Below are 144,179 nucleotides of genomic sequence, written 5' to 3'. Positions count from 1 at the left end.
GTCATTTACTGATCCAGGGTCAGTGATCCGTAGATGTTATATTTCTGATTTGAGCTTGAGTTTCAGAATGCTTTCTCTGGATAATGTAACGTTAGCTTTTGTTGACGCTACCGCACTACTTGATCAAAAAAAGAGCTTAACTACTGAAAAGCTATTTGATTCAGAAAGCAGTGACGCTACCGACACGCTACTGAGAAATGTAGTTAAACTAGTAGCGTCACTACTTGCAGCGACGCTACTGCCCATCACTGGTTGAGTGTATCTACTAATTCATGCTTCAGTTAAAACGTGAAGTCCTGGTACATCCAATAACTATTTTACCAGTCATTAAGACATTTCATTGTGTAACTCATTTTTAATTTGTGACGTTTCAAAAGGGATAAATATCTGTTCAATTCTATGCTATTTGCTTTTTTAGTACAAAGTTAGGATTAGCTGGGTAACTAACTTTTTTTCATCTTGAAAGTGTGACCTGTCTGCCATATTGCATTTTCAATAGCTGTTTGATACAAAATTAGTGTGAATTGTTGGTAGAAGTCACATAAATTTTAAAACATTGCACTTACAATAATAAAATTAAATTATGTAGGTTTTATGCAACTCAGTAACGTTAGTGATTCACTCGACTGCCAAGCTATTAACTAATTAGCACGTGTTTGTTCGATGAAAATGCTGTAACTTTTTTTTAAAAGTTTTTGTTTTATGTTAATATCACTTGTAAGGATGCATGTAGTCATATTAGTAGTTTAGTTGTTCATTACAAAGTGCATTGGACATTGCTGTGCACATGCTTTACTGCTGTGTATGTAACGGTATTGGCAATTTATTTATATGATTGCAGTTGAACATGTTTATCTGTCAATTCTGTAATAATGAGAGCAGCACAATCCTACATTTTGTGCAGCATGTGAAATTACATAGAAATGTGCCTAATTTACAATTTTGATGTGGTGTGCCTGACTGCCCACATGTTTTCACAAAGTTTTCTTCATTGAAGTCCCACATATACAGACATCACAAAGAACATCGCACGTCTGCTAAAGAGTTTCAGGCACAGATGTGTGATAAAACATTTAAATGCCATATAGACTTTTGTGAAGTTCAATGTGGGACCCTAACACAGTTTTTGTCTCATTTGAAGAGCCACATTCAGTCAGGTCTGGAGATACGGTGCCCATTTGGTTGCAACAGGACATTTAAGGTGAGATCTACATTCGCATCACATGTATCACGGACTCATAAAATGTGCTCTGTAAACCAATCAATAGAGCCTGCTATGGCCTATCCCAAAGAGGGAACAGAATACCTTCTAATTGAAGCTGATGTCAGTAATATCATTTTGATTTTTAATGCCTTAAAAGTTTAACTGGTAATGCAAAATATTTTAATTTATTTTTTAGGTAGCAGCAACTGCAGCTGACATGGAAAGAGATGGATTACCGGATTCACCCGCACTGATCATCCAAGGTAACGTGCCTTACTTTCTGTCTCTATTATACACACTGTTCTTTGCTTTCTATTTCTATTTTTGCCACATCTGTTCCTGTATTCTATTTCACAGTTCTATTCTCACTCTTATATTCCTTCCATTTGTTATTGTCTCTGAACCACTCTCTCTCTCTCTCCTTATTGGTAACCATAGTCTTTATTATCTTTTAGTTTATAGTATTATAGTATCAGTGTCTTTATTAGTTAACATGAACTACCCATGAACCATGTTTTTACAACACTAATTAATCTATGTCCTTCCGTATTTCTTTTACAGGTGAATCCATGACCCCAAGCAAGTGGATGTTGTCAGTCGAAAGGGAAGTTGTCCTTGGCCCATGTTCGGAGGCATTTGTTGAAGGCCTGGCAGCATTGTTTGCGACCTATTACAACTTAAAGCTTGCTTATCAGGATGAAGCTGCATGTACCCTCGAATTTATTCAGAGGTATGTCAGAGCTTAAACTCCTACTGAATATTTATTGTAGAAATTCAAATTTCCTTTACTTTTTTAGGTTTACAGGTTTGGATAGCTTATCAGGATTAGATGTTTTTTTTTTTTTGGAAAAGTTTTCAAACAAAAAAATTGCTAACTGCACACTGAATTGAGTACATACAACCAAAGTCCAGCAAAAATACTTTATTTAAAAAATCTATTACAAAATATGCAAACAAATTTAAAACTACAAACAATGCAGAACCATATATATATATATATATATATATATATATACACACATACAGGTCATATAATTAGAATATCATCAAAAAGTTGATTTATTTCACCAATTCCATTTAAAAAGTGAAACTTGTATATTATATTCATTCATTACACACAGACTGATATATTTCAAATGTTTATTTCTTTTGATTTTGATGATTATAACTGACAACTAAGGAAAATCCCAAATTCAGTATCTCAGAAAATTAGAATATTACTTAAGACCAATACAAAGAAAGGATTTTTAGAAATCTTGGCCAACTGAAAAGTATGAACATGAAAAGTATGAGCATGTACAGCACTCAATACGTAGTTGGGGCTCCTTTTGCCTGAATTACTGCAGCAATGCGGCGTGGCATGGAGTCGATCAGTCTGTGGCACTGCTCAGGTGTTATGAGAGCCCAGGTTGCTCTGATAGTGGCCTTCAGCTCTTCTGCACTGTTGGGTCTGGCATATCGCATCTTCCTCTTCACAATACCCCATAGATTTTCAATTAAGAACAGGGATACCATGGTCCTTAAACCAGATACTGGTTGCTTTGGCACTGTGTTGCACGTGCCAAGTCCTGTCGGAAAATGAAATCTGCATCTCCATAAAGTTGGTCAGCAGCAGGAAGCATGAAGTGCTCTAAAACTTCCTGGTATACGACTGCGTTGACCTTGGACCTCAGAAAACAAAGTGGACCAACATCAGCAGATGACATGGCACCCCAAACCATCACTGACTGTGGAAACTTTACACTGGACCTCAAGCAACGTGGACTGTGTGCCTCTCCTCTCTTCCTCCAGACTCTGGGACCCTGATTTCCAAAGGAAATGCAACATTTACTTTCATCAGAGAACATAACTGTGGACCACTCAGCAGCAGTCCAGTCCTTTTTGTCTTTAGCCCAGGCGAGACGCTTCTGACGCTGTCTGTTGTTCAAGAGTGGCTTGACACAAGGAACGCGACAGCTGAAACCCATGTCTTGCATACGTCTGTGCGTAGTGGTTCTTGAAGCACTGACTCCAGCTGCAGTCCACTCTTTGTGAATCTCCCCCACATTTTTGAATGGGTTTTGTTTCACAATCCTCTCCAGGGTGCGGTTATCCCTATTCCTTGTACACTTTTTTTTCTACCACATCTTTTCCTTCCCTTCGCCTCTCTATTAATGTGCTTGGACACAGAGCTCTGTGAACAGCCAGCCTCTTTTGCAATGACCTTTTGTGTCTTGCCCTCCTTGTGCAACGTGTCAGTGGTCGTCTTTTGGACAACTGTCAAGTCAGCAGTCTTTCCCATGATTGTGTAGCCTACAGAACTAGACTGAGAGACCATTTAAAGGCCTTTGCAGGTGTTTTGAGTTAATTATCTGATTAGAGTGTGGCACCAGGTGTCATCAATATTGAACCTTTTCACAATATTCTAATTTTCTGAGATACTGATTTTGGGATTTTCTTTAGTTGTCAGTTATAATCATCAAAATTAAAAGAAATAAACATTTGAAATATATCAGTCTGTGTGTAATGAATGAATATAATATACAAGTTTCACTTTTTGAATGGAATTAGTGAAATAAATCAACTTTTTGATGATATTCTAATTATATGACCAGCACCTGTATTTACGAGTGGTGTGAAAAAGTGTTTGCCCCCTTCCTGATTTTTTTATTTTTTTGCATGTTTGTCACACTTTAATGTTTCAGATCATCAAACAAATTTAAATAGTAATCAAAGATAGCACAAGTAAACAACATTCAGTTTTTAAATTAAGTTTTTTATAATGAAGGGAAAACAAAATCCAAACCCACATGGCCCTGTGTGGGACTCCAGCAAAAAATCAGGAAGGGGGAAAACACTTTTTCACACCACTGTGATATATATATATATATATATATATATATATGTGTGTGTGTGTGTGTGTGTGTGTGTGTGTGTGTATGTGTGTGTGTGTGTAATTATTAGAAAAAAATTATGAAAATAACAGGAAAAAAGGGCATATATAACAGAAATAAAAAGTAAATATAATGTAAATAAAAGAAATAATAATTATAATTTTATTAAAAAATATATTTCTCACCTTTGTGGAGCATGTTGCAGCCATCAAAATCAAAATTTATTTTCAAAATACAATTAACTTGGTCAGTAAAACCATTGGAAATATTTTCTTTGGCCCGAACTCTTCAATAAATTAAATGTTAAGGAAAATGTGATTTTCAAAATAACACTATTCTTTGAGTATATGCCGTTTTAAAAAAATAAAATAAAATTGATGTGTGTTGTGTTTTTTTTTATTTATTTTTTTCCCCACAGAGGAATTGTGGGCATTAACCCGGAAACTGGATCAAAAGTTGCTGGAAAGAGAGACAAGAAAATGAAAGGAATGAACCCACATATATGCACACTGCTACGGAAGTTAATGGACTTTGAATGGCTTGCCATTTAAAAAAAAAAAAAAAAAGTGTTCCAATGAAATTGAAGTGAGAGACTCTGAACTGATTGTCAAGTGCATCGTTGATGTTCAAGTTAATGTACACAATGTTAATGTGTCTTGCCCCTTCATGGATTTGGCAATTTAAAGGTAGGCACAGTTCAGACCCTTTCTTTTGTATTTACACTGTAGAAATGGGTTTTTTTTTGGTTTGGTTTTTTTTCCCCAAGGCTTAAGCCTTTGGTCTAATGTGCAATCTCCATTTTTGTTTCTCCAAATATGTTTTGGAAAATGGTGCATATGTTAAATGAACATTATTGTACAATAAATTGTTACATTTATGAAAACCTGTTATTTTGAAAGGTTTATTCTTCACATTACACATTAAATTGACAGACTACTGAAAATTACAGGGAAAAGTAGGTTTACATTATCACAGCAGTGAAAAATCTCAACTATTAATTTAGTGAACTAAATTTCACAACAAATGCATGTATAGCAGTACAAGTTAACAGTTGCTCTAGTAATTTCAGTCACATTCGTAAACATTGCTACTGCAATTTTACAGGAATTGCTGTAAAAAAACAACATAAATTTACAGCACATATACAGCAGTGCTGTACTTTTTACTGTATTTTGTAATTATAGATTTACAGTACTCTTGTAAATTTTACAGTCTTACTGGCAACCAAAATTGCCAGTAAGTTACTGTAAATTTTACAGTAATTTTTTTACAGTGTATATATTTAATGCTTGAAAGTTTAAGTTTTGATGATAAATCAGACCAATGCATTATCCATATAAACCACTGGTCCAATTTATCAAACAGGATTTGTTGTTTCCTGGGATTATGTATTGGATCATTTTAGATGAATCAATAAAACATTTTAGAAGCAACTTAATGAATATGCCTACAATATTTAGGTGTGACAATAACTAAAGACCTAACTCAATTGTATGAGGATAATTATGATGACATTAACCAGAACATGAAGACAGACTTTGAGAAGTAATTTATATTGTCTTCAGATAGTAAAAGGAGGGGAGATGAACCTTACTGTCTGTTGTATTTGATTTAATCCCTTTAAGTGTATATGCTTCAAGAGCAATTTCTTAAAATAAATTAATATGTCATTCCAAAAATAATCAAATTAATGATGTCATTATGTGCATTTTAAAAACAATGACTTACCACGAACAACAACGGAGTATCCTCCACCGGCACGTTTTTTTCTGGAGATCCATACATCATAAAGTCCAGAGTCTGTGGTTCTGGTGTTCATGATGGTCAGAGATCCAGTCTGATTGTCCAGCTTCAGTCTGTCTCTGAATCTCTTATTACGATTATCACACGGAACATCTGTACAGATCTTACTGGGATCTCCAGTGATTTCAGCGATGAGAATGTTATTAAAATTCCACACAATGTCTTCTTGTTGGTTTATTTCCATAAGATATTTTAAAGTGACTGAATCTCCCTCCATCACAGACACTGTCCCATCAACACCGGACACACCTCAAGAAGAAGAAACAGTTCATCACGAGCCAAAACAACAACACACAAAACACGTTAATGTTCATTGTTCGTTTTTATCGTACCAGAAAAGAAACTGTAAAATAATAAATGTCTTACAATGGTAAAGTAAAATCCAGATATTAAATAAATGTGTCGAATATAAACTAAACTGTCACGTTCGTATTTATATCGTTGACCTGAAGAAAGATTAACATCAAAATGTCTTACCATACGCGAGTAAATACATGAACAATGAGAGCAACTTCGAGACATTCTTCATTTTGTTTTGAAATGACTACAGCTTCAGTGAAGTTTAAGTGCTCGGTCATCCCTGTTTCACCAGTTAAAGCCTTCCTGGGCTGAAGCGTGACGTTTCGCTCTTTCATGCATACGAAACACATATTTTTCTGTATCTGTTTGTAGTGATAGACGAACCGAATCGTAGTGATTCAAATCACAGTTTCGATTTTTTTTTTCCTTCTTATAAATAATGCCCTGCATCAAATGTGTTTCCACCCAATGCTGTATCTTTAAACATAACATCCCCGCATCAAATGTGTTTCCACCAAATGCTGTATCTTTAAACATAAAATCCCCGCATTTCTCGAGATTGCATTTCTCAGCCAGTCAGCAATTTTATAGCTTAGATTTAATTGCCTTTGCTTTTAACTTCTGCATGTGCTAGAACTCAAATCAAGCGGATGACAGCGCACCCAAAAATGAAACCAATACAGCATCTGACCACTAGAGGGATCAATGCAGAAAAATGTGTGCTGTGTGCTGTTTGCTTAGTCATCGATAGATAGTACTGCTTATATTTGGGTTATAATGTTCACCACTTGTAGGCCTACCACTTGAAGGAAACAAAGAAAGAAATAATAATAATCACTATTATTCCTACTTAAAAATCACAATTTAATATCTTCAAAGAATGTAAGAAAAATAAATAGTCACTTCTTTTTTTAGACAGCAGTCTGATATCACATTATCACTTATTTCATAATACAAGTAGAATTATAATAGTATTAGTAATCTTGTGTCCAAACTAGGAATTCACCATTTCAAGAATCCAGCTTTTTCATCTGCGAATATTTTTAATGGCATTCATCAAATAAACATACAAGGAGCATTTGATTTATTCTTTATTATTATTACTATTATTATGTTGTTGTTGTTTCAGAAAGACAACAGCGTTTATACAGGCTCAACTTTAAAGCACTTTTTTACATTTGCTGACACAAATTTAAGAAAAGACATGATATTTCCCTTTTTTTCCCCAAAATAAAAGCTCTTTATGTACACAGATCATAAACATTTTAACAGCTTATAGTAAAATGAAACATTTGTGTTGGTGAAAGCAATGGCAAGATTTAAGCAATGGTAACACCCATATTACAGGCTAAGCCCCCCAAGTGCACGCAAATCTTCATCAAACAGTGATAATATAAGGCACAGTAGACAATTAGATGGTATAAAATCACAATAAACATGCTTCATGAACAGGATGTTCATCTTTTATGCCTTACAGTAGGGCTGCATGATATATTGCATGCGATTGTAACGCGCATCTAGTCAAACTCTCAAACTGTGGATTGTTCTGTTTTAAGTTAAAGCACAACACAAAGGTACGTGCATTATTATTAACATTGCTAGGAACTAACATTCCTAAACCCCAGGTTAGTGTTCTTATTTGCATATTTGAAGAGTTCAGATGCAAAAGCCTCTAAGTACGTCTGACGTTTTTCTTTCTGGCTACTACACTGTAAAAAGTGAAAGTTGACAACTTAAAAAAATTGAGGAAACCCGTTGCCTTATGTCACGTTGCTGTTGTCGTTGACGCCAGGGACACGCAGAGACGTAAGAGCTTCGGAGCAAAGGACTTTATTTACAATAACCAAACACATTCTCAATGACAACGTAGGACAATAGACATACACAAACGTATGACTGAGGCGAGGGAACACAGGACTTAAGAACACTGGGGAAAACGAGATAATTAATAACACAGGGCTGGGGACGAATTAACTAATGATGACAAACTAGGACACGGACAGGAACTCCAAATAAGGTCACAAGAGGAGGGGAAACACAAGACGCAGAGACACAGTCTAACACCTTAACCCCTTAACTGTCACCCACAGTTTTGAACAGAGACATTATAGTGCACTATCCAAACTTAATTTTTTATAATTCATGAATGAAAATATTTTGTAACATGATTTTAATGTACCATTTACATGGTAATGCAATATCTGATTTTAAAATGGGTTTTAAAGGATGAATTTTGAAATTTTAAGTTTTCTACTGATAAATAATTTCTTATGATTTCTAATTCGTGATAGAGAAAAAGGCAACTAAGAAGACTTTCTGTGACAAAGGTCAGAATTCATGTCATGATGTAGATTTTTTTCAGGTGCACTCTTGTCATAAACAGAGGTGTCAAATCCAGGGTCAGAAAGTAAAGTCCTGCCATGTGTTTATTCCACCCATGAACTCAGCAGCTGATTTCACCAGAGGAGGAACCAACTCATTCCTTTCAAGTCACAAGCAAGTTTCGAGTCAAATCCCAAGACCTCAACGAGTTGAGGTAATTAAGAGATAATTGAGAGACTAATTAAATGATGATTGTGCATTAGTGATGAACACCTGCTGTTACTGAGAATCACAGAGGATCAGATGTTGATGTTTTATTGGTTAAAATGATACCACCATCATGTAGATCAGTGTTTGCTTTAGTTGGGCTCTTGACCCCTGTGTTAGATCTCTCTGTAGCAATGCATGTGCTGTTGTAAAGCGGAGAGATCAGTGCTGTGCAGTGAGCAACTGTTAGTTGTTTTCATATGATGAGATAATTATCAGGTGCTTACCTGTTTGCATCCAATATACTGTGTACATATATGTATACACATACAACATTTTTCATTTTTTTAATTTATGTTCTGCTTTTGAATAAACAACTCTGTGAAACCACAGTACGCAATGAGTTTACTGCTGTAGTAGTTATAGAAAAAGAATTTTAAATCTAATGCGTTTAAACTCCAGTCCTACTCAGACACACACACAGACATCAAGAACCAGCGTATGAATCTCAACAATGGTGACAATCAACAAAATGCTTCATGCTGCAATGCATGCTGGGTAACACCACAGTATGAATAATTATTGTCACCACTGTTGAGGATCGTATGATAAGTGTTCATGTCTAAAAGCCTGGGCAATATAATTCTTTCCAATATTTAATATTACGATGGCATTTGTTTAATAGTAAATTCCTGCAGTTCTGTAACAGCTGAACATCAGTAAATAAACCAAAGAGAGACACCTTCACGATGTTCATTCAAGTGACATAAAAGCCAAAAGTGTAAGCTCATCTGCTTCCTCAAGCTTTTAATTCAGCAATGTGCAAATGTTTGTTGTGACGCAATATTGCAATTGCTTAAAAGCAATCCATTCTCAGTTACTAAAAGGGTCAAGAGCCCAACTAAAGCAAACACTGATCTCCATGATGGTGGCATCATTTTAACCAATAAAACATCAACATCTGATCCTCTGAGATTCTCAGTAACAGCAGGTGTTCATCACTAATGCACAATCAACATTTAATTAGTCTCTCAATTATCTCTTAATTACCTCAACTCGTTGAGGTCTTGGGATTGACTCGAAACTTGCTTGTGACTTGAAAGGAATGACTTGGTTCCTCCTCTGGTGAAATCAGCTGCTGAGTTCATGGGTGGAATAAACACAGGGCAGGACTTTTACTTTCTGACCCTGGATTTGACACCTCTGGTCATAAATTAATCTATTACTTTTCCTACATAATTTTTTAACAGAAAAAGTGGTAAAATACCTATTTAGGAGTCTTAGACCTTTCCAACGATATATAGTTTGTCATGATTAGATTAGGATTTAATTGTAAAATAGTGAAGTAAAGGTAGGCGTCCCACAGGGTGGACGGTGACAGTTAAGAGGTTAAAATTATTAAGTACATAATTTTTTTTTTTTTAAAGTTAAGTGAACTTGACAATTCACTTAACTTATTTTTTTTTTTTAATTATCATTTACTTAAAAATTTTAAGGTGACGGGTTTCCTTAATTTTTTTAAGTTAAGTCAACTTATCACTTTTTACAGTGTATGTACAGGTTTCTATGCAAGTACTGGTTCTTCTGAATGGGTTAAGGCTGGTATTTAGTGCATTTGAAGTGAAAGTACTTGATGAGCATATGCTATCTTTGGAGAGCATTCACTCTCATTTTTGACCAAGTTGGCTTTTAGAGGCTTTTGCACTGGAACTCTTCATTTGCGGAGTCAGTGTCGTTGATTGGAAAAATGCACCATGAGACCCGTTTACATAACGGATCCAACGTTGCACATCATCATATAGACATTGTGTTACTGTGCTATACTACAAAGTTTTTCCTGAGTGCATTTTTAATATTTCTTCAATTCCCTCAAATGCTGAAATGTCTGTTTATACAGCACACTGTGATTCCATGAATATCCAAAGCATGAGAATATGAGGTACACAGTTGCTAAGCAACTAACTGTAACATTCTAAAACCACATTGTTTCACATTACTCAAGTTAACATAATACTTAGTAATAGCGAGATGTCAATAGCAAAATAACATAACCAGTAATGTCAACTATAGTATGTGAAGTGCACTTGTGTCTTGCAGTAGGAGGCCTTGTGCGATTGTATGTGTGTGCAGTCAAATACATTTCCTTGTCATAATGGCCATCTTGGCGAGGTATTCATGTAAACAGTCAGTAAAAGAGGATGAAAACAGATGGGAATTGTCTCTGGTGTTACTGTCACTGGTGTCACCTTCCTTACGGGTAACACCAGTGAAGATCAGTAACACCAGCGACTCCCATTTATAGATAAACTTAATTCAAATCTATTCATTTAGTTCTTTTGCATAAAATAATTGTTGTGATTCTAACAAAATCTTTATCATTGTTAATCCTCCTTTGGTCAGGTATGGCTAAATTGTGCAGCTGAGAAGAAGATACCTTACAGACAGCGTCTTTGTTGTACATTTTAGTTGTTTTAGTTCAAATGTTTTTAAAATGTTGTTTATGTTCTTTTACTAACTGTTTTCACTTATTGTCAAATGTAACAATTTAGTCTGATCTACTTAATTATAGCTGAAGAATAAGGATATTTGGTCTTATGTATGTCACTGATGATTCATTGTGTCACTGGCCTCACTGCGGGGTTTTTTTTTTTTTTTCTGTTACATTAAATAAAATGTGTCACATGTAGCATGATATTCATTTTACATCCACTGAATTATGCTACACTCAAGAGATAAGATTTAAAGGATTGCATCATTACTTGTTTATAACTGTTTTTCAAATATTTTCATTGTTATGGCAAATACATGGTTGCGCAGATGAACTAACTTCATTCAATCACACTTTTAACAAATAAATAAAACATTATCTCCTTATTTGTTGCATTAACATTATTTTCCTGTAACTCTGACTACATGTGGTGAAAAAAATAAATAGAGAAATAATATTCCATAAAAAATATTTCCAAAGTAGTAAGGTAACACCACACTGTAAAAAATTGTGCCGTTAAATAACAGTAATGTACTGGCAGCAGAGTTGCCAGTAATGTACTGTTATTTTACAGCCCTCTACCATTAATTTACAGCTTTTCATTTTTACAGCCTGTTACTGTTATACTACCATGGAAATAAACTCTGCTCCAATTGGTTCAAACAGTTTGAGTTTAAAATATTGGTATTCATATGGCATTAGTAATGTGAACTTATATCATTTGAGTCCACTGAGAAAATATATGTCTTACTATAAAACTGCAAACACTTTAAATAACTAAAAACATGTCTTTAACTCAAATAGTTTCAGTTCATCATCAGCTACAGCACATGCGCTGGAGCACTTAACAAAAAGATCATCGCTGCTTAAGCAACTGTACAGTTAAAAAATAAAAATAAAAAAGCAGCAAAACATCAGGGTTTGTGTCTCATCATTGACTGAAGCACAGGCTCTACTCTCCAGCACAACGGTGACCCACAAAACTATATTAACCTCTTAACTGTCACCGTCCACCCTGTGGGACGCCTACCTTTACTTCACTATTTTACAATTAAATCCTAATCTAATCATGACAAACTATATATCGTTGGAAAGGTCTAAGGCTCCTAAATAGGTATTTTACCACTTTTTCTGTTAAAAAATTATGTAGGAAAAGTAATAGATAAATTTATGACCAGAGGTGTCAAATCCAGGGTCAGAAAGTAAAAGTCCTGCCATGTGTTTATTCCACCCATGAACTCAGCAGCTGATTTCACCAGAGGAGGAACCAACTCATTCCTTTCAAGTCACAAGCAAGTTTCGAGTCAGATCCCAAGACCTCAACGAGTTGAGGTAATTAAGATAATTGAGAGACTAATTAAATGTTGATTGTGCATTAGTGATGAACACCTGCTGTTACTGAGAATCACAGAGGATCAGATGTTGATGTTTTATTGGTTAAAATGATGCCACCATCATGGAGATCAGTGTTTGCTTTAGTTGGGCTCTTGACCCTTTTAGTAACTGAGAATGGATTGCTTTTAAGCAATTGCAATATTGCTTCACAACAAACATTTGCACATTGCTGAATTAAAAGCTTGAGGAAGCAGATGAGCTTACACTTTTGGCTTTTATGTCACTTGAATGAACATCATGAAGGTGTCTCTCTTTGGTTTATTTACTGATGTTCAGCTGTTACAGAACTGCAGGAATTTACTATTAAACAAATGCCATCGTAATATTAAATATTGGAAAAAATTAAGAATTATGTTGCTCAGGCTTTTAGACATGAACACTTATCATACGATCCTCAACAGTGGTGACAATAATTATTCATACTGTGGTGTTACCCAGCATGCATTGCAGCATGAAGCATTTTGTTGATTGTCACCATTGTTGAGATTCATACGCTGGTTCTTGATGTCTGTGTGTGTCTGAGTAGGACTGGAGTTTAAATACATTAGATTTAAAATTCTTTCTCTATAACTACTACAGCAGTAAACTCATTGCGTACTGTGGTTTCACAGAGTTGTTTATTCAAAAGCAGAACATAAATTAAAAAAACGAAAAATGTTATATGTGTATATATATACACACACAGTATATTGGATGCAAACAGGTAAGCACCTGATGATTACCTCATCATATGAAAACAACTAACAGTTGCTCACTGCACAGCACTGATCTCTCCGCTTTACAACAGCACATGCATTGCTACAGAGAGATCTAACACAGGGGTCAAGAGCCCAACTAAAGCAAACACTGATCTACATGATGGTGGTATCATTTTAACCAATAAAACATCAACATCTGATCCTCTGTGATTCACAGTAACAGCAGGTGTTCATCACTAATGCACAATCATCATTTAATTAGTCTCTCAATTATCTCTTAATTACCTCAACTCGTTGAGGTCTTGGGATTTGACTCGAAACTTGCTTGTGACTTGAAAGGAATGAGTTGGTTCCTCCTCTGGTGAAATCAGCTGCTGAGTTCATGGGTGGAATAAACACATGGCAGGACTTTTACTTTCTGACCCTGGATTTGACACCTCTGTTTATGACAAGAGTGCACCTGAAAAAAATCTACATCATGACATGAATTCTGACCTTTGTCACAGAAAGTCTTCTTAGTTGCCTTTTTCTCTATCACGAATTAGAAATCATAAGAAATTATTTATCAGTAGAAAACTTAAAATTTCAAAATTCATCCTTTAAAACCCATTTTAAAATCAGATATTGCATTACCATGTAAATGGTACATTAAAATCATGTTACAAAATATTTTCATTCATGAATTATAAAAAATTAAGTTTGGATAGTGCACTATAATGTCTCTGTTCAAAACTGTGGGTGACAGTTAAGGGGTTAAACTAACAGATCTCTCTTGTACAAAAACACATTAATACAGTTCAGATTAATATTTACTCTCCTGATCAGTTCATGACTTTGCATTACTGTTTTCTGTGGACCTTCACTAATATTTCAGTAAAAATAACTTTTTTAATTTGGTTAATCTGACTGTTACGTTTTACAGTAAATTGCTGTTTTTCTTTGAATTAACGGTAATCTACTGGCAGCACGGTTGCCAGTAAGTTACTGTTTTTCTACAGTTTGTTGCCGTAAATTAATTACAGTTTATTGCTGTTAAATTACATTTCATGCTGTTTTTTTCTCTACTTACATCTTTAACCCTTTAAAGTCCACGACAAAATCCTCAGTTTTAAATGAACACTTGTAATGTGTGCACACTACAGAGTGTTAGAGTAACACTGAATCAGTGCTGAAGTTAATGAGATAATTCTGTGATTACTTAAGTGATGATTGTGCATTAGTGATGAACAGCTGCTGTTAACAAGCAGAATCACTGAAGAAAGAGAAACACAAGAACTACAACTGACTTCAGTCACAGCTTAGATGAAATCAACTTAAATAAAGAAGACATTAAATCTCTCAATATCTGATTAAACAACTCCTAAAACAGCATTACTTCACACATTACTAACCAGACCGATGCTATTTCTGTCAGAAGTTCACAGAATCTCCAGCGTCTCTTCTGTTACCAAAGTGATGATGTAATAACAGTCTGCTCATTCTTTTGTTCTAGTTTATGTAAGATTGTTAAAAACATTACTGACAATTTAAAAAAAAAAAAAAAAAAGGCCTTAAAGTGCTATGTAACACACACCTCAAGAATCAGTGTATGAATCTCAACAGTGGTGATTAGCAACCAAAATAAATAAACAGATCGACTCTGAACATCACAAAACATGCTACTAAAACTCAAGCAATAACAAAAGCAATAATAAAAGCAAATAGAAAGAATTAGAGAAAATAAGAGGACAATTCAGTGGCATAATTTATTAATGTCGCAATGCATGCTGGGAGTCATGGGTGAGTTTTGTACTGTGCTGGTACCCAGCATGCATTGCAGCATGAAGATTTTGACTCACCACTGTTGAGATTCATATGCTGATTCTTGATGTCTGTATGTGTCTTAATTATTAGTGGTGGGCAAAGCAAGGCTTCGTGAAACACTGAAGCAGTCGAAGCAAATGTGTCGAGGCTTCGAAACATTTCGACACCTGTCTCTACGGTGACACCTAGTGGTCATTTTCAAGTATTGCTCTGAAACAGCGTCGACAAAGAAACAGTTATGCGAATTGACGAGTTATAACCAAGCGGCAACCTCCCGCTCCCTCTAGTGAAACCAACACGGAAGTGACTAAAACTGCAATTCATCAACTGGCCGCTGGAGGCTGGCTCCAAAAGGGAGTCAGTCACATTGACTCCCCATGTTAAAATGCTCAACTTTACAGCAGAAAAAAACATGTTTACAGCCTGGTACAAAAAATTATTTTGGTCTATATAGCTAATTTTGCCCTTCGTGACAACTGTGAGGGGGGTTAATTTTTTTATAACTCATCCGTTTAAATTATATTAAGCCTTAAAGTTCTGCATAATTAAGGGCGTGGTCACTTGAGTGACAGGTGGACTGCCGCGAGCTCTGCTCCAGAGTGTGAAACTCTCTAGTGCGAAACTTAGAAAACTGGCTTTAATGATTTGTATTTGTACAGAAAAAAATAATTATAGGTAGGACACTGGGAATCTGGCAATTAGATGTTTTAATCGTTATTGCTTACAGTGCTTTGTTATATGGAGCAGTTTGTTAGATCGCGATCTCTCTCATTTGTTTGTCTAATGAAGTGCCAACAGATATAGAAGTACACAATAAACGCGGTAGACTTTAATGGACAGTAAAACAAAGGCAGAATACCGTGTAACTCCAGGCTGGCACAGTATTGACAAACGAATGCAAACATATGCAGAGCACTGTAACTTATCTGAGCTTTCCAAAACAAAGTCAAAGCGCGGTAACTGATGTTATACTGTGTTCTGCCTTGGTTTCTCCGGGGCTTTTCTCCATGATACTTAAACACATGATAAAGGAGGTCATCAATGTCCCAAAATGATCAATAACTCATTTTCGACCAAAAACGAAGTTATGGTGTTCTGTCTTTGCACGGCAGCACTGCTGTCACTATAGAGGGCGTGGTTTCAGCTCAGCTTCACCCACGTCCGCCTTTTGCCCATTTTCGATTATCCGGGAGTGACGCGGTGACGCGCTTCAAGATGGCGGCGGTCGGCTCCGCCCACTTTAGGCTTCAAAAACGCTTTACAGAAACCTACGGGTGACGTCACGGACACTACGTCCATTTTTTTTTACAGTCTATGGTTATAACCTATGTTGTGTCAGTCAATCCACTAAGTGATTTGGGGGAGTGGTTAGTGTGCTCGGCTGGAAAGCCGTCACCTTGGGTTCGAATCCTGGGTGACGTGGTCATCTTGACACAATTATAAAAAACATTTAAAATGTGTGTTTTTATTGTTCTGTTCTTGTAATGTGTTGAAACATCAGTCTGACGTCTGAATGAACTCTTTGTGAATAAGTAAGTGTTATTTTGGTAATGAAAAATATACAATAAAGTACATCAAGCCAGTTTTTTTACATATAAAGATTTTTTTTTAATTGTTCTGCTGTTGATGGACTTAGCCTACTTCTTTTTTTACATAAATTTCTCCAACCCAAGAAGTGAAGATGCGTTAACTCCACTTTTCTACTTTGTGGGAGTTAGGTTGAGACAGATGTGCGATTGTGTGATTTGTTACCGACCCTGTCAATCAAACGCAGATTCGACAGGTATGCCACGTCTCGAAACACTTGTGACACGCCCTGATGCTTCGATCGCCTTAGTCACGTGACATGGGTGTTTCGAATCATGCTTTGGAGCAGTGTTTCGAAACATCTGCGCTTCGGGATCTCGACACCGTGTCGAAACGTAAGTTTCGCGGCAGCCATCCCTATTAATTATGCCGTAGTACTGAAGGTTTTGTGCATAAGATGTTTTACAATTTTTCATAATAGATTGCTTTGTAGTATCATAGCATATATCAAAACATGAAACTAATTAAAAAAAAAGCCACACCACTTCATTAAAGACAGAATAAAGTCAGAGAAGCAGGCCGCGTCATGATGAGTACAATCCAAAAACATTCACTTACAATTTTTTTGTGGTTTTTGTTGTTATAACATATGCTTTTCACAAACACAGTTATAACAACCAATAAAAAATCTAACTTCAAGAAGTCAAGGGTCAAGAGCCCAACTAAAGCAAACGCTGATCGCCATAATGGTGAGGTCACACACAACATTTTAAATAAAGCATCTAAATGTCTATTAATTCTCAAGTAATTTTGTAGATACATGGCAGAAATAAAGTCAGACTGTGATGTGTGAAGCTGGTGATGCTGTTTGTGGAGTTGTTTAATCATCATCTGCTGTTTTATTTCAGTTGATTTCATCTAAGGCTGTGTCTGAAGTCAGTTGTAGTTTAATTTTTCTCTTTTATCCAGTGATTCTGCTTGTTCACAGCAGCTGTTCATCATTGTCTGAATTCACTCATTAGTGTTCATTCTCTCTGTCAGGTGGACTATATTAGTAAACTCATGTAGGGAATAGTGAATGAGGGTGTAGGGTGTGATTTGAAACACAGCCTCTGAGTGTCGACTCTGGGGCTGTTACTTCACAGGACTGCAGAAGGATACTTTCTCGAAAACAAGAAATATTACCCAGAATTCATTACTTTTTTACGGAATTTTACTGTTGTAATGAAAAAAACAGGATGTTACTGTCAGAATATGGCCGTTTTTTACAGCAATTTTTTACAGTGCAGTGACAAAAAATAAATAAATAAAAAAATAAAAATAAAAAGGTACATGTGGTCTTTAAATAAATGAATAAAAGAAAAATCATGAAGCTTTCATTTATGTGTATTCATAAAGTCAAAAGGTAATCTAATAATGTGGTCGAAGTTTAACCTCTTAACTGTCACCGTCCACCCTGTGGGACGCCTACCTTTACTTCACTATTTTACAATTAACCCCTTAACTGTCACCCACAGTTTTGAACAGAGACATTATAGTGCACTATCCAAACTTAATTTTTATAATTCATGAATGAAAATATTTTGTAACATGATTTTAATGTACCATTTACATGGTAATGCAATGTCTGATTTTAAAATGGGTTTCAAAGGATGAATTTTGAAATTTTAAGTTTTCTACTGATAAATAATTTCTTATGATTTCTAATTCGTGATAGAAAAAGGCAACTAAGAAGACTTTCTGTGACAAAGGTCAGAATTCATGTCATGATGTAGATTTTTTTCAGGTGCACTCTTGTCATAAACAGAGGTGTCAAATCCAGGGTCAGAAAGTAAAAGTCCTGCCATGTGTTTATTCCACCCATGAACTCAGCAGCTGATTTCACCAGAGGAGGAACCAACTCATTCCTTTCAAGTCACAAGCAAGTTTCGAGTCAAATCCCAAGACCTCAACGAGTTGAGGTAATTAAGAGATAATTGAGAGACTAATTAAATGATGATTGTGCATTAGTGATGAACACCTGCTGTTACTGTGAATCACAGAGGATCAGATGTTGATGTTTTATTGGTTAAAATGATACCACCATCATGTAGATCAGTGTTTGCTTTAGTTGGGCTCTTGACCCTTGACTCCTGTGTTAGATCTCTCTGTAGCAATGCATGTGCTGTTGTAAAGCGGAGAGATCAGTGCTGTGCAGTGAGCAACTGTTAGTTGTTTTCATATGATGAGGTAATCATCAGGTGCTTACCTGTTTGCATCCAATATACTGTGTGTGTGTATATATATCAACAATATAATGTTCTGCTTTTGAATAAACAACTCTGTGAAACCACAGTACGCAATGAGTTTACTGCTGTAGTAGTTATAGAGAAATAATTTTAAATCTAATGCATTTAAATATTTAAACTCCAGTCCTACTCAGACACACACAGACATCAAGAACCAGCGTATGAATCTCAACAATGGTGACAATCAACAAAATGCTTCATGCTGCAATGCATGCTGGGTAACACCACAGTATGAATAATTATTGTCACCACTCTTGAGGATCGTATGATAAGTGTTCATGTCTAAAAGCCTGAGCAACATAATTCTTAATTTTTCCAATATTTAGATGGCATTTGTTTAATAGTAAATTCCTGCAGTTCTGTAACAGCTGAACGTCAGTAAATAAACCAAAGAGAGACACCTTCATGATGTTCATTCAAGTAACATAAAAGCCAAAAGTGTAAGCTCATCTGCTTCCTCAAGCTTTTAATTCAGCAATGTGCAAATGTTTGTTGTGAAACAATACTGCAATTGCTTAAAAGCAATCCATTCTCAGTTACTAAAAGGGTCAAGAGCCCAACTAAAGCAAACACTGATCTCCATGATGGTGGCATCATTTTAACCAATAAAACATCAACATCTGATCCTCTGTAATTCTCAATAACAGCAGGTGTTCATCACTAATGCACAATCAACATTTAATTAGTCTCTCAATTATCTCTTAATTACCTCAACTCGTTGAGGTCTTGGGATTTGACTCGAAACTTGCTTGTGACTTGAAAGGAATGAGTTGGTTCCTCCTCTGGTGAAATCAGCTGCTGAGTTCATGGGTGGAATAAACACAGGGCAGGACTTTTACTTTCTGACCCTGGATTTGACACCTCTGGTCATAAATTTATCTATTACTTTTCCTAAGTCAAGTTTCGACTCTGGATTGCTTTTAAGCAATTGCAATATTGCGTCACAACAAACATTTGCACATTGCTGAATTAAAAGCTTGAGGAAGCAGATGAGCTTACACTTTTGGCTTTTATGTCACTTGAATGAACATCATGAAGGTGTCTCTCTTTGGTTTATTTACTGATGTTCAGCTGTTACAGAACTGCAGGAATTTACTATTAAACAAATGCCATCGTAATATTAAATATTGGAAAAAATTAAGAATTATATTGCCCAGGCTTTTAGACATGAACACTTATCATACGATCCTCAACAGTGGTGACAATAATTATTCATACTGTGGTGTTACCCAGCATGCATTGCAGCATGAAGCATTTTGTTGATTGTCACCATTGTTGAGATTCATACGCTGGTTCTTGATGTCTGTGTGTGTCTGAGTAGGACTGGAGTTTAAATGCATTAGATTTAAAATTATTTCTCTATAACTACTACAGCAGTAAACTCATTGCGTACTGTGGTTTCACAGAGTTGTTTATTCAAAAGCAGAACATAAATTAAAAAAATGAAAAATGTTGTATGTGTATAGATATATATACACAGTATATTGGATGCAAACAGGTAAGCACCTGATGATTACCTCATCATATGAAAACAACTAACAGTTGTTCACTGCACAGCACTGATCTCTCCGCTTTACAACAGCACATGCATTGCTACAGAGAGATCTAACACAGGAGTCAAGGGTCAAGAGCCCAACTAAAGCAAACACTGATCTACATGATGGTGGTATCATTTTAACCAATAAAACATCAACATCTGATCCTCTGTGATTCACAGTAACAGCAGGTGTTCATCACTAATGCACAATCATCATTTAATTAGTCTCTCAATTATCTCTTAATTACCTCAACTCGTTGAGGTCTTGGGATTTGACTCGAAACTTGCTTGTGACTTGAAAGGAATGAGTTGGTTCCTCCTCTGGTGAAATCAGCTGCTGAGTTCATGGGTGGAATAAACACATGGCAGGACTTTTACTTTCTGACCCTGGATTTGACACCTCTGGTCATAAATTTATCTATTACTTTTCCTAAGTCAAGTTTCGACTCTGGATTGCTTTTAAGCAATTGCAATATTACCACAACAAACATTTGCACATTGCTGAATTAAAAGCTTGAGGAAGCAGATGAGCTTACACTTTTGGCTTTTATGTCACTTGAATGAACATCATGACATGAATTCTGACCTTTGTCACAGAAAGTCTTCTTAGTTGCCTTTTTCTCTATCACGAATTAGAAATCATAAGAAATTATTTATCAGTAGAAAACTTAAAATTTCAAAATTCATCCTTTGAAACCCATTTTAAAATCAGACATTGCATTACCATGTAAATGGTACATTAAAATCATGTTACAAAATATTTTCATTCATGAATTATAAAAATTAAGTTTGGATAGTGCACTATAATGTCTCTGTTCAAAACTGTGGGTGACAGTTAAGGGGTTAAATGTTAGAAAAATAAATAAATGAAGACATCTTGCCATACTAAAAGTGGACATTTCTGTAGAATGACCCTGTCTTCAAATTTACAGTTTGTTTGTCCAAGTATTGTATATACTTATAGCTGTTGAAGGGGATCAACTGTCAGGTTCATTAAAGCAGGAAGAAGCCCTTCACCTACAAACTAAACACACATGCACTAAAAGCCCATGCATAAGATGTTTGTCCACCCAACAGATCAAACCTTGTTTCTAAGGAAATCAGACCGCAGAAGGTTTCCGTTCGATGCAAAATATGAGCTGTTATTGTCTCACCTCGACTGGCAATGCACGATGAAAGATGGTTTTAACCGTTTTACAGTTCACAACAACTGAAGGATTATAAACTATTTTCAAATCCACAATCTTTATTTTACCACTAAATTTAGGAAGATTTATAGAATATTACACTCTTTTTTTTTTGGCTATTAAATCATTTAATGTCTTAATAAGAGCCAGAAGTATTTTTAGATGTAACTATATAACATGCGGATCATGTGCGTTTGCATTAGGAGAGTCAAACTCGTGGGAGGATTCACACCAGCTTGAGTGTTTTCAGCAGATAGCCTTATTAGATCAGACAGAGAACTGGGAAAGAAAATGTTTTGCATGCTTCTTTTGTTCTGTTTGTGCTGGAAGCATCTGATTGGTAAGTTATAAAAGCATTTTATGCCATTTTATTTGTTTTTGTTTCAGAAAATCAGCTACTACTGCTGTTCAAACTGGGGATTTGCATTTGCTTTTCTTCTCAGATCAATTGAATCAAACGGATTGTGAGATTTTCTTTATATTCAGGCTTCTTTTCTGCATTTCTGCTGTTGCTCTTCAGTTCAAATAAGAACCTTAATCAAAACCTTTGCATTTTCTCCAGGTGGGTTTGGTTCACAGACAAATGTAAGACTGTCTGTGACTGAGGGAGATTCTGTTACTTTACAAACTAATGCTACTGAAATACATGAAGATGAAGACATACTGTGGTATTTTGGAGGCGAAAAATCTATCGTAGCTAAAATCAACAGAGACTAAAACCTTCTTCACATATGATGATGGTCCTGATGGGAGATTCAGAGACATATTGAAGCTGGACAATCAAACTGGATCTCTGACCATCACAAACACCAGAACTGAACATGCTGGACTCTATCAACTAGAGTTAAGTGGAGCAAAACTGATACCAAAAACATTCAGTGTTTCCATCTATGGTGAGTAGAGATCATTTGCCCTGTCATTCACATATTCTTGTTTTATTTTACTGCAACCACTTACATGATTAAATGATTTCAGTGTCAGAGATGACAAACACACTCACTAACTTAGATTTATCCGTATTTGTGTATTCTCTCATGTTTTCAGCTCGTCTGCCTGTTCCTGTCATCAGCAGTAACTCTTCACAATGTCCTTCATCATCATCATCTTCATCACAGCAGAATTGTTCATTGTTGTGTTCAGTGGTGAATGTGAGTCATGTGACTCTCTCCTGGTACAAAGGAAACAGTTTATTGTCCAGCATCAGTGTGTCTGATCTCAGCATCAGTCTCTCTCTACCTCTGGAGGTGGAATATCAGGATAAAAACACCTACAGCTGTGTGCTCAACAATCCTATCAGCAACCAGACCACACATCTGGACATCAGTCAACTCTGTCACACATGTGCAGGTACAGCAGCGCTGATATGTGTGTGTTTTTACTGACCTGGTCTCTGTATTTTTTAGTAGATCAGACTGATGCATTCGCTTCTTTATGATTACAGCACTGGATGAAAAGTCTACTTCACATCACATGTTGATTTCTGCTGCTTCTGCTGGATCTCTGATGATTGTAGCTGCATTCGGGATCTGCTGCATCTACAGGAAACACAGAAAAACTGAAGGCAAGTGTATCAGAAAGCAGTATTGGGTTTCACAATTCCATTGAATTACACTTATATTGCAATAAGTATAAATGGTGCTACATACACACACCACTTAAACTTAGACAGTGTTGTTAATATTAGGCCTGTACATTATATAAAAGGTGAAGGTGTAGTTAAATTGCAGCTTTGTTTATAATACATTGTTTTGTTTATATTATATTATAGGTGCTGTTGATGCTAATGTAACGGTTCAAACTCCCAAAGAAGAGATCACGTACACTGATCCTACATTCTGCAAACGAATTACACCAAAACTAGTAAGCTAATTTTTATTTCTGAGTTGTGTGCATGAGTTGTATGTGCTTCTGTGCTGATCTGACACATATTTACAAATTTTAGACCTCTGCTCTGAGGAGATCAGCGGTTCTCAATTGGTGTTTTTACAGACAACCACAGAGGACACTCACGTGGAGTATGCACCTGTCTGCATGAGATGAATCTTCAGTCTTTTCTGTCCCTTTCACTGATGAGCACCCCTGAGCTTTTTGGTTTTGGTTTGTGATCTCTTACGTTTACAAGTTGTGTAACATTTTGGGATTGTTGAGAATCCACACAGCCATGTATGTATAACTCAGCACAAATTCTGGAAAAGTACACAATTTTACATACATGATATTGAAATACATGAAGATGAAGACATACTGTGGTATTTTGGAGGCGAAAAATCTATCGTAGCTAAAATCAACAGAGAGACTAAAACCTTCTTCACATATGATGATGGTCCTGATGGGAGATTCAGAGACATATTGAAGCTGGACAATCAAACTGGATCTCTGACCATCACAAACACCAGAACTGAACATGCTGGACTCTATCAACTAGAGTTAAGTGGAGCAAAACTGATACCAAAAACATTCAGTGTTTCTGTCTATGGTGAGTAGAGATCATTTGCCCTGTCATTCACATATTCTTGTTTTATTTTACTGCAACCACTTACATGATTAAATGATTTCAGTGTCAGAGATGACAAACACACTCACTAACTTAGATTTATCCGTATTTGTGTATTCTCTCATGTTTTCAGCTCGTCTGCCTGTTCCTGTCATCAGCAGTAACTCTTCACAATGTCCTTCATCATCATCATCTTCATCACAGCAGAATTGTTCATTGTTGTGTTCAGTGGTGAATGTGAGTCATGTGACTCTCTCCTGGTACAAAGGAAACAGTTTATTGTCCAGCATCAGTGTGTCTGATCTCAGCATCAGTCTCTCTCTACCTCTGGAGGTGGAATATCAGGATAACAACACCTACAGCTGTGTGCTCAACAATCCCATCAGCAACCAGACCACACATCTGGACATCAGTCAACTCTGTCACACATGTGCAGGTACAGCAGCGCTGATATGTGTGTGTTTTTACTGACCTGGTCTCTGTATTTTTTAGTAGATCAGACTGATGCATTCGCTTCTTTATGATTACAGCACTGGATGAAAAGTCTACTTCACATCACATGTTGATTTCTGTTGCTTCTGCTGGATCTCTGATGATTGTAGCTGCATTCGGGATCTGCTGCATCTACAGGAAACACAGAAAAACTGAAGGCAAGTGTATCAGAAAGCAGTATTGGGTTTCACAATTCCATTGAATTACACTTATATTGCAATAAGTATAAATGGTGCTACATACACACACCACTTAAACTTAGACAGTGTTGTTAATATTAGGCCTGTACATTATATAAAAGGTGAAGGTGTAGTTAAATTGCAGCTTTGTTTATAATACATTGTTTTGTTTATATTATATTATAGGTGCTGTTGATGCTAATGTAACGGTTCAAACTCCCAAAGAAGAGATCACGTACACTGATCCTACATTCTGCAAACGAATTACACCAAAACTAGTAAGCTAATTTTTATTTCTGAGTTGTGTGCATGAGTTGTATGTGCTTCTGTGCTGATCTGACACATATTTACAAATTTTAGACCTCTGCTCTGAGGAGATCAGCGGTTCTCAATTGGTGTTTTTTACAGACAACCACAGAGGACACTCACGTGGAGTATGCACCTGTCTGCATGAGATGAATCTTCAGTCTTTTCTGTCCCTTTCACTGATGAGCACCCCTGAGCTTTTTGGTTTTGGTTTGTGATCTCTTACGTTTACAAGTTGTGTAACATTTTTGGGATTGTTGAGAATCCACACAGCCATGTATGTATAACTCAGCACAAATTCTGGAAAAGTACACAATTTTACATACATGATATTGGTATAAAACTTACACATACACACTGGAAGTGCCAGTTTGAGAATCAAAGTAAAATCTGCTATGGCAGGGGTTCTTAATTCTGGGTCTCGAGGTTCATTTTCCTGCAAAGTGTAGCTCAAACCTTGATCAAACTCACCTTCCTGTAACTTTCTAGTAATCCTGAAGACGTTGATGAGCTTGTTCAGGAGTGTTTGATTAGGGTTGGAACTATACTCTGCTGGAAAGTGGACCTCAAGGGGCAGAGTTGAGAACACAACTAAACCCTGCAGGACAGTGGCCCTCCAGGAGCAGGATTGGACCCCCCTGCCTTATAAATATATACAGACATGTGATTTGATCTGTTGCTTGAAATAAACAACGTGCACAAGTGTGCCTATTAATAAGTGTCTGATGTGCATTTGACAGTGCATGGTAGAGGTGTGAACCTAGCATGCAGGTGAAGGGCTTTTTCCATTCCTGCTAATGTGAAACTTACCGTTTGCTTACTACCATGCAAAAAAACAAACAAAAAAACAAACAAAAAAAAAAACACAGGAACTCAAACAGCACAGACAAAATCAATTTACAATGATTTATTTCCACACGAAGGTGGAGGAGTCACTCACAGGAGCAAGTCAAGTTACCTTTATTTATATAGTGCTTTATACAATACAGGCAGATTTACAATATTAAACAGGAAAATAGTGTGTTGATAATGCAAGAGGATAGTATCTGTGCAATCAAGTTGACGATATAGCAAGAAATGAAGTGTCCCCTACTAAGCAAGCCAGAGGCAACAATGGCAAAGAACCAAAACTCCATCAGTGACAGAAATAGAGAAAACCAGGCTCAGTCGGGGAGCCAGTTCTCCTCTGGCCAGACAAAACCAGCATGGCGTGGAACAGAACTTCAGAATATTATAATGAGGACAAGTCAGACTCCACTATCCTATATATATCCTCTATTTACATGCTACTTGTACTATTTCACTATTTTCACCAGTGTATTTTAGTGCATTTCAAAACTGTACAAAATAAATCATAGTGAAAAGTGTCAAATCAATCCAGTTCAATTGTCATTCAAGTGTTGTGCCCCACAGGACCACAGTGCTACATATGTAAACATATTTGAACATACAGTACATGGGCATATACATAAAACATTATTCCTTTAGGTCATCATATTTTGGGAAGAAATTCCTGCCTAGCAATTTTTCAACCAAGATTGAAAAGGAATATTTTTGGTTTAAAGTTTTTGGTTTCGGCCTACAGCGATGCAATAGTGTCAGCTATAATAGCTCATATGCAGTTGCAGCAAATGATTATTGAATAGCTGTCCACTGTAGTGACCACCATGCGTAACAGGGCTAGAATAACTACCAGTGTTAGTTGAATCCAGGAAAACGTCAGCTTCACTTTTTAGAGGATGCAAAACAGCCAGGGTCCCGCCATGATGCACAATCACATTGGAAGTCCTCATTGTGATGCAAGCATTTCATTAGCACTTTATGACTGTCTGAAAGCTACATAGTTGTGACAGAATTATACTGTAAATAAAACTCTTCCTGTGTAAAAGGGAAGTATACCAGATTATTTAATGAGGGATGCGGGACATTTCATTTTATAGGTACATTTTCTATGCCATTCTCCTGTAAGAAAACAGATTGAACAGAAATGAAAAGGATTGATGTTACCATTACAAAATACTCTTCAGTTTAACAAATCTTCAGCCTGATAAACTGAATCTCATTGTCATCTTCTGTGCTACAGTAATGCATCATGTCTAAATGCAGCGTCCGATGCTTTGGGATTAAAATACTCACAAACCTTTCAGAAAAAATTTGGTTGTCACATGACTTTCTGCATGTGATTTGAAACAAAATTTCGAACTTGCAATTAAAAATATACTTATATATAATATAAGTTCTATACTAAATATACTTATACTGGTGTCTTTGTAATGACTAAATGAAATCACATCACAAAACCAGAAAACAAACAACCACAGATTCTCACCTGCAACGACCAGCAGAACACCAACACATATTCCTGCTATAGCAAAGAAATACACAACATGATCTGTAATGGAAAAGACAGTCTTATTACTGGAGACTGATGACTATTGATTGTACTGAGATCTTAAACAATAAAAAACATTAAAACTGCTCAAGGGAAAATGAACTTATGGACTGAATTATACTCACCAGTGATGGGAACACTAAAGCCCTTTTGACTCACAATGTTGATAATGTGGCGCCGACGGATGCTGCTGCTGTTGGTGATGATCTCAAGATGATAAAGTCCAGAGTCTGTGGTTCTGGGGTTCATGATGGTCAGAGATCCAGTCTGATGATTCAGCTTCAGTCTGTTTCTGAATCTCACATCAGCATTTTCACATTGATCATCTGTACAGATCCTACTGGGATCACCATTGATTTTTGCTATGAGAGTGTCATTGAAGTACCACGTCATCAAATCTTTGGGGTTTTTCATTACACCAGAATCTAAAGTGACAGATTCTCCCTCCTTTACTGACTTGGTCTGCGTTTTATTCATCTCTGCACCAGGAACATCTGAAATACAAACCAACAGCTGCTGGAGGATATTATAGTAGATTTCAGAATCCCATTATCTCTCCGACATTCGCATATGATTGTCATAACTGTCAGCTGCAACCAGGCCCGGATTAACACAGTGTAGTGCCCTAGGGTGAGCACATTTGAAGGTGTCGAGGTGTCAATAACAAAAATTAGCCTTCCCATTACAAGGTGATATTTGACTCCTTAAAGTGATTTACAGGGGCATTTTTCGGTATTTTTTGTAATGCCATTTTTTTTTTACAAAATCAGTTTCCACTACAAAGGTGGCACAGAACACAAAAGTGGCATGAAGGTAAATTTACAGACATTTACAGAGGCTCAGAGGTGGGATGGATGTTTTAAATTCATAACAATGTTGTGAGATTAATGTTTTAAATATAAAATTTAGAATAAAGAACTATTGTTTGATTGAAATGATTTAAATAACTATGACACTTATTAAAAATAAAACTGCCAGCAGGTGGTGGCAAGTCACTGATTTTATCACTGAATCATTCATTTCATTGATTCGTTTGAACGGCTGATTCATTCAGGAACGAAGCAAGTGACTCCCTGCGTCCCAATGTGCATACAATCCACCCTATCTGCCCTAAATAGTATTGAAAATGACTACTCACATAGAATTTAGGATGGATAGTATGCACATTGGGACGCAGGCAATGTCTTTATGAATGGATAATTGAATCACTGACTCACTAGATTCATTTAAAAACGCAGGTTCATTCATAAACGAAACAACGCTGTGTTTGAATGGAGATGAGCAGCGGTTCAGATGTGACTGTTTGAAACTATTTTCCTTTACGAAATAAAGCAAAATCGGGCAATATTGTTAAATTCATACAATGTACATCACTTTATATTAACTTATTGTTTGTTGAACTGTTGTATTAATTTGATATCACATTTGCAAACTCCCCTATAATCTTTAAAAGCTGTCACTCACTTCAGTTCATCGCAATCTCGCAAAGCTCCATAATAATCAATGAAGCTCTACACTGCATAACAAATCTCTTATTTACACCCTGTCTACACTTTGTTTGTTATAACGAGAGGATTTGTGAGCTTGCATAACTCAGCAATGAACAAAAGTATTTTGAGCAGTGAGTGAATTCTGATTAACATTGCATTCAAGGAATCAATGTCTGCGATACATTACTCACCGCTGCACAAACATGCAAGTAGAAACCCTGAGCTCAAACACAAATGCTGATTGGGTATGTTTTGATAGTTGCACGCAGTACTTTTCAGTCGCATTGTAGAGCCCTGGCTATGTGCTGTGATATTTTCTCTTTTTTTAATTTAGGTTTAGCACAACCGCTAAACTGATGCTGCCTATCCATTATGAATTGAATATTATAAATTGGCGGGCTCGACTCTGACTGGGGGAGGGCGCAATTACACTATGACCTGACCCATTCGCAGTTCTTTATATGCGTGCAAAAATTTGATGTTCTCTCTGTATATATTGTATCATTAACTGTTCATTTTCTATGCATCTGCATCTCTTCCAGCAAAATAATATACACAAAACATGAAAAATATTTTAAAGGTCTAGTCATTTTCTTAATCACTTGGTGCCCCCTTATTGGCTGGTGCCCCAGGGCACTCGCCCAATCCCGTCTATGGATAATCCGGCCCTGGCTGCAACTGTACAGATAAAGAGTATAGACAGCTTTGAAACTTCCTGATGTAATAATAAACCCAGTAAGCATCTCTTCAAACATTTATTAAATGACTCACCATGGACAGTGATCCTAAATATCTTTTCACTGATGCTTCTGCTGCTGATCATTTGCAGTTTATAAACTCCAGAGTCTGTGGTTCTGGTGTTTGTGATGGTCAGAGATCCAGTCTGATGATCCAGTTTCAGTCTGTCTCTGAATCTCTCAGTGCCTTTATTACACTGAACATCTGTACAGGTTTTACTGAGATAATCACTAATTTGGGCAATGCGAGTGTCACTAAAAAACCATTTAATCTTTTCTTGCTGGTTTGTTTTAACATCAGTGTGTAGAGTGACTGAATCTCCCTCCATCACTGACACTGACTCTCCGTCTGAATCAACACCAGATACATCTGAAGAAGAAAAGAACAGATAATTATAAGTAACTTATAATAACTTAGAGCTTATACAACAAACAAACAAGAAATTTTGTTTTTCAGCAAATTTCTAAATCTAAATGTTTTGTTGGTAATCAGCTTATGCTAAATTATGAGAAATTACATCACAAATAAAGTCAAAGTTTCAGTTTCAAGACAGAACACTGCTTAATACATTGCAAATAAGACAACATTTTACTAGACTACAACATCAAAGCAGTAAGATTTCCAGAGGGCACTACAAGTGCTGAGGAGGGTCCAGGAACAAAATGTCTCCATGAATTTCACGTTGTGGCAATATTTACTGCCACACGTACTGTTAGTTTATCTATGCAAGTTGTTCACGCTGGGCAGACAGGAAGTAATAGACTGCTGTCAGTGTTTATGTTGCGACTATATTCACGTGAATATCAAGCCCTGCATTTAGACATACATTTTATATTAATTATCTTGTTTTCATTATTGTTGAATATCGAAATTGAAACTAAAATTAGGTTAACTGCAAGCCCAAGTATCATCTTTCAAAAAAATGCATGCCTTACCAGGCTGTAAACCCCAGACTGGGACGAAAATAAAGAGGCTCACCACCTTTACTCTGAAAAAGGAATGCAGATTCAGTGGAAACAAAAGCATTTTCTGTCACTATGTCGACGCCTACCTAAAAAGCACTGTGCTATAAGTGCTAACCCCTCTCCCTAGTGATGCTATGCCTGATACCGAGGCTTCGTAGCTTGTATCGAGAACGTCAGGGAGCCTATATTTCCAGACGGAGCTCCTTATCGAGGCTTGTATTGTTTTCATCACCGCGGGCCAAATTAAAAAAACGAAACTAATATTAGATCATCTTTGAGAGCCCCTGGGGCCTCATGTATAAACGTTGCGTATGCACAAAATGGGCATAGAAATGTGCTTACGCTGTTTTCCAAGCACATACCAGCAAGGGCGGATCCACCGGCGTGGCACGGGGTGGCAACTGGCACCCTAAGAAAAAGCTGTGTCACCCCAGAATTATCACAGAAGAAAATATAAATGTAAGCAGTATTGCATGTAGCTACTACTTTTCTGCCGCGGCGATAACAGCGCGCGATGGTGCACGATGGTTGCACGCGCACGCAGCGCGCCCAGTGTAGTCGGCTTCATTAACAAATGACTCTTATGAACCGGTTCTTTTTGAGTCAAAAACACAAAGCGCAGCCCATTCACTAACGAATTGTTTTACATTTGTTCGTGAATCTGCTTCTCTGTTTATTCAGAAGTCCTCTGAGAAATCTAATCCCTTCCGGATATCCCGTAATTGTTTGGTGATCGATTCTCCGACCGCTCGCTCCACTTTCATCATGGATATAGAGGCCTTTCTGCCATATCGGACGAAACAATAACATGGAATCAATAAGAAGATTACGATCACGAAAACTAATGGCAGAGTTAGGTAAGAATCTTGTATTGCAGTTTTCTCGATTGTTAACATAATAACTGATTTTAGTTGGCCCATTTTCCCAAATCATTAATTCAGTTCTCAAAACAAAGACACATTTCTCAAAAAGTTTAACAATGAGTAAGTTAAACATTAGACAGCAAAACCGATGACACCAATCAGAATATCTGCATCCTAACAACAGAGAGAGGAGAGAGCTGAACTAATAATATACATGGGTTTTATACTTACACATTCAGTATAATTACAGTACAGTACCAGTACATTAGATTATGGAAATTTCACTCTTCTATATGTACAGTAAACTGTAGCACGTTGTACAACATGTGACTGTCAAATTTAATTTGCAACCATTTTTTATGTGTACTGTATGTTTGCAGAACTGAGAAATGACTAGAGATACAGCTAGTCTTGTGTCAGGAAACCTGGAAACTGCTATAGTACTGTATACTGTAATGAAATTTGACCAAATGTGCAGAGGATGCTTATTTAATTATTATTATTTATTTTTCACTGTACTGTATTGTGGTGCATACCAAGTTCATATACAATTCTTTGGTATTTGGACTTTTCTAGTGTTTTTCTTCTACTGCAAGATTGCTTTACAGTAGTAAAATGAGAATGATCTGTTCCCAAAAGTTCATTGCTGAATTATTATTATTATCTGTAATTTAATTTATGTTGTATACTGTAATAGACATTGAGCTGAAAAAATAATTCCTCAATCCTAAAAATAGTTTTTTGTTAAGTGTTATTGATCTCATGAGTGTTCACTGGGCAGGAGAGTCATCTGTGTATTTGAATAGTAAGCATTTAAGAATACCTGTAATAACTAGACTGAAAAGTTTGAAAGACAAATGTACTCTGGCGTGTCTTAAAGTCTTGTTTAAGAAACATAAATAGTTTGGTCAGTTAGATGTTTGCTAAAGTGTTGCTAGTTGGTTGCTAGGATACTCTGGGTGGTTACTAGGCTCTTGCTATGCAGTTGCTGGGGTGTTGCTAGACTATAGATAGTGTGTTCTGGGTGATTACAGACATTCCCACCTCTGGTAATAACAGAAAATCAAACATTGTTTTCAAAACTGATCCAGTTTCAATGCTTTGATATGATTGATTTCTTTCTAATGTTGGAAATTCAAAAGTGTTACTCTTAAACTTGCACTAAAACGTGATTTATACCATCTAAGTAGCCTATGTAATATTCATAGAACCGCATGTCTTCTTCAAGCTCAGAAACATTTACAACCTCTTAAAGCTTTTTATATTGTGTATTGACTTGGTGCCATGATGGATATTGAAATGTTATTTATTTTTCATTTTAAACAGTATAGATGTTTACGTCAGACAATAAATCCCCCAAAAATATGCATGGGGCTTGCTTTGGTGTTGCCACCCCTCATAGACCCCATGCCACCCCTTTGCCACCCTAAAAATTATTTTGTAGATCCGCCCCTGATCTAAAGTAACAGATTCTCCCTCCTTCACTAACTTGGTCTGCGTTTCATTCATCTCTGCACCAGGAACATCTGAAACACAAACCAACAGCTCCTGGAGGATATTATAGTAGATTCTGCTGTGGAAAGATGATTTCAGAAACCCACAAACTCTACGACATTAGCATATGATAACATAATTGTAAGTTGCATCTTGCCGCCTAGTGGTGGTTGCACAGAACTTCTATATCCAGTTCATGTAAATAAGAAATAGATTATTTTTATTATATGAATTATAAATATTAAATAAACAAAAACATCAGCAACAACATGCCACTGATGGGTGCATCTTATACCCCAATGGTCTAACTTTAACTTTTCACCTAAAAATCTAAACATTTTGCCCTCAAAATCTAATCTGACTTGAATTTGTCCACATTTTGTGCTTATAAAACATTTTACTTTTTTTTTTATACTTATGCACTTTGGATTCACATTGAACTAAACAGAAGTAAGTAAATTAATTTAATCAGATAATAAAAGTAGGCCATACTGAAGGGGTCCACAAACGTATGGATCGCAAAGTACTGGTAAAGAGAATAAACAGCTCTGAAACTCACTGATATAATAATAAACACATTAAGCATGTATTTAAACATTTATTAGATGACTCAACCTGGACAGTGATACTAAAGATCTTTTCACTGATGATGCTGCTGCTGATGATCTCAAGATGATAAAGTCCAGAGTCTCTGGTTCTGGTGTTCATGATGGTCAGAGATCCAGTCTGATGATCCAGCTTCAGTCTGTCTCTGAATCTCTCAGTACCTTCATTACACTGAACATCTGTGCAGGTCTTACCGAGATAGTCACTGATTTGAGCAATGCGAGTGTCATTAAAAAAACATTTAATCTTTTCTTGCTGGTTTGTTTTAACATCAGTGATTAGAGTGACTGAATCTCCCTCCATCACTGACACTGACACTCCGCTTACATCATCCACAAAAACACCTGAGGAAGAAATCAACAGCTAATCATAATTCACTTCTAAGAAAGTAGGTTATACAACAAACTTTCTCTCTGTTTATGTTGCGACTGTATTTGCGTGAATACTCCCGATATAAAAAAAGCCCATGTTCAGTTCGTGTTCCTTTTACTATTTTATATAAATTATCGTGTTTTCAGATACCACATACATACATATTAGTGCTGTCAAACGATTAATCGCATCCAAAATAAAAGTTTTTGTTTACATAATATATGTGTGCTGTGTATATTTATTATGTATAAATAAACACATACAGTATATACAGTATTTTGGAAATATTTATATGTATATACATTTATATTCTTATGTATAAATATATTTAATATATAAACTTAACATATTTTTCTTAAAAAAATTATATATATATATATATATATATATATTGTGTTATTTGATATCCCGAATAAGGACCAGAAACCCTCTAATTCACATTCCTAACATCATAATAAGCTGCAATATAATTGCCCTCACCTCTGAAATCAGGAGCTGCAGTCAGAAGATATGAAATCCTTCCCCGGTGTCCGAGTCTGCTCAGCTGGGTTCGGGCTTCTTAGGCTCGATGGAAGTCTTTCAGTTTCAGAATAATAGGTTACCCAAATAAATCACTCAGAGACTTGTCTTAATAAAAGTTAACGTATCACCATTTGTAATGGTTTCGCTTTATTAGTAAACAATAACTCATAAGCAATAAAATGAAAGTAACAGCGAGTAAGTCTTTACCATCGGAGTGCGGCTCCGTCTGGAGCTCTCCTTGGCTCTTTATAGCCTTGCATACAATTTGCATTAATTTCATTTAAAAAACCTCCCTGCACTCTCCCATATATAGTAATCTTCTTACACACATATATGAACAAGACACAAGACCTTTAGTCCACTTAGCACAGGGTGTCAAAAGTTCAAGTGGAAGAAATGCATGGGTTTTAAATACAATATGAATGTCTTCATTTCTGCTTCAGCCTGAAAAAATATTTGTAACACCTATAGAAGCATAGTCTAAATATACATCCTCTTAACCACTAAGCAACACCTATATATGGATAGAATACAAATTGGTATGAATAGATAGAAATTCCATCTCACGTTTAATGTGAGATGCAGCTTTTCTCTTTACATAGTTATACAAAGCAAATAAAACATACAGCGACTAAACCACCAGCCTTCAACACTTACAGATTTGGGAACAAAATGTGTGATCTGAAAACACATCTGAAACCTTCTACAATTTTAGAGATGGAGCTTTACATTTCAAAGATTCTATATCACTAGCTAAAATTTGTAATTCAAGATTAAAATTACTGTAATCAATCATCTCTCTTAATAGTTTCATTATTTTCTTATTCAATGTTTCTTGTTTCCGCCTCAGCTTTATTATGTTTCTCATCTTAACATTTAGACTCTTCTGATGGTGCAGGTCTCTTCTTGCTCCGGCGGCGCCGCTCCACCTTCTTTTTTTTAAATTTTCCGGCTCTCTTCAAACTGCAATCCTTTAATGGTCAAATCATCAAACTCAATATTTACTTTACTTATCATTATTACTGTTTCCAATAGAGAATTGATCTGGGAATTGTGTATGTATAGGTCCATTAACAATATATATATATATATATATATATATATATGTGTGTGTGTATATATCCTATCAAGTGTTAAGCCATGAAAGTTAGTGCAACATATCACGTCATATGTTCACCAGAAACAAATGCATGCCTTACCAAGCTGTAAAACCCACACTGGGATGAAAATGAAGAGGTTCATCTTTACTCATAAAAATGACTGCAGATTCTGTGAAAACAAAAGCACTTCCTGTCCCTATGTCGACGCCTAAAATGAAAATGAAAGCATGTCTGGGCTACGACGTCTATTGACAGAGGTCTTAATGTATCTTAATGGATCTTAATGTAAAGTTATTTAACATTTTTATATAATGCTAAATTTTAGCAGCAGCAAAGATACACAACAACATGAAAGGTGACACTTGATCTTTAATGTGTTTTAAAGTTATCTGCTTGTAGAGCAAAATAAACTAATTGCATGATGAGTTAATCACAGCAGAGTAAAACAAGGGTGTGTTCACACTTGTTATGTTCGGTTCGATTAAAACGAACTCTGGTGCGATTGCTCAGTTAATGTGGTTCATTTGAGTAAGTGTGAACGCTGCCATCCGAACCCTGGTGCGCACCAAACAAGCGGGCTGAGACTGCTAAAAAGATGGGTCTCGGTCTGCTTCCAAATGAACTCTGGTGCGGTTCGAATGAAATATGAACGCAACATGGACCAAATACTTCTAAATGAACCAAAAGCAGTAATGACAAGATGCGACGCTATGCGACATGATTTGACGACACGGAATGAATAGTGTAACCAAAACAAAATGAGCAGAGGGCAAATGTGGAGCAACTATGCGGTAAAGACTTTTATGAGCTCCTTATGAGTTTGCAGGTGGTGAAAATAAAATTATAGGCTATGTACATGTAACAATGAGCGTGCTTAGTCCAGCAGACGGCGAACTGCGAATCTGTCTACACCTAATATTACCAGAGACACTTCACAGTGTTCTTCTTCATCATCATCATTATTATCTTCATATTGTTCATTGGTGTGTTCAGTGGTGAATGTGGGTCATGTGACTCTCTCCTGGTACAAAGGAAACAGTTTATTGTCCAGCATCAGTGTCTCTGATCTCAGCATCAGTCTCTCTCTACCTCTGGAGGTGGAATATCAGGATAACAACACCTACAGCTGTGTGCTCAACAATCCCATCAGCAACCAGACTCAACATCTGGACATCAGTCAATTCTGTCAACCATGTTCAGGTATAGCAGCAGTTTTATGATATGATCTCTGTATTTTGTTGTAAATCAAACTGACACATTCACTTCTAGCTTTATTCCTACAGCACTGGACTCACATTGCCCTTCACAAGAAGACTCACCTCTAATAGTGTTGATCTCTGCTGCTGCTGCTGGATCTCTGTTTATTTTAGCTGTAATTGGAATCTTCTGCATCTACAGGAAATGTAGAAGAACCGATCAAGAAGGCAAGTGTTACCTACTGCTTTTAAACAAGTATTTAAAAAAATACTCTAAACATTTTAATCAATTGATAGCTCTAGAAATATTATATGTTTTAAAGATTCAGCCCTCTGCTGGTGTTCAAATGAACATTTCTAAGACAATGTAATTTGTTGAGCTTCAATAAAAATTAAAAAGTCAAGAATGTTGTTCTAATTATTGCATACTCTAAGATCTTTTTTATGCATGTGTGAACTAATGCCAAATTCATAAATGTTATTAATCAATTTCTTCTAATTTAATAATGACGTTACAAAATGCCTACCTGGTCTCATGGCATTTACGTACTTGGGTGCACTTTTTAGCGTGACATGAAATACGTACCAACATATCACTGCAGTTTCCAAAATGAACATTTTCACACAAATTTACAGAGTTGCGATTAATAAAGCATAATTTTCGCACAATTACTTGAAGAATATCATGCTATGACTTCAAAACAATATTAATATGCTGGGAGATTTGAAAACTAACCTCAAATATCACCGCTTATATTAGGGTTAATATTAATGCTACTCTTTGTTTCCCATTACATTTCTTTGTAAAACCAGTATCAAACATTTGTAATAAATTGCCTAATATTTCATTTATACATAAAGTGTGTGTACGACAAGCAGTACATAATACAGGTGCATCTCAATGAATTAGAATGTCGTGGAAAAGTACTCATGTCAAAATCACACAAATGATTGCTCTAATAACGGTGTTAATTCAGTTGTTTCTGAATACTTTTTACTTTTAATCACAGATTCCACTTTTTATTAGTCAATCGGATGTTTTAATGTCACTTATTACAGAAAAACACATCGTATAAAATGTATAAAACATACAAAAAATATCCAATTATTCAAAAATACAAATATTTAAAATCAGAAACAAAGGCTTCATGAGATGACATACAAAAAATAATAAAATATAGTGTAATTATAAAAAAAAAAGAAAACTTGGCAGTGATCTAAACTGATCAGCACCACTTCATATTATATCACAAATGTTTTGTTCACAAAGACTAAATGTTATGTTTTATGATGATTCAGTTTTTCACATTTAAACAAAGATATACAGAAAACGAATGAAGACTATTAAAAATGACTATGAAAATGTTTATTTTATGTATACACACATTTGTGTGGAAATTGTGCTGTACCACTTTTACTGAGGAACAAGGCATTAGGAGTTTCATATGCTATTCCATCATTTAAACACACAACACGCATAATTTATGCATACAGGCATGGAATATAAACACTCGGTGAAATGTTTCAACTACTATGAAGTAAATGATTTTTCAAGCTGGTTAACTGGTTTGGTGTTCTAGTATAAAGATGGTTGATCTTATCCAGCAAGCTGCCATTAAGATTTAAAAAATAATAATAATGCCAATGCTTGGTACATTAACAACACAATATCTATATTTTCTATTAACATCAATATCAATTAAACAACACTTACACAGGGCCTGATTATCCATAGGCGGGATTGGGTGAGTGCCCTGGGGCACCAGCCAATAGGGGGGCACCAAGTGATTACAATAATGACAAGACCTTTAAAATATTTTTCATGTTTTGTATATATTATTTTGCTGGAAGAGATACAGATGCATAGAAAATGAACAGTTAATGATACAATATAGAGAGAGAATATCAAATATATGCACTAATGCACGCATATAAAGAATTGCGATTGGGTGTAAATAGAGAGCTTCATTGATTATTATGGAGCTTTGTGAGATTGCGATGAACTGAAGTGAGTGACAGCTTTTAAAGATTATTAAGGGAGTTTGAAAATGTGATATTAAATTAAAACAACAGTTCAATAAACAATGAGTTAATATAAAGTGATGTACATAGTATGACTTTAACAATATTGCCTGATTTTGCTCTACTTAGTCAAGGAAAATGGTTTCAAACAGTCATAGCATCATACGCATCTCCTTTCAAACACAGCGGTGTTTCATTTATGAATGAACCTGCGTTTTTAAATGAATCTAGTGAGTCAGTGATTCAATTATCCATTCATAAAGACTGTCCCTGCGTCCCAATGTTCATACTATCCATCCTAAATAGTATGTGAGACTACAATAAGTGTGTCCCAAAGCATAGTATGTTGAAAAGAGTATGCCAAAAGTCCTCAGATGGTCTACTATTTCAGGTCGATTTTTGAAGTGTGGATCCGAGCACACTCTAATGGCTAAAATTGCCCACAATCCATTGCGCTTTGGCAAAGGATTCGGTCCAGAACTACAAACACGAATAAAAAGCATTAGAAAAACTACAAACGTGGCTCTTTATGTAGAGAGGTTTACAAAAAGGGGTCTGAGTTACTAATAATCAACATTTAAACTGGTAAAAACTATTTATTGTTATCCGTGTTATATTTCATCTGCAACAGCAATGTGAACTTTTATAAACATCCATTTGGTCGTTAACTTTTAAATGCATCATTATGCAGAAAATATGAGCAGAGTTCTCCGCATGAAAGACCCGCGACTGGCAGATCAACGAGCTACTTCTTTTTTCTCCAATACGGTAGGAAGTTAAATGAAATGAAATGTGGAGGATGTTAACTGCTACAAGATGATTGACAGGCCAGTTTACAGTCACAGGGTGTGTGTAACAGATGCGACAGAGCGGTCCGTTAAAGACGCAGTTGTGTGACGTGATAGTATGTCACAAAGCTTGCCTACTCTTCTACTACACACTCAAAAGTGTGTACTTTTTCTTCACCAAAAGAGTACATACTTTAAGGGCGTAGTATAAGTAGGTACTTTGGGACGCAGCAAGTCACTTGCTTCTTTCCTGAATGAATCAGCCGTTCAAACGAATCATTTGAATGAACGATTCAGTGAAAAAACTAAATAATTGACTTGCCGCCATCTACTGGCAGTTTTATTTTTATGTTTAAAGTGTAATTTCAGTTATTTAAATCATTTCAATCAAACAATAGTTCTATATTCAAAATATTATATTTAAAACATTAATCTCACAACATTGTTATGAATTTAAAACATCCATGCCACCTCTGAGCCTCTTTAAATGTATGTAAATTTACCTACATGTCACTTTTGTGTTCTGTGCCACCTTTGTAGTGGAAACTAATTTAGTTAATATTGATTTATTTTGATTAGTAACTTATTCTTCTTATTCTACCTGCTCTTATTCTAATTTTTTTTTTTTTTTTTTTAGAAATTTTGGAAAAGCTTATAAATATACATTTTTGAATTTGACAATGACATAGGCCTACTTTTAATAAAATTAAGGGGAAAAAAATGGCATTACAAAAAATGCCCCTGTAAATCACTTTAAGGAGTCAAGTATTACCTTGTAACGTGAAGGCTAATTTTTGTTATTGATCAGAAGGTGCTCCTGAATTTTTGAGGGGGAGGGGGGCACTTCAAATGTGGTCACCCTAGGGCACTACACTGTTAATCCGGGCCTGCACTTACAGCATCAGTAGTACAGACTCCATTAAAAACCTGAATACATGTTGTTTGACTTACAGCGGTCTTGGAAAAGTGCACATTTGTGTACATGCTCTTTTCTTTTGCAGCTGTGCTCCCAACATGTAAACAGTCAGTGCTAGCAGCTATAAGTGAATGTCCCCAAATGGGACAAAATAACTGGTATTAAAGGGCATTTATAGGTCTTATATGATACTGTATAATATCAATAAACTGTAAGATACAACAGGGAAAAATTGCCACATCATTAAGGGCACACACTCCGAACTGTATCGAAGTAAGAAATTTGTCATTTTAAACATCAGTGCAAGTCAATCTTGTGATAGTGTCTCAGTCCACTTCATTTGCCAAAGTTAAACCCTCAAGCATGGCTCAATTCTTATTTAGACATTACAGATAAAGCAACTAGCCTAATTTATGCAAAGTTAAAACATTATCAAACGTAAGTCAAGTGAAGTCGAGTAATACAATAAGAATAACCCAATTACAACCAATGGCAAAATACAACAGAACAAATATACAAATGAAAAAACAGTGCTTTAAAGTTCTTCAGGCAGGCCTAACAGTGATTTTCTCTGTCATTTGTTGTTTGAACACAGCTGTTACTTTAAGACCAAATGGATCAGTACACCTGTTTTATTTATTTTTTTCCCCCTCATTTTGTTTACATTCCTTTAAGACATAACCAACTGTTTATGAGGATATTCGCCAAGACAGGTAGTTTGACAATCTGACATATCTATCCGTTCAAGCACAAGAATGCGCAAAATAGAGAGATATAACTAATTTCAGTATTTGCACAGTGTCTGAAAAATGCTGGTCTCTGTAGTTCCTGAAAACAGTGGATAATGAACAAAGTGAAACTGTGACTGGAAAAATTAGACTGTGGTGGGCAGTCAACAGAATGCTTCAACTGGACCGCACACAGCGCGGTTGGTACCAGTATTTCAGTACTGCAGAAATGCAATATCGTATTGATTCAAGTATTTTAGTAGTGATATGTATGGAAATATCAATATTTCTTTTTGACAACACTATTAGTGTAAACGACAAGAAACAAAAACTTCCTGTTCCTGTGTGAGTCACTTTAGCAGCTTCAACAAACTTCTACATACAGAAAAAACTCAGTTTAATTTTTTTTTTTCAAGTTTATCCAACTTTTTCTTTAACGCGGATGTAAACCTATGGGTGAGACTTCTTGTTCATTACCCGCTATATGGAAATAACGAGAAGAATAACAATGTACAGTAAACTGTAAAACTGTTTGGACTACAAACTAGTGTGCTCATAATTAAGATAATATATTAAAATAATATGGTAAGACACACCAATTTGCATTATCAAGCAGCAAAATGAGCTGTTTTGTACAGCTAAAAATAGCTGGACACGGATGAGATCAGAAACCAGACCCATAAAATTTACAAATGGCCGCGTCCACTCTTACGGGAAGAAAAAGGTGGATATAACTTAATATTTAGGCCACATGCTTTCATTTATTGTTTAAATGAGTAACATATCAGATTAGTTCTTGCCATGGTGTTGAAACTGGTGTTGAGATTAAATTTTACTTTTAAAATCTTGATATGATGACTATTTCTCTGAGCAATGAGAGATTGTCTTACGATGAAGAGAGAATTGGAAATGACAATCTCTCTTGATTCCCATCCTCTCTTCACTTCCCATGAAAGTATACAAATAATTAATAATGGCACATCTCACTGGCAGCCACAGGCTCAATCTAAATGTGATTAGGGGACGATTTATTGGTTGTGCTGGCCACTAGAGCATTAGTGTGATTATAAGACCTCTCATTGTCATCATTCACCAGTGGAATGCCACTCTGATTAGGCGACAAATCATTAACACCATTCGCCTGTAAGAGAACAGATTCACAGTAGGTTAAAAAACAAAAATGAACAGGACAAATGATTCACCTACACAAAAAATAGGAAATATAATATTAAATAGTGTAATTATTTTGATGTTAGCATAACATATGGTTATTATAAACATGAGATGTTTCTCAATGAATGTGATAACCTGCCTTACACTGTCATTGTCTGTACTACAGTAATATACAGTGCGTGCATAATTATTAGGCACATTGATATTCTGATCTACGGAGCCCTTTACAGGACATTGTGGTGGGAAAAATTCGGAGTGAATGGAAAAAAATTCAGGGTGGGAGGAAAATTTTTTTTCAAATGTTTTGCGTTCTCTCGCAAAACTTTTGCGTTCCCTCGCAAAACCATTTGAGTTCGGACAAACGCTTCCTGTTTACTTTGCAGCTTGCAGTGGTTACAGCTCGTATGTTCACAATGGAGCGGTTCATAGAGTTTTATTTTGAACTTGCACTCAAAGTAATACAGTCAGTGCTTATTTCGAAGCAAGGTTTTGGGACATTCTAAAACGCTTAATGTTTTAAAACAGTGACATTGGAGGACTAAAATCGATAATAATAAATCCTGATAAAAATGATTAGGCTAACATTAATAACCTTATTAATAATATTCCTATTAATAAAGCAGAATATGAACGCAACGCCCTGCACGTTAAGCCTTTTCTTCCCCAAAGAAAACGCTTAAGGTAGGCTATAATGAAAGGTCCATGTTCACAATGGAGCGGTTCATAAAGTTTTTATTTTGAACTTTGACTCAAGTATAAAGAAATACAGTCAGACAGTGCATAGTGGCACGGTTTTGGGACATTCTAAAACGCTTTAATGTGGCTTAATGTATTAAAACAGTGACATTAGGACCAAATTCGATAATAATAAATACTAATAAAATTGTTGGGTTTATATTAATAACCTTATTAATAATATTACTATTAATAAAGGAGAATAGCCCAGAATATGAATGCAACGGATTTGGTATTTTTAAATCACCGTTTTCATTATAGCCTACCTTAAGCGTTTTATGGAGGAGAAAAAGCTTAGGCTACGTGCAGGACGTTGCGTTCATATTCTGGGATATTCTCCTTAGTAATATTATTAATAAGGTTATTAATATTAGCCTAATAATTTTTATCAGGATTTATTATTATCGAATTTAGTCCTCCAATGTCACTGTTTTAAAACATTAAGCGTTTTAGAATGTCTTCGAAAATAAGCACTGACTGTATTTGAGTGCAAGTTCAAAATAAAACTCTATGAACCGCTCCATTGTGAACATAGGAGGTGTAACCACTGCAAGCTGCAACATAAACAGGAAGCGTTTGTCCGAACTCAAATGGTTTTGCGAGAGAACGCAAATATCTTTGCGAGGGAACGCAAAAGTTTTGCGAGGGAACGCAAAACATTTGAAAAAAAAAAAATAATTTTTTTCATTCCCCGAATTTTTCCCACCACAATGTCCTGTAAGGGGCTCCGTACTGATCATATTTTTTTACCAAGCACATTTTACCAATTCCAAACCACATCAATCTCAGTAACTACTATTAATTTTGCATTTAATCATTTATAAGTGATATATAATTGTCCATGAAGGCTGGAAATGAAAAAACTCCTTATATTCAGGTGTGCAGAATTATTAGGCACATTTTTTTTCACAGATAAAATGAGCCAAAAAAGAGATTTAACTCAGGGATTTAATAATTTTTGACTTTCAGTCTATGAGAAATATTCAAAACTAATGCAATACAGAAATTGCAACGTTAAGACATGGCCACTGGACAGCAAAATGTTCACTGGGTCAGCAAGGTCAGAAAAAAAAAAAAAAAAAAACAGGTGGAGAAGAAAAGACAACTGCAAGTGTTCAACGTGTAAAACCATCAGGAACCATATAGTCTCCAGCGCCACAATTTTCCAGAACTGCAAGCTACCTGGAGTCTCCAGAATTACAAGGTGTAAGGTTCTCAGAGACTTTGCTAGGGGTAAAAAAATGACCCTCACTAAATAAGAATCACATGCTGAGGTGTTATGAAATACATGAAGACAATTTTTTTATAGGCTTTATGGACAGATAAGTTGAGAGTGACTCTCGAAGGACCAGCGTCAAAATCCTCTTCTACAAATGTTTGAAGAATTTATCTTCCAGAATCTGGCAGTAAGTTTTGGGAGCTCATTTTTATTCCATCTCCTATCCTGAAAAGTCTTGCAGGATTGACTAAAAATTTGCTCCTAAAACTTACTGCCAGATTCTGGAAGATAAATTCTTCAAAAAGTGGTACAGGAGGATGTGACGCTGGTCCTTCAAGGTCACTCTCAACTTATCTGTCCATAAAGCCTATACAAAATTAGTCTTCATGTATTTCATAACACGTCAGCATGTGTCTATTAACTTTGCAATTTCTGTATTGCATTAGTTTTGAATATTTATCATGGGGATTTAATAATTTTTGATTCTTCAGTCTGAGTTAAATATCTTTTTTGGCTCATTTTATCTGTGAAAGAAAATGTGCCTAATAATTATGCACACCTGAATATAAGGAGTTTTTCACTTCCAGCCTTCATGGACAATTACATGTCACATAAAAATGATTAAACACAAAATTAATAGTAGTTATTAAGATTGATGTGATTTTAAATTGGTAAAATTTGCTTGGAAAAAAATAACAGCAGAATATCAACGTGCCTAATAATTATGCACACACTGTACAGTTGTGGCCAAAAGTAATATACTTAAATATACTTTTTTTCTTCTTTTTTTTTATAATAGTGAAATAAATAAAATATTAAATACAATTTTGATAATATAATTAAACTATTGTAATTGTATAATATAAAATATATCCACACTATTGTTTGTTATAATGTAAAACAGTAAGTATAGCACTGTCCTCATGTCAGTTATTATTGGTCTTTCAATGTAATGATTTCTGAGTCAAACCACATAAAACAAAGATGTTGCCAACTTGCAGATCTAATTCAGATTTTTTTTTTAGGCAAACAGATTGAGTGCTCATAGTATCTTACCTGATCATTGTGCTGCGTCTTGGTGTCTGTTTAAACAACAATAAAACTCAATTAAACACGCATTACTTTGAGCAATTTTTCGAAAAAATTCTTTACACACAATTTACATCTTGTTAATTCAGCTGTATGTGTAATCAGAGCAGAGTACTAACTGATTACATGTGATCTGTCTTACATAATCAGATGCCAAAAATCAAGTACATGTAATTAGAGTATATTACATTTTAAAATGCTCAAAATCAGACAACATTTACTTTATTGGTACTTTTTGCCTTTATACAATATATATATATATATATATATATACAGTCATGGCCAAAAATATCGGCACCCTTGGTAAATATGATCAAAGAAAGCTGTGAAAATTAATCTGCATTGTTAATCCTTTTGATCTTTTATTTAAAAAAAATTATAATCACAAACAAAAATTAAAAATTCACAAAAAAACTAACCTTTCATTGGATAATAACAATCTAAAATGGGGGGAAATATCATTATGAAATGAATGTTTTTCACTAATACACATTGGCAACAATTAACAGCACCCTTTTATTCAATACTTTTTGAAAACTCCATTTGCCAGTTTAACAGCTCTAAATTTTCTCCTATAATGCCTGATGAGGTTATAGAACACCGGACAAGAGATCAGAGACCATTCCTTCATACAGAATCACTCCAGACCCTTTAGATTCCCAGCTCCATGTTGGTGCTTCTTCTCTTCAGTTCACCCACTCATTTTCTACAGGGTTCAGGTCAGAGGACTGGAATGGCCATAGCAGAAGCTTGGTTTTGTGCTCAGTGACCCATTTTTGTATTGTTTTTGAGGTTTGTGTTTGGATTATTGTACGGTTGGAAGATCCAAGCATGGCCCATTATAAGATTTCTAACAGAGTCAGTCACTTATTGATTTTTTCATCTGTTGGTATTTGATAGAATCCATGATGCCATGTTTCTAAACAAGATGTCCAGGACCTCCAGCAGAAATATAGGCCCACAACATCAAAAATACAGCAGTATATTGCATTGTACACATGGGGTACTTTTTATCCCGGGGTTCACCAAACCCATCTTGAGTGTTTGCTGCTAAAAAGCTCATTTATTAGTTTCATCTAACCATAGAAGCCAGTCCCATTTGAAGTTCCAGTCATGTCTGATAACTGGATATGCTGGAGTTTGTTTTTGGATGAGCGAGGAGAATTTTTCTTGAAACCCTACCAAACAACATGTGGTGATGTAGGTGCTTTTTGACAATTTTTTTTTTTTTTTTTAAGGTTTTCTGACCCCGAGACTCAACTATTTTCTGCAATTCTCCAGCTGTGGTCCTTGGAGAGTCTTTAGCCACTCAAACTCTCATCCTCACCATGCATTAGGACGATATAGACACACGTCCTCTTCCAGGCAGTTTCGTAATGTTTTTTGTTGACTGGAAATTCTTAATTATTGCCCTGATGGTGGAAATGGGAATTTTCACTGCTCTAGCTCTTTTCTTAAAGCCACTTCACTAATTTGTGAAGCTCAATTATCTTTTGCTGCACATCAGAAATATATTCTTTGGTTTTTCTCATTGTGATGGATGATTAAGGGAATTTGGGCTTTGTTTTCCCTCCTGTTTATATTTCTGTGAAACAGGAAACCATGGCTGGATAATTTCATGTTCATAATCACCCTGGAGTGCTCAAAATTGTCAATATGAATGGGAATATACTTCAGAGATATTTTACTCATAAGAATTTCTAGGGGTGCCAATAATTGTGTCCAATGTGTATTTGAGAAAAACATTTATTTCATAATTATATTTCCCCCATTTTAAATTCTTATTGTCCAATGAAAGGTTAGATCTTTGTGAATTTTATAAATAAAATATCAAAATGATTAACAATGTAGATTCATTTTCACAGCCTTCTTTGATCATATTTACCAAGGGTGCCGATATTTTTGGCCATGACTGTATGTATACAGTGGGTACGGAAAGTATTCAGACCCCCTTAAATTTTTCACTCTTTGTTATATTGCAGCCATTTGCTAAAATCATTTAAGTTCATTTCTTTTTCCTCATTAATGTGCACACAGCACCCCGTATTGACAGAAAAACACAGAATTGTTGACATTTTTGCAATTTATTAAAAAAGAAAAACTGAAATATCACATGGTCTTAACCCCTTAACCTCTTAACTGTCACCGTCCACCCTGTGGGACGCCTACCTTTACTTCACTATTTTACAATTAAATCCTAATCTAATCATGACAAACTATATATCGTTGGAAAGGTCTAAGGCTCCTAAATAGGTATTTTACCACTTTTTCTGTTAAAAAATTATGTAGGAAAAGTAATAGATAAATTTATGACCAGAGGTGTCAAATCCAGGGTCAGAAAGTAAAAGTCCTGCCCTGTGTTTATTCCACCCATGAACTCAGCAGCTGATTTCACCAGAGGAGGAACCAACTCATTCCTTTCAAGTCACAAGCAAGTTTCGAGTCAAATCCCAAGACCTCAACGAGTTGAGGTAATTAAGAGATAATTGAGAGACTAATTAAATGTTGATTGTGCATTAGTGATGAACACCTGCTGTTATTGAGAATTACAGAGGATCAGATGTTGATGTTTTATTGGTTAAAATGATGCCACCATCATGGAGATCAGTGTTTGCTTTAGTTGGGCTCTTGACCCTTTTAGTAACTGAGAATGGATTGCTTTTAAGCAATTGCAATATTGCTTCACAACAAACATTTGCACATTGCTGAACTAAAAGCTTGAGGAAGCAGATGAGCTTACACTTTTGGCTTTTATGTTACTTGAATGAACATCATGAAGGTGTCTCTCTTTGGTTTATTTACTGATGTTCAGCTGTTACAGAACTGCAGGAATTTACTATTAAACAAATGCCATCTAAATATTGGAAAAAATTAAGAATTATGTTGCTCAGGCTTTTAGACATGAACACTTATCATACGATCCTCAACAGTGGTGACAATAATTATTCATACTGTGGTGTTACCCAGCATGCATTGCAGCATGAAGCATTTTGTTGATTGTCACCATTGTTGAGATTCATACGCTGGTTCTTGATGTCTGTGTGTGTCTGAGTAGGACTGGAGTTTAAATATTTAAATGCATAAGATTTAAAATTATTTCTCTATAACTACTACAGCAGTAAATTCATTGCGTACTGTGGTTTCACAGAGTTGTTTATTCAAAAGCAGAACATAAATTAAAAAAATGAAAAATGCTGTATGTGTATATATATACACACACACAGTATATTAGATGCAAACAGGTAAGCACCTGATGCCTCATCATATGAAAACAACTAACAGTTGCTCACTGCACAGCACTGATCTCTCCGCTTTACAACAGCACATGCATTGCTACAGAGAGATCTAACACAGGAGTCAAGGGTCAAGAGCCCAACTAAAGCAAACACTGATCTACATGATGGTGGTATCATTTTAACCAATAAAACATCAACATCTGATCCTCTGTGATTCACAGTAACAGCAGGTGTTCATCACTAATGCACAATCATCATTTAATTAGTCTCTCAATTATCTCTTAATTACCTCAACTCGTTGAGGTCTTGGGATTTGACTCGAAACTTGCTTGTGACTTGAAAGGAATGAGTTGGTTCCTCCTCTGGTGAAATCAGCTGCTGAGTTCATGGGTGGAATAAACACATGGCAGGACTTTTACTTTCTGACCCTGGATTTGACACCTCTGTTTATGACAAGAGTGCACCTGAAAAAAATCTACATCATGACATGAATTCTGACCTTTGTCACAGAAAGTCTTCTTAGTTGCCTTTTTCTCTATCACGAATTAGAAATCATAAGAAATTATTTATCAGTAGAAAACTTAAAATTTCAAAATTCATCCTTTGAAACCCATTTTAAAATCAGACATTGCATTACCATGTAAATGGTACATTAACCCCTTAACTGTCACCCACAGTTTTGAACAGAGACATTATAGTGCACTATCCAAACTTAATTTTTTATAATTCATGAATGAAAATATTTTGTAACATGATTTTAATGTACCATTTACATGGTAATGCAATGTCTGATTTTAAAATGGGTTTCAAAGGATGAATTTTGAAATTTTAAGTTTTCTACTGATAAATAATTTCTTATGATTTCTAATTCGTGATAGAGAAAAAGGCAACTAAGAAGACTTTCTGTGACAAAGGTCAGAATTCATGTCATGATGTAGATTTTTTTCAGGTGCACTCTTGTCATAAACAGAAGTGTCAAATCCAGGGTCAGAAAGTAAAAGTCCTGCCATGTGTTTATTCCACCCATGAACTCAGCAGCTGATTTCACCAGAGGAGAAACCAACTCATTCCTTTCAAGTCACAAGCAAGTTTCGAGTCAAATCCCAAGACCTCAACGAGTTGAGGTAATTAAGAGATAATTGAGAGACTAATTAAATGATGATAGTGCATTAGTGATGAACACCTGCTGTTACTGTGAATCACAGAGGATCAGATGTTGATGTTTTATTGGTTAAAATGATACCACCATCATGTAGATCAGTGTTTGCTTTAGTTGGGCTCTTGACCCTTGACTCCTGTGTTAGATATCTCTGTAGCAATGCATGTGCTGTTGTAAAGCGGAGAGATCAGTGCTGTGCAGTGAGCAACTGTTAGTTGTTTTCATATGATGAGATAATTATCAGGTGCTTACCTGTTTGCATCCAATATACTGTGTATATATATACACATACAACATTTTTCATTTTTTTAATTTATGTTCTGCTTTTGAATAAACAACTCTGTGAAACCACAGTACGCAATGAGTTTACTGCTGTAGTAGTTATAGAGAAAGAATTTTGAATCTAATGCGTTTAAATATTTAAACTCCAGTCCTACTCAGACACACACAGACATCAAGAACCAGCGTATGAATCTCAACAATGGTGACAATCAACAAAATGCTTCAATGCATGCTGGGTAACACCACAGTATGAATAATTATTGTCACCACTGTTGAGGATCGTATGATAACTGTTCATGTCTAAAAGCCTGAGCAATATAATTCTTAATTTTTTCCAATATTTAATATTACGATGGCATTTGTTTAACAGTAAATTCCTGCAGTTCTGTAACAGCTGAACATCAGTAAATAAACCAAAGAGAGACACCTTCATGATGTTCATTCAAGTGACATAAAAGCCAAAAGTGTAAGCTCATCTGCTTCCTCAAGCTTTTAATTCAGCAATGTGCAAATGTTTGTTGTGAAGCAATATTGCAATTGCTTAAAAGCAATCCATTCTCAGTTACTAAAAGGGTCAAGAGCCCAACTAAAGCAAACACTGATCTCCATGATGGTGGTATCATTTTAACCAATAAAACATCAACATCTGATCCTCTGTGATTCTCAGTAACAGCAGGTGTTCATCACTAATGCACAATCAACATTTAATTAGTCTCTCAATTATCTCTTAATTACCTCAACTCGTTGAGGTCTTGGGATTTGACTCGAAACTTGCTTGTGACTTGAAAGGAATGAGTTGGTTCCTCCTCTGGTGAAATCAGCTGCTGAGTTCATGGGTGGAATAAACACAGGGCAGGACTTTTACTTTCTGACCCTGGATTTGACACCTCTGGTCATAAATTAATCTATTACTTTTCCTACATAATTTTTTAACAGAAAAAGTGGTAAAATACCTATTTAGGAGTCTTAGACCTTTCCAACGATATATAGTTTGTCATGATTAGATTAGGATTTAATTGTAAAATAGTGAAGTAAAGGTAGGCGTCCCACAGGGTGGACGGTGACAGTTAAGAGGTTAAGTATTCAGACTCTTTGCTGTGACACTCATATATTTAACTCAGGTGCTGTCCATTTCTTCTGATCATCCTTGAGATGGTTCTACACCTTCATTTGAGTCCAGCTGTGTTTGATTATACTGATTGGACTTGATTAGGAAAGCCACACACCTGTCTATATAAGACCTTACAGCTCACAGTGCATGTCAGAGCAAATGAGAATCATGAGGTCAAAGGAACTGCCTGAAGAGCTCAGAGACAGAATTGTGGCAAGGCTCAGATCTGGCCAAGGTTACAAAAAAATTTCTGCTGCACTTAAGGTTCCTAAGAGCACAGTGGCCTCCATAATCCTTAAATGGAAGATGTTTGGGACGACCAGAACCCTTCCTAGAGCTGGCCGTCCGGCCAAACTGAGCTATCGGGGGAGAAGAGCCTTGGTGAGAGAGGTAAAGAAGAACCCAAAGATCACTGTGGCTGAGCTCCAGTGATGCAGTCGGGAGATGGGAGAAAGTTGTAGAAAGTCAACCATCACTGCAGCCCTCCACCAGTCGGGGCTTTATGGCAGAGTGGCCCGACGGAAGCCTCTCCTCAGTGCAAGACACATGAAAGCCCGCATGGTGTTTGCTAAAAAAAACACCTGAAGGATTCTCTGGTCTGATGAGACCAAGATAGAACTTTTTGGCCTTAATTCTAAGCGGTATGCGTGGAGAAAACCAGGCACTGCTCATCACCTGTCCAATACAGTCCCAACAGTGAAGCATGGTGGTGGCAGCATCATGCTGTGGGGGTGTTTTTCAGCTGCAGGGACAGGACGACTGGTTGCAATCGAGGGAAAGATGAATGCGGCCAAGTACAGGGATATGCTGGACAAAAACCTTCTCCAGAGTGCTCAGGACCTCAGACTGGGCCGAAGGTTTACCTTCCAACAAGACAATGACCCTAAGCACACAGCTAAAATAACGAAGGAGTGGCTTCACAACAACTCCGTGACTGTTCTTGAATGGCCCAGCCAGAGCCCTGACTTAAACCCAATTGAGCATCTCTGGAGAGACCTAAAAATGGCTGTCCACCAACGTTTACCATCCAATCTGACAGAACTGGAGAGGATCTGCAAGGAGGAATGGCAGAGGATCCCCAAATCCAGGTGTGAAAAACTTGTTGCATCTTTCCCAAAAAGACTCATGGCTGTATTAGATCAAAAGGGTGCTTCTACTATATACTGAGCAAAGGGTCTGAGTACTTAGGACCATGTGATATTTCAGTTTTTCTTTTTTAATAAATCTGCAAAAATGTCAACAATTCTGTGTTTTTCTGTCAATATGGGGTGCTGTGTGTACATTAATGAGGAAAAAAAAATGAACTTAAATGATTTTAGCAAATGGCTGCAATATAACAAAGAGTGAAAAATATAAGGGGGTCTGAATACTTTCCGTATCCACTGTATATGCATTGCCCTGTATACATTGGATTCATTATAATAACTAAAATGTACTTTAAGTGTGCACCTAACACTAAGAAAATATTTGTAATGGATTATGACAGAACGGATAAGTTACACAAATCTGGGGCGCAAAAAAACGTGATTGATTCATCCCGAGTATTGATGTAAATTAACTGGTGAATCTTTTTTTGAACCAGGTTACGTAAACAAACTGTCTGAAAGAACTAGTTTCACAGAAAAGAATCAGACTTCTCATTGCTAAATTTAATAATCACCTTTCCTTCCTACTGGCCAGTACTGTAAATTAAGAGTTATAGCCACCAGCAGCAGAACACCAACAGCAGCAGCACATATTCCTGCTACAGCAGCTGAAGACAGATCTGAATCTGGAACAGCGAAAGAGAAACAGTCATTATTACTAAAGAACAACTATTTTTAACAATTATTTTTACCAATGTGTTTTTCAAGTATTTACACTTTTCCTGCTTTAATCATCAGCTGATATTGATTTAACTGATAAATTATGGGATCTGCTGAGTTTTGAAGAGCAGCTAAAAACAGCATCACATCACTGAGCTGTTAGAAAAACTGACTAATTTTAATGTTAACATTAATCTTTTGAAGAGCATGTCTTGGTTGCGTCACATGACATGAAGGTGATGATCTCAATTATAGTTTAATACTAAGGTTGCAAGAAGGTGGAAATTTTCCAAAACATTCTAGAAATTTTAGAAAATTACCAGGATTTTTTTGAAAACTAACTTTTTGAAAAGATTCCAGAAATGTTCCACTCCGTTTGATACTGAGTCACAGCTCACTTTTTCAAACACACGAAAAACAATGAAAGAAATTCCACAATAGAAAAAAACAAACAACAACAACAACAAAAAAACCTTGAACTAAACATTGAATTGCTCAAGGGAACTAAACTAAATTATACTCACCAGTGACAGTAACACTGAAGCTCCTAATGATGCTGACTCTGCTGCTATTGATCTGTAGTTGATAAACTCCAGAGTCTGTGATTGTGGTGTTTGTGATGGTCAAAGATCGAGTCAGATGATCCAGCTTCAGTCTGTCTCTGAATCGCTCATCGCCATCTTTACACTGAACATCTGTAAAGATCTTTCTGGGTTCTTGACTGATTTCAGCAATGCAAATGTCATTAAAATGCCACGTCATCAAATCATTTGGGTTTTCCATTACACCAGGATCTAAAATGACAGATTCGCCCTCCTTCACTACCCTTCTCTTCATTTCATCTTGTTCAGCAGCAGGAATATCTGAAACAAACCAACAAGTCTGGAATAATAGATATTTAATGCTCTTTAAAAAACATGTAACTCTGTTTTGTGCACATTTTATAAACTTATTTTACATCAAATTCTTATTCAAACAACCCAGCTAACAATTTTGGTTCCCAGAAAGAACTCTCCCAAAGACAGATGCCATGAAACTAATCTGGAGAAGAGATCTCCAAAGACAACAAAAGATCTCCAAAGAGAACAAAAGATCTTCAAAGAGAACAAACAACACCACCCTGACCAAACTTATATCTTTGATCATTTACGACCCTCTCTGTCTCTCCTCCCTCACTCTTCTTCCCCAAAAACAAGAATATCCATATGCCACAAGTGTTATGTTTTGTCAATATTGTTTGTTTCCTTTCATGTTTGGTATCATTTTAAAGGTCTCTGTGCGATTGGTAAACTGGTCTCAGTTTCACAGGAGTCACTTGTATTATGAGAAATAATCAAAACCTAAGGTAATTCTGTACTTCTGTTGTTGGCGGTCTCCTTTCAAAATCTGATAAATATTGCTCTACACCAGGTGTGACCATTTTTGTGCACAAGAACAGCTCCTACAGGAGGCTTCTCATCCCCCATACACAGATGCAATCTGTTTTGGGCCAAAGAATAAATGTTTATGGCCCTTTTTGTAATATTTAAGGGAAAGTTGCAAATCACTCATTGCGATTCTGTAGCCAGATCAGCCCGTAGTGTGGAGTGTATTTCATATGTTCCATACTATGCATCTTCTTCTTGAAGTCAGGTATATATTTTACCCTTAAATTCATCTTTGAACAACTGATGTTATGTATTTTCTTATTTCTAAATTGGCTTCTCATAATTATGTAATTGGCATGATACGACTTTACCTGACTAATAATAAATTGTTATATTTGATTTATTCTGATCTCTTCTGAAATCATTTTTTTCTAGATTAGAGTTGTAGTCTAGTGTTTCCACAAATCTGCGTCCAGGACAGATCATACTGAAGTACCAATGAATGAAGCGGGGGCTCATCATTAGGGATCTTCTGATTTCTGTCTGTCACTGACTTAACAAGTTACAGTTTTCGTGATTATAGAAAAAATACACTTTTTATTATGTGCTAGCAGGGCGCAGCCTATTTAAAGGTATTATAGTCACCCTGTATCCTCGGAGTAAGATCAACTGGCGGGTTTGTGCCGTGCTTTCACAGTTGGCCGAGTGAATTGCTAAGCGTCGCTAATGAATGAAGAATTGAAAGTATGGGATTTTCAGAATAATCAAATATCTAAATTAATATACAATCGATATCTGTGATCAGTTTTTAATTATAAATATTGTCAAAATTTAATGATCACTTGAAATTGGAGTCAGATTAAGCACGGAGCTAGACTAAAATTGAAACTAAATCCAGATAAATTCAGAGGCGCAAGTAAAAGACCGAACATGCATTAAACCTTCGACCAGGCCTTACAGTTCCTAGGTGGTTAATTTTGGTTTGTAGTTAGTTTTTGGTTCCCAGAACGTTACTTTAAGGTTTGTTTTTGTTTAGCCAGGAAAATGTTCATAACGGAAATAGAATGTTAGTTTTTGGTTTGTATAAAGTTAATATAACATTACTTTTAATGTCCCCTTACCGTTATTATAATGTTTCCCTAATCTCTTTTACTCCAATATGATCACCCCGCTGTACCACACTTGGTCGTTACACAAAAACATTTGCAACGTTTTCATTGGAAAGATAGTTTTACAGGCTTAAAAATAACCTAAAAATAACCATTAGGGAATGTTATGTATAAGTTATTTTTTAGGTTATTAAAAAAAAACCAAAAAAAACCCTGCAACGTTCTGGAAACTTTATTTTATGGTTGCAAAAAATAACCTAAAAATAACCATTGGGGAACGTTCCCTGTAAGTTATTTTTTAGGTTATTTAAAAATAGTCACCATGCAACGTTTTGGTAACATTATTTTACAGTTACAAAACAAATATAACCTAAAAAGAGAGTTCCCCTAACGTTACTTTTTGGTTCCCCAAAAAAAAAAAAAACAGAAAACTAACGTTAGGAGAACATTCTGTGTTTACTGGGAAAAACCTCATAAAAACAGATGACAGGAAAAACAAATGTTTTAAATTAAACTGAACTGATTAAAGGCATCATCTTTTAAATAGGTTTATTCCATAAATGTATTAAATGACTCACCAGGAACAGTAACACTGAAAGTCTTCTCACTGCTGCTTCTGATGCTGATGATCTTTAATTCATAATCTCCAGAGTCAATGTTTCTGGTGTTTGTGATGGTCAGAGATCCAGTCTGATGATCCAGCTTCAGTCTGTCCCTGAACCTCTCAGTACCTTCATTACACTGAACATCTGTACAGATATAACTGAGATCTCCAGTGATTTGAGCTATTCTGGTGTCATTAAAATACCATTTTATATCTTCTTGTTGGTTTGTTGTAACATCAGTGTGCAGAGTGACTGAATCTCCCTCCTTCACAAAGGCTGATAATCCATCTGTACCAACAATGAAATAAACTGAACAGTTAATTATGAGCCAAATAAAATTATACAACTGGAAAGTGCTGTGTATTTTTTTTTTTTTTTTTTACAGATCATAGAAATTGTGAGTAGAGAGCTATATCTGGATTCATCATGTAACACATACAAACACAGCAGAAGCAGCTAGCAACTCATATTACATTCAGTGTACAGTGACCATGTACTGATTTGAACACTTGATGCAATGATTCTGGAGCACGTCTTGTATTGTGCCCCGGTCAAGTGAGCAGTCATCCGCGAACACTCGGTCAAGCCAGATAAAAGCTTCTCTCAAATAATTTCGTATAGTTCATCATTTGTCTTAATGATCGACTACAAAAGATCGTAACAAAATTCCTTACCATTTGCGAATAAAGACAAGAACACTGAGATCAAAATAAATCGCTTCATTTTTCACAAAGATGACCGATTCCGATTCATTTTCTTCTTTTGAATGTATTAGCCTATAAATGTGATTATATAATTGCTGCTATTTGCTTCGTCTGCTCTTCTTCTAGTTTTAAGAGTTACTTCTCGCGGGCTTTTTTTTAACTTGGAGCACTGAAAATGACCCCTAACCGTCACTGTGACGTGAGCCAATCAGGTAACCCCTTTGCCTCGCCCACCGAGCTGGTTCCATTACGTTCATGCAGAGGTTGTGTAGCCGGCGTTCACAGTAAAAAAAAAAGAATAAATAAAAAATAAAAAAAATAGACAGATACAAAATAAATAGATAAAAAACAACAACACATAACCCGCAAATTATTGGTCACTAATTATCATCACGGTAGTCATACATTGAAGTCCAAGTCTATTGAAACTTGGAAGACATAGAAAGAACATTTTATTTTCATTAAACAAAATGAATACCTTAAATTATTCATGCCCTTTATTCATTCAAATGCATTATATCAACACAAGACACATGGCAGTCATTACAATCCAAGCCTAATTTCAGGTAAAACCTGAAAAACAAAGAAAGAAAACATCGATATTTAAAGACAATATTACACAACATCCAAGGAGTCCTACCTGTCGCGACATTCCATGTTCTGCCTTCTCTTAAAATTAACATTTCATCAAGTGAAATCTAGTTCCAAACGAAAGTTAAATGTACAACATTTTGAAGATTAGCGAACAGGCTGTAAGCTGTTTCCTCATAAGAGCTGTTTATTCAGCGTAGTGAAGATTGTTACGTTCAACACGGAGGGAAGCTCCGAAGCTTTAAAAAAAAAAACACACACACATTTCACAACGAAGCACTGGCTGTGTTCGAAATGGCATACTTGCTTACTGCTTTATACACAGTGCATACTGCCTACTATTTTTTAAAGAATAGTGTGTGAAACAGTATACAATAAGCAACAAATGTTTCAGAGTAGTTTAATTGTCACATGACAAACACAACCATTAATTCAGCACAGCTGTCAAGGTTGTTACCTTACAAACAAATGTGCTAGCTATTCTTTTTACAAAGGCTTGTTAATAAGGCTTCATATTAGTAAACAATGCTATATTGCCCAATTGAACTCATTGCATAATTGAAGAACTTTACATAGGCCATTGGACTGAACTGAATGAGCTGTCTTTAACTTAACAATTATATTTTTGGCAGTTACACTAATTGGAAAAAGTGATATATTCTAGTTACACTAGGAGCAAATAATGATAAATTCTGTTTACACTAAAATAACAGCATTTTCTTTAGCAACAGGCGTGTAAATAGTAGTTAGGTACTTCAGTACTGTAGTACATTATAAAACAGTATGCAATAACATTGAGTGTAAATTATCATACATTTTATTTGATGAATGCCACTTTATTGGGACAAAAATACCTACAGCTAAGCACACTGTATTATTAATGAGGCGTTTAATCTCCAGCCAGCAACCAGGCATTGGTGGGTGGAGTTAATGTAAATAGCATCTGCTAACAAATAGGTCTATTTGTCCTTAGAGTAAATACACTCCGTTTCTTTTTAGAGCTGCTTGAAAGCGGAATTTAATTCTGTTTGCTTAATTGAAATATTAATTTTATTTATATATTTTATTCATATATTCTATTACTGCAATATTAATATTATTATGTAATATCTTTGAAACAATGTATAAAGCGCTATAGAGATAAAGGTGACGTCATTTGACTTGATCGGAAAAGTGTCGTATAGATTAAAGTACAATTATGTCCTAATGATATTGTTTTTAGATGCACAGCGATAGTTTGTAGTTTACATGTATATGTATATACGTACATATACAAGTGTCACATTTATAATTACTATTCCCCGCCTAGCTCACTCGCGTTTGAAGATGAAACGTTCTGGGAAACAGTATCCACGCATACATCAAATTTCAGCAAATGTAGCAGGTAATCCGGGCATTCCATGCATACAGAAAATTCACATACTATTCACAGTATTCACACAGCATACTGCAGTATAGAGTTGTATGATAGTATGCCATTCGGAACATAGCTTCTGTACTGATTGCAGTATACTTGAGTATTTAGCAGATTCTGGCAAATATAGTACGTCATCCGGGTATTTCATGCATTCAGAAAAGTTGCATACTATGCGCAGCATATACTGCAGAAATAGTAAGAGTAGTATGATAGTATGGCATTTCAAACACAGCCACTGTATCGAAGCTTTCGTTTTGAGAAAAGCACGTGATCTATGACTCTTCGTTCGCCTGAAAACCACGTGACTGCTTCAGTGTCTGGTTGGAATGAAGCATTTTTTAATTCGTTTTTTTATTTTTATTTTTTTAATCGTAATTTATATATTACGCTCAAATGAACTTTTCCCATGAAATAACAGTCTAAGGACTGATCACAGATTTAATTTATGAATTTATGTTTGATTTATTTGACTTAGTGCCAGTAAACCGACAGAAATGAACGACATTGACATTGATCATTATTTATTTCCAATAAAAACAACAACAACAACAACGAAGAATCAGTTGTAGAACCAGACGTGAAACGTGCTGTAATGGAACACAGCGCTTTGGAGTTACTTATTTTTGTGACCATTAGATGGCCACAACATAACCGTGTTGAAAAGCTTCGAGTTCCGATACGCTTCACTTGAAGTGAAGATCTCTTCCAGTGCACTCTCGAGGATGTTCTGAATGCCCCAAAACTTGTTCTTAAAGCTTGTGACTGAATATAATTTATTTTCCTTAAATTGGATGCCGATGCAACCATAGTCTGTTACTGCTCTGATTATAGCACAGAATATTATGTTATAATTATATAAAAATTATTATTATATATATAAGTAAATTATTACTGTTAACTCTTTTGCATGTATTTCAGGTCTTTTCAGAAGATAAGCATATTTCCTTCCGGTAATTATTTTATCTTAATTATGAACACAATTTGTAGTTTTCCTTTCTACTGCTCTTAGTTGATCTTCTCGTTATTTCCCTACGGCATCTTATGAACTGGAAGTCTCACACATTACCAGAAAACTGCTTACTTCCGCATTGAAAATCAGATGGAGATTGTAACTTTATATTGCAACAGATGCCGTTTTCACAACTAAGTTGTGAAGTTTCAATGCAGGCTTCACCGAGCATATGTGCGTTCGAGATGCACTACACTAGCCTGTCACCGGCTGGCGAGAGCCGCTTGCAGTCGAACAAGCCTATTGTGTGTGTACTCCTTATTTATGACCACGTGATGTCGTCAGACTCGAAACTCAAACAATAACAGTTTTACCTTTGACCAGGGAGCGCTATAAATACATCATAGTAGAGCATCATCATCTTTATTGGCACTGGACTTTTAGCTACTGTAACAACATTTGTGTAAAGGGTGGCTAGTTATGTTTAGCTTAATGCTTGGTAAAGACATATCACACTTTGTAATTTGGATACAAAACATGTTTTTATTGCCTCAACACTTATATTAGTATATTATTGTGAATCATTAAACAGAATATTCCTTGACCCATACATCAACAGGAGGGAGGGAAGGGGCAAATTTTCAAGAAAATACTGATTGAACTTTTGTTTAATGTGCATCAGACGGTCAGTGAACAGATGTCCAAATGCCAGCACCTATGATCAACCCCCATTTATACTAAGGGTTTGCATTGCAGTGTAAATAGGGTAAGTTTTTCAACGATAGTGAATGGTGAATGTCAAACCCTTATTTGTCCTTTCTCACAGTGTAATCTAAATTATAAACTAGACTTAAGTGTTTGCTGTTGTCGATGAGACATGAGTATCAGTGGTATTATTAGGAGTGATGAGGGGCAATCGATCATCCACATCTAATTGTGCTCTTATTTTTTTTACCCCCTAAAACTTTTTTTTTTTTTTTAAATAAAACAACACAGTTAGATTTGGATGATCGAGCGGCCTTCATTGCTCCCGAAAGCACCATTGCATGCTCATGTCTCATCGATAACAGCAAACACTGTAGTCCACTGCTTTTAATTTAGGAAAGATTTTACTTGGTTTGTAAAAATAAATAAATAAAAATAGTAAAAAAAAAAAAAATGTGTATGTATGTATGTGTGTGTGTGTGTGTATGTATAAAAATATAAAGGGACAATGCTCAGGGTCAACTTGTAAATCTGCTTATAGAACTTGGGCGCTGGAAGAACAGGGTGACTTCACATTTGACCCAGCACTTTTTAAGTGATTTGTGGATTTGTTTGTAAGCAAAAATATCACTGGCGTAATTTTGTTTTAAAAAGTGGTAGGGTTGTGTTTTATTTTATTTTAAATTTTTTCCCATGTACAATATTCAAGCCTTTTTAAGACAACAGAGCAGCAGTGAACATGCATAATCGGTAATGGCAACCAGAAAAACACTGCCACTGTTGCATCTGTTGATGAGTCCAGCAGCGTATGATACTAAATCAAGTGTGCATGATAATTATTAAAGTAAAAATATTTTCTTTGGGCTCATACAGTAATTTCTACAGTATAGAATAAAATTTCGAAGTGTCTATTTGCACTAAGTGCAAATAGCCCACCTTGTTGGCAGAGGCTATTTACACTAACTCCGCCCACCAATATATAATTTTCATAGTCAACAGTGAAAAAAGAGGACTAGCAAATATCAGTTTCAGTGGCGTAGATGGTAAGGAGTGTGCTTTTTGACGCTATGGACCCAAGGTCGAACCTGACTTTTGCCAAACTTTTTTTCTCCCTTTTCAAATCTCATCGGAAAGCCATTTATTTTCAATAAAAAATTAAGGAAATAATCAAGTTGAAAATAAAGTATCGGGTAACAGGGGCGCTGCTAAGGGGGGCAAAGTTAGGACGATTCTAAGGGCCCTTAGTATGAATAGTATGAATCTACAAATTCACACTTGATTATTACATAGAACAGCAGCAGGAAGCAGAACCGCAGCGTGAGGTTGTCATGGCAGCTATTTTGCCACACTAAACTTAGCAATAAACACGTTGAAAATAATACACAATAAACATGTCTGTCAAAACGATTTCAAAGGAGGCTTTTATTAAGCAAATCAAGGAGTGAATTATTCATCCACTATTTAAAAAGAAATACTTTAGCTGGGTTGTCACAGGCAGGGTCACAATTATCTACAGTGTATGAAGCTAAAGGTTTTTGGGTTTTAAGGTTCATAATGTAGAACATTTTTAACATTGTATGCTGTATGTGCATAGGTAGCTCGCAAACACAGAATACAGCTGTTAAGCTAATAGTCACATTTAGCTGAGTAAGATCATGATTGAGAAATGTTGGATACTGCTGGAAATGCTGGTTATAGGGTATCCTATTTATTATTTTAGGATTTTTTTGTTTTGTTTGTTTGCCCCAGTGAAGCATTTCTATTAATATAACTGATTAAGTAGTCAAACTCATTCCATATCAGCAGAATAGTGTGCAGAAAGTCTATGTCAGTAGAACAGGTTATGAATGAATTATGTTACTGATACCTAATGGTCAAAAGCAATAGCAAAAAGTAATAGGTCAATATTATTAAATTGCAGACAAAGATTTTGAATAGGTTGCTTGCTACACTATATTGTCAAAAGTATTGGGTCACCCCCTTCTAATGAACAGGTTTGACTACTTTAGTAATTTCCATGAGTACAAATTTTAATGTTTAAGCATATAATGATATTCTAGGGAATTCTGTGCTTCTAATTTTAAAGCAACTTGACCCTTGTCTGTTCTAACATGACAATGCCTCTGTGTATAAGGCAAGGTTCAAAAATAAATGATTGATTCAGTCAGTGTGGAAGAACTTGACTGGTCTGCAGAAACCTCTGGTGTGACTTTAAATGCAGACCTTGAGCCAAAAACTCATCACCAAACACCAATGACTTGTACATAAGGGTACAGTCATTTTAGACACTTACAAAACTGTGGAAACAAAGATGGAAAAACAATTTTTAAATACATGATGTTTAAAATTATGTTTCCATCTTTGTTGCCACAGTTTTGGAAGTGCCTTTTTCTGTTCTAAAGAAGGTGGTGTACATAAGTAATTTGTCCATACAATGAATGTGCAAGTCATTGGTGTTTGGTGATGAGTTTTTGGCTCATCTGTATTTAAAGTCTCACCGGAGGTGTTCAGCTGGGACTTCAGCTGGGACCAGTCACGTTCTTCCACACTGACTGAATCTATCTATCCTTTTTTTTTTTTTTTAACCTTGCCTTAGAGGAATTGTCATGTTAGAATAGAAAAGGGTCCTGTCCAAACTGTTACTATAAAATTAGAAGCACACAATTCCCAAGAATATTATTATATGCTTAACCCTTTCATGCATGGTGTCCACATTTGGGGACAGTTAATTTAACTCCATTTAGGGTTCATTTATCATGGTAATTTTCTCCAAACCACTTGAGGGCAGTGTCAGGAGATTGACAGCAATATTGTAACAGTGGCTACTATCTTGCATTTCAAATATTTATTGCTTGATGACATCATTAATCCAAGATGGCTGACAGCGATAGCCTTGTGCTAAATGCCCCAGGCATATCTGTGAAAAACTTTTATACAAGGAGGTCAATTGAGGTAAAAAAAAAAAAAATTAGTATGTACAGTAAAGTATGATGAATATGTTAGTATTGTATAAACTAAAATTTAGAGTAAAATGTAGTTTTTATTCACCAAACACCGACTGTCCACATATGTGGACGTCATGCAACAGTGGAGTCAGTTTGCATAAAGTCTGATTTCTGTAACCTGCTAGTATTTCTATTCTATTTTTTCAAAGATGTTATAAATTGTCTTATATTGTAACACATTTAACAAATATGTCAACATAAATAACCATTTAAAATTATACATTACAGCATTAAATGGCAACTTTACACACACATATGGAGACAAATTTGCATTTTGCCTTCCAAACAGGAAGATGTTGATATAATATAATTGAGATGATTCAACATGAAGTAAGATAAGGATGAAAATATAATAAGTTGTTACAATCAGCAGTGAATGTTTTCCATGATTTGCCCATATTGCTAATAGGTTTCCGCATATATGTAACTACTGTTATTGTTTCTGCAATATGTGTTTTATTGTTATTATATTGTAATATTATTATTTTTAATAACTGAGCTGATATAAACAACCATATGCCATAAAAAAAAAAAAAAAAACAGAATATTCCATATTGTCAGCTGTGGCTTTATGTCCCATTTTACGCCTTTGTTGCATGGTGTCCACATACGTGAAATAAAGTAAAAATGAATTTTGTAAAAATGAAAATGGATTTCAATTTTAGCATCATATTAAAGTAATAAAAATAATCATAAAAAAATCTAGATAATGTTTTCCATAATTCATGCATGAAAGGGTTAAACATTAAGATTTGTACTCATGGAAATTACTAAAGTGATCAAACCTGTTCATTAGAAGGGGGGTCCCAATACTTTGGGCAATATAGTGTATGTTTGGTGTACACTATATTGTACACTATATATACACTATATATGCAACCTCATATTCTTTCATAGGGCCCAAAATTGCTAGCGGCGCCCCTGTCGGGTAGGGTTGGGGTAGGTGTAGGGAGGGCTTTATTGTCCCAATGAGGTGTTATCCCTTTAATAATTTGAATTAAAATTATAATTTACACTCAATACATTATTATTGCGTAATGTTTTATAATGTACTACAATACCGAGGTGCAGATAATTGCTACTATTTGCAATAAGTAGTATAAATAGCAGAAAATCTTGCTGTTTTAACAGTGTAAATAGAATCTATAGCTATTTGCACTTAGACTAAATAGCATCTATCACTATTTACACAGTGTAAATAGCATCAGGAATGTGGCATATTTATTGAAAATGTGTAAGTGTGTAAATGAATGGGGGCGTTCTGAAATGTTTTTAAAAACCTGACTGTAAAAAACAACCATGGGAACAGTGTAAAAGTAGCCCAGTTCCGCGGGAAAACCCTGCATCACTCTTTTAGATGCTGCTGTCTGTCTGAATTTTTTTTTGTTGTCGTTTTGTTTACATATATTAATGAGATCGAACTGTACATGTAAAACTTTTTACAGTTACACCAAACCCAAACCTGCTGTGTGTCACATGTTGACCCAGTTTCCTTAGTTCTCCTCATTAGTTAATTAGCTCCTCACCTGTTTCTGTTTCCCCTTTGATTACGTTGATTATTTAAAGCCTGTGTTCTCCCATCATTTTTTGTCTGCTATTTCGTTTGCATCATGTGTTTTGCTACTCCTTGCTCCTGGAATTCTACTGTGGATTATTAATAAAAGACTTTAGTTTGTTCTACTCCTTCGTCGTGCGCCTCCTTAGCTAAACACCACGTAACAGAATAGCAGACCGAAACAGTGAATTATTAAGCAGCGTTTTTCTTTGTTTATATTTATCTTTTTACTGTCCTCTCCCAGAATGGATCGACCCGCCGTCCAACTCCTGTGCCTGGAGCAGGGAGTTCGCCCGCTGGAAGCTCACACTCAAGACTTTATTCAGCTCGCGTGCCTTACCCACTATCCAGACCGCTCGCTCTGTGTTTTTTATTTCACCAGCCTGAGCGAGCGGTCTAAGGCACGAGTTCCAGCGGGCGGTCCTAAAGAGGATTTCGCTGCCTTTGTGGAGTGGGTGCTGATACACAACGAGTCTGCATTCACCATCGACCCTGTGGAGGATGATATTGCCACCGGCCCCACTCCACCACTGCCAGAGACCAGCCAGCCGTCACCCCGATCTACGGAGATACTGCCTGAGCCCACTGCAGACGGAGAGCCTGAGCCCGCTGCGACTGAGCCTCTACCATCAACTGACCAAGTGCGTGAGCTGGCAACATCGTCTGTCGTCGAGGGAGTTTTGGTGGTGCTCGAGGGCTTGGAGGGAAGCCCCGCCCACACTCCTACGACTGAGGGTGAGCTACAACTGGTTTCTGGGAGATATGAAGAGGAACGAAAGGACATCTTCCAGATGGACCTAATTGACTGGTTTGGAGAAGTACAAACCTGTACCCCTGAATCTCCTGTGTCTCCACTGGTTCCGTCCGGCCCTGAATCTCCTGTGTCTCCGCTGGTCCTGTCCAGCCCTGAATCTCCTGTGTCTCCGCTGGTTCCGTCCAGCTCAAGTCCTCCTGTGGTCCCTCCCAGCCTCCCTCTCCTGCCTCCTCTCAAACCAGCTAGTTCCTCGCCTCCAGCTCCGCTGATGCCTATCAGTCCCTCAGCTCACCCTCAGTCAGCACCTGCCATGCGCTCTGTTCCGCCACCTCAGGACTTCCAGTCTCCAGCTCCGCCCAGCCATGTGGATCCCCTGTCTCCACTTCCAGCCTCCGAGCCTTGGACTACACCTCGGTCCTCCGACCCATCGGCTCCACCTCGGCTCCTAGCTCCCTCGTCTCCACTGTTGCCCGTCATCCCACTGGCTCCACCGGGCTCCCTCGTCCCTCCGGCTCCGCCTTGGTCAGTCGTCGACCATCCGCCGCCTCCACTTCTCCGTCTGCCCCGTTCCACCTGGGTCTCCACCTCCAGCTGCTCAGTCTCCGTCAGTCGGCCCCCTGGTGTCGTCGGCCCTTTCTCCACTATGGCTCCTCCCGCCGTCAACTCCGCCGTGGGCTGCCATCCTGGCTGGCCTCTGGATTACCACCTGGCTCCTCCTGCTCCGGGCTCCTCCCTGGCTCCTTCCTCCATCGACTCCACCCTGGCCCCATGAACTTCTTCCCCATTGCCTGCCCTCCTCCTGCTCCACGCCCACCTCCAGAACCCTCACCTTCCCTCCTCTGTTGGACTGTTTTTGTCGGCGCGGGGACGCGCTGTTCCGGGAGGGGGCGTTATGTCACATGTTGACCCAGTTTCCTTAGTTCTCCTCATTAGTTAATTAGCTCCTCACCTGTTTCTGTTTCATCATTCTTTGTCTGCTATTTCGTTTGCATCATGTGTTTTGTTACTCCTTGCTCCTAGAATTCTACTGTGGATTATTAATAAAAGACTTTCGTTTGTTCTACTCCTTCGTCGTGCGCTTCCTTAACTAAACACCACGTAACACTGTGGTCTGTGGCCTACTAAATAATCGGTAATCTTCTATTTAAAATCATATACAGACAGTTCTAAGTATAAATAACTGGGTTTGTTATTCTAAAATAAACATCAGTTTTATATCATTAATACAACAATTTTATATCATTAGATTTTCAATGGAAAAAAAAGGACCGTTGTTGCTTCATTGACAGCTGTTGGTGTCCAGCTGCAGTTGCTCTGTGGTTCATGATCGTCTGAGGTGAAATGCAGCTTCAAGCTAAAGCTGGTTCCTTTGTTGACATGCTGCAACAAATATGTTGCTTTTGTGTGAAATGCAACCATTCTCAAACCTTCAGAACTTAAATACTTTGTTCAATGATTTAACGGTTTAAAAAGTCATGTGGTGAACTGGATGACTGAAGTAATTTCCTCCAACTGCTCCATGATAGCATCTGTTCTGTAGTGGCAGTATTCTTTGAAATACAAAACGGCTGTTCTTATGTCCTTTGCATTATGTTCAGTTCTACTGATTTGGGAATTTAAAACTATTTTTAAAATGATTTTATAGAAACATTAAGGTCTTGTAGTAAAGGTTATTCAGAGAGAAACATAACGTTGGTTTGCCATACATTTTCTGTCACATCAGCAATGTTCCTGATTAAGTCGGATGCTGTGTATGAAAATGTCCCCAGAAAACGGTGATCAAATACTGTATCTACTGGAACTGATGATAGAGTTAATACAGGACCCTGCCTCACACATTTTGGTTTTGTTCACATTTATTCTCTGCCCAGACAGCTCAGTTTTATTTTGCCTATTTGTAACACATCTTTTGATTTCATCTAATGATTTTTTTTTTTTTTTGCACGTGTGCAAAATAAGTTGTTATTGCGATGTCCAAAATATTGTTGCTTTAATTTGATGCCCCACAAATAGCACAGCATTCAGAAACTCTACTAAATATTCTATCGTATGGAAATGTAGTTTCTTTATTAAAATTGATTCTACCCTTCAGTGTGCCCTTTTGTCTGTCATTTATGGATCTATTCTTTTTAGACAGTTTCATTGAACATAAAGTGCGTTAGTGGTTTACAGTATCACCACACACAACATGCTCAGCTGGACATTTTAACAAATGTAGTACAACATCATCTCTCTCTAGTGTCCAAAAGAGAAATCACAAGTCCCTGATTACAGCTCTACATTGCTATAGATGCTGTTAAAGACACAACAGGCAAAATAAGACCCCGTGCCTGATCATTGCGTTGCCTTCCTGATGCCTGTTTAAGCAATATCAAAGTTATAACATTAAAACAGTAAAAAGTCAATAGAATGAAAAGGTTAAAGGCCACTAAGGTTTTTTGCACAGTGGATGGAATTTTCACACCATCCTATACTTGTGGGGCAGTTGTGGTCTAATGGTTAAAGGGGTCATATGCACATGCACTTTTACAAGTTGTTTGAACTGAAGTGTGTGTTGGCAGTGTGTATACACAACCACCCTATAATGATAAAAATCCACACTTGTTTTTTTTTTTAATCTATACTAAAATCTTTACCCCTTTCTCAAATCGAGCTGATCTCAGATGCCTGTCTGTGTGACGTCACACGGACAGGCCCCTCCCATGATAGTTTGATTGACAGTAGCATTTCAGCACAGACTGGACTGGTGTCTTACCTTAGATCCGCCCTGAGTGAGCTGTCATCAGTCTGCCATTGTTTCACCGCCGGAGCAGATGTAGACAAGAATGTCTCCTAAGCGACTGAGGTGTTTTGTTGTTGACAGAGGTGGGTAGAGTACCCAAAAACTGTACTCAAGTAAAAGTAAAAGTACTTGAAGAAATATTTACTCAAGTAAAAGTAAAAGTAATAGTCTGAATAGTTACTTGAGTAAGAGTAAAAAAAGTATCGGATAAAACAACTACTCAAGTAGTTGGTTACTTTGGATCATATACTGAATATAGTCTATTTTTATTTAGATGTAAAGATATTTAGATAAAATTTATATATATATATATATATACACACATATGTGTATATATGTATATTATGTGTGTGTGTATATATATATATATATGTGTGTGTGTGTGTGTGTGTGTGTGTATATATATATATATATATATATGTGTGTGTGTGTGTGTGTGTATATAAATGTGTGTGTGTGTGTATGTGTATATATATATGTGTGTGTGTGTGTGCTTATATATATATATATATATATATGTGTGTGTGTGTGTGTATGTGTATATATATATATATATATATATATATACATTAAGAACAGTTGAAGTCTAAATAAGGGCCAGATTAACTATAACATCATGAAGTATGCAAACACAGTTGTGAACAGGAGGCCCGCTGTGGGAGGATTCACACATCAGTTTGAGTGTTTTAGCAGGTCTTAGATCTACTTAGATTAGACACTGAACAACTAAAGAACATGTTTCACGTGTTCATTTTGTTCTGTTTGTGCTGGTGCCGTTTGATTGGTAAGCTATAAAATCATTTTTATGGTGTGATTTTTTTTTTTTCATTTCAGAGTAATAAAGCTGCTGCTACTGTTCAGATTAGATCATTTTCATCTGCTAATCCATACTCGCACATTATATAATTATATAACAATCTCTTCATGTTCATCAGGTATGTTTGGTGAGTCAGTGTCAGTGATGGAGGGAGATTCTGTGACTCTAAACTCTGATCTTACTGAAATACATGAAGACGATGACATACTGTGGAAATTTGGAGCAGCAAATGCTCTCATAGCTGAAATCAGCAGAGTGAAACGAATATTCTTCTCATCTGATGGTCCTGATGGGAGATTTAGAGACAGACTGAAGCTGGACAATCAAACCGGATCTCTGACCATCACAAACATCACAACTGAAAATGAAGGACACTATGAACTAGAGATAGATGGACCTATGTGGTCATCAAAAACATTCAGTGTTTCTGTCTACGGTGAGTAGAAATCATTCATCAGTCAGTCAGTCAAAGTGCTTATAATGAAAAACAATTAGGTCATTTTTGGAAGGGATTAAAAGCAGAAATATGAGGCATTTATTAAGTTACAATTATAATTGTACTATAATTACAAATTTATAAATGTACCCATATTACCATGTATTCTGTCATTTTCTAGCTCGTCTGCCTGTTCCTGTCATTATCAGAGATTATTCACAAAATATTTCATCATCATCATATTGTTCACTGGTGTGTTCCGTGGTGAATGTGGGTCATGTGACTCTCTCCTGGTACAAAGGAAACAGTTTATTGTCCAGCATCAGTGTGTCTGATCTCAGCATCAGTCTCTCTCTACCTCTGGAGGTGGAATATCAGGATAACAACACCTACAGCTGTGTGCTCAACAATCCCATCAGCAAGCAGATGAAATATCTCAACATTACTCAACTCTGTCAGATTCACTCAGGTACGACAGTGGTGTTATTAATGATCTATTAAGCTGATCTCTGTTTTTGGCTCAAAAATAAACCATCAATGAGATCTCATTCTTGTTTGAGGTCAGTGGTGAATCGACCTTTGAGAATTTACATCTTCATATAGATCTTATGCATTATGAATTATGTTTTGATTTATTATTTATGATTCATTTCAATATTACTTGTCTTCAGATTATGCAATCAACATCGTATCATGTTTCTATAGTTATGAAATATCATTAGTGTTTCCTTGGGAAAATAATTATGTTCATCTTATCTAAGTTATCTATCATATTTGGTCTTTCTTTGGGTGTTCAGTATGATAAGTTTAAGAGTAAAGGTCTCTGCACACTGAGTCCGAAATTTTCGCATGTTGAGAAATAAATACGACCACACGTTGTGACAATCACGTTTACACACTGCCTCCGAGAATTTCATCTGTCACCAAAAATTCGGATAAGGTTCGATTTTCTGCATTTTCGCATCCGTAGCATTCATTTTAATAGGAAAGGATGAAGAAAACGGAAAAACGCATGCGAAAATTTCAGACTCAGTGTGCAGTGGCCTTAAGACATATGTACCCTTCTGTTTTCTTGTCTTTCTTTGGAACAAAGCATAAAAGCTTTGCAAATGTGTTAAGAGCTCTGAGCTGCCTTTGCTGAAGATGCAAATGTCTAGCTTATTTTAGGACCAGAGGTGTGAGGAACCACAATGTTTAGCATATTCAAAGTCACAATCTCTACGTGTATGATTGATCCTTGGCACATGTTGTGCTTTAAGCACGAAGCCCTTTGCTTATCTGATCTAGCAGGGGTATAAGAAATGTATGAACTGCACCCCTCTTTACTTCTACTTCCTTTCATTCTCCTCTCTACTTCTCCTTATTGGCTTTGACTATTTGGGTGCACACTAGACGTAGACTTTCTGAAGGTTTTTATTCTTTTCCGATTGTTTCAGATGTATTCATATTAATTTAGACTGACTTGGATTGATTTTGATCAAATTTATATTACCAGTTGATTTGTAAGATGATTGGATTGAATATGATTATTAAAATATAATGTTTCAGCTTCAAGTTATGATTTTCTTTATTGCTTATTTGCATTTTTGAAAACTTTTGAATAAATTTATATCTTCTTGCAACCCCACCATCTGACGTGGATTCAATTTTGCATCAGTCAGACTGACAGATTAATTTTGTCATTATAGATCAGGGTCTACACTTGTTTTACATTCTGCTGATCTCTGCTGCTGGATCTCTGTTGATTGTAGCTGCAGTCGTGATGCGCTGCATCTGCAGGAAATATAGAAAAACAGGTGAGGAATTCAACTATAAACTACAAATATTACCAACAGTTAATGCATTTGAATCAGATATATACAGATTTGTATAAGGTCACAAACTTTTGTCCTTTTAACACATCTGTGATTATTATTAATGCAGTTCAGACACAGGAGGAAGACAGAACTGATTCAGCATTGTGTAAACCAACAACACGGAAAACGGTACGTTCATTCTTGACTGTATTGCAAGAAGTTGTTGCAGTCAGTCTGATTGAAGCTGCTTATTTAGGTTTTGTGTCAGACGGTCAGTGAAGACATGTGGATGTTCAGCCTTGATTCTTTAGTAGAGAGCGGCTTTAGAGCGGCAGTAGAGATTTTTAGCTGTTTTTATGCCATTTTCACTATTTTTTTTTTTTTTACACACATGTAACACGTCACACTCTAGTGATTATCAGGGAGAATCAGACATTGTTGCTTTTGTGTGAAAGAATCGTTCTCAGCCATTCTCTGTCGTGACTCGTGAGAAACCTTCAGAACTTGTGATAAAACATAAATGTGATGTTTGATGTCATGTTAGCATGTGTTCTGCTGTTCTGCAGTAGCAGTAGTTTAAAAAAAAAAAGTATTAGTAGAGTATGCTTTGCACATGGAAAAAAAAGAAAAGAAAGAAAAAGTAAAAAAGAAAAAGAAACCTCATGTACAAGACAAACCTTTGGGGAAAAAATATAGACAAATATGTTTAGTTATACTGGTCTGGAATTTTAAAAGTATTCTTATTTATTTTTAAGCAAAAGTTATAAAAGTTATTTGAAGCTTGTTATAAAAAAAATAATAATAATTATTAACTGCTATAGTTCAGCAAGATTCCTGATTGAGTGTATTTTTCCTTGTAGAAATCAAAGACAGAAGCTGTGTATGAAAATGTCCCCAAAAAACGATGATCAAATATTGTATCTACTGGAACTGATACTAGAGCTCATACAGGACAGTGTTTTACAATTTTGGGGTTTATTCTCACTTATTCTCCCCCAAGTTTTGTTTTCACTCTTTTATGTACCTTTTGGTGTTATTGTAAATTTTGTTTTAATGATTAGTTCACCACAGCATCCAGAAACTCAACTTAAATGTTCTATTTTTAGTTTATCATATGAAAATGTCCTAACTTTCACTATACATTAAACATTGATCCACCTTTCTTTATGCTCTTTTGTCTGTCATTTATTGTTCTTGTTTTATTCTTTTTAGAAAATGTAATAAAATATTGAGTGCGCTGCAGTGGTTTTCAGTATCACACATGGTATGTTCTGGTGTATACATTGGATTCATTATAATCACTTCAATGTACTGTAAGTGTGCACCTAACACTAGAAAAATACATGTATCAGATCAGGATGAAACGGATATTAAATGATTGCTACATCCCTAGTATTGATTAAAATAAACTAATAAATATTTTTTTTATGGAGCCCTTTAAGGGACATGGAGTTGGGAAAAATTCGGGGCGAGTGGAAAAAATTTGGCGTGGGAGGAAAAAATAATTTTCAAAACTTTTGTGTTCCCTCGAGAAACTTTGTGTTCCCTTGCAAAACGTTTGCGTTCTCTCGCAAAATCAGTTGAGTTCAGACTAACTCTTCCTGTTTACTTTACAGCTTGCAGTGGTTACAGCTCGTATATTCACAATGGAGCGGTTCATGAAGTTTTATTTTGAACTTGGACTCTATAAAGTAATACAGTCAGTGCTTCAAGGCACGGTTTTGGGACATTCTAAAACACTTAATGTGGCTTAATGTTTTAAAACAGTCACATTGGAAGACTAAAATCAATAACAATAAATCCTGATAAAAATTATTAGGCTAACATTAATAACCTTAATAATATTCCTATTAACAAAGAAGAATATGAACGCATGTTCAGAATATGTACGCACCACCCTGCACGTTAAGCCTTTTCTTCCCATAGAAAACGTAGGTAGGCTAGTGAAAGGTTCATACAGCTCATATGTTCACAATGGAGCAGTTCATAAAGTTTTTATTTTGAACTTGGACTCAAGTATAAAGAAACACAGTCAGTGGTTAGTTCAAGGCACGGTTTTGGGACACTCTAAAACGCTTAATATGGCTTAATGTATTAAAACAGTGACATTGGAGGACCAAATTTGATAATATTAAATACTACTAAAATGATTACGCTAATATTAATAACCTTATATTAATAATATTACTATTAACAAAGCAGAATAGTCCAGAATATGAATGCAACGGATTTGGTATTTTTAAATCACAGTTTTCATTCATTAGCCTACCTTAAGCTATGGGGGGAGAAAAAGCTTACAGTACGTGCAGGGCGTTGTGTTCATATTCTGGGCTATTCTGCTTAGTATTAATAAGGTTATTAATATTAGCCTAATAATTTTATCATCTTTTATTATTATCGAATTTGGTCCTCCAATGTCACTGTTTTAAAATATTAAGTCACATTAAGCGTTTTAGAATGTCCCAAAACCGTGCCTTGAACTAAGCACTGATGTATTTCTTTATTTGAGTCCAAGTTCAAAATAAAACTTTATGAACCGCTCCATTGTGAACATACGGAGCTGTATGAACCACTTCAAGCTGTAAAGTATACAGGAAGAGTTTGTCTGAACTCAACTGGTTTTATGAGAGAACGCAAAAGTTTTGCGAGGGAATGCAAAACATTTGAAAAATATTTTTTCCTCCCACCCCAAATTTTTTCCACTCACCCCAAATTTTTACCATGTCCCTTAAAGGGCTCCGTATTTTTGGAACCAGGTTACGCAAACAAACTGTCTGAAAGAACCAGTTTTGCAGAAAAGAATCAGACTTCCCATTTTTCCCATAAATTTAATACTCACCTTTCCTTACTACTGGACAGTACAGTAAATAAAGAGTTATAGCCACCAGCAGCAGCGGCAGCAACACATATTCCTGCTACAGCAGCTGAAGACAGACCTGAATCTGGAACACTTTTCCTGCATTAATCATCAGCTGATATCGATTTAACTAATAAATTATGGGATCTGGTGGGTTTTGAAGAGCAGCATCTAAAACAGCATCACATCACTAAGCTGTGAGAAAAAGACTCATTTTAATGTTAACATTAGTCTTGTGAATATAATGTCTTGGTTGTGTCACATGACATGAAGGTGATGATCTCAATTATAATTAAATACTAGGGTTGCAAATGGGTGGAAATTTTCCAGTAAATTTTAGGAAAATTCTAGAAATTTTGGAAATGTTTCCAGAACTTTTCCACTCCATTTGATAATGAGTCAAAGCTCACTTTTTCAAAAACAATGAAACAATAATTAAAAAAAATAATAATAAATTACTGGGTTGATTAGAAAAACAAAAAACCTTTTGCTCAAGGGACACTAAACTACATGATATGCACCAGTGACGGTAACACTGAAGCCCCTAATGGTACTGAATCCGCTGCTGTTGATCTGTAGTTTATAAACTCCAGAGTCTGTGATTGTGGTGTCTGTGATGATCAGAGATCCAGTCTGATGATCCAGCTTCAGTCTGTCTCTGAATCTCTCATCATCATCTTTACACATCTTTCTGGGTTCTTCACTGATTTCAGCAACATACACCAGGATCTATAGTGACAGATCCTCCTTCCTTCACTGATTTTCTCATCATTTCATCTCGTTCAGCAGCAGAAACACCTGAAACACAAACCAAGAGATGACTGGAAGGATATTTATGCGAAAACATGCACAAAACATCAAAGAACTATGGATTTGAAATTGATTTAATAATGCTCTTTAAAAAGCAACATGTATCTCTTTTTTGTACACGTTATAAACTTATTTCACATCAAATCCTCATTCAAACAAACACCTCATTCACACTCATTGTCATCTTTTAAATGGGCTCAATCATTAAATGTATTAAATGACCCACCATAAACAGTAGCACTGACTGTCTTTTCACTGCTGCTTCTGATGCTGATGATCTTTCATTCATAAACTCCAGAGTCTGTGATGCTGATGATGGTCAGAGATCCAGTCTGATGATCCAGCTTCACTCTCTCTGAATCTCTCAGTACCTTCATTACACTGAACATCTGTACAGATAAAACTGAGATCTGCAGTGATTTGAGCGATGCAAATGTCATTAAAATACCATTTAATATCTTCTTGTTGGTTTGTTTTAACATCAGTGCGTAGAGTGACTGAATCTCCCTCCTTCACAAACACTGACACGCCATCTTTCTCAACACCAGACACATCTGGAGAAGAAATTAACAGTTAATTATAAACCAAACAAAGTTACACAACAGTAAAGTGCTTTGAAAATGCTTTTCTACAGATCATAAAGATTGTGAGTAAAGAAATATATCTGGATTCATAATGCAAACTAACAGCAGAATAACATCATTGATTTACACATTCACTCATCAAACAGAGTGGGGGAAAACGTGAATGTGTTCAGAAATATTATCATAGTTTTAGTGACAATGACATCAATTATAGTATGAAAAATGTCCATAGTTTTCATGTTATTAGATTTTTAACTAAAATTAAATTTGTACCAAGGGGAGTAAAATGCCCCCCAGTCTATAGCACAATCAATGTACAGGCAGTTTTAGTTTACAATTAAAAATAATATAATCAATAATTATGAATTACAAAATTATAATAGCCTATTTGAAAAATATTGTTAGCTGATACTGGCTAGCTAACTAACTACCTGATGCTAACTTGAGGTAATTTTTAAATATAAAGTCCAAATATTTTTATTCAACCAACTAGTTAGAATACATTTGATGTTCAGAACAGAGTAACTACAGTTATTGCCCATTGCCCCCTGGGGGCATTTTACTCCACATGGCTGGGGGCGTTTTACCCCACAGACTGTGTTTGAGAAAAAAAAAATTCTGTCATTCTGAAAATATGATTATATTTTTATTAAATAACACGTACTCCCTAGGTCCTACTGTTCTCATATCATATATAACTGTGATTTTCTACAAAACAACAAGCTTTGAAACACTTTATTTTTCTTACTGTTGAAAATTAGACCGTTTACTGTGAAATCCGTTTTCTCTCCGGTACATCACCAACGTAAGCTTCATGGTGAAAACATGTACATCAATCTTGTCAACATAGAGCATAGTTGCAATAAAAAATAGTCTTGACTTTATCTTGTGGTTATTTTGGGAAAAGCAGTAGGGGCTGGTCTCTTGAATGATCTTCAACAACTTAATAAACATCATAACCACATACTGACTCATAGCTGTTTTCCGTGAACATATATTTGTGCATTTATACAACCAAAAGTTGTCTTAGTGCTATTAATTACAAAATACTGTTTATTTTAAATACTACTTTTTTCAAAGTAGTATTTAAAATAAACAGTATTTTGTAATTAATAGCACTAAGACAACTTTTGGTGGGTTACTAACTGGAGTAACAAAAACTACTACTTTTTGTTTGAAGTTCATTTACAAAATAAATTTGGCATAAGCTTTTATTCAAAGCGACTCAAATTATCAGTTTATATACTGATTTAAAAGATTTCAAAATTTACTGAATGATGCGGTGGCTCTTGAAGCCGTGGGCATGTGTGAGAAATTATCACTATAACATTCTACACGTACATTTCCACTTGTAAAAATCTTGGGGAAAAAAATATAAATAGTTGAGTTATATGGAGGACATGTTAAACTATGAGAAACACATATCATGCCATCTCAGCATATTTTTATGACTGAATAAATACTCACCTTTTTTACGCATTTCACCCCTAAAATGTCAGGCCCTGTCACAGACAAATTTGTATTTGTCAGAATGGTTTCCTACAGGGGCGGATCTATGAGGGGTGGCAACACCAAAGCAAGCCCCCATGCATAGTTTTTGGGGATTTATCGTCTGACATGCACAGTTGTGTTCACAAATATTGCCTTACCATTAAGTAATCATCTATACTACATCCGACTACACTGGGCGTGCTGAGTGCACGTGCAACCATCGTGCACAGTTTAGTGAAAGACTTGTTTTTTCCCCCATTATTTTCCTTTTACGCTATCATCGCCGCGGCTGAATAGTAGCACATGAAACACTGCTTACATTTATATTTTATTCTGTGATAATTCTGGGGTGGCAGGTGGGGTGGCACAGCTTTTCCCGTGCCACCCTGGTAGATCCGCCCCTGGTTTCCTAATGAATTTCTTTGATACAAATAGCATTTTCTTATTGGTCACATGTCCCTGATTGTATTTAACATGGTTTTGTAATTCCTATAAGAAATATAAGCAACTTTTCGGTCAACTGTAGTACACAAAAATCACAGAATACATGCCAGGCACTCATATAGTTGTAAAAAAACTACCTTTAGAAGATTTTTACAAAAACATAGTAGTGGATATATACCCCCACCTTCATCTACACAGGGAAAGAGATTAATTCATCAATATTTCCTCAAATAGTCCATTTTTATATCATAATTTCCTGTGTGACAGGACTGACTTTATGGATTTCTAAAGTTTTTAGGATTTTAAAGTTATGTTTTGTGTTCTTTAAGTTTTGATAAGTTTTCCTATTTTAAATTATTATTATTATTTTAATGTTAATGTAATATTAGACTGGTAAAGTTACTGTCACACAATCATTTAACAGTCATTAAAAGGTTACAGTACTCTGTTCAGTTACTGTAGTTCTATGGAAATATAACTTCATAATATATAAAGTACATTTTACTATGATACAGTAAATGTAACCAATAGACATTTAACTGAAGAGCACAATGTAAAGTAACTGTGGTGCCACATCATGTTACGGCTCAGTAACAACAGTACTATGGTAATATCTACATTATTACATGGTAATAGCGGAAATTGCATGTCATTTCCTAGGTAATAATGTAGATATTACCATGGTATCACCCTGTTATTACCAAGCTGTAATATGAAGTGAGGCTGTGACAGTAGCCCTTTCTAACCTTGAAGTCTTTCTCTTAAACCCAGATTTTTTTCTGTTGCTCTCTCCATAATTTGCACCCATGTCTTTGGTCTCGCACATTGAACTCATGAATACATTTCCTTCTTTCCTTTTTCTGCCTCCATCTCTCCCTTTCTTTTTGAAGAAGTTTCTCCTTTCTCTCAGGGTCTGCATTTAGTCGTTCACGACATTGTCTTCGTCTCTCAGCTGCACTAACTGGAGCCATCTAACTGCCACCTGTATAATAATTACAGTCATCATTACTCAAAGCTAATATAGATGGCAATTATATCTATATATTTATTGAAATATCATTAATATACAAAGTGCAACCTCAAAAGCAGTGTTACATAGGCCTAGGTAAAAGAGGGCCAAAATTTTAAAAAAAAAATGTCGATGAGCATAAAAAGCTTCAAATTTACAGTGTAATGTCTATTTATTAAAATAATGTTTTACAATGTCATGCGTTAAATACATATTATATGCAATAAAGGGTAATAAAAAAAGAACAATGCCGTAAGGCCGTGTGTCACAGGATCACAGGGATGTGACGGAGCCTGATGTGACTGCTATTACTCAGCATGCTAGCATAAAAACTGTTAACATGCAATCAAGGAATTTCAGTAACCTTTTTAGACATGTTTTGGATTTAAAACATTTTCATTATTTTCTGGGATGTTTTACCAAGACAGGGTCTGACCCTTTAGCTCATCCTCCTCCTCCAAAAAAAAAACAAGCTTAAAATCACTAAATTCAACGACAGAACTCATCCTTGATCAGTGTCAGCTTCACCTCAGTCAAATGATGTCACTTCCTCTGAGTCACACCCTTAAAGGCCTATTGCACACATTTTATGTTGAGTTTTATGTAAACGTGACAGGACTGACTGAAAACATGGGGACAGTTGTAAAATAGTATTTATTTGTAGAATTTATGTTTAATTTCATGTTTTTAATCAATTGATGTGAATAACAACAAACTTGTTATTTATGGATATTTCTTTCTTCTAAATAAGTTTTTAGCATAAAACTATGAAAGCTGTAGGTCTAATTTGGCTGAGGACAAGGACAGGATCTGTCATTTTAAAAAGTGTTTTTAATAAAGAAAAAAAAAAAAACCTGAGAACCTAATGAATGACATATTCCTTTACATAACTCACAGAAATAAACCATCCGTCAGTTTTAGACATTTTTTGGATGAAATTTTTATTCACTGTAACAAGTCAAGGACAGATAACGTACATAGATAGATAGACAGCTTATCCTAAACCAAACCCTCATCCTAACCCTAACCATGTAGTATGTAGGCCTATTATTTTACTTGAACTATATGACAATTAATTTAATTCAGACAATTACTGAATTACTTTTCAGAGGATATTTACAATAAAATGCATCTTGATGACACTTCTAAACCCTGCCATTGATTTGGGAACCCCAGATCTCAGAGTTCAGATCTGAGATTTAATTATTTAATAAGAAAATAATAAAAATAATGAGATTCACTTATTTAGATCAGAGATCTGCTGATGTTCTGTATGCAGACAATGAGCTCTTTGAACAAAAGATAGATTTAATATAATTTTACTTAATATAAGTAAAAGTATAAAGAGATGTTCAGCAGTTAGTAACAAGTATGGAACATAAACTAATTAAATATAATAATAATTAAAAAAAAAACATGTGGTATTTTGTTGCCGTTTTCCTCCACAGTGTTTTTTTAGTGCAGTTATTACAGGTTCAGTTCCTGAGTTTCAGAGTTTGATCAAGGACACAATGGTGAGATTTCATGGATCAACTCTTGCACGATTTGAACCTTCAACCTTTCTTTAACCATAAAGCTACATCACCAGAAACAAACAAACAAATAAACTGCTTTACAGACTCAAATAAACTGATTCCTGCTGAAAACACCAGCTTTGAGTAACATGAATGTTATGAATAACAGCACACTGGTGTTTTCATGAGGCATGCTCCTCTCTAGTGTTGTCAAATAACAATAGTAAAACTTTAAAGACTGTAATATTACTAGTATTGGTAGTACAGACTCAATTAATCACCTGAGTGTTGACTGATGGCAGATACTCCGTAAAAACTGATTGTCTTTAAGTATTAAATTACTTGATTCAAATTCAGTTCTAAATGAACCGTCTTTAAACTGAAAAACCTCAAGCGCTATTGCTGCTAACTTTTTTTCTTCCTTTTTTGCAAATCTGAAGCAGCACCTACATTATATAAAAATACATTCATTTCTTTAAAGTATTATTTAAATCACTAAATAACTGAATTATAAATTATAATAGTTCTAATCATGAATTATACTGTAAACTAGTTTGAATTAGGTGATATTTCAGTACTGGTACCTAATGCTGAAATCATGGTATTGTTTTGGTAGAGTGTTTTGAGTTTCAGCTGATGCTCTTCTCTCATTTCCAATCTTCTCTTCATGTTCATTTTCAATGAAATAATAATAATGTTACTGTGACGTCTCAGTAGCAGCATGATTCTCCATCAGCAGGGCTGCAGTCTGAAGAGAGGAAAAGTCTTCTGCGTGATTCTAAAACACAGAATAAATCAACAGGATTGATGGTTCATTTACACAAAGAGAACAAGACTATATATATATAAAACATACTGTAATTCTGCAGAACGCAAAAATTCCTCATCACAGCAGAAATAGCTTTTGTTGAAAACAAACAGCTCAAACAACTCGGTTTCCACAACTGCAACTTTTGTCATCAAAATGTTGGATTGGACCACCTCCATAATTAAAACGACACCACCAATAGAATGGTTAAGCAAGGAGAACACTTCAGCCTGAGGGTGGAAAAGCGACTAGGCTAATCATAACAGTGACTGTTTCCTTACAAGTCTAAAGGAGCCGCTCCTTAAATAGTTTTTAAAAATAAAAACATAATAATTAAACTGTATCATGTGATTTTAAATACATTTCTTATTTTGCAGAGACATTCATCTTCCTAAACAGCCTGCACATCTAAAATGCTTGAAATATCATATTGGCAAGTATTAATAAGTCAGTATTGGTACTCTTACTTGCTCTCTTGATGATGTTGCACTTTTTGATTTCATATTATTTGTAATTTATTGTAAGAAATATTTATGTTGCATCCTGATCCTAGACCAGTGTCGTAACAGCTAATAATACAAGTGTAATTACGATGATAATAAAATGATGGTACTACAAATTATTTATAATTACATAAAATGTATTCAGTTATTTATCTTTATTCAGTTGTCATTTCTAAGTAAAACCACACACACAAAAAAAAAAAACAAAAGAAAGATTCAGTGCTCATAGTATCTTACCTGATCACTGACCTGCATCACATGGTCTGTTTGAATAATAATGAACTCAATTAAACATACAGTACTTTGATTAAATAGAAGAAAAAAAAAATAAAATAAAAAAATAATATATATATATATATATTTATGCAATAAATATCATATTTCTCTCTTGTTACATCAGCTGTATGTAATACTAACCTGTCATTCTAGCAAGGTGCCAGCGATAGTAAATCACAGCAGAAGCAGAAGCAGCAGCAACAAGCAGCAGAACAACAACAACAACAGCAACAGGAACAGAAGCATATATTCCTGCTAGAACAGACAGCCATTATTATTTAGAGAGTGACTGATAATAAACTATATCTTTTATTTACACTTTGCTACTTTGGTCATCAGCTGTATGATAGTGTTATAGGCGCCATCTGTTGTTTTTGAAGAACAGCATCTAAAACAGCATCACAACACTACGAACTCAACAAGATACACCAACACATTACAAATGATTATTACGCATTGTTCATGTTAATAACATTAATATTGTGAACAGCATGTTTGTTTTTGACAATTATGTCACTAGATGTGCATATGAAGGTGATGATCTCAATATAGGCCAAACTTAAAATTACTGGATGATAAATTCAAATTTTTATTTAAATACTGTTCATAGAAACATGGACTTAAGTAACTAAATGATACTCACCAGTGACAGTAACAGTGAAGCTCTTAATGATGCTGAATCTGATCCTGTTGATCTGTAGTTTATAAATTCCAGAGTCTGTGGTTCTAGTGTTCATGATGGTCAGAGATCCAGTCTGATGATCCAGCTTCAGTCTGTCTCTGAATCTCTCTTTACACTGATCATCTGCACAGATTTCACTTGGATCTTCAATGATTTCAGCGATGCGAATGTCATTAAAATACCACGCCATCGAATGATTAGTTTTGTTTATTTCACCAGATTCTAAAGTGACAGATTCTCTCTCCTTCACTGACTTTCTTCTCATTTTGTCTCGATCAGCAGCAGAAACACCTGAAACACAAACCCACAGCTGATTGAAGGATCTTTCTGAGACAAAAAATAAATAAAATAAAACTAACTACACAACATCAAGATGTGTGGATATGGAAGGAATTCCTTTTGCCCCATCTCAACTTTCAGCCAGAAAAACATTATTTGTTGATATTTTGACAATGGTCTAAATATTTTCAGTTTTCAAAAATGACAAATTTATCAGCTAACCTCTTCTGCCAGAGCCTCTTCTTCATCAGTGTCTGACACCAACTCTTACATATGTTGCTGAACAATGGTATACATGTACAACAATTGCTATTAAATATAATGACTCACCATCTACAACAACACTGAAGTGCTTCATGATTCTGATTCTTTCGCTGATGATCTCTAGTTCATAAAGTCTATGGTGCTGATGTTCATGATGGTCAGAGATCCAGTCTGATGATCCAGCTTCAGTCTGTCTCTGAATCTCTCAGTGCCTTTATTACACTGAACATCTGTACAGGTCTTACTGAGATCTCCATTGATTTGAGCTATACGGGTGTCATTAAAATACCATTTAATCTTTTCTTGTTGGTTTGTTTTAACACCAGTGTGTAGACTGACTGAATCTGTGTGATCAGCACCGACACATCTGTATCAGCACCAGACACACCTAAAGAAGAAAAACAGTTCCTTATGAGCAAAAAAAAAAAAATTCTACAACAGCAAAATGCAATGAGAAGTTGTTTTCAGATCATAAAGACTGTGGGAAGAGAAATATGTATCAATTCATATTGTTAACAGGGGTGTGATATGCATCATCTACGATAATATGTGAGGTATGTGAGCTGACATTATCGAGCACTTTGCAAAAACAGAGTCAAAAAGTATTGCCTACTTCGAACGCAGTAATAATGCCTCAGAATTTCAAGATATCCAAAGGCAAGAAATATCCCTGTAATATAATGTCTGGCTGACCTTGATGATCTGGGTGTGTCAGCCCGGACGTGACGTGACTCTGGAAGGTCAGCGGAGACGTGACCCGACTCTGGATGGTCAGCCATGACGGGCTGTGACTCTGGACGGACAGCTGTGACTCTGGACGGACAGCTGTGACTCTGGACCCTGTTTAATGGCAAATAATATTTTTGTTGTGTCCATACCTGGCCAATGTCCGTTTGAAAAGCTGCTGGATCCTTGTGTGGCCGAGTATTCTGTAACGGGGCTGACGAGACATGAGACGTGCGGATCCAAGTGCAAGCTTTTATTTACAGGCATGGTCATAAATAGAGGCAGGGTTGAGCAATGGCGAACAGGTATGGCAGGGACAAGACAAAGAGTAATCCTAGGGCAAGCAAAGGTCAATGATGGGCGAACAGTATCCAAAAGGGCAAGGCAGAGAGATAATCCAGGGAACACAGGCTATAATCCAGGCAAGGGAATAAACAGAGTCCGAACAGTGAGACGGGGTAAACACTAGGAACACAGACTAGAAAATAACAAACATTCTGTAAAGCAGTTGACACTAGGGGAGTGAAAAACGCAGGACAATACAGGAACTGAACAGAAACACAGAAAGGTTTAATCCAGGAAACACAGGCTCTGTAGAGTTGCTACGGCTAGGGGAGCGGTAAATGCATACAATACTCAGCCCCGAGGGAGAGAAAGTCCAGGGTTTAAATAGTGTGTGTGATTAGTGATGCTGTGTGATCAGTGCCTACAGCTGTGTGTGCAATCAGTGCAATGAATGATGGGAAATGGAGTCCATTGTGAAGTGTGGTGTGAAAGTCCATGTGGTGAGCGAGTGACCTCTGATGGTGAATGAACGGAAGTGCACAGACTGGATTCGTGACAAAAACATTTTAGAAGCAACTTAATGAATATGCCTAAAATATTTAGGTGTGACAATAACTAAAGACTTAACTCAACTGTATGAGGATAATTATGATGAAATTAACCAGAACATGAAGACAGACTTTGAGAAGTAATTTATATTGGCTTCAGATAGTAAAAGGAGGGGAGATGAACCTTACTGTCTGTTGTATTTAATTTAATCCCTTTAAGTGTACATGCTTCAGGAGCAATTTCTTAAAATAAATTAATATGTCATTCCAAAAATAATCAAATTAATGATGTCATTAGATGTTCATTATAAAAACAATGACTTACCACGAACAACAACAGAGTATCCTCCACCGCCACGTTTTTTTCTGGAGATCAAGTATCAGCGTGAGAACCTCAACAATGGTGACCATCAAATGTTGCAGTGCATTCTGGGTGCCATTCTGAGTTGATCTAAATATGCTGTTTATCACCGTTGTTGAGATTCATACTCTGATTCTTGATGTCAGAGTGTGCCTAAAAGAACATTTTTTTTTTTTTTTTCTTGGATCAGAACAATTTTTAAGAAACCCTTTGGGTTATACTGGAAACTCCAGATCTTATGCTGTAGAATTACAGGACTGCTGTAATCAAAGTAAATCTAATTCAGAGATTCAGGTCAAATGATGATGACAATACATAATCAACACCACCAGACCACCTTTTTCATTTGGTTTGTCTAACTGTTGTTTAACTCTGCAACAGCAGCCAAACAAAATCTAATATTAAAGAATCAAGGGTCAAGAGCCCAACTAAAGCAAACATTGACCACCGTAATGGTAACCTAAAAATTCAGATTTTCTCCTTCAGTGATTCTGTTTGTTAACATCAGGTGTCTTCAATAACTGTTTTTGGGGGCCTGGAAACACAAGCTTTTGAACACAATGCCTGTATATCTCCATGTGAACAACAAAAACATGAATTTGTGCAAAAGGTGACGTCATGTGCATGCGTATTACATTTTTGCGCATGGTTTCTCCATCGCCAACTACTGTCCTGGCATGCATACTATTCATTAGCATAGAGGTTTTTTGTTTTTTTTGGACCATTGAAATCAATATTTTTGTTTAAATTTTACTTAATTTTACTTGTAATTTTAATTTGGGAATGTTATTAAAATTCCACACAATGTCTTCTTGTTGGTTTATTTCCATAAGATATTTTAAAGTGACTGAATCTCCCTCCATCACAGACACTGTCCCATCAACACCGGACACACCTCAAGAAGAAGAAACAGTTCATCACGAGCCAAAACAACAACAACACACAAAACACGTTAATGTTCATTGTTCGTTTTTATCGTACCAGAAAAGAAACTGTAAAAAAATGAATGTCTTACAATGGTAAAGTAAAATCCAGATATTATAAATGTGTCGAATATAAACTAAACTGTCACGTTCGTATTTATATCGTTGACCTGAAGAGAGATTAACATGAAAATGTCTTACCATACGCGAGTAAATACATGAACAATGAGAGCAATTTCGAGACATTCTTCATTTTGTTTTGAAATGATTACAGCTTCAGTGAAGTTTTTGCTCAGTCATCCCTGTTTCACCAGTTAAAGCCTTCCTGGGCTGAAGCGTGACGTTTCGCTGTCTCATGCATACGAAACACATCTTTTTCAGTTTCTGTTTGTAGCGATGGACGAATCAAGTTCATTAAGTTTTTTTTTTTCTTATAAATAATACCCTGCATCAAATGTGTTTCCACCCAATGTTGAATCTTAAACATAACATCCACCGCATTTCTCAGCCAGTCAGCAGTTTTATAGCTTAGATTTAATTACCTTTGCTTTTAACTTCTGCATGTGCTAGAACTCAAAACAAGCGGATGAAAAAGCGCATCCAAAAATGAAACTAATACAGCATTTGACCACTAGAGGGATGATCAATGCAGAAAAACGTGTGCTGTTTGCTTAGTCATCGATAGATAGTACTGCTTATATTTGGGTTACTAAAGTTCACCACTTGTAGGCCTACCACTTGAAGGAAACAAGGAAAGAAATAATAATAATAATACATCACTATTACTCCTACTTAAAAATCACAATTTAATATCTTCAAAGAATGTAAGAAAAAGAAATAGTCACTTTTTTTTCAGACAGCAGTCTGATATCACATTACCACTTATTTCATAAATGCATGCGTGTATAATACAAGTAGAATTATAATAGAATTAGTAATCTTGTGTCTAAACTAGGAATTCACACTTTCAAGAATCCAGAATTTTATGTACGAATATTTTTAATAGCATTTATCAAATAAACATACAAGGAGCATTTGATTTATTCCTTTTTATTATTATTATTTTGTTGCTTCAGAAAGACAACAGCGTTTATACAGGCTCATTTGCTGACACAAATTTAAGGAAAGACACATGATATTTCCCTTTTTTCACAAAATAAAAGCTCTTTATATACACAGATCATAAACATTTTAACAGCTTATATTAAAATGAAACATTTGTGTTGGTGAAACTAAAACATCCATGTCCAGTTCTTATTGATTTAAGCAATGGTATCACCCATATTACAGGCTAAGCCCCCAAGTGCACGCAAATCTTCATCACACAGTGATAATATAAGGCACAGTAGACAATTAGATGATATAAAATCACAATAAACATGCTTCATAAACAGGATGTTCATCTTTTATGCCTTACAGTAGGGCTGCACGATATATTGCATGCGATTGTAACGCGCATCTAGTCAAACTCTCAAACCGTGGATTGTTCTGTTTTAAGTTAAAGCACAACACAAAGGTACGTGCATTATTATTATTAACATTGTTCAATTTTTCAGCACAAATAACACATTTTTGGCTGTTATACATTCCTAAACCCTGGTTAGTGTTCTTATTTGCATATTTGAAGAATTCAGATGCAAAAGCCTCTAAGGACGTCTGACGTTTTTCTTTAAAATGAGCATTTCTTTCTGGCTACTATGTATAGGTTTCTATGTAAGTACTGGTTCTTCTGAATGGGTTGAGGCTGGTATTTAGCGCATTTGAAGTGAAAGTACTTGATGAGCATATACTATGTTTGGAGAGCATTCACTCAGTATCGTTATCTCATTTTTGACCAAGATGGCTTTTAGAGGCTTTTGCATTGAAACTCTTCATTTGCGGAGTCAGTGTCATTGATTGGAAAAATGCATAACGGATCCAACGTTGCACATCATTGTGAAGACATTGTGCTACGGTGCTATACTATAAAGTTTCTCCTGAGTGCATTTTTAATTATTCTTCAGTTCCCTCAAATGCTGAAATGTCTGTTTATACAGCGCACTGTGATTCCATGAATATCCAAAGCATGAGAATATGAGGTACACGGTTGCTAAGCAACTGTAACATTCTAAAACCACATTGTTTCACATTACTCAAGTTAACATAATACGTACTAACAGCGAGATGTCAATAGCAAAATAACGTAACCAGTAATGGCAACTATAGTATGTGAAGTGCACTTGTGTCTTACAGTACGAGGCCTTGTGTGATTGTATGTGTGTGCAGTCAAATACATTTCCTTGTCATAATGGCCATCTTGGCGAGGTATTCATGTAAACAGTCAGTTAAAGAGGATGTAAACAGATGGGACAAAATAACTGACATGTTAAGTACATCAGTGCAAATGGTATTATTGTGCAAATGACAAGAAACAGAAATCGTTGACTGCTCTTGCTTTGGATCACTGAAGCAGCTTTAATAAACCTCTACATTAGGGCTGCAAAACGATTAATCGATTCAAAATAAAACTTTATGATTACATACTATATGCGTGTGTACTGTGTATATTTATTATGTATATATAAATACACAAACATACAAGTATATTTTAAGGAAAAATGTTAGATTTATATATAAAATATTTATTTATATATAATATAAATTGCATACAAGTGTTTACATACAAATATATATTTTTAAATATATACATGTGTGTGTATTTATATATACACATAATAAATATACACAGTACACACACATATAATATGTAAACAAACTTTTATTTTGAATCGATTAACCACAATTAATCGTTTTGCAGCCCTACTTTACGTACTCAAAAACCTCAAGCACTCGCTGTTCTGCTGCTGGTAACTTGTTTTGTTTCTTAGTTTATTGCTGGTTTACTGCTTAACTGGCTTTTTGGAAGGAATGTTTATGTAACTGAAAAAAAACGTGGACTACCGTTTGAGTGAGTTTGATCCTTATTTCTTCATTTCCCAATGTCTCTTCACTGTCCCTTTCAAGAAAAATAAAATAATAAATACTGCTACAGTGGCGTTTCAGTGGCAGTCTCAGTCTTTTAATTGGACACGCCATTAACAGCCTCAGTCTGACTATCGGATGTGTATTTTATAGGATTCTCCTGTAAGAAAACACAGAAGGTAAGAGAAATGAATTGATGATTGATGATTTAGTTGCACAAACACAAAAATCTACAGATTAGAATTGTGTTATTACCTGAAGTTGATTTTGCACCGCCCCCCTGCCTGTTTGAACAACAATGACAAACTCAGTTACATACAAAGACGACTTTGGCGAATTAGAATGAAAATACATATTTTCACATCTTGCACACACAATGAATCTATTGTTTCCATTTTGTTCAATCAGCTGTATGTAATACTCACCTTTGTTTTGCTTAATATAGTAAATTACACCAGCAGCTGCAGCCACGAGCAGAATAACTACAGCAGCGCATACTCCTGCTACAGCAGCTGAAGATAGACCTGAACCTGTAACAATAAAGAGAGACTGTCATTTCAATTTTATTGATGTTTCTGACTGATATTTACACCTTTCTGCTTCATTCATCAATTGTGTGTGGTATGGATTTAACTGACAAATGGTGGTTTTTGAGTTACAGGAACTAAAACGACATCAACAGGAAATATCAATGCTTACAGGAAACGTGCATTGTGCATGTTAATAACATTTATTGAAATGTTACTCAATACAGTCCTCAATGAAAGGCCCTTTATTTAATTTGCACTGAAAGACTCACCAGTGACAGTAACACTGAAGCTCCTAATCCTTCTAATACTGAAGCTGATTCTGCTGCTGATGATCTGTACTTTATAAACTCCAGAGTCTGTGGTTCTGGTGTTCATGATGGTCAGAGATCCGGTCTGATTAACCTCCAGTCTGTCTCTGAAGCTCCCATCAGCATCCTTACACTGAACATCTGTGCAGGTCTTACTGGGATCTCCGTTAATTTCAGCAATGCGGACTTCATTAAAAAGCCACATGACCAAATGATTTGGGTTGTTTATTACACCAGGATCTAAAGTAACAGATTCTCCCTCCTGCACTGACTTCATTTCATCTCGAACAGTGGCAGGAGCATCTGAAACACAAACCAACAGCTGCTGGAGGATATTTTTGCTGAGAACAACAAACTACACAACATAATTAAATAAAATACAATATAAATACATAAAATAAAATAATTAGACACTGAAGATCACTTTATATGATGAAAAGATTTCATTTTGGCTTTGAATTGCATATAAACATTGATTAACACACAAACGCACACAACAAATGGTAAGTAGAAGCTTAATCGAAGCAGAATCTGATTGGCTGGAAGGCTGCACACATACAGAAACACTCATGAGCAAAGCAACGCTACACTGTGACTTTCATGAATAAAATAAATTTGCTACATATGTCATCTCTCAACAACATGAGGGACATGTCACCATTTTTTTTAATTTTTTTTAAAGTAGTTAAACTCAGAGCTTCTCTATTAGTAGAGAGACCCTGCACAGACGCAGGTAATTCACAACCCACAATCTCTCTCGCACACATGCTAATTAATTCAAATAAACTCTACAATCAATTCAAATAAATGTAATCTTACAGCACTACTTTATCTCAGTGTCTGATTTAAAGCGGACAAAAAGATAGATCAAACGAGCCATAACTGACAAAAATAACCGCCTTTTCCATTTTCGGTCAAATATTGTGCTGTAAACACCAATAACAGCTTTAACTCGTCAGTGCGGACAAGTGACCATCGATAGTTGCACATCAAGCGGTTCTTTGCCTCCACATTGTACATTAATATCATGCAATGCACACCCAACTGTTGATATCCTCACATAATCCCATCATCCATTTTTTCAAGCCTCTAAGTGTCACCGTTATAATAAACACAATAAACACATTTGATTTAAACATTGCCTGCTTTTAAATGTTAAATGACTCACCATGAACAGCAACATTGAACATCTTTTCATGGTTGCGGTTGTTGATCTGCAGATGATAAGCTCCAGAGTCTGTGGTGTTGATGTTTGTGATGGTCAGAGATGCAGTCTGATGATCCAGCTTCAGACTGTCTCTGAATCTCTCAGGACACTCAGCATCTGTACAGATCTTACTTTGATTTCCAATGATCTGAGCGATACGACTGTCATTAAAATACCACATAATTCTGTCTTCATGGTTTGTTTCAACATCAGTGTTTAGAGTGACTGAATCTCCCTCCATCACTGACACTTCGTCTGTATCAGCACCAGATGCATCTGAAGAAGAAATGAGCAAATAATTATAAATCATGCCTGGGACAAAATTATACAACAGGAAATGTTTTTTCTATAGATCATAAAGACTGTGAGAAATATGTCTGGATTTATCATGTAACACATGCAAACAGCAGAAGAACTTATTAAACAAATAGACTATTTGCATATTTTCATAGACCATCAATGATAACATTCAAGAAGATTGGCAAATAACCTAATGTTATTTATAATTTAATTAGGGCTCAAATAACACCATTTCATATATTAATTCAAAATACTGTGTTTGTCGGGGTCATTCTATGGAAATGTCATTTTTTCTGTCCCTATAGCCTTTACAGAAATATTACGCTTGAAAAACACTTTAGGGTTACAATTTTTTAAATATATATTACAACAATTATTTGAACAATTACACCTTCTTGAACCATCAATGTGGCAATATTTGTTTTTAATTAATTATAAAGAACTCCAAGCACCACAAAACTGCTCGTCCCCACAGCTATGTACAGAGGGAAAGTGCTTTATGTTGAGGTCAAAAACAGGATTTTCTATGATATAAAATGCAATGATGTATTCATAATATCAAATATATGATGTAAATGACATAAAAAAAAAAAAAAAATCCAAATAAATATTATAAAATATTTAATGAAAGTAGTGGTCCCCTGGAGTTCTGTCACTGGTGTTACCGTTTAACAAAAGTCGTTTAATTTGAAATAGAAATCACACTGATGACATCACTCGACTTCCTCCTTTCTATTTCCTGAAGATCTATGAAAAAGGGCCCATGTTTAGTCCACTGTTTCTTTTCAGTTATCAGAAATTATATAGTTGAAGTCACTGGTATGACCGACTTATTGTTAGGGAATTGTAAAAAAAAAACTAGAAAACAAATGAATTAAACTACGTAATGCAGTGAGTTTACCATGATTGACAACATGTGGTTTGATATCTTGCAGCAGCCATTTTGTAAAATGCATTTTTCATGAAAACTGTCACTGCTGTTACTGTCACTGGTGTTACCTTCCTTACGTGTAACACCAGTGACTACCATTTATAGATAAACTTAATTCAAATCTATTCATTTAGTGCTATTTTATGCAAGAGAACTAAGATGTTGTAATTCTAACTGTTCTTTATCATTGTTAATCCTCCTTTGGTCAGGTATGGCTAAATTGTGCAGCTGAGAAGAAGATACCTTACAGACAGCGTCTTTGTTGTACATTTTAGTTGTTTTAGTTCAAATGTTTTTAAAATGTTGTTTATGTTCTTTTACTAACTGTTTTCACTAATTGCCAAATGTAACAATTTAGTCTGATCTACTTAATTATAGCTGAAGAATAAGGATATTTGGTCTTATGTATGTCACTGGTGATTCATTGTGTCACTGGTGTTACCGTGTTTTTTTTTTTTTTCTATTACATTAAATAATGTGTCACATGTAGCATGATATTCATTTTACATCCACTGAATTATGCTACACTCAAGAGATAAGATTTAAAGGATTGCATCATTACATGTTTATAACTGTTTTTCAAATAGTTTCATTGTTATGGCAAATACATGGCTGCGCAAATGAACATTCAATCACACTTTTAACAAATAAATAAAACATTATCTCCTTATTTGTTGCATTAACAAATTAATTTCCCTGTAACTCTGACTACATGTGGTGGAAAAAATAGATAAATAATATTTCATAAAAACCTAAATATTTCCAAAGAAGTAAGGCAACACCAGTGACAAAAAAATGGTACATGTGGACTTTAAATAAATGCACAAAAAAAAAAAAAATTCAGTAAGCTTTCATTTATGTGAATTCATAAAGTCAAAAGGAAATCTAATAATGTGGTTGAAGTTTAAATGTTAGAAAAATTAATACATTTTAAGACATCTTGCCATACTAAAAGTGGACGTTTCTGTAGAATGACCCCGTCTTCAAATTTACAGTTTGTCTGTCCAAGTATTAAAGATATCAGCGTCTTTGATTTTGCACCGCCTCTCAAATCAAAATGCGTCACAACGTTAACGGATTAACATTAGGGCTGCAACAACGAATCGATTAAATCGATAAAAATCGATTACTAAAAGCGTTGGCAACGAATTTCATAATCGATTCGTTGTGTCGCGCGACGCGGAGACGTTTGATTATTAAAAAAAAAAAAAAAAACTAATTGAGCGCGGAGCGGAGTGAACACACTCGGTCTCTCTCGCGCACGGATGGTAGCAGAGTTTGGCGCCTCATAAAAAAATAAAAAAAACGAGCGGAGGTAGAGGAAAGATACATGGCGGAGGCAGAGAAATCCGTGCGACCCAAGTCATCAAGGTGTGGGAGCAGGGGCGGCGTTTGCGTATGGCAGAGTATGGCAGTTGCCATACCCTAGCCCAGTCAGGTGCTGTGAAAATTATCCAAACTTGAGTCGCTTATAATTCGTTTTATTATTTTAAATCAGAGAGTTTTAAAATAGTAAACCAATGATAAGCATTAAAATAACTTGTCAGTAAAACTTCGTAACGCCATTGGATCATCGAGCTCTCAGCGAGACCTCGTAACTTCACCCCGCCTCCGTTCAGATTGACGCGCCGCGCACAGCCTGGAGAAGATGAGATCTCTGCTTTTTCGCAATGCAAGGGTGAATAAATAATTGGTGTTTGAATAGTACAGCGTTTTCTTTACTCAAACACTATGTCAGTAAAGGATAATGTTTTTGTGTGTTTGAAGAGTGGAGAAGAATTAGTTATTTGCTGTCTATATACGTTTTAAATATCCTGTACATTATGTGCATAAGCGCTTAATTTGAGATTTTGGCCAAGTGTATTAAACAACAAGAAAAAACTAAGCGCCCATATAGCTACAATCAAAGTTATATAACCTGTAAAAGTTGATGAAAGCATAATGCACTTGCTGCTTCAGATAACAGTTACAGCCGTTCTAATGACAGACAAAACACTCCATCTCCGTCATTCTCTGGTCAAAACATTGTTAACTCCATTTGAGCTTGATTTTCATATAATGTTAAGTGCAAGTGTCTGATACAATACCAACGCTAACGACGCAGTGTTGTTAAATTATTTAATTTTTGCACCCCCAAAAAGTCTATATATTTGGCAGATGTAAAGCATACATGTGTATGTTTTTGTGTTAGTCCATTTTATTTTATTTTATTATTATTATAACAGCTCAGGGATGTTCAAGGAGCAACATGTTGGTGCACTTTCTAAAGATTTTAGTTCTGTTTTTGAATAAAGGGTTGGAAATGAATGGTTTTCTTTTTTCTTTTTTTAAAAATCCGATTCATCGATTAATCGAAAAAATAATCGACAGATTAATCGATTATTAAAATAATCGTTAGTTGCAGCCCTAATTAACATTATTCAAAACTGTAATTATTTCTCTAATGTTAATCTAAAATATTAATAGCGACGTCACAAGAAATAAATGTTTGTTGCCAAACCCAGAAATGGCTACAATAATAGGCCTACGTCATAATTAAAATCGCTTACCATGCAAAAGCAAAACACACAGTGTGATAAAAACACCAGACATAATTCCACCGCGTTTTCGAAACTAATGTGTGGAAACAAAAATGTTATTTTTGGTTCCTATTTGGAAACCAAGGGAAAGCGAAAGGCGATGTGAAGAAGCCATGTTAAAGAAACATCAACAACACCAAAAAGCCTGTGTCATGTTGGCTAGCGGTGTGAGCAGTGAGGAGAGGGGTCTGGCTGCAGACCGTGGAGCTCCACTGTCGAACAGGAAATTAGTGGTGGGCAGAGGCTTCGTGAAACACTGAAGCAGTCGAAGCAAATGTGTCGAGGCTTCGACACATTTCGACACCCGTCTCTACGGTGACACCTAGTGCTTACTTTCAAGTATTAGCATATATAACAGTTAAGCGAATTGACGATTTATAACGTATGTTGTGTTAATCGATCCACTAAGTGATTTGGGGGAGTGGTTGTGCTCGAGCTGGAATGTTGTCACCTTGGGTTCGAATCCTGGGTGACGTGGTCATCTTGACAAAATAATAAAAAACAATTAAAATGTGTGTTTTTATTGTTCTGTTCTTGTAATGTGTTGAAACATCAGTCTGACGTCTGAAAGAACTCTTTGTGAATAAGTAAGTGTTATTTTGGTAATGAAAAATATACAATAAAGTACATCAAGCCACTTTGTTTACATATAAAATTTTTTATTTAAAAATATTAATTGTTCCGCTGTTGATGGACTTAGCCTACTTCTTTTTTTACATATAATTTCTCCAACCCACGAAGTGAAGATGCGTTAACTCCACTTTTCTACTTTGTGGGAGTTAGGTTGAGACAGATGTGCGATTGTGTGATTTGTTCCCGACCCTGTCAATCAAACGCAGATTCGGCAGGTATGCCACATCTCGATACATTTGTGACACGCCCTGATGCTTCGATCGCCTTAGTCACGTGACATGAGTGTTTCGAAACATCTGCGCTTCGGGATCTCGACACCGGAGCTGTGTCCGAAATCGCTCACTCGTTCACTCATTCACTAATCCATATATAGTGTGTGGCAGTTGAGTGCACTATATTAGAAAGGAGTGAAAGAAATGAAGTGAACGGATTCGGATGGTGACGTGTACACTGCACGTGAGACTTGGCTGTTGCAAAAACATCTTAGGCCGTGTTCACACTTGGCGTCTTTTTTGAAGCTGCCAGCGTCTTTTTTACATTATAATCTTATGGAGTAAACCGTGTTTTCAAAAAAGTCCTGAGCGCTTTTTAAAACGCCACCGCCAGCGTCTTTTTCTGCAGCTCAGAGCGTCTTTTCAAGTTGAAAAAAGTTTAACTTTTCTGGAAAAAACGCCCTACGTCAATTAAGCGCCTTTTTGACAGCTGACCAATGACAAGCGAGTGGCGAGTCGTTTCCATAACAACAAGAAAAAAGGATCCTCGCTCCCGTTCTCTCTAACAGCCTTCAGCGAGTGTACATCGGTTGTACACTCGAATTCAGAATGCATTGTGGGTAAAAAGTAGTGAACGAATGTAGGGAATGAAGTCGTTCACTCAGAATTCGGACAGCACTACAAATGACACCCGATAGTGCACTATATAGTGGATAGGGAGCTGTTTCGGACACAGCACGTGTCGAAACGTGAGTTTCACGTCAGCCATCTCTACAGGAAATACGTCACCTCCACTTAAATTAATCAAGATGGCGTCGCTGTGAGTTCTTCAAACTTTAACTCAGGTAATTTTATCTTATCATCGCTACAATGGCGAACTGACGCTGTCCTAACGTGCAGTGCAAGCAGAACGCACAGGGCTTGGGTGAAATTACGCACAACAGAATGAATAAACACGATGGAATATTTTTATCCTATAAAGACTGTGGGGCTGGCTACCAGGGAAATGGACAATGGGGCGTGCTTTTGGGGTTTTACTCCTCAGATGACCACCCTGGCTACTGTAGCTGGGATTGCTTTATGGACGATGGAGGTCTTGGTACAGACAAGAGTGAAGTGTGTGTGTGTGTGTGTGTGCGTGCGTGCGCAGGCATGTTTATGTGGTTTACAGGGACACAAATTTGTTTAATGACATGGGTATGACAGAGGTATTACAATTTGAAGGTGGTTTATGAGGACACATACTAAATGGTGTTTTTTTTTTAATCTAAAAATGCAGACAGTCTCCTGTAAGGGGTAGGGTTGGTGTAGGGCAATAGCACATACAGTTTGTACAGTATAAAAACCATTACGCCTATGGAGAGTCCCCGTAACCACATAAACCAACGTGTGTGAGTGTGAGTGTGAGTGTGAGCGCGTGCAATGTGTCTTTACTGTAACAATTACAGTTACTTGCAGTTCATGTGTTTTCAATATAGTGTAAGATGTTTTCTGTTTTTTTTTTTTTTACTCAAACAATTAAAACTTAAATTGTGGAAATTATTCATTATTTTACTGTGGGTGATTTGTATATGTTGTTATTTAGCTTAAAATACAAATAATGTTTCATTTAATGTTCACTGCTAAATATCACAAACATAGTGTTTACTTTTTAAAATGTATGGAATGTTACATTGGTAGTTGAAATATGTTTAGTTAAAAAACAAACACGAACAAAAGGCAGAGGCCCTCAAAATGTGTATTTTAAACCTACTGCTATGTTTTAATGTCTGTAGTGCAAATTCCTGAAAAAAAAACAAATAAAAAAAAAACAGCGCTGTCGTGTCATAAACCGTAAAAGCTTAGTTTATTATTATTATTATTATTAATGCCAAGGTAAAAATACCAAAGATAAAAGTACAGAAATTGCTTACAAACATCAACATTGCTTACAAAGAGGTGACTATATGCACCTCTTATATATAGTTAGATGGTGTGGTGCAAGAGTCCATGTAATCGGAGGGCGGCCTATGATGGCAAGTGGACGGAAGACAACGGACAGAATTCGTGACAGTTATAACCAGGAGATTTATTATAAAATAAATATGATAACAAATTTAGTATATAAGCAAGTGCAGGAAGTCACGAATTCACTTGTCATTTAAATAAATAAATAAATAAGGCCAGATAACAGCCTAATGCTGAATTATACCTAAATACAAATGAAATAAGTTGGTATAACAATTAAATAATGCATTCAATATTTTGAAATGTTTAGATTTAATTTTAATAACTACATCGTTTAAGTTTTATCCAACAGACTTGCTGCTGCTGTAGTTTTGTTAGTCTGAATCACTTAATGCACAGCTCTATTTTGACATCGGCTCGTCAGATGATTCGTTCCGTTGCCGCTGTCAATCATAGCAATGACTAGCACGATTTACCGGATTCCCTCGCATAAATTTAACATTCGTGTTTGTCATTCCTGAAACGGTATATGTTTGGTCCTCACTTAGACAAACACATTTTTTCTCCAAATTGTGAATGGATTATGTAGAGAAACCGAGCAAAGGGCGCTCACTTTACAGCACAGTACAGTTGACCAGAAATGACTGAGCTGGCTCATCTAAAACCAGGAAGTAATCGTACATCTGGTCAATTGGGTTGAAAGCTTCACTGGTTCAGAACGCTTCACTTCGCCATCACTACCGTATACGGTTCTCTTCTTCTTTAGCATGTTGACGTATTCCGAACCGGTGTTGTGCCCATTTTCGACCCCCTGCCAAATTATTATACCCCTCTTGTTGAAATCGCTCTGATTGCCTAATCCTAACCCATCCCCCACACCTAAACCTACCAATACTAGGGGGGTAATAATCTGGCAGGGGGCCGGAATTGGGCACAACACCGGCACATGCCGCCACCTACTGTTTCTTTTCTTACATAACCTACTATCTTCATTTTCTGACACATCTTCCTCTTCATCTGTATCACTCCTCTTTCACTGCCATATCAGAACCAAACCAGCGCTATGTGTTCCCTTCCTCAGCATTATTAGAGAAAGGGAATCAGTTCTATTCTTAATACATTCATATAGGCCTACCTATTCCTGCATAAATAATTATAGCCTAACACATAACCTAGATCTATTTTCTTTTTTCACCTTATATTATATCCTATATCTGGTTGTGGGCCATTCCACCGAATGGGTGCCATTTCTGTCCCCAGGACATTATAGATACAAACATGCATAAAAATTAACTATAAAATACATTTTTTTTTATTATTAAGCAAAGTGTCCTGCACATTAATCTAACTGCAAATTTAAAATATATAACAAAAAAAATTATTAAAAACGACCTAAAACACTGAAAATATAGCATTTCTACATGTCCCCAGTGTCTAACGCTACATTTTAACATGAAATATATTGTTTAAAATCCTTCAGAAATCATTTTTATTTTGCTTTTTTGTGTACCTCCATATCCCGTCTGTGCTTTAAATACACTTATTTCAAAATAATTTTATAATATTTTGGATAAAATACACATTTTAGTCATGTCCCCAGGTTTACACTGAGTCCTGTTACCCTAACCCCCCCCCCTAAAAAACTGAAATGATCGAAAGCATGTGGTCTTATTTTCTTTTCTGTATATTTGATGATATTGTAATCGTGGCTGGGTGCGTCAATCTAAATATTGTAAGGTCCACACATTTGGCTCAAAGAAGGTATCCTCATGTGCTCATGTCGCTAGCAAGGATACAACGTAATCTACTAGAGTCAATAATTACAGAGTAAAACAGAATAATAACAATTTATTATCAGTCAGGTAAATATGTATTATGCCAATTATAGCCAATTCAGAGATATCAAATCATATCAATACAAATCACTGAATTCTCAAAGATAAATCTACGAGTAAAAGATGCATACCTGACTTTATAGAAATACACAGTGTGAATTATAGAGACACACCACACTATGGGCTTCTGACTACAGAATCGCGCTGATCTTCTTGCAGTTTTCACTTAAATACCTTAAGCTCAAGACAATCATCCCCCGAAATGGAGACAGAAAATAACAATTAAAATTTGCATTGATCAGGTAGAGTTAACAGCTTTTGGAACAGAAAGTTATTTGCATGGGAAACACTGGGAAACGGCACACCCTCTATAGTGAGCCAAATATCTCTACACTCTTAGGATCTGTATCACCTTTTAGCTTACTTCTTGTAAGAATGAGACCATTGTACCAGACGCCCTGAGACTATTCAAATGTTACCAAACATGACTGTAAATATCACCTGCATTCATGTAGAACATTATATTTTACTACTGACCATTCTGAGTGAGCTGAGTGAAGGGAAGGATAGGTGAGGGGAAGGAAGTGGATGAGGAGGAGCCAATGCATATGTGAAAGACATGTTCCCGCATTTTCTCTCAGTGAGATATGGAGACAGAATCTGACAGAAACCTTTCAGTTTGTGAGGCTGGGAAACCAGCAGGTTGCCCAGCTAAACACAAGCTTGGCCAGAAAATCAGCTTAAACCAAAAAAGATAAGTAAACCAGCTCATTGTGGTCTAAGAAGCATGAAAATATTATGAATATATATATGACTTGTAGGGTTGTCTGCTTTTAGACATTACCTGAGTGATCTTGTCTTGAGGAATGGTCTCAAAGTTTGGTCAGGAGAAGGTGAAACCACTGTCTGTGCCGGCATCGTAGGGGTAGAGATCTAGGCTTATGTTTTCTATCAAGTTATCACCCTCGCACAAGTTTAGACTGCCTATTCAAACAAACCAGTCAGGACTTGGCACAATGCGGACAATGAAGGACAGCTGCAAAACAAGAAGATCATTAGCGTTTGGGTGCGCTCTGGTTTTAGCTTGCTCATTAGCTAGTATGAGCTGCTGGCTCATCTTCAGTTGGAAAGTTTTATTATTTACAATTCTCACTATAATATTTTATATGGAATGCCTGGGAGGCCAGTGAAGTATGTGCATGTAGAGAGCGAGTTCCAAAAGAACGCTTTGGACACAGTATGCAAGTGTCCACATCTTCTGACTGAAAACATATGTGATTTTTATAAAAAACAACTGAAAAAAAAAACATGGACTAGCCTGTATCCCAGCCTAGCCAAATCAGAGTTTAGCTGGTTTATCTGGTCAGCCTGGTGGTGTTTCAGCCCGATCGATCAGCTAACCAAAAACCGTTCTAATTGAATTTGATATTACTTTTAGTGTCATACAGTTGCATAAAATGCATAAAAAATACACCATATGTAGGGCCATGATTTGGTGCTGAAGAAATGCTCAGGCTTGTCCTTGCTTTGACCTACTGCAGTGCACAGTGTACTTACTAAAGAGTGTCTTGCATAGGCCTCAAATTCTGTGATTGCCTGGCCGGTTCCTCCAACCACAGCTGGTGCCGAGAAGAGGCCATAGACGCTCTGGATCTGTTCCCCAGCTGCCTCCACTTCCTTTATCAGGGTCCAAGCCTCTCCTCTCTCAGAGAACTCTCTCACCCCATTACTGGCATACTCGTTCCTTTGTCAGATTTGATAGTCTGAGCTGTGAGTCACTCCTAAAATGAAAATTATAGTTTTCAATGTGTACATCTACTTTAGTGCATAGCATGCTACTCAAGCACTGCCATCATTGTCTTGCTCAGATCCATATGTGTGAATTATACAGTGGCTTGTGTGGGGCTGAGTTTATTTTATTTTTTTAAAGAAATGACTTTATAGGAAAGTTTTTAGGCATAATCTTGAGAAACCCAGATTTTGGCATCCCTAAAAAAACTGCCAACCATTGCTGTTTCACTGTACTTTTGTGATACTGTACAAAAATATGCAAGAAAGTAATAGATAATGATCAATCATCAATGAATGTTTCTATGGCATTACTGTGAAAACCCTCTTTTTAACCTTTATCTACTTATATCACCTAACCTTTGTTTTAACTTCCTTCGGAGGGGTTAATCTGGGACAAAACCCCTCAACAGGAACAGTGTGAAAGGTTTATATAACATTATGTTAACAGTGTTTTTTAACACAATAAAAACATGGATTTGTAAGTATTAGCATTATTGACCACCACTGGCTTTCCTCTTCAAATATTGCTCTGTATGAGGGTATAGGGAGATTTCGGACAAAGCTAATGTCTTTCCTCAATGCTCACATAAACCTTGCCTATAAAATAACAGGCCCGAAGGACAAGGGCATGATTTAAAGTTCATGTACATTTCATTTATTTGTCTTATTTCACAATCATGACAAGCACTTAATGCATTTTACCTCTATGTTTTATTTCTTTAACATAAATTATTTGTAAAGAAAAAAATAAAATGCAACCAGATGTGAAGTCAGCACTGATTCCTCCTTCTGACCGCCAAATGACCAAATGTAAAAACTTTGAAAAAAATAATCCTTTTACAATTGAGAGAAACCCCTCTTCACAAAGATTAATTTTGCTGTCATTTTGTTTTAACTGCTTTGCATTAACATAAACCTGCTTCCAATAAACACAATGCTACATGAAGCTATTTTGTAGTTTCTGTTTAAAGTGTAGCAGCAGTTGTTTAGTTCAATCAACCGTTTATTGTAAAATGATCAGTTGTCAATCAAATTTAATGTTCATTAAAGCAGGGAGAAGCCCTTCACCTACAAACTAAACACACATGCTGTAGCATTTGGACCAATCCGACACACAATTTTTCATTAGATTTAACAAATCAATGACTCATTAGATTAACAAATAATCACAGACCCCTCACCCAACAAACATACTGGGTGCCAGGATGTCTGTGAAGGACCACAGACCCCTGGTTACCATGGCAACCAGGACACCTCAGCCAGATCAGATAAACTTTACAACCTGAAAGTATGTAGAGAGAATCTTCCCCCTACTCAATTCTCTCTAAAACAGACACATACTGCTATAGGAAACGACTTCTTTCATTAATGCTACTGAAATACAAGATGATGAAGACATACTGTGGTATTTTGGAGGCGAAAAATCTCTTGTAGCAAAAATCAACAGAGAGACTAAAACCTTCTTCACATATGATGATGTTCCTGATGGGAGATTCAGAGACAGATTGAAGCTGGACGATCAAACTGGATCTCTGACCATCACAAACATCACAACTGAACACGCTGGACTCTATAAACTAGAGATAAGTGGAGCAAAACTGAAATCAAAAACATTCAGTATTTCCATCTATGGTGAGTAGAGATCATTTGCCCTGTCATTCACATATTCTTGTTTTATTTTACTGCAACCACTTACTTGATTAAATGATTTCAGTGTGTGAGATGATAAACACACTCACTAACTTAGATTTATCCGTATTTGTGTATTCTCTCATGTTTTCAGCTCGTCTGCCTGTTCCTGTCATCAGCAGTAACTCTTCACAATGTCCTTCATCATCATCATCATCATCATCATCACAGCAGAACTGTTCATTGTTGTGTTCAGTGGTGAATGTGGGTCATGTGACTCTCTCCTGGTACAAAGGAAACAGTTTATTGTCCAGCATCAGTGTGTCTGATCTCAGCATCAGTCTCTCTCTACCTCTGGAGGTGGAATATCAGGATAAAACACCTACAGCTGTGTGCTCAACAATCCTATCAGCAACCAGACCACACATCTGGACATCAGTCAACTCTGTCACACATGTGCAGGTACAGCAGCGCTGATATGTGTGTGTTTTTACTGACCTGGTCTCTGTATTTTTTAGTAGATCAGACTGATGCATTCACTTCTTTATGATTACAGCACTGGATGAAAAGTCTACTTCACATCACATGTTGACTTCTGCTGCTTCTGCTGGATCTCTGATGATTGTAGCTGCATTCGGGATCTGCTGCATCTACAGGAAACAAAAGGCATGTTTATAAGAAAGCAGTGGAAATAATGTGTAATATACTGAGATCTTCTACATAATAATAAAAAAATAAAAAAACATTAAAACTGCTCAAGGGAAAATTAACTTTTGGACTGGATTATACTCACCAGTGATGGGAACACTGAAGCCCTTTTGACTCACAATGCTGATAATGTGGCGCCGACGGATGCTGCTGCTGTTGCTGATGATCTCAAGATGATAAAGTCCAGAGTCTGTGGTTCTGGTGTTCATGATGGTCAGAGATCCAGTCTGATGATCCAGCTTCAGTCTGTCTCTGAATCTAACATCAGCATCTTCACATTGATCATCTGTACAGATCCTACTGGGATCACCATTGATTTTTGCTATGAGAGTGTCATTGAAGTACCACATCATCAAATTGTTGGGGTTTTTCATTACACCAGGATCTATATTCTCCCTCCTTCACTGACTTGTCTGCAGTGGTCTGCATGTGCTTGTGACCAGGGACATCTGAAACACAAACCAGCAGCTGCTGGAGGGTATTATAGTACAGTACAGTAGTTTTAAATCCTGTTCCTGGGGACCCACTGCTCTGCACATTTTCTATGTCTCCCTTATCTGACTCACTCATTTGAGTTCATGAAGCTCTTTCCTAATGAGCTGATGATCTGAATCAGGTGTGTAAACTAGGGAGACATGCAAAATGTGCAGAGCTGTGGGTCCCCAGGAACAAGTTTGAAAACCACTGTTATAGTAGATTATTCTGTGGAAAGATGGTTTCAGAAACCCGCAATCTCTCCAACAGAGCATATGATAGCATAATCGTCAGTTGCATCTTGCCCCCTAGTGGCGGTTGCACAGAACTTCTACAGTATCTACAGCCTATAATCCAGTTCATGTAAATACGAAATAGTTTCATTATATAATATGAATTATAAATATTAAATAAACAAAAACATCAGCAACAACATGCCACTGAGGGGTGCATCTTATACCCCAATGGTCTAACTTTAACTTTTTCACTTAAAAATCAAAACGTTTTACCCTCAAAATCTAATCTGACTTGAGAAGTTGTCCACATTTTGTGCTTATAAAACATTTTAAATTTTTTTTATTTTTTATTTTACTTCTGCACTTTGGATTCACATTGAAGTAAACAGAAGTAAGTATTACATTAATTTAAACCGATAATAAAAGAAGGTCATACTCGAGGGGTCCACAAACGACTAGATCGCAAAGTACTGGTAAAGAGAATAAACAGCTCTGAAACTCACTGATGTAATAGTAAACAAACACATTAAGCATGTATTTAAACATTTATTAAATGACTCACCCTGGACAGTGATCCTAAAGATCTTTTCACTGATGATGCTGCTGCTGTTGATCTGTAGTTTATAAAATCCAAAGTCTGTGGTTCTGATGTTTCTGATGGTCAGAGATCCGGTCTGATTTCAGTCTGTCTCTGAATCTCTCAGTGCCTTCATTACACTGAACATCTGCATGTACAGGTCTTACTGAGATACTCACTGATTTGCGCTATGCGATTGTCATTAAACAACCATTTCACGAGTTTACATTTACATATAGGCTACTTAGCACGAGTAAGGTAATGCGTATTTGGCGAGTATAGTAATGCGTGATTGACGTGCTGTCCGGGGAAGGGCTCCGAGCTCCAGAACCCATCATCCATAAAAACACCCGAGGAAGAAATCAACAACTAATCATAATTCTCTTCTAAGAAAGTAGGATATACAACAAAGAGTACATTTTGATTTTATGCATTTGATTTATGATTTCTAAATCTAAACGTTTTGTTGGTAATCAGCTTTATACTCAATTATGAAAAATGACATTACAGACTGCCACACATTCAAGTACTGTCTGTCTATGCAATTTGTCAATGCAGACAGAAAGAAGTATAGACTGCTGTCACACAATGCAGGGATACAATATATTGACATCCGGTTTTCTCTCCGTTTATGTTGCGACTGTATTTGCGTGAATACTCACCAAGCCCGATGTAAAACAGCCCATGCTCAGTTCGTGTTCCTTTTACAAATTTATATCAATTATCGTGTTTTCATAAGCGTCGGATACCAAAATAGAAACAGTGTATATATGAAGAGTTCATTTGTAAAAACAGATAACTTCTCAGAAATCATGTTTTTTCATAGTGCATTCCAATTAATCTCAATCAAACTGCAGTTGGGTTATTTTCACTAGATTAAAAAAATAATAATAATAATAATAATAATAAAAAATAAAAAAAACAGCCAACTAACACAATAAAACACAATAAAAACATGATAACATAATAAAAAAGCATGATTTTTGAAAATTAAAAAAGAAAAAACTGAGTTAGGCTAGGCCTATCTGTTTTTGCAAATAAACTCTTATATATATATATATCTATATACATAGATATGTATATAGATATATATATATATAAATACCACATCATATTAGCCATAGTTCACCAGAAAATGCATGCCTTACCAAGCTGTAAAACCCACACTGGGACAAAAAAAAAATGAAGAAGTTCATCTTTCTCTGAAAAACAAATGCAGATTCTGTGAAAACAAAAACATTATCTGTCCCTATGTTAACGGCTAAAATGAAAATGAAAGCATGTATGGACTAACTGCCATCCCCTCTCTAATCCACCCACACCCATTACCGTGCGCCACATTGCCGTGCGCCCCTGGACATAAGTACTTGGAGACAGGGCTGGACTGGGACAAAAAATCGGCCCTGGCATTTTTTGGTCCTGGTGGCCCACCACTATAAATATATATATATATATATATATATATATATATACACACACACACATACACAAACTTTTGAATGGTAGTGTATATCATATTTTGTGTGTATATATATATGTATATGATCAGTAAGATTTTTCATTATTTTTTTTTAAAGTCTCTTCTGCTAACCAAGTCTGAATACAGCAAAAACAGTAATATTGTGAAATATTTGGTAACACTTTAGAATAATGGGTCATTTGTTAACATTAGTTAATGTATTAACTAACATGAACAAACAATGAACAATGCATTAATTACAGTATTTATTCCTCTGTTAACGTTAGTTAATAAAAATACAATCATTCATTGTTAGTTCATGTTAGTTCACAGTGCATTAACTAATGTTAACAAACACAACTTGTGATTTTAATAATGCATTAGTAGCTAAATGCTGAAAATAGCATTAACTAAGATTAATAAATGCTGTAGTAGTATTGTTCACTCTTAGTTCATGTTAGTTAATACATTAACTAATGTTAACAAATGACCCATTATTCTAAAGTGTTACCAAATATTTTTACTATTTAAAATAACTGTTTTCTATTTGAATATATTTTAAAATGTAATTTATTCCTGTGATCAAAGCTGAATTTTCAGCGTCATTACTCCAGTCTTCAGTGTCACATGATTCTTCAGAAATCATTCTAATATTCTGATTTGCTGCTCAAGAACATTTATTATTATGTTGAAAACAGCTGAGTATAATTTTTTTTCAGGTTTCTTTGATGAATAGAACGAATAGAACAGCATTTATCTGAAATAGAAATCCTTTGTCTTTATCATCATTTTTGATAAATTTAAAGCATCCTTGCTAAATAAAAGTATTAATTTCCATAATTTCTTTCCCAAAAAACAAAACAAAAATTATACTGACTCCAATCTTTTGAATGGTGTATTAATGTTACAAAAGCTTTATTTCAGATAAATGCTGATCTTTGGATCTTTCTATTCATCAAAGAATCCATTAATAATAATAAATATTTCTTGAGCAGCAAATCAGCATATTAGAATGATTTCTGAAGGATCATGTGACACTGAAGACTGGAGTAATGATGCTGAAAATTCATCTTTGATCACAGGAATAAATTACGTTTTAAAATATATTCAAATAGAAAGCAGTTATTTTAAATAGTAAAAATATTTCACAATATTACTGCTTTTGCTGTATTTTGGATTAAATAAATGCAGGCTTGGTGAGCAGAAGAGTTCTTTAAAAAAAAAAAATTCTAAATCTTACTGTTCAATAACTTTTGACTGGTAGTGTAGATATGTATCATTGCATCGAGTTGTTTTGGATAATAAAAAAACGTCAGGTCTGACAATATCGTGTCTTTTCGAATTTAAATCTAGATTTATTCGCATTGACCCATGGAAACCTCTATGAACACACTTGACATGACTTGGCCAGAAAATCGCGGTGGACGACTTTACGTTTTATTAAGAAGTGTTTGCGTATTCTGCACTAATGGCGCGCGCGCACACAGGATAGATGCCTGCCTCCGTTGCGAGTCCCGGTCAAGCACTTTACCGATTAAACTGCTCTCCCCTCCTCCTCCTGTCTGGCTCTTTACGCCGCATCACTCACCGCAGAGCAAGCCTGTTCTTGATAAAGCTGCTGTGAAAACGTATGAAAAGCCGACGAGGAAGAAGTTGGGGTGAAGCGTTCTTTATATAGGCGGAGCAAAACACTTCATGGCTCCATCTATAGCGCATTGTGATTGGGTGGTTTACGCTGTCAATAGAGGAGACAAACCAATGGGCCACTGGCTGCTCGTGATGGTCCTTGGCAACAACAACAACAACAACAAAAAAAATTCTGTCCGCCCCTTCAGTGCGTCGGCCCACCGGGAAAATGCCCGGCATGCCAGATTACCAGTCCAGCCCTGCTTGGAGACAAGCGATATTAACTTCTCTGGCTGCGTCCGAAACCGCATACTCTGCTTATTATTATTATTACACACAGGATTGCAGAGTAGGTTCCCTTAACAATCTTCTTACTTATTTACCCTTTTGTAATCTATTCATTAGACAAACCATGTCTTGTTTTGATCTATTGATAAATAAAAAAATAAATAAAAAAAAGACAAGTATATTAGCAACCATAATAGTAAGAATTAAATTCAGGCCTGTACAGTTCCATAGGAAAATTCAGTATTACCAGAGCTACTGCTAGTTAAGCTAACACAGATCCTACATTTCCTCATCACCAGGCACTGGTAATTTACTTTAAAGTAAATTACCAATAACCAATGACTTCAACACTATCAGAATATGAAGTCTATTGACAAACGTCTTAATGGATCTTAATGTAAAGCTATTCTGTGTAGGAGGGAAGTCCATCTATGAGGTAAATAACAGCAGGACAGGAAGAAGGTTTTCACCTGCCTGCTAAAACACACATCAAACAAATGTCCATTTTCCTGCAAAAGCTAACAGATCAAACCATGCTTCTGAAGAAGAACCACTGCAGCAGGTTTCAGTTTGACTCAGATGTTGCATTGCAAGAGTCACACCTCTGTAAGACTTGCATTGTGAATTAGCAGACTGCTTTTGCAAAAACTGAACGATTATGGAACCATTTTTAAATCCATCAGATGTATCAATGAATTTAGATGGACTAATCCAATATTACACTATTCTACTTTTTAATATTTAGTAACACAATCTGAAACTACCTTTCAGAAGCTATTAATGTTAACATTAAAAACATGTTTTCCATTTAATAAACAATGTTTTCAATTCTTAAGTTAAAGCCTTAAGAGCCAGAAACACACACACACACAAACAGGGAGAGAGTGTGTGTGCACTAGTAGGGTGGTCACACTCTGTTGGGGGAGGATTCACATCAAATGGAGTGTTTTCACCGGATAGTCTTATTAGATCAGCGTTTTTACTAAACAACTGTAGAAAATGTTTCACATCGCTTCATTGCTCTGTTTGTGTTGGTGGAGTCTGATTGGTAAGTTATAGGCTACATATATTTTACGGCCTAATTTCTTTCAGGTTTAGAGAAAAACAGCAAGCTACTGTTCAAATGAGTTAGATGATTTGTATTTGCCAGATACATCAAATCACACAGATATTATTGCGAGTTAGAATTAAACTTAAATCTGCTGTGATTAACTCATCATGCAATTTGTCTAATCGTGTTTCTTTTGCTCTACAAGCAGATAACTTTAAAACACATTAAAGATCAAATGTCACCTTTCACGTTGTTGTGTGTCTTTGCTGCTGCTGCTAAATGTTAACTGTTTTCAGCTTCATGTTTATCAGGTGTGTTTGGTGATTCGGTGTCAGTGATGGAGGGAGATTCTGTCACTCTAAACACTGGTGTTACTAAAATACCTGACGATGAAGATATAATGTGGAAATTTGGAGCTAAAAAGCCTCTGATAGCTGAAATCAGTAAAGCTGCTGGAATATTTTCCACATATGATGTTCCTGATGGGAGATTCAGAGACAGACTGAAGCTGAACAAACAGACTGGATCTCTGACCATCACAAACATCACAACTGAACATGCTGGACTTTACGAACTACTTAGAAATGGAGCAAAGCGGTTATTAAAAACATTCCGTGTTTCAGTTTATGGTGAGTAGAGACCATTTCTTCTGTCCTTCAGATAATCTGGTAACAGACAGATTACAACAAAAATAATAAGGTTACCCTGAAGCGCTTACAGCAGAAGTCAATGAGAGCAATTTTTAAGGATTAAAAAGCAGAAATGTGAAGCTTATAATTTAATAAAAACATGAATTATTCTCTTGAAACTTGTGTATTATTTGGCTATTTAAAATTAGACACAACTTTACACAGAAAGGGTTAGTGATTTTTTTTTCACACTAAAATCATTTTAACACATACTGTTCATGTCTTGTGTCTTTACTACTGAAATCACATTACCTGCTTTCCTGCAGGTCAAATGGAAATAAATTGTGGTAATCACAAATGCTTTTGATTGAGCTTAACTTGTACTGAAACCAGAATATTCTTTTAAATATTTACATACTGAAATGTTTTGTAGTCTGAGATGACAGAAACACTAATTGACAGTCAACACACTACACTGAAAATAAGAGTATTTACCCATATTTGTTTGTTCTCTCATTTTCCAGCTAATCTGTCCACACCTAACGTTACCAGAGACACTTTACAATGTTCATCTTCATCATCATCATCATCATCATCATCATCACAGCAGAATTGTTCATTGTTGTGTTCAGTGGTGAATGTGAGTCATGTGACTCTCTCCTGGTACAAAGGAAACAGTTTATTGTCCAGCATCAGTGTGTCTGATCTCAGCATCAGTCTCTCTCTACCTCTGGAGGTGGAATATCAGGATAAAAACACCTACAGCTGTGTGCTCAACAATCCCATCAGCAACCAGACCACACATCTGGACATCAGTCAACTTTGTTGGCCATGTACTGGTATGTCAGTGCTGATATAGGGTTTATTTACAGAACTGATCTATTAAGTGTTTGTTGGATATCAGACTGATAGATTCAGTTACACTAATGGCTCATTTTGTCCATTACAGATCAGGGCCTACCTTTATTTTACATAGTGTTGGTCTCTGCTGCTGGATCTCTGTTGATTGTAGTTTCAGTCGTGATGTGCTGCATCTGGAAGAAATGCAGAAAAACAGGTCAGGAGAACAATTGTTAACTACAAATATCTGAATCAGAAATATTTATTTATTACAGATACACACATTTATATAGGACTGCAAGCTCTGTTGTTTCAACATGTCTGTATTATTGTTAATGCAGTTCAGACACGGGAGGAAGACAGAGCCGATTCAGCGTTGTGTAAATCAACAACGGTAAGATCATTCATAACTGTGCTGTTGCAGTCAGTTAGTCTGACTGAAGATTGCTGATTGAAGTTTGCAGCATAAGGCGGTCAGTGAGCAGACATGGGCAATCTGCCCAACCGTCATCAGTATTACCTTCTGTATAGGGAGATCAAAAGGAGAGTCTAAGCATGTTTTTTTATATTCTATTTACACTAAACGTATAGTGTTTGCCCCATAGTTGGACAACACGGTAGGAACGCTTGGTATCCTATAGGCTATAAAATATTTGATTGTTTCACCAAAGCCTGTGATGTGGTCTGTGATGGCCTACTAATTTAAACCATATGTTGTTTAAAATAATGTGAAAACATAAAAAAAAAAGTACAGTCAGTCTTACATTAATATATTTGCATTGGAAAGAAAGTAGGACACAAAGTTGTTAAGCCATGTTACTTGTGCTGAAGTCTGGTCTCACGCTGCTGCTGCTCTGCGGTTAATGAGTATCTGAGATGAAATGCAGCTTTAGCAGCCATTGGTTGAATTGTAGATGCACTGCAACTGTCTTTGCTGTTGCTTTGGTGTTGATGACAATTGTTCTCAGCAGACAAACCTTCAGAACTCATATTCTGTTTGATGATTCAACTGCTTAAAAAGTCATGTGATAAACTGGATGCTTGATTGACGTTAGCATCTGTTTTGGAGTTCTTTTAAAAGTATTTGTAGAATCAGCTTTGCACTTAAAAAAAAAGGTTTTAGTGTAGGCCTACAAGACAGAAACATGAAAAGGTCTTCTTTTAAAGGATGAATTTAGAAACCTAAGCTGGTCTGTTATTAATTTTATATAGCCTATCAAATCAGCACATACTGACTGAGTTCGTGTTACCTTGCAGAAATCAAAGACGGATGCTGTATATGAAAATGTCGCCAAAAAACGATGATAACTTTTACGTTCTTTTCACAAACCATGTCAAATCTTTTGTCCATTGAAAACTGCTTATGCCATGGTGCGAAGAGACATGTGAGCAGGTGGTGCCTTCAGACGTAATGAGGGGCACTCGTTATTTAATTGTATAAATAAATAAAAATGTAGACTTTCTCTCTTAAGCACTGCTTACACAAATGTGTGCGAATAGATTCAATTTGTTTACTCATACGGGCGTCCACACTGACACCGATCAGCTACAATACGATCGCACATCTTTAATTTGAACAGTAGCTCATGTTAGAGCTCACCAATAACTCACATCCTTTGGTTTTGTTCACATTTATTTTCTGTTTTTGCTTTGTCTTTTTTTAATTGTATTTTATTTTTTGCACTCTTAGAAGCTGTTATCGTGATGTGTATGAAATTGTGTTGCTCTATATTAGTGCAATATAGTGTTGTTCAACATTCAGAAAATAAATGTCTGCTTTTCATGCCGCTCCTTTGTCTGTCATTTATTGCCCTTTACTGAATGATGTACAGCAGGGATTCTCGACTCTGGCCCTTCAGGTCCATTTTCCTGCAGAGTTTACCTCTGACCTTAATCAAACTTGCCTGACAGTGACTTTCTAGTGATCCTGAAGACCTTGATTAGCTTGTTCAGATGTGTTTGATTAGGGTTGGAGCTAAACTCTGCAGGTAAGGGCACCTCGAGGGCCAGAATTACAGTATCCCGTCACATTATGTTCTGCAGAATATGTTGACAAGTGTAGTACAAGTGCATAGGGGGCGGCAAGTGTCAATTCACATTTAATTTCACATTTCAACTTCCGGGAGCCATGAAGCCAGCAAAACAATCTCGAGGTTACGGGTTTGGTTTCAAGCTGACAAAACCAAACCAATTCAATCAGGTTTTACTGGTACAATGATGATGATCATCAACTATTTCTGTCAAGTCGGACTTTGATCCTGAGTTCTATGGAGCAACATGAAAGTGTGACATCAATAGCAAACAGGAGAGAGTCAGTGTGATTCACTTCTGTCTTTTCCTGAAGGTTAAGAGCTTGATATACAAAAACATGAAAAATTTAAACACACGAAAATATGCCATAAAAGAGGACAACTAAAAGTTTATATCATTATTATCACTCACCAGACAAACACACCTGAGCCTCACTGATGTATTGTGCAACTTAAGAAACACCACAACCCACATCCTTCACACCCCCTCCTTAAGCATTTATGCAGAATAATTCATGCCAGTAGAGTGAACACAGCATACAGTACTTTAATATATTCTTATACCCTGATGAATATTATTCTATTCTATTTTCAACCATATTATGACTCAACTAGTATTATTTAATGTTTTCATAGCTTGATTCTATCACAGTAATGTGAAATATATCAGTATCTTTGTTTATATTCATCAGGTCCGCTCATGTCAATAGTTCAGCCCATTTCAAAGGTTAATAAAAACTAAAACAAAATACCTTTAGAAAAAAACCTTTAGAAGATGTCTTACAGTAATAGCATAAAAGAAAATAATACAGTATTATTATACATGGTTTCTTCATCATGTTTTTTTTGTTTCCGTACATTAAAGAGTCATAGACAGGAAGAAGCCCCTTATCTACAATCTAAACACACATGCTCTAAAATGCTCAATGTGACCTATAGCTTTTTGGAGCCCAAAAAGTTCAAAACATGTTGAACAGTAGGTTTCAATTTGAATCAAAGGCCGAGCTGCTAGTGCCAGTGTATACTTCAGTAAACCTAGTAAAGTGAGATTGGAGAGGGTTTTAACTTTATACCTTTAAAAAAAAAAAAAAAACTGAGACCTTCAGCTATGTATTTATACATAATATAATATATATTTACAACCATTTTAAAAGCACTAGGGTTGGGCTTTCACCATGAAACATGGTTCATTCATTAGTCACACAATATTTCTCTAATTTCAGCTATTTAACTATTTATCTTTCAAAAACAGTATTAAATTATAAATATATTAAATACAGTTAAAACTATATATAACATGCATTTAGTGTGTGTGTGTGTGTGTGTGTGTGTGTGTGTGTGTGTGTGTGAGAACTAGGAGGGTCTTCAAACTCTGTCGGAAGAAAGTTTACTCACCAGATGAACAAGTGTTTTCAGCAGATAGTCTCATTGGATATGACTTGTCCCTTATCAACTGCACAAATGTTTGTTTTGTTCTGTTTGTGCTGGTGGCATCTGATCGGTAAGTTATAAAAACATTTTTATGGCTTAATTTCTTTCCATTAGTCATAGTGCTATTGTTCAAAGTAGAATTTCATGTTGTTCTACATCTTAATTTCACAGATTACAAAAGCAAATCCATTTTTTTGTTTTTGTTTGACTAAATGTCTGTATGAACAACTACAAAAGTCATGGAAAGTCAAAGTCACAAATTAAGCAAGCTTGACTTATCTTATGATCTAAAAATATTCCTTTTTAAAATTATATTAAATATATCCAGCAAATTGAAACTTGTACCTCAAGCTGTAATTAGTTTATCATGTAACTTCATAAACTCATTTTACTATACAGCATATAAAACACCATGAAATTAGTGGTTTACACATATGTCTGTTCAGAGAGTTCACCTTTATTTATTTGTTTTTATTGTATTTAAAAAAAAAAAAAATGTTGTCTCTGCTGCTGTTCTTCAATTCACCTTTACACATTACAAATTGATTTCATGCTTTTTAAACCAACAAAAGTCTTAATCTGAGACCTTTTCATGTTTATCAGGTGTGTTTGGTGAATCCGTGTCAGTGATGGAGGAGATTCTGTCACTCTAAACACTGATCTTACGGAAATACATGAAAATGAAGACATACTGTGGAAATTTGGAGCTGAAAAGATCCTTGTAGCTGAAAACAATGGAGAAGCAGAACATTTCTCCACATATGACGGTCCTGATGGGAGATTCAGTGACAGACTGAAGCTGGACGATCAAACTGGATCTCTGACCATCACAAACATCACAACTCAACATGCTGAACTCTGTCAGCTAGATAATAGTGGAGTGAAACTGTCTTCAAAAACATTCAGTGTTTCTGTCTATGGTGAGTAGAGATGATGCCTCTGTCAAATATTTTCATACTCTTGTTTTATTAAAGGAATTAGGTTCAGCACAAGTTATGTTTAACCCATGGCATTTGTGGCATAATGTTGATTAGCACAAAAAGTAGCACATGTAAGTGTTGTCTTCCACTCAAGCAGTATCTGTACTTCCACACAAGTAATGGAGTTGTGTAGTTTGTCTGCCTCTGCATACAAGGAATGAAAATAACTTCACTTCTGTTAAACATCCCATCTGGATTTGATTTGTAAATTATCTGTACAAATGCATGTCTTTCTAAGATTAATGACAACGACATACTCTGCTAGAAACTTTAGCCCCAAGTTTTGAAAAAAAATAAATAAATAATAGATGTGGTTAAGACTGGGTTTTTTTTGTTTTCTTTTTGCTATTATTGCTGTTGTTAACAGTTCAGACTCGTGCGGAAGAAATCACTTACACTGATCCAAAGTTCTACAAAAGAAATGCACATAAATAAAAACCTGAAAAGCACTGTTTATTGAACTTGTGTCTTTGTTCTGTTGTATTTATTTTCTGCTATCGCTTGTAATTTGGTTATCTGTAGAAAATATTTTTAGCATTGAACCCATAGTAGCAGCCAGACTAATTTTTTCAATTGTTTATTTTCTTAATTATAAAAAAAAAAAAGTGTTTTTGTTGTTGTGAATGTCCCAATTGAGGTACAAGATGTGAATGATGTTCACATTATATATTTTGGTTGCATTTGTGAGTTTAAATAGCATTTAAATAGGTCTATAATATAATTCAATTGCATTTAAATAGGTATATAATATCATAATATCGATATATCGATCAATATACTCCTGTATCGAATCGCAATCGTATCGCATAATTTTTTGAAGTATCAGCAAATATCGTATCGTTGGGTATGAGAATTGATATTGTATAGTATCATGGCGAACCATACGATTTACACCCATAATAATACTTTTATATTTTAAATTAAAAAGGGAGTATTAATTACAAATACAATTATTTTATAGTAAACTTAAAAACAAAATGCTAATATTTACTTATTTTTTATTATGATTTTACATCATTTTCAAACTTAAATTTTAAATGTTTTAATTAGAGTTAAATTTAATCAGTCAATTATTATAAGACATTTGGGCTGTTACCAAATGTCATTGAATACTGATATTTGAAATTAAGTTAAAAATAACAAAAATACTGAAGCCAGCAGGTGGCATCAAGTCTCTGTTAATAAGTGAGTCTATGGAAGCAGAATAATGACAATAGTTTTTGAAACATAAAGCATGCTGAATTCCACAAATCGAAAAAAAGATGCATTGCAATTAAAAACTGACCAAATCAACGGCCCTTGAATAATTAATTTCCATAACAGATTTTATTTGTATCTGATTAATAGATTTTGATATTTGGTATGGAGCAAGCATTTGATGAGTTGACTGACCCACATGGACATTATTTGTCCATGCCTAGCAATGGTCCAAAAGTACTGAAGACATCTGACAAACATATTCGGTCAATTACAACTGTACACCTAAATTATTGTGAATAGCCAAAGGTATGTTTAAGTTTTTATCTAAGTGAATCTTTCAATCACAAAAAATGTAACTGACCCAGCATCATGCTTATCCAAAGAGCTGCGTGAGTCAAGAAGTAAGCAGCCAGTGAGGAGATAAATGTCTCGGAGCATATGACCGCCATGAATTGTGAAAAGGCGTTTGACTGAAGGTGTTCGTATATGTAAAAAGAACCTGTGCTGTGTTTACTTTTCTTCACAATGCTTCCTGTTGCATCAAGATATACTATGTCGTCTTTACATCTTTGGTGGAATATGTCAATGCTTTTCTTTGACCAAATCATCACGCCCTTTGGATGAAGGACCACTTTCTGGATAACCTCATTCGGTTCATCTTTTTTTTCTTCTACCATCATCTGGAGACTGAGAGTTTCATTCTTATGTAATAGAAAGCCAAATAATTTCTTAGTTTAAATAATTCAATTTGTATTTCGACACCTGTGCTAGTTTTCTAACACAGCATACTGGTGGTATAGATAGTAGTAAATGTGTAGAAGTTTAGATGTAAGTAATATCATTTCATCCCTTACATCTTTCTCCTGCTTGTCAATTTTCACTTCCTGTGCAGTGTCTACTGTTACAACTGTCTTCTGTTTTATTAAGTCCTTCTCCCTCATATGTTCTTTTTCGTCTTCCTTTTCAAATGTTGTCATGGTCTTGTGTAACTTCTTCCTACATAACAAACTGTACATATGTTGCTATACTCTGCAAACTACATGTAGCATACTTTGCGTAATGACAATACACTTGAATGTTTTGTACATGCTATTGGATGGGTGATAGTTATGTTTGCCTAGTTTAATTCCACATTTATTTATTAATTAGTAAAATAGTCTAATAAACACTTTAAGGTTTATGGATAGGCTTTATTCCAACATAAAACAAGGATATATATATATACACACACACAAACACATAGATATATAGATATAGATACTGCTGATAAGTTTTAGATAATTTCATACATTGATTAATGACTAATTGTTGCAATTTTTTTATTTCCCATATCAAGATTTCAGAAAATGCAGCAGTTAACCAACAGTAAGGTCATGACAAGAATGTAAGAATGCCTGTTGTTGCTTTGGTAGTTGTCACATCCACTGATACTCTGAGCTCTGGATCAGCTGCTGTCCGTGGTTCTGAAGCTCCACAGCTTCACACCATCATTCCAACTCAAAGAATGACATCAGACCTGCTGCCTCCTTGAAGGGATTGCAAGTTAGATTCCTTAGCCTGATCACTTTCTGGTGATTTTCAATGTAGTTGAGATCCTGTTTTGCATAAATATGCACTGTTATCTCTGTGTTTTTGTGCAGCAAAGTCAAAAGTCAAGACTAAAGACACTAATACACTCTTAACAGACTAAAAATCCAATTGTAACAGGGTTCAATATGATGAAGGACGAGGAAGGCAGGGGTGGCGAGTAAGACAGTTTATTCACTCCAAAAATAATTCAAAGAACAAAACAAAAGGCTGTCGGGCTCTCTGCCTCGACAGTCAATCCGTCACACAACACGCAGGGCTCCGTCTCTCGTGACATTCAGACCCTCTCTCTCCCTCTCCCAGGTCTGCGAGTCGCTTTTCAGCCATATCTCCCCCAATCACTGTAATCAAACACAGGTGTTAGTCATCATTCACTTGACCTCCTTAACACCGCTCGTCTCCACACCCGCTCTCCCGCTGCAGCCTTTCGCCTTCCCACGCCCCCCTCGCCACATACCCCCCCCCCCCCATTTCTAGAGAGGAAGTCGGCCACAGCCATCTGCGCCCCCGGCCTGTGGACCACCTTGAACTTGAAAGGCTGTAAAGCTAGATACCAACGGGTGATCCATGCGTTGGTATCCTTCATACGGTGGAGCCACTGGAGGGGCGCGTGGTCCGAACAGAGAGTGAATTCCCATCCCAGGAGGTAATAACGGAGGGTGAGGACGGCCCACCGAATGGCCAAACACTCTTTTTCAATGGTGCTGTATCTGGTCTCCCTCTTCGAGAGCTTCCGACTCAGATACAGCACCGGCCGTTCCTCTCCTGCGACCACCTGGGACAGGACAGCACCCATCCCCCTGTCCGACGTGTCTGTCTGCAACAGAAAAGGGAGACCAAAGTTAGGAGAGTGTAAGAGCGGCCCGCTGCACATGGCAGCCTTTACCTTGGTTACAGCCTGTTGGCACAGCTCCGTCCACTGGACCGGATCTGGGGCTTCCTTTTTAGTGAGATCAGTCAGCGGGCTGGTGAGCTCCGAATAATTAGGAATAAATCTTCTATAATATCCCGCCAGCCCCAGGAACTGTCTCACCTCCTTTTTGGTCTTGGGACTCGGGCAGGCCTCAAGCGCCGCTGTCTTATCAATTTGGGGACGCACCTGCCCATGTCCCAAGTGGAAGCCCAGATACCGTACCTCCACCCGCCCAATTGCACACTTCCGCGGGTTCGCCGTGAGTCCAGCCACCCGCAGCGATCTCAAGACCGCGCGCAGATGTTCCATATGCCGCTGCCAATCATTACTGTGTATAATGATGTCATCGAGTGGCGTATGCGTTATGTGGTCGGAGGATTCGGTCCATGAGACGCTGGAAGGTGGCGGGAGCCCCGAATAAGCCGAACGGAAGCGTAATAAATTGGTGTAAGCCGAACGGCGTGGTGAAGGCTGTTTTTTCCTTGGATAAGGGCGATAAGGGTATCTGCCAATACCCTTTTGTTAAATCCAGTGTCGAATAAAAGCGAGCCGAACCTAACCGATCAAGCAGCTCGTCAACTCGGGGCATCGGATAAGCGTCGAATTTCGACACTGCATTCACCTTCCTGTAATCGACACAGAACCGGACTGAGCCGTCCGTTTTAGGCACCAAAACTATCGGGCTCGCCCAGTCGTTATGCGATTCTTCTATCACCCCCAAGTCTAGCATGGCCTTTAATTCCTCCTGAACCGCTTTTTTTTGTGTTCGGGTAAACGATAGGGGCGTGCCATTTCCCCGGGGAGCGTTTCGATATGGTGCTGTATGAGGTCCGCGCGACCGGGCAGGGGTGAAAACACATCAGCAAAATCTGCTTGCAACCTGGCTACATCCGTGAGCTGCAGCGGCGAGAGGTGATCTCCCCCAGGGACCAGAGCGAGCGGATGGACTTTGACTGCCGCTTCTGGTCCGAGATCTTCCTCTGCCGAAACGGCCGCTGCTAACTCTACCGATGGCACCTCATTCCAACTCCAGCGTTTTAAGAGATTGAGATGATAGACTTGACATGAATCACCCCTGTCCATTCGCCTTACCTCATAATCGAGATCCCCAACTCGCCGTGTAACCACAAAAGGTCCTTGCCACTTTGCCAGTAATTTCGAGCTAGATGTTGGAAGTAATACAAGCACCTTATCTCCCTGTGCAAATCGACGCTCTCGCGCACCCCTGTTGTACAGCCGGATTTGTCTGTCCTGAGCCTGGAGCAAATTCTCCATAGAGAGTCGCACCAACGTGTGGAGTTTTGCTCGGAGGTCCTTGACATACTGAATTTCACAACGGCTGTTTGAAGGCCCCTCCTCCCAAGCCTCTCTAATGATGTCAAGCACCCCCCGGGGCTGACGACCATAAAGAAGCTCGAACGGGGAAAACCCAGTGGAGGCTTGCGGAACCTCCCGCACCGCGAACAACAGGGGCTCGAGCCACTTATCCCAATTTTTGGCGTCTTCCTTTACAAACTTACGAACCATGGATTTCAACGTGCGATTAAATCATTCCACCAAACCGTCTGTTTGTGGGTGATAGACGCTGGTGCGAATTGATTTAATGCCCAACAGTTCATACAGTTCGTTTAGCATGCGTGACATAAACGCCGTGCCCTGATCAGTGAGAATCTCTTTCGGAATTCCCACTCGGGAGATGATTCGAAACAGCGCATCCGCCACACTCTTCGCAGATATGGTGCGTAACGCCACTGCTTCCGGATATCGTGTTGCATAATCCACCAGAACTAATGCAAAACGATAAAGAATCGGTCCCAGTGGCAGAAGACTGGCCAAGGGATTGGCGGAGAGAGGAGAACTGTGGAGATGGAGCGGCGGCTCCGGTGCTCTCCGCACCGCCCCCTCGTGACACGGATCTGTTCCCCTGGACGAAATTACTCCGCGGAGGAATTCAAGGGGGTGCATTATTACGCGACCTGGGAGCAGGAATAGGGCGAGAGAGAGCAGGAAGGGAAGGAGGGTGGAGAGAGAGAGAGATTATGAAGGGGCTCGCCGACCCCGGGGCACGCAACTAGGTGGTCCTCAGCCAGCTGTATGGCCTGCATCAGCGACGTCGGGCGGTGGCACTGGACCCACTCGGCCGTCCCGCGTGGTAGCCGAGCGATGAACTACTCCAGGACCACCAGATCGACCACTTCCTCGACGTCGCGTTCTTCGGCCATTAGCCACTTGCGGCAAGCGTCCCGGAGCTGTTGGGCCATCACAAATGGCCGACCGTTGTCCCCCAGCTCCACCAATCGAAAGCGTTGCCGGGGTTGTTCGGGGGTACGGCCGACTCGTTGCAGGATGGCCCGCTTGAGATCATCGTAGGTCAGGAGGCTCGCTACAGGCAGCTGTTGGGCTGCCACCTGCGCTTCCCCCGTCAGCAGCGGGATCAGGCGCACTGGCCACTGGGTGCGCGCCCAGCCACACGCCTCCGCTGTTCTCTCAAAGAGATCCACGAACGCCTCTGGGTCGTCCTGTGGACCCATCTTCATCAGCGGAACGTGGGCGATGGAAGGAGCCGCGACAGGGGCGGCCTCCCGACCGAGCAAGCTCCGGAGGACCCGCCGGTCTTCCTCCTGGCCCTGGACCAACAAGCGGAAACGATCCTCCTGCTCTAGCTTGAGGTCCACCAGGGCCTGATGTTGAAGACCAGCGAGTGACTTCACCAGCTCCGCAAGCGGCGTGGGTTGCGCTGGCTGCATGGCGGCGTGCCGGCTTCCTCGTCTCGGGTTTCGGCACCAGTGTAACAGGGTTCAATATGATGAAGGACGAGGAAGGCAGGGGTGGCGAGTAAGACAGTTTATTTACTCCAAAAATAATTCAAAGAAACAAAACAAAAGGCTGTCGGGCTCTCTGCCTCGACAGTCAATCCGTCACACAACACGCAGGGCTCCGTCTCTCGTGACATTCAGACCCTCTCTCTCCCTCTCCCAGGTCTGCGAGGCGCTTTTCAGCCATCTCTCCCCCAATCACTGTAATCAAACACAGGTGTTAGTCATCATTCACTTGACCTCTTTAACACCGCTCGTCTCCACACCTGCTCTCCCGTTGCAGCCTTTCGCCTTCCCACGCCCCCCTCGCCACACCAATCTTCTATTAATTTTTTTTTTTTTTTTTTTTTTTGCTCTATATCTACATTGTTATAATACAAACAGTAAGAATGTCACACACAAGGCAGAGTCAATACATAAGATAAGAGTAAAGGAGAAATACCAAAGTGTTAAGCCAAACATAAAACATAAAAACAGTCAAGATCTAAACTTATTTGTCATCTCAAAGCCAGCCAAACATATAAAACAGTAAAAATGAACAACAACAAAATGTATAATTTTCTGCGATAGGTACAGATACACACACTGTAAAACCCAACAAGTTAGGGTAACTCAAAAGTTTGAGGAAACTGATTGCCTTAAAACATTTAAGTTTTTTAAAACTAATAGTGATGAGTACTCTGAACTTATTTCAGTTGAGTTCACTAAAATAAGATATACATTGCAGTTAAGTAATTAAGTGATTAATTAAGTGCTGATTGAGCATTAGTGATGAACACCTGCTGTTAACAAACAGAATCACTGACAGAAAGAGAAACACAAGAACTACTACTGACTTTAGACACATGCTTAGATGAAATCAACTGAAATAAAATACATTAAATCTCAAGATCTGATTAAACAACCCCACAAACAGCATCACCAGCTCCAATTATTAATAACCAGACTGACTTTATTTCTGTCAGACATCTACAGAAGATCTTATTGAGAATTAACTAAGGTTTAGATGTTGATTTATTGTTTCATTTGAAGTAACCATGTTAGAGATCAGTGTCTGCTTTAGTTGGGCTCTTGAGCCACTCCTTTGTTGCCTTGGCCGTTTGTTTTGGGTCATTGTCATGCGGGAATACCCATCCACGACCCATTTTCAATGCCCTGGCTGGCTTCAATGCCCTAGCCCTGATGGTACATGGCGTCCGTCATCCCTTTGATGCGGTGCAGTTGTCCTCTCCCCTTAGCAGAAAAACACCCCCAAAGCATAATGTTTCCCCCTCCATGTTTGACGGTGGGGATGGTGTTCTTGGGGTCATAGGCAGCATTCCTCCTCCTCCAAACACGGCGAGTTGAGTTGATGCCAAAGAGCTGGATTTTGGTCTCATCTGACCACAACACTTTCACCCAGTTCTCCTCTGAATCATTGGCAAACTTCAGACGGGCCTGTACACTTCAGCAGGGGGACCTTGGGGCGCTGCAGGATTCCAGTTCTTCAAGGCGTAGTGTGTTACCAATTATTTTTTTGGTGACTATGGTCCCAGCTGCCTTGAGATCATTGACAAGATCATCCCGTGTAGTTCTGGGCTGATTCCTCACCGTTCTCATGATCACTGAAACTCCACGAGTTGAGATCTTGCATGGAACCCCAGACCGAGGGAGATTGACAGTTATTTTATGTTTCTTCCATTTGCGAATAATCGCACCAACTGTTGTCCCCACTGTATTTGTGTTTTCAATGCAATGATTTCTGAATCAAACCACATAAATCACAAAAATGTTGCCAACTTGCAGATCTTAATCAGATTTTTAAAATTTTTTTTTTTTTGTAGGCAAAATGATTCAGTGCTCATAGTATCTTACCTGATCACTGTGTTGCGTCCTGGGGTGTATTCCCAAAAGCAGGTTATGTGATATACTCAGGTATGTTTGAGGATAAGTGAGCGGATAACCTCAGGTTTCGGTTCCAAAATCGGAGGTTACTTTCAGGGTATGTAAGTAACCATAGCAACTTGCTCTCTGAAGATAACCTGCTCCGGAGTAGGTTATGTTCCAGGGTTAGTTCACTTCAGCGCTATCAGAGCATGTATGATCTACTGACGAGCCTTCAGTGGGCGTAACAGATAGCGCACAATATTATATATTACAATACAGTTATGTATATCGCCTACTATATATATATATATATATATATTGTGACACGTGTCCCGAGCCGTCATCAGCGTCGCCCTGGCAACAAACGGTACACACCTGCACCCCGCATCAACGGCAGACCGGTCACACCTGGAGCTCATCAGAAGCCACCCTTTTTAAGCCACATTTCACGCACACTCTGGTGAGTTCCAAGGAAGCCTCCTGCCTAATGTTGTTCTCTCTCTCCTCTTCAAACAGAAGACAGCGTGTGACCGGACCCCGCCGTAGCACAGAGCACCGCACCGACCCACCACTTCAGAAGCACGAAAGGATTGACTGGGAACACTGCACGGAGCACCGCACACCGAACTCACCATTTGTCACAAAAAAATCCTCCGGGGTTTTCTTGACTTTAAACAGTCTTAGTGTCGTGTGTGATTCACCCCCGCCACACTGGTGGAGAATGCGGGCAGGACGGTGAGGAATCGCCGACAATTCACCCCTTTTCTCACGTGGACTAAATTGTGTTTTTTTTTTTTTTTTTTTTCTTTCTAGGCGGCCGCTCCTCCCCTCCCCAGCATGGAAGAACTCCTCAAGCATCTCACGGAGGTGAGCATCCGCCAGCAACAAATAATGGAGCAAGTGGCCTCTCGACAAGGCACAACAGAGCGGGAACTCGCCGAGCTCCGTTTCGCCGCCGCCCAGCGCCTCCCGCTCCCCGATCCCCGAGTGCGGGCGACCCAACTCCTCCCTAAAATGACTGTCCACGACGACCCGGAACACTTCCTACAAATGTTCGAGGCCGTCGCGCTTCGGGAAGATTGGCCGCCGGAGGAATGGGCCCGGATCGTCGCTCCCCTTTTGACCGGTGAGGCACAGCGAGCTTACTTCGCCTTACCTCCGGAGCAGGTCGACTCGTATGAAGAATTAAGGAAGGAGATCTTAGCCAGGGTGGGTCTGTCCCCGATCTGTGCGGCCCAACTCTTCCAGGACTGGGAGTACAAGCCCCGCCTACCGGTCCGCGCCCATGCGGCCGAACTCTCGCGACTGGCCCGACATTGGCTCCTCGTCGGGAACCCCACGGCCAGTCAAGTGGCTGAGAGGGTCGTCGTGGACAGACTTCTCCGAGCGCTACCCCGTCCCCTTCGGCAAGCCGCCGGGATGCGCAACCCCCTAACCATCGGGGAAGTCGTCGAGGCCATCGAACTGGCGGATGCCACCCTTCATCGAGAGGCGGGGGAGCGAATGCCGCCTTTTCCCCGGAGGGTGGTCCAGGAGCGACGCACGCCGGAGGGCACCCCGCGACCGGTAAACAGGCCAGCGGTTCCCGGCCCCCGGGATGAGCCCATGCCCACCGAACCCCCCTGCTCTCCAAACCGGGCTTGGCTGACAGGCTGCACCCTGCACCAGGAACCACCCTTTGCCGACCCCCAGACGGAGGTACGGATTAATGGACGCCCAATCCCCACCCTCCTGGATTCAGGCAGCACCGTAAGCCTTATACACCCGGCCGTCCTGCCCCCACGGGCCGAATCCAAGGCCCTCCTATCCGTAACCTGCGTCCATGGGGACACGCGGCAGGTACCCGCTCGGCGGGTCAACATCTCGGCGGCCCAGGGAACCTGGCCCGTGGAAGTGGGGATTATTAAGGACCTGCGCATCCCAGTCCTCCTCGGGAGAGACTGGCCGGGTTTCGATCGCTCCCTAGCCGCCCGCCAGCCTGTCAGCCCTGCCGGGAACCGCCGTCACCGGAAACCCAGAAGCCGTCTCCGCCGTCGCCCCGTGTTGCTGGCATCTGACAGCGCCCGAGACGGTGAGTCCCCCTCTCAAAATACTAACCTGTACTATGATGTGTTCCAACAGGTAACGGGAGGGGGATCATTCGCAAAAGAGCAACACGGGGATGACCGTCTAAAACACTGTTGGGCGCAAGTGCGAGTGATCGAGGGGAAAGAGGCCCTGCCAGCGCCGCACCCGATCCCCCACTTTCGTATCCAAAATGGCCTGCTTTACTGTGTCGCGCAGCGGAGGGGGGAGGAAAAGTCACTACTAGTAGTCCCAAAAGCCAAGACGGAGGTTGTAATGGAGTTAGCCCACGCCCACCCGATGGCCGGCCACCTCGGAGTGCAGAACACCACCCAGCGGATCAGGGACCGTTTCCACTGGCCAGGCCTGGAGGCCGATGTGAGACGGTTCTGTCAAGCCTGTCCGACCTGCCAACGGACCTCTCCGAGGACTCCTCCCCCCAGCCCGCTGATTCCACTACCCATCATCGAGGTGCCCTTCGAGCGCATCGGGATGGACCTGATAGGGCCTTTGCCAAAGTCCGCCCGAGGCCACGAACACATCCTGGTGATTGTCGATTATGCCACCCGGTACCCGGAAGTGATCCCCCTCCGTAAGGCCACCTCCAAGGCCGTCGCCCAGGAGCTGTTCCTCCTGAGTAGCCGAGTCGGCATCCCAGCGGAGATACTGACTGACCAAGGCACGCCGTTCATGTCCCGGCTAATGGCGGATCTCTGTCGACTCCTAAAGGTCAAGCAGCTCCGGACCACGGTATACCACCCACAGACGGACGGATTGGTAGAAAGATTCAACCAAACCCTCAAGCAGATGCTCCGCCGTGTGGCCGCCGAGGACAAGCGCGACTGGGACCGGATGTTGCCCTATGTGCTTTTCGGGATCCGGGAGGTTCCCCAGGCCTCCACTGGTTTTACCCCCTTCGAGCTACTATTCGGTCGCCAACCTCGAGGGCTCCTGGACATCGCGAGGGAGGCGTGGGAGCAACAGCCGGCCCCCTTCCGCTCCACCATCGAGCATGTCCGCGACATGAGGGAGAGGATAGACAGAGTGATGCCGTTAGTCCGGGAACACCTCACCAAGGCCCAACAAGCTCAACAACGTCTCTACAACCGGGCAGCCCAACCACGGGAATTCCAGCCCGGGGATCATGTGATGGTCTTAATACCCACCGCCACTTGCAAATTCCTGGCCACCTGGCAGGGGCCGTACACCGTTACTGAACGAGTCGGGCCAGTCACCTACCGGGTTCGCCAGCCCGGCCGCCGACGGGAGGAGCAACTTTACCACGTTAACCTCTTGAAACGATGGGTCGGAAACCGGGCTCAGCTGTCGGCCCTTACCACCTCGGATCCCGTGGTTGTGGACCTCAACCCCATCTCGGCTGCCCAGAAGACGGAGCTTCAACATCTGGTCAGTCAGTTCTCTGATGTGTTCTCACCACTGCCCGGGCGGACCAACGTCCTCCAGCACGACATCCGCGTCCCGACGGGGACCATCGTGAGGCAGCGGCCCTACCGTGTCCCAGAGGCTCGGCGACACGCAATTGAGGACGAGATACAGGAGATGTTGAAGTTAGGGGTAATTGAACCATCTCGGAGCCCTTGGTCCAGCCCTGTCGTTATGGTCCCGAAGCCGGATGGCACCCTCCGCTTCTGCAATGACTTTCGACGCTTGAATGAGGTATCGGAATTTGACAGCTACCCCATGCCCCGCGTAGATGAGTTGATTGACCGCCTGGGGAGAGCCCGGTTCATCTCCACTCTCGACCTCACAAAGGGATACTGGCAGGTCCCGCTGACCGAAAGCGCCAAACCCAAGACCGCCTTTTCGACTCCCAGTGGCCACTGGCAGTACCGGGTTCTCCCCTTCGGCCTACACGGGGCCCCCGCCACGTTCCAACGCCTAATGGATATCCTACTACGGCCCCACCGGACCTACGCGGCGGCCTATCTGGACGATGTCATCATTCATGCGGAGAGCTGGGAGGAACACCTCGAACGGTTGCGGAGGGTGCTTATGGAACTTCGTCGGGCTGGACTGACTGCCAACCCCCGGAAGTGCCACCTTGCCCTTTTCGATGCCAAGTACCTGGGGTTCCAGGTGGGAAGGGGTGTCGTCCGACCCCAGGAAAAGAAGGTGGCGGCTATCCTCTCAACACCGGTGCCTACAACCAAAACTCAGGTACGAGCCTTTTTGGGGTTGGCAGGGTATTACCGCTGTTACCGCAGCCCGAGAAGATCATTTGGAGCCACGAGACGGACCAAGCGTTCAAGCGAGTGAAGGGGGCACTCACCACTGAGCCCATCCTACGGGCCCCAGATTTCAGCTACCCCTTCCTGTTACAGACGGACGCGTCCGACACCGGGTTGGGAGCCGTCCTCTCCCAGGTAGTTGACGGCGAGGAACACCCGGTGGTCTACATCAGCCGAAAGCTGACCCCCGCTGAACGTCGCTACGCCACGGTCGAGAGAGAAGCGTTGGCCGTTAAGTGGGCAGTCCTGGAGCTACGATATTACCTCCTGGGCGGAAGTTCACCCTCCTCACAGACCACGCTCCTCCAGTGGATGGCCCGGGCTAAAGATACAAACGCCCGAGTGACGCGGTGGTTCCTGGCGCTCCAGGACTTCCACTTCAACGTACAACATCGAGCGGGAACGGCCAACGCCAACGCAGACGGACTCTCCCGTGGCTGGGCAGCTTCGCAGGTCTGTCAGGGTTCAACTCCCACCCACCCCTTCTTCCCGTTGTGTAGGAACACCAGGACAACGCTTGGGGGAGTGTGACACGTGTCCCGAGCCGTCATCAGCGTCGCCCTGGCAACAAACGGTGCACACCTGCACCCCGCATCAACGGCAGACCGGTCACACCTGGAGCTCATCAGAAGCCACCCTTTTTAAGCCACACTTCACGCACACTCTGGTGAGTTCCAAGGAAGCCTCCTGCCTAATGTTGTTCTCTCTCCTCTTCAAACAGAAGACAGCGTGTGACCGGACCCGCCGTAGCACAGAGCACCGCACCGACCCACCACTTCAGAAGCACGAAGGATTGACTGGGAACACTGCACGAGCACCGCACACGAACTCACCATTTGTCACAAATAAATCCACCCTCCGGTGTTTTCTTGACTTTAAACAGTCTTAGTGTCGTGTGTGATTCCTCACTCACGCCACAATATATATAGTTGTATGCTATTTTAATGATAAAGCACTAATATAAGTAATAAATAAGGTTAGCCTATATATTGCTCTAATATGGTTATTGTTACGTGCCGGTGTCCTCTAAGGAGTGCGAGGAGACGACGGATTGCACATACGCTCTTTAATAAAGATAAGTAGAATACAGGAACATTATAACATTAACATAAATCTCAACCTAGCATTACAACATCAATCACTGACAAACACAAAGGGAGAACTCCGGGCTTATAAAGGAACAGGAAAAAGAGCAAACAACATAATCAAACTCAGGTGGAGACAATCAAACGATAATGAACTAATGAGGACAGGAACTAAACCAAATAAGGGAAACGAGGACTAAAGCAGACAGACATGTAACAGTTATTATATTTTATTGGCATATATAACAGTTATCTGTATAAATTCTAAAACACTATTATGACAAGGCAATGTTTAATTTATTATATTAGCCTATATATATATATATATTTATTAGATTTTATATTATCATCTCACACATGGATCGGCATTTTCTATAATGTATTTCTATAATAAAAATACATATCTGATATGACTTAATATATAATTAGCATAAAACAAACAATATAATTCTAATCCTCAAGGATTAAAGATTAAACGAAAAAAAAGAAGATTGCAAAACCATCAATTAGGTGGCGATATGCTCTAAGCATAAGGTCTACATGACCTTTGAACAGAAGAAGAAGAAAGAAGCAGTATGGCACGCTTATTTTTAGCGTCCGTTTCCATAGTGACTCGTCAATTTGTCGCTCTGTTGAGAATGTCTTGAGTCTTAACCAGGAACATACTCTGAGTTGAATGAACTTACTCCCGGACGCGTTTTTGGAACCACATACCTCGAGTAAGCAAGGTTTGGGATTAATCAACCCGAAAGTTCAGGGTTTATCTGACGGTAAGTTAACCATGCTTTCTGGAATACACCCCAGGTGTCTGTTTGAACAACAATAACAAACTCAATTAAACACACATTACTTTGGTTAATTAAAGTAATCTCAAAAAATTCTTTACATACAATTTCCATCTTGTTAATTCAGCTGTATGTGTAATCAGAGCTGGGTAGTAACTGATAACATGTAATCTGGATTCGGTAATCAGATTCCAAAAATCAAGCACTCGTAATTAGAGTATATAAAATTTTATAATGCTCATAATCAGATTACAGTTACTTTTTGTTACTTTTTCCTTTATACAAATTATATATATATATATATATATATATATATATATATATATATCCATTGCCCTGTATACATTGGATTCATTATAATAACTTCAATGTACTGTAAGTGTGCACCTAACACTAGAAAAATACATGTATCAGATCAAGATGAAACGGATATTAAATTACCCAAATCTGGGGTGCAAAAACATGATTGCTACATCCCTAGTATTGATTTAAATGAACTGGTAAATCATTTTTGAACCAGGTTACGCAAACAAACTGTTTGAAAGAACCAGTTTTGCAGAAAAGAATCAGACATCCCATTGCTAAATTTAATATGCACCTTTCCTTTTACTGGACAGTGCAGTAAATAAAGAGTTATAGCCACCAGCAGCAGCGGCAGCAACACATATTCCTGCTACAGCAGCTGAAGACAGACGTGAATCTGGAACAGTTAAAGACATGTCATTATTATTAAAGAGCAACTATTTTTACCAATGATTTTTACCAGTGTGTTTTTCAAGTATTTACACTTTTCTTGCTTTAATCATCAGCTGATATCGATTTAACTAATAAATTATGGGATCTGGTGGGTTTTGAAGAGCAGCATCTAAAACAGCATCACATCACTAAGCTGTGAGAAAAAGACTCATTTTAATGTTAACATTAGTCTTGTGAATATAATGTCTTGGTTGTGTCACTTGACATGAAGGTGATAATCTCAATTATAATTAAATACTAGGGTTGCAAATGGGTGGAAATTTTCCAGTAAATTTTAGGAAAATTCTAGAAATTTTGGAAACTTTCAAAAATTTTGGAAACGTTTCCAGAACTTTTCCACTCCATTTGATAATGAGTCAAAGCTCACTTCTTCAAACACAATGAAACAATGAAAAAATAAAAATAAATTACTGGGTTGATTAAAAAAAACAAAAACATTTTGCTTAAGGGACCTAAACTACATGATACGCACCAGTGACGGTAACACTGAAGCTCCTAATGATACTGAATCCGCTGCTGTTGATCTGTAGTTTATAAAGTCCAGAGTCTGTGATTGTGGTGTCTGTGATGATCAGAGATCCAGTCTGATGATCCAGCTCCAGTCTGTCTCTGAATCTCTCAGTACCTTCATTACACTGAACATCTGTACAGATATAACTGAGATCTCCAGAGATTTGAGCGATGCAAATGTCATTAAAATACGCCATCTTTCTCAACACCAGACACATCTGGAGAAGAAATTAACAGTTAATTATAAACCAAAAAATGTTACACAACAGTAAAGTGCTTTGAAAATGCTTTTCTACAGATCATAAAGATTGTGAGTAAAGAAATATATCTGGATTCATAATGTGTAACATGCAAACTAACAGCAGAATAACATCACTGATTTACACATTCACTCATCAAACATAGGGTAGAGTGGGGGAAAACGTGAATGTGTTCAGAAAAGTTATCATAGTTTTACTGACAATGACATTATAAACCAAGTATGAAAAATGTCCATAGTTTTCATGTTATTAGATTTTTAACTAAAATTAAATTTGTACCAAGGGGAGTAAAATGCCCCCAGTCTTACAAAGCAATTGACTTTATACATTTATAGCAAAATCAATGTACAGGCAGTTTTAGTTTACAATTAAAAAGAATATAATCAATAATTATGAATTACAAAATTATAATAGCCTATTTGAAAAATATTGTTAGCTGATACTGGCTAGCTAACTAACTACCTGATGCTAACTTGAGGTAATTTTTAAATATAAAGTCCAAATATTTTTTATTCAACAGACTAGTTAGAATACATTTGATGGAAAAACAAAGGATTTGATGTTCAGAACAGAGTAACTACAGTTATTGCCCATTGCCCCCTGGGGGCATTTTACTCCACATGGCTGGGGGCGTTTTACCCCACAGATTGTGTTTGAGAAAAAAAAAATTCTGTCATTCTGAAAATATAATTATATTTTTATTAAATAACACGTATTCCCTAGGTCCTACTGTTCTCATATCATATATAACTGTGATTTTCTACAAAACAACAAGCTTTGAAACACTTTTTTTCTTACTTTTGAAAATTAGATCATTTACTGTGAAATCTGTTTTCTCTCCGGTACATCACCAACATAAGCTTCATGGTGAAAACATGTACATCAATCTTGTCAACGTAGAGCATAGTTGCAATAAAAAATAATCTCGACTTTATCTTATTTTGGGAAAAGCAGTAGGGGCTGGTCTCTTGAATGATCTTCAACAACTTAATAAATATCATAACCACATACTGACTCATAGCTGTTTTCCTTGAACATATATTTGTGCATTTATACAACCAAAAGTTGTCTTAGTGCTATTAATTACAAAACACTGAGTTTATTTTAAATACTACTTGAAAACAGTCGGTTACTAACCCTGCAATAACAAAATCTACTACTTTTTGTTTGAAGTTCATTTACAAAATAAATTTGGCATAAGCTTTTATTCAAAGCGACTCAAATTATCAGTTTATATACTGATTTAAAAGATTTCAAAATTTACTGAATGATGCGGTGGCTCATGGAGCCGTGGGCACGTGTGAGAAATTATCACTATAACATTCTAAACGTACATTTCCACTTGTAAAAATCTTGGGGGAAAAAATATCTTATTATTAAATAGTTGAGTTATATGGAGGACAGTTAAACTATGAGAAACACATATTATGCCATCTCAGCATATTTTTATGACTGAATAAATACTCACCTTTTTATACGAATTTCACCCCTAAAATGTCAGGCCCTGTCACAGACAAATTTGTATTTGTTAGAATGGTTTCCTAATGGCTTTCTTTGATACAAATAGCATTTTCTTATTGGTCACATGGTTTTGTAATTCCTATAAGAAATACAAGCAACTTTTCGGTCAACTGTAGTACACAAAAATCACAGAATACCTGCCAGGAACTCATATAGTTGTAAAAAACTTTACCTTTACATAGGAGATTTTTACAAAAACATAGTAGTGGATATATACCCCCACCTTCATCTACACAGGGAAAGAGATTAACTCATCAGTATTTCCTCAAATAGTACATTTTTATATCATAATTTCCTGTGTGACAGGACTGACTTCATGGATTTCTAAAGTTTTTAGGATTTTAAAGTTATGTTTTGTGTTGTTTAAGTTTTGATAAGCCTTCCTATTTTAAATTATTATTATTTTAATGTTAATGTAATATTAGACTGGTAAAGTTACTGTCACACAATCATTTAACAGTCATTAAAAGGTTACAGTACTCTGTTCAGTTACTGTAGTTCTATGGAAATATAACTTCATAATATTAGTACATAGTACATTTTACTATGATACAGCAAATGTAATCGATAGACATTTAACTGAAGAGCACAATGTAAAGTAATTGTGGTGCCACATCATATTACGGCTCAGTAACAACAGTACTATGGTAATATCTACATTATTACTTAGGAAATTACATGGTAATAGCGAAAATTTCTTGTTATTAATACCAAGCTGTAATATGAAGTGATGCTGTGACAGTAGCCCTTTCTAACCTTGAAGTCTTTCTCTTAAACCCAGATTTTTCTGTTGCTCTCTCCATAATTTGCACCCATGTCTTTGGTCTCGCACATTGAACTCATGAATACTTTTCATTCTTTCCTTTTTCTGCCTCCATCTCTCCCTTTCTTTCTGAAGAGATTTCTCCTTTCTCTCAGGGTCTGCATTTGGTCGTTCACGACATTGTCTTCGTCTCTCATCTGCACTAACTGGAGCCATCTACCTGCCACCTGTATATAATTACAGTCATCATTACTCAAAGCTAATATAGATGACAATTATATCTATATATTTATTGAAATATCATTAATATACAAAGTGCAACCTCAAAAGCAGTGTTACATAGGCCTAGGTAAAAGAGGGACAAAATTGAAAAAAATTGTCGATGAGCATAAAAAGCTTCAAATTTACAGTGTAATGTCTATTTATTCAAATAATGTTTTACAATGTCATGCGTTAAATACATATTATATAAAATAAAGGTAATAAAAAAGAACAATGCCATTCATTTGTAAGGCCGCGTCACAGGATCACAGGGATGTGACGGAGCCTGATGTGACAGGCCTGACGGTCGGCCACTTTAAACTGCTATTACTCAGCCTGCTAGCATGCTAGCATAAAAACTGTTAACATGCAATCAAGGAATTTCAGTAACCTTTTTAGACATGTTTTGGATTTAAAACATTTTCATTATTTTCTGGGATGTTTTACCGTGACAGGGCCTGACCCTTTAGCTCATCCTCCTCCTCCTCCTCAAAAAAAGAAAAAACACAAAAACAAGCTTAAAATCACTAAATTCAACGACAGAACTCATCCTTGATCAGTGTCAGCTTCACCTCAGTCAAATGATGTCACTTCCTCTGAGTCACACCGTTAAAGGCCTATTGCACACATTTTATGTAAACGTGACAGGACTGACCGAAAACATGGGGACAGTTGTAAAATAGTATTTATTTGTAGAATTTGTGTTTAATTTCATGTTTTTAATCAATTTCAATTGATGTGAATGATAACAACTTAAACTTGTTATTTATGGATATTTATTTCTTCTAAATAACAGTTTTTAGCATAAAACTATGAAAGCTGTAGGTCTAATTTGGCTGAGGACAAGGACAGGATTTGTCATTTTCAAAAGTGTTTTTAATAAAGAAAAACAATTCTGAGCACCTAATGAATGACATATTCCTTTACATAACTCACAGAAATCAACCATCCGTCAGTTTTAGATATTTTTTGGATGAAATACGTTTTATTCACTGTAACAAGTCAAGGACAGATAATGTAAGTTTATGGTAGAATAGATAGATAGATAGATAGCTTATCCTAAACCAAACCCTCATCCTAACCATGTAGTATGTAGGCCTATTATTTTACTTGAACTATATGACAATTACTTTAATTCAGACAATTACTGAATTACTTACAATTACTTTGAATTAATTTTCAGATAATATTTAAAATAAAATGCATCTTGGTGACACTTCTAAACCCTGCCATTGATTTGGGGACCCCAGATCTCAGAGTTCAGATCTGAGATTTAATTATTTATTTAATAAGAAAATAATAAAAAATAATGAGATTCGCTTATTTAGATCAGAGATCTGCTGATGTTCTGTATGCAGACAGTGAGCTCTTTGAACAAAAGAGAGATTTAATATAATTTTACTTAATATAAATAAAAGAATAAAGATATGTGCAGCAGCTAGTAACAAGTATGGAACATAATAAACTAATTAAATATAATTTAAAAAAACACATATGTGGCATTTTGTTGCCGTTTTTCTCCACAGTGTTTTTTTTTTTAATGCAGTTATTACAGGTTCAGTTCCTGAGTTTCAGAGTTTGATCAAGGACACAATGGTGAGATTTCATGGATCAACTCTTGCACGATTTGAACCTTCAACCGTTCTTTAACCATAAAGCTACATCACCAGAAACAAACAAATAAACTGCTTTATAGACTCAAATAAACTGATTCCTGCTGAAAACACCAGCTTTGAGTAACATGAATGTTATGAATAACAGCAAACTGGTGTTTTCATGAGGCATGCTCCTCTCTAGTGTTGTCAAATAACAATAGTAAAACTTTAAAGACTGTAATATTACTAGTATTGGTAGTACAGACTCAATTAATCACCTGAGTGTTGACTGATGGCAGATACTCCGTAAAAACTGATTGTCTTTAAGTATTAAATTACTTGATTCAAATTACTTAATTCATATTCAGTTCTAAATGAACCGTCTTTAAACTGAAAAACCTCAAGCGCTATTGCTGCTAACTTTTTTCTTTCTTCCTTTTTTGCAAATTGTATTTCTGAAGCAGCACCTACATTATATAAAAATACATTCATTTCTTTAAAGTATTATTTAAATCACTAAATAACTGAATTATAAATTATAATAGTTCTAATCATGAATTATACTGTAAACTAGTTTGAATTAGGTGATATTTCAGTACTGGTACCTGATACTGAAATCATGGTATTGTGTTGGTAGAGTGTTTTGAGTTTCAGCTGATTCTCTTCTCTCATTTCCAATCTTCTCTTCATGTTCATTTTCAATGAAATAATCAAAATAATGTCACTGTGATGTCTCATTGGCAGAATGAGTCTCAGACTGATTAGAGGACGTCTCATCCATCAGAGCTGCAGTCTGAAAAGAGGAAAAGTCTTCTGCGTGATTCTAAAACACAGAATCACAGAATAAATCAACAGGATTGATGGTTCATTTACACAAAGAGAACAAGACTATATATATAAAACATACTGTAATTCTGCAGAACGCAAAAATTCCTCATCACAGCAGAAATAGCTTTTGTTGAATACAAGCAGCTCAAACAACTCGGTTTCCACAACTGCAACTTTTGTCATCAAAATGTTGGATTGGACCACCTCCATAATTAAAACGACACCACCAATAGAATGGTTAAGCAAGGAGAACACGTCGGCCCGAGGGTGGAAAAGCGACAAGGCTAATCATAACAGTGACTGTTTCCTTACAAGTCTAAAGTAGCCGCCCCTTAAAAAGTTTTTAAAAATAAATAAAATAATAATAATTAAACCGTATCATGTGATTTTAAATACATTTCTTATTTTGCAGAGACATTCATCTTCCTAAACAGCCTGCACATCTAAAATGCTTGAAATATCATATTGGCGAGTATTAATAAGTCAGTATTGGTACTCTTACTTGCTCTCTTGATGAAGTTGCACTTTTTTATTTCATATTATTTGTCATTTATTGTAAGAAATATTTATGTTGCATCCTGATCCTAGACCAGTGTCGTAACAGCTAATAATACAAGTGTAATTACGATGATAATAAAATTATGGTACTACAAATTATTTATAATTACATAAAATGTATTCAGTTATTTATCTTTACTCAGTTTTCATTTCTAAGTAAAACCACACACACACACACACACACACACACAAAAACAAAAAACAAAAGAAAGATTCAGTGCTCATAGTATCTTACCTGATCACTGACCTGCATCACATGGTCTGTTTGAATAATAATAAACTCAATTAAACATACAGTACTTTGATTAAATAGAAGAAAAAAAAAAAATATATATATATATATTTTTTCAATATTATTTTCATGCAATAAATATCATATTTCTCTCTTGTTACATCAGTTGTATGTAATACTAACCTGTCATTCTAGCATGGCACCAGCGATAGTAAATCACAGCAGCAGCAGCAGCAACAAGCAGCAGAACAACAACAACAACAGCAGCAACAGGAACAGAAGCATATATTCCTGCTAGAACAGCTGAAAACAGACAGCCATTATTATTTAGAGAGTGACTGATAATAAACAATATCTTTGTCTGATATTTACACTTTGCTACTTTGGTCATCAGCTGTATGATAGTGTTTTAACACATAAATGGTGCCATCTGTTGTTTTTGAAGAACAGCATCTAAAACAGCATCACAACACTACGAACTCAACAAGATACACCAACACATTACAAATGATTATTACGCATTGTTCATGTTAATAACATTAGTATTGTGAACAGCATATTTGTTTTTGACAATTATGTCACTAGATGTGCATATGAAGGTGATGATCTCAATATGGTCCCAACTTAAAATTACTGGATGATAAATTCAAACTTTAATTAAATACTGTTCATAGAAAAATTTACTTAGGTAACTAAGTGATGCTCACCAGTGACAGTAACAATGAAGCTCTTAATGATGCTGAATCTGATCCTGTTGATCTGTAGTTGATAAACTCCAGAGTCTGTGGTTCTAGTGTTCATGATGGTCAGAGATCCAGTCTGATGATCCAGCTTCAGTCTGTCTCTGAATCTCTCTTTACACTGATCATCTGCACAGATTTCACTTGGATCTTCAATGATTTCAGCGATGCGAATGTCATTAAAATACCACGCCATCGAATGATTAGTTTTGTTTATTTCACCAGATTCTAAAGTGACAGATTCTCTCTCCTTCACTGACTTTCTTCTCATTTTATCTCGATCAGCAGCAGAAACACCTGAAACACAAACCCACAGCTGATTGAAGGATCTTTCTGAGACAAAAAAATGAAATAAAAACTAACTACACAACATCAACATCTGTGGATATGAAAGGAATTCCTTTTGCCCCATCTCAACTTTCAGCCAGAAAAACATTATTTGTTGATATTTTAAAAATGGTCTAAATATTTTCAGTTTTCAAAAATGACAAATTTATCAGCTATCCTCTTCTGCCACAGCCTCTTCTTCATCAGTGTCTGACACCAACTCTTACATATGTTGCTGAACAATGGTATACATGTACAACAATTGCTATTAAACATAATGACTCACCATCTACAACAACACTGAAGTGCTTCATGATGCTGATTCTTTCGCTGATGATCTCTAGTTGATAAAGTCCAGAGTCTGTGGTTCTGGTGTTTGTGATGGTCAGAGATCCAGTCTGATGATCCAGCTTCAGTCTGTCTCTGAATATCTCAGTGCCTTTATTACATTGAACATCTGTACAGGTCTTATTGAGCTCTCCATTGATTTGAGCTATATGGGTGCCATTAAAATACCATCTAATGTTTTCTTGTAGGTTTGTTTTAACATTAGTATTTAGAATGATTGAATCCCCCTCCATCACATTTGCTGACACCTCATCGATACCAACACCAGATGAACCTGAAGAAGAAATGAACAGTTCATTAAACACTAGACAAAATTATACAAAAGGAAAGTCCTGTTCCTACAGATCATATATACCGTGTGAAGAAAAATATGTCTGGATTCATAACCTAACACATGCAAATGAACAGCAGAAAAACATTGATTTACACATTCACTCATCAGAAAAACATATATGAGTCTCATGGATGAACTTATACATATATTAGTTCACTTCCAGAATAAAAAAATTCCTGCTGTAACAGAGCCGACGAGACGTGAGGCGTACAGATCCATGTGCAAGCTTTTATTCAGAAACATAGTCAAACACAGGCAGGGTCAAACATCAATAAACAGATATGTCGAGGGCAAGACACAAGAGTATTCCGAGAGCATGCGTGGGTCGTTGATCGGCGAACAATATCCAACAGGGCAAGGCAGAGAGATAAACCAGGTACATGAGCAATAGTCCAAGCGAGGTGCAAACAGCGTCCGAACGGCAAGGCAAAGGGTTAATCCAGGAAACACGGGCAAGAATCAAAACACGAGAAAACAGGCAAGGCAAGACTATGACAACTAAGTTGGCTCCGTAGGGCAGCTAACACTATGGGAGTGCTATACGCAGAACAATACTCGGCACTCTGTGAACGGAAGTCCATGGTTTATGAAAGCTGTGTGATCAGTGCAATCAGCTGTGTGTTTGTGTGTGTGTGTGTTGTCAGTGCAATGGATGATGGGTATTGTAGTCCGTGGGTGACGTGCAACAGTAGTGTAGTGCAAGAGTCAGTTCGATGGAGGGCGACCTCTAGTGACTATCGGGCAGAAGGCCACAGACCGGATTCGTGACACCTGATCATTTACTCACCCCCATATCATCCAAGATGTTCATGTCTTTCCTTCCTCAGACGAAAATAAATTAATGTTTTTGAGAAAAACATTACAGGATTTATCACAGGATTGTGTAACGTGATTACACAACGCATGAAGACGCGCATCGCAGAGCTAGTGCAAGATGAGCTTTTGTGGTTAAAAAGATAGTATGGTTAAAAAGTCAATAAAATTATTTTTATTTTTTTAATTTAGAAAATGACTGATTGTTTCTCTAGATAAGACCCTTATTCCTAAGCTGGGATCAATTGAAGCTGCACTGAAACTGCAATTTGGACCTTCAACCTGTTGGCCACCATTGAAGTCCACTATAAGACGAAAAATCCGGGAATGTTTTTCTCAAAAACCTTAATTTATTTTCGCCTGAAGAAAGAAAGACATGAACATCTTGGATGACATGGGAGTGGGTAAATTATCAGGGAGTTTTAATTCTGGAAGTAAACTAATCATTTAATGACTTCTCTGACTACTTGTGGATCAACCTATGAGATCAAAGATGTATATATTTAATGAGGATCAACACTAAATTATACTCACTGACACTGAATTGCTTCATGATGCTGATTCTGTTGTTGATGATCTGTAGTTTATAAAGTCCAGTGTCTGTGGTTCTGGTGTTTGTGATGGTCAGAGATCCAGTCCGTTTGTCCAGCTTCAGTCTGTCTCTGAATCTCTCATCACCATCTTTACACTGAACATCTGTACAGATCTTACTCCGGTCTACACTGATTTGAGCTATTCGAATGTCATTAAAATACCATTTAATTTTTTCTTGTTGGTTTGTTTTAACACCAGTGTGTAGAGTGACTGAATCTCCCTCCAGCACCGACACATCTGTATCAGCACCAGACACACCTAAAGAAGAAACAAACAGTTCCTTATGAGCAAAAAAATAAATAAAATTATACAACAGCAAAATGCAATGAAAAGTTGTTTTCAGATCATAAAGATTGTGGGAAGAGAAATATGTATAAATTCATATTGTAAACAGGGGTGTGCGATATGCATCATCTAAGATAATATTATGTGAGGTATGCGAGCTGACATTATCGAGCACTTTGCAAAAACAGAGTAAAAAAACATTGCCTATTTCGAACGCAGTAATAATGCCTCAGAATTTCAAGATATCCAAAGGCAAAAAACATTTTTTTTTCTAGTTAAGCACTATCAAACAATAGTGCTGTTTTCTTGAATTAGATGAATATTGAGAATACAAAATAAAATGTTGGTATTTTTCACACCATATAGGAATTTAATTGGGATTTCCTATATATTTAATGCTTGAAAGTTTAAGTTTTGATGATAAATCAGACCAATGTATTATCCATATAAACCACTGGTCCAATTTATCAAACAGGATTTGTTGTTTCCTGGGATTATGTATTGATCATTTTAGCTGAATCAATAAAACATTTTAGAAGCAACTTAATGAATATGCCTAAAATATTTAGGTGTGACAATAACTAAAGACCTAACTCAATTGTATGAGGATAATTATGATGCAATTAACCAGAACATGAAGACAGACTTTGATAAGTGATTTATATTGGCTTCAGATAGTAAAAGGAGGGAGACATTAACCTTTTACTGTCTTTTGTATTTAATTTAATCCCTTTAAGTGTACATGCTTCAGGAGCAATTTCTTAAAATAAATTAATATGTCATTCCAAAAATAATCAAATTAATGATGTCATTAGATGTTCATTATAAAAACAATGACTTACCACGAACAACAACAGAGTATCCTCCACCGCCACGTTTTTTTCTGGAGATCCATACATCATAAAGTCCAGAGTCTGTGGTTCTGGTGTTCATGATGGTCAGAGATCCAGTCTGATTGTCCAGCTTCAGTCTGTCTCTGAATCTCTTATTACGATTATCACACCGAACATCTGTACAGATCTTACTGGGATCTCCAGTGAATTGAGCGATGGGGATGTTATTAAAATTCCACACAATGTCTTATTGTTGGTTTATTTCCATAAGATATTTTAAAGTGACTGAATCTCCCTCCATCACAGACACTGTCCCATCAACACCGGACACACCTCAAGAAGAAGAAACAGTTCATCACGAGCCAAAACAACAACAACACACAAAACACGTTAATGTTCATTGTTCGTTTTTATCGTACCAGAAAAGAAACTGTAAAATAATAAATGTCTTACAATGGTAAAGTAAAGTCCAGATATTATAAATGTGTCGAATATAAACTAAACTGTCACGTTCGTATTTATATCGTTGACCTGAAGAAAGATTAACATGAAAATGTCTTACCATACGCGAGTAAATACATGAACAATGAGAGCAATTTCGAGACATTCTTCATTTTGTTTTGAAATGACTACAGCTTCAGTGAAGTTTAAGTGCTCAGTCATCCCTGTTTCACCAGTTAAAGCCTTCCTGAGCTGAAGCGTGACGTTTCGCTGTTTCGCTGTTTCATGCATACGAGACACATCTTTTTAAGTTTCTGTTTGTAGTGATAGACGAACCGAATCGTAGAGATTCAAATCACACCTTCATGAAGCTTAGACTTATTTTGTGGACTGTGGAGAACTGCAAAGTTGCCATGTTTTTTCTTATAAATAATGCCCTGCATCAATGTTTCCACCCAATGCTGAATCTTAAACATAACATCCACCGCATTTCTCAGCCAGTCAGCAATTTTATAGCTTAGATTTAATTGCCTTTGCTTTTAACTTCTGCATGTGCTAGAACTCAAAACAAGCGGATGACAGCGCACCCGGCAAAAACGAAACTAATACAGCATTTGACCACTAGAGGGATCAATGCAGAAAAATGTGTGCTGTTTGCTTAGTCATCGATAGTAGGCCTACTGCTTACATTTTGGTTATAATGCTCACCATTTGTAGGCCTACCACTTGAAGGAAACAAGGAAAGAAATAATAATAATAATAATTACTATTTATTATTATTATTATACTACTTAAAAATCACAATTTAATATCTTCATAGAATGTAAGAAAAATAAATAGTCACTTCTTTTTTCAGACAGCAGTCTGATATCACATTACCACTTATTTCATAAATGCATGTGTGTATAATACAAGTAGAATTATAATAGTATTAGTAATCTTGTGTCCAAACTAGGAATTCACACTTTCAAGAATCCAGCTTTTTATGTGCGAGTATAAGTATTTTTAATGGCATTTATCAAATAAACATACAAGGAGCATTTGATTCATTCTTTTTTATTATTATTATTTTGTTGTTGTTTCAGAAAGATAACAGCGTTTATACAGGCTCAACTTTAAAGCACTTTTTTACATTTGCTGACACAAATTTAAGAAAAGACACATGATATTTCCCTTTTTTCACAAAATAAAAGCTCTTTATATACACAGATCATAAACATTTTAACAGCTTATATTAAAATGAAACATTTGTGTTGGTGAAACTAAAACATCCATGTCCAGTTCTTATTGATTTAAGCAATGGTATCACCCATATTACAGGCTAAGCCCCCAAGTGCACGCAAATCTTCATCACACAGTGATAATATAAGGCACAGTAGACAATTGACCATATGCACGGAGCGCTATTTAGAACTTCCGGATAAAGATAAGCCAGCTCGTAATCTTCCGGTGAAGCTCATTTTATATGTGCTATATATAGGTAGAGACTCACAAAAATATCTCCTGCCTCGTTCTTATCAGAAACTGAGAAACAAAATAAACGCAACACTGTAAATAATGATTGCGGAATTAACATACAGTTTCATATTATTAAAAAACATAATTTTATATGCAGAGTCTGGTAATCCCAGGAAAGTACCCACGTAAGTATAACTGTGCATTTAAATGCTGACAAATAAACACTATCGTAACTGTTTAGGCAGCTAGGCTAATGTTTTCAACAACGTCTTAATGGTATTCTCGATAATCAATATCTTACCTTCAAAGCCATGAACACATTTTTAAAATCTTATAAAATTTTAAGGCATTTATTATTTCTCAACTCTGTGTGGTAAAATTACCATTATTAAAGGTTCAGTTTTCATTCATGAAGACGACATGAAGAAATATGCTAAAAACATGTCTCGTGAAAAATAGACTTTTAAGAAGAAAATGAAATTACCGTTATAACCAAGAGATGGCAGTATAGGATCACTCATTGGCTGCAGCTGCCATTTCAACGCAGTTTTCAAGTCTTTTGATTTATTATAAAATAAATATTATAACAAATTTAGTACTTTATCGCACTGAAGTATAAAGTATAGCAACTGCAGGAAGTCACCAAGTCACAGACTATAATGCTGAATTATTTAAATACCTAGTCAAATACAAATTAAATGAGTTGGTATAACAAATAAATAATGCATTCAATATTTTGAAATGTTTAGATTTAATTTAAATAACGACATCGTTTAAGTTTTATCCAACACAGACCTGTAGTTTTGTTAGTCTGAATTTAGTCTGAATCACTTAATGCACAGCTTTATTTTGACATCAGCTCGTCGGGTGATTTCCGTCGCCGCTGTCAATCATAGCAATGATCG

General features: G+C 37.0%; 8 protein-coding genes across 12 annotated transcripts in view; 2 read left to right on the top strand and 6 right to left on the bottom strand.

The window, feature by feature from the left end:
- The window catches only part of LOC131530663 (uncharacterized), a 13,694-nt gene extending 7,148 nt beyond the window's left edge, over positions 1 to 6,546 (bottom strand). Inside the window, exon 1 of the mRNA XM_058761061.1 lies at positions 6,358 to 6,546. Coding sequence (XP_058617044.1) covers positions 6,358 to 6,409 — 52 coding nt within the window. The 5' untranslated portion in view covers positions 6,410 to 6,546. The remainder of the gene's footprint in view (positions 1 to 6,357) is intronic.
- Positions 6,547 to 25,995: 19,449 nt separating this feature from the next.
- Positions 25,996 to 35,787, bottom strand: LOC131530130 (uncharacterized). The gene is made up of 9 exons (XM_058760253.1): positions 35,745 to 35,787; positions 33,846 to 33,995; positions 33,041 to 33,077; positions 31,031 to 31,108; positions 30,659 to 30,711; positions 29,757 to 30,092; positions 27,621 to 27,989; positions 27,433 to 27,495; positions 25,996 to 27,065 (listed from the first exon to the last, which is right to left on the bottom strand). The coding sequence occupies exons 1-9, from the start codon at positions 35,785 to 35,787 to the stop codon at positions 27,007 to 27,009; spliced, it is 1,188 nt and encodes a 395-aa protein (XP_058616236.1). The 3' UTR covers positions 25,996 to 27,006.
- A 2,403-nt stretch (positions 35,788 to 38,190) lies between these two features.
- Positions 38,191 to 57,687, bottom strand: LOC131531160 (uncharacterized). Of its 2 annotated transcripts, none has more exons than XM_058761735.1 (6): positions 57,530 to 57,687; positions 56,159 to 56,473; positions 53,629 to 53,967; positions 52,960 to 53,070; positions 45,479 to 45,504; positions 38,191 to 42,436 (listed from the first exon to the last, which is right to left on the bottom strand). In XM_058761735.1, exons 1-6 carry the CDS (start codon positions 57,570 to 57,572, stop codon positions 42,302 to 42,304), a joined length of 969 nt encoding a protein of 322 aa, XP_058617718.1. In that variant the 5' UTR covers positions 57,573 to 57,687; the 3' UTR covers positions 38,191 to 42,301. The 2 variants fall into 2 exon arrangements, with proteins under 2 accessions (XP_058617718.1, XP_058617717.1); XM_058761734.1 differs by lacking the exon at positions 57,530 to 57,687 and adding an exon at positions 56,860 to 56,996.
- A 5,742-nt stretch (positions 57,688 to 63,429) lies between these two features.
- On the top strand, positions 63,430 to 66,873 carry LOC131531178 (uncharacterized). The gene is made up of 2 exons (XM_058761755.1): positions 63,430 to 63,503; positions 65,356 to 66,873. The coding sequence occupies exon 2, from the start codon at positions 65,357 to 65,359 to the stop codon at positions 66,635 to 66,637; it is 1,281 nt and encodes a 426-aa protein (XP_058617738.1). The 5' UTR covers positions 63,430 to 63,503; position 65,356; the 3' UTR covers positions 66,638 to 66,873.
- A 13,017-nt stretch (positions 66,874 to 79,890) lies between these two features.
- LOC131530903 (uncharacterized) lies at positions 79,891 to 85,144 on the bottom strand. The gene is made up of 8 exons (XM_058761412.1): positions 85,102 to 85,144; positions 83,911 to 84,354; positions 83,284 to 83,605; positions 82,636 to 82,965; positions 82,134 to 82,244; positions 81,954 to 81,979; positions 81,262 to 81,443; positions 79,891 to 81,183 (listed from the first exon to the last, which is right to left on the bottom strand). Exons 3-8 carry the CDS (start codon positions 83,309 to 83,311, stop codon positions 81,138 to 81,140), a joined length of 723 nt encoding a protein of 240 aa, XP_058617395.1. The 5' UTR covers positions 83,312 to 83,605; positions 83,911 to 84,354; positions 85,102 to 85,144; the 3' UTR covers positions 79,891 to 81,137.
- A 3,714-nt stretch (positions 85,145 to 88,858) lies between these two features.
- Positions 88,859 to 105,740, bottom strand: LOC131530901 (uncharacterized). 3 transcript variants are annotated; one of them, XM_058761409.1, is made up of 10 exons: positions 104,904 to 105,740; positions 103,717 to 104,080; positions 103,422 to 103,573; positions 101,061 to 101,284; positions 100,348 to 100,539; positions 91,028 to 91,342; positions 89,821 to 90,162; positions 89,447 to 89,551; positions 89,277 to 89,305; positions 88,859 to 89,181 (listed from the first exon to the last, which is right to left on the bottom strand). In XM_058761409.1, exons 6-10 carry the CDS (start codon positions 91,305 to 91,307, stop codon positions 89,119 to 89,121), a joined length of 819 nt encoding a protein of 272 aa, XP_058617392.1. In that variant the 5' UTR covers positions 91,308 to 91,342; positions 100,348 to 100,539; positions 101,061 to 101,284; positions 103,422 to 103,573; positions 103,717 to 104,080; positions 104,904 to 105,740; the 3' UTR covers positions 88,859 to 89,118. The 3 variants fall into 3 exon arrangements, with proteins under 3 accessions (XP_058617392.1, XP_058617393.1, XP_058617391.1); XM_058761410.1 differs by lacking the exons at positions 103,422 to 103,573; positions 103,717 to 104,080; positions 104,904 to 105,740 and having other exon boundaries at positions 101,061 to 101,346; XM_058761408.1 differs by lacking the exons at positions 100,348 to 100,539; positions 101,061 to 101,284; positions 103,422 to 103,573; positions 103,717 to 104,080; positions 104,904 to 105,740 and adding an exon at positions 94,847 to 95,035.
- A 3,845-nt stretch (positions 105,741 to 109,585) lies between these two features.
- On the top strand, positions 109,586 to 112,202 carry LOC131530902 (natural killer cell receptor 2B4-like). The gene is made up of 5 exons (XM_058761411.1): positions 109,586 to 109,971; positions 110,496 to 110,810; positions 110,921 to 111,028; positions 111,153 to 111,205; positions 112,069 to 112,202. Exons 1-5 carry the CDS (start codon positions 109,680 to 109,682, stop codon positions 112,114 to 112,116), a joined length of 816 nt encoding a protein of 271 aa, XP_058617394.1. The 5' UTR covers positions 109,586 to 109,679; the 3' UTR covers positions 112,117 to 112,202.
- Positions 112,203 to 134,094: 21,892 nt separating this feature from the next.
- On the bottom strand, positions 134,095 to 142,065 carry LOC131530900 (uncharacterized). Of its 2 annotated transcripts, XR_009268543.1 has the most exons (9): positions 141,938 to 142,065; positions 141,385 to 141,708; positions 140,198 to 140,515; positions 138,455 to 138,790; positions 137,809 to 138,138; positions 137,285 to 137,404; positions 137,105 to 137,130; positions 136,089 to 136,306; positions 134,095 to 134,373 (listed from the first exon to the last, which is right to left on the bottom strand). XR_009268543.1 is itself a non-coding variant. In XM_058761406.1 (8 exons), the coding sequence occupies exons 2-8, from the start codon at positions 141,473 to 141,475 to the stop codon at positions 136,205 to 136,207; spliced, it is 1,323 nt and encodes a 440-aa protein (XP_058617389.1). In that variant the 5' UTR covers positions 141,476 to 141,708; positions 141,938 to 142,065; the 3' UTR covers positions 136,075 to 136,204. The 2 variants fall into 2 exon arrangements, 1 of the variants encoding a protein (XP_058617389.1); XM_058761406.1 differs by lacking the exon at positions 134,095 to 134,373 and having other exon boundaries at positions 136,075 to 136,306.
- Positions 142,066 to 144,179: the final 2,114 nt, after the last annotated feature.

Source organism: Onychostoma macrolepis, chromosome 22 (genome assembly GCF_012432095.1).
Source record: "Onychostoma macrolepis isolate SWU-2019 chromosome 22, ASM1243209v1, whole genome shotgun sequence".
Taxonomy (NCBI): domain Eukaryota; kingdom Metazoa; phylum Chordata; class Actinopteri; order Cypriniformes; family Cyprinidae; genus Onychostoma; species Onychostoma macrolepis.
This window is presented reverse-complemented; position numbering and strand designations above follow the sequence as displayed.

Coding starts and splice junctions, on each gene's coding strand:
- LOC131531160 (XM_058761734.1), bottom strand. CDS start 56,908: ATGAAGCGATTTATTTTGATCTCAGTGTTCTTGTCTTTATTCGCAAAT. Junction 56,474..56,859: donor CTTGTCTTTATTCGCAAATG/GTAAGGAATTTT, acceptor TTGTTGGTACAG/ATGGATTATCAGCCTTTGTG. Junction 45,505..52,959: donor CTGGCCAGTAGGAAGGAAAG/GTGATTATTAAA, acceptor TTGTTTAAACAG/ACACCAAGACGCAGCACAAT.
- LOC131531178 (XM_058761755.1), top strand. CDS start 65,357: ATGGATCGACCCGCCGTCCAACTCCTGTGCCTGGAGCAGGGAGTTCGC.
- LOC131530903 (XM_058761412.1), bottom strand. CDS start 83,311: ATGAAGCACTTCAGTGTTGTTGTAGATG. Junction 82,966..83,283: donor CTTCAGTGTTGTTGTAGATG/GTGAGTCATTAT, acceptor TTTGTGTTTCAG/GTGTTTCTGCTGCTGATCGA. Junction 81,444..81,953: donor TGATGCAGGTCAGTGATCAG/GTAAGATACTAT, acceptor TTCCACCCTCAG/GCTGAAGTGTTCTCCTTGCT.
- LOC131530901 (XM_058761408.1), bottom strand. CDS start 94,889: ATGTCTGGTGTTTTTATCACACTGTGTGTTTTGCTTTTGCATG. Junction 90,163..91,027: donor GTTCAATGTTGCTGTTCATG/GTGAGTCATTTA, acceptor TTTGTGTTTCAG/ATGCTCCTGCCACTGTTCGA. Junction 89,182..89,276: donor CGGTGCAAAATCAACTTCAG/GTAATAACACAA, acceptor GTTTTCTTACAG/GAGAATCCTATAAAATACAC.
- LOC131530130 (XM_058760253.1), bottom strand. CDS start 35,787: ATGAACCTCTTCATTTTCATCCCAGTGTGGGTTTTACAGCTTG. Junction 33,078..33,845: donor TCAAATCAGTGACTATCTCG/GTAAGACCTGCA, acceptor TTTGTGTTTCAG/ATGTTCCTGGTGCAGAGATG. Junction 27,496..27,620: donor CTTTAGTGTTCCCATCACTG/GTGAGTATAATT, acceptor TTTCCATTACAG/ATCATGTTGTGTATTTCTTT.
- LOC131530900 (XM_058761406.1), bottom strand. CDS start 141,475: ATGAACACCAGAACCACAGACTCTGGACTTTATGATGTATGGATCTCC. Junction 140,516..141,384: donor ATACTCTGTTGTTGTTCGTG/GTAAGTCATTGT, acceptor TTTCTTCTTTAG/GTGTGTCTGGTGCTGATACA. Junction 137,405..137,808: donor CTTCATTGTTACTGTCACTG/GTGAGCATCACT, acceptor GTCTGTTTTCAG/CTGTTCTAGCAGGAATATAT.
- LOC131530902 (XM_058761411.1), top strand. CDS start 109,680: ATGGAGGGAGATTCTGTCACTCTAAACACTGGTGTTACTAAAATACCT. Junction 111,029..111,152: donor GAAGAAATGCAGAAAAACAG/GTCAGGAGAACA, acceptor TTGTTAATGCAG/TTCAGACACGGGAGGAAGAC. Junction 111,206..112,068: donor CGTTGTGTAAATCAACAACG/GTAAGATCATTC, acceptor GTTACCTTGCAG/AAATCAAAGACGGATGCTGT.